Here is a 122,731-nt window from a genome sequence, read left to right on the forward strand (position 1 = left end):
TTTTGAATCATCCCCGCCCTACACAGGAAATTACGAAGACTGCAAAAATTATTTCCACCGTGCCCGCAATTATTTCCACCGCATGGCGAAAAGCCCTGGTGGACATAATTTTGGGAGCAGCAGTGGAAATATTTTTGGGCACAGTGGAAATAATTTTCGCCACATGGTGAAAATAATTCCGGGCACGGCTATGCCATGTTTTTGAGCAGCTATTAGCATCTGAGAATGCCTCCGGCAGTAGGTGATTTTCTGTTCCAATTCAAACGACTTCATGGCACCTAAAATGGCATTTAAAGATGAAAAATTAGCACCAACAGTCAATGCCGAAGATGCCGCCATGTTGATACTCTCTATGATGACGTCATTTGAACTAGCCAATCAGCGAGGAGATCCGGTCAAATATGGCTAGGTGTGTGTTTGCCAGATCTGGCAAAATATACACTTCGTATTTAAAATAGCAAATCCTCAGTACCCCCACCTTCTGAACACAGTTTATTTAAACTTGAACTCACAGCAAATATAAAAGTTTATTCAGCTTATGTACTTAGTGAAACATTGTAGAAATTGTGGGAAATTCGTTGTTTTTACCAAAAAACGTATTATAGCTAACGTCGCTTCAGTGTTGTCAAGTTAAACTCAGTCGCAAGGAACACTGACAGCATGCGTTTCACAGCAAAAGTATTTTCTGGATACTGGCATTAACAGTTTCATAGTGAAATGGTGCGAGCGACATGAAGCATCTGATGTTGTTTAACTTTGCTACCAGTAACATCAGCGAGCCACACTTGATATTATTTGCAAACAAACACGAAAAGAACACATTTAAGTGACTGCTGTTCTCAAAAGTCATTCTCCTACAGTCTGTTTTCTGACTTTACCGTGACACTGAAGTTGCAGCTCTTGGTCAGAGTTAGTTTAGCCATTGAGGATGCCATCTTGGAAGTATTAATGTTACAATGTTAATGAAAATAAAGGCTTCAAAATAAAGGCTTTGAAAATGAATCCCAAAAAATTTAATAAAGGATCATGCACATCATTGTGCCATATGCAAGTCATATCCGAAAGCTGAGGTCAATCTGACAGTCAGAGATAGACAGCCACATAGCCACACACACAGATGTTTCTTGCTTTGTAGATGATGTTTTATTGTTTTCATATATCAAAATACATAAACAAATAAATCAAAAAATGATTAACCTAAAAATCAAAGCAAACCTCTGTAAGATAATCTAAACTGACTAAATGTACAAGCATACAATATATTGGCTAGCTAAGCATTCAGTTTAATATAACACCATTACATCATCACTTTTATAGCCAATTGGATTTACACTATTAAGAGTATGAATAGAACGTTTCCAAACCACTGAATATGTTTTGAGTTAAGCTATTAAGAACTGCAAATGACACTGAACCGTGACTCAAAATCCAAGTGGCCATGCATGAAACCTAACAGGTGAGGGAAACCACCAAGACACCCGTAAAAATTCTTAAGGAGTTACAAGCTTCAGTGGCTGTGATTGGAGTAAGTGTGCGTACAACAACCTCTACAAGCTGAGCTACAGTTTCCCATCAGAGCGGAAGAATCAGGCCATTAAATTTGTTTTAAAATGTATTATTTGCTGCAAGTAATGCACCCGATCAATAGAAGACCTCTGCATAACCATAGGTAGTTACACTGCTGTGGTATGTGAGGTTAACCTCCCGCCTGCCAATGTACTCTTACGGGAGTATCACTGTCGGATATTTGAAAGGCCTCCCGTTCATCATCTGCTCACGTCTTAATAAAGCCCCAAGAAACACAGGGTTGAACTTTTCAAATGCACACTTGATCCATCTGACACCAGAACCACTAACACGGGCTGTCAGCAGCAGATTAAGTTCCTGCAGAAGGAAAAAACCTGAAACATCCATGAAGACATTTGCTGGAAATTACACCGGCCAGTCAAACCGTAGTGTGTCCGCCAAGAATTATGTGTCAAGATACTCAGTGGCTAAAGACACAAACAAATAAATATCTGCAGTATACCACCAGGATTCTTATGAAAAACAACAATTTGTCTTAAATAAAATAATTAAACTGAAAGGTTGGGAATCAACTGAAATCTATTAATAATTACATCAGATAATCACTTTCAAACCAGAAAATAAATTTGATGTTTCTATTTCTGAACCTTTTCCATATTTTGGGGGATTAACTGTATAGATATACAACGCCAGGGGATAATGTGACATCTGCAGCAGACTGTCCATGTTTAAAGAACTAATGCCGAAATAAATCACATCTGGATTGTTACATATGCCCCTGCTGCTGATGCCTCATTACACCCACCAACAGCCACAGTGCATGCACTAGTGTCACTTTTGTCACTGTGCATCCATCTGTCATCTTCATCTAGACCATTGCAAACTGGGACCTGCGGCTGTCATAGGTTATGATGATATTTATTGCTGATTCTGTACAACACTACTGAATTCATGGGTGCAGGTTAGTGTGGTTAGTGTGCTTGGTTTCAGTGCAAAAGGTTCTGGTTCAAACTCCACCCATGCCACATTTCTCCATGTGCTAGGAAGGGCATCCTGTGTGCCAAATCAACATGCTAATGAAAACAAGGGAGCATCCGAAGGGGCTTACTTACTAGAAGAAGTAATACCATTTAGATAAATGCATTTTGAAGGTGTCCATCTGTGTGTGTACAAAATAACTTCAAGAGTTTTGATCTAAACTCAACCAGGCTTGGTGGAATGATTGAGGGCCAACCAAGGTCAATGTCATTTGATGTCAACAAAAATAAATGAGTTAAAAGTGAAGGTCACAAGCCAAGGTCACATTATGGACCAAGTTATATACAGTAAGATGGCTGTTACTAGGACTTAGCTACAAAGACGGTTACAAAGACGTCTGCAAGCGTGACCTCAAAGCTCTGGACATCAACATAGAAAGCTGGGAGGACCTAGCAGCTGACCGCAGAGCATGGCGCTGTATGCTTCAGAAACAGCTCTAGGCGGGAGATGAGCAAATCCAGATCTCAGCCGAGGAAGGGAGAGACATCAACCGATGGAGGCCATCATCACGAGGACTTACACTTATAGTTACTATTAAACTAAGCTGAAGTCCAGTTGGTGTCATGACCTTTGACTTTGGGTACCTTTAAAATGTCAAACACTTTGGAGCCAATATGGACTAAATATGGTGGAAGGGTTGTGTGTTAGTGGAGGATGAAGCGGTTTAGTTTTTGACAGAACTGTTCAAATGTCAAGGCCACACAGAATCACATATTATTGATCAATGAGTCACAAAGAATTAATTTGCATGCCCCGGTATCAACATGTAAGTGGCAGGTGTTGTTATCTCTGAGTGCTCCTTCGTCTATCCTTTTTAAATTATGAATATGTAGTTTGGTTTTATACCTAAACAGAGGTCAATCATGGTATGGGGCTGGGTCAGTGCCCTTGGCAAAGGTCATTTATACTTCTCTGATGGCAGCATTAATGCAGAAAAGCAAAGATTTTAGAGCAACATATACCATCTTCAAGATGGCATCTTTTCCAGGGACGTCCATGCATTTTTCAATAAGATGATGCAAAACCACATTCTGCACACATCACAAAGGCATGGCTGTGGAAGAAGAGGGTACGGGTACTGGACACTGGACTGGCCTGCCTTCAGTCCTGACCTGTCCACAGTGACGATGAAATATCTTGGGCTCATGCTGTCATGAGGCTCAGGTTTGTTTTCTTTGTTTATTTTCATTTTTCCATACTGTCCCAACTTTTTCTGATTTGGGGCTGTACAAAACAACTCTCTGTAGTGTCTATAGTTCATATGACTATGAAATGTCTACACCTAACATTGCAAGAACATTCAGTACTCTCACTAACATTTTAAATAACAACAATAAGTGGAAAGAATTTTGGAGAGAATGTAAATGGGCAGCACAGTGGATTAGTGGTTAGCGCTGTTACCTCACAGCAAGAAGGTCATGGGATCGATTCCCACCTGTGGCCTTTCTGTGTGGAGTTTGCATGTTCTCCCCGTGTTTGTGTGGGTTCTCTCCAGGTGCTCTGGCTTCCACCCACATCCAAAGACATGCAGGTTAGATGGATTGAAACTTTAAATTGGCCGTAGGTCTGAATGTGTTTGTTTGTCTGTAGGTGGCCCTGCAACAGACTGGCGTCCTGTCCAGGGTATACACCGTCTGGGATAGACTCCAACCCCGCCCTCTGCCACCCCGTGACCCTTAATTGGAGTAAGCGGGTACAGAAAATGGATGGATGGATGGAGAGTGTAGGTGATGTGCACGCTGGCCCTGCCTACAGCACCAGTCTGGCACCTCCTCCCTCCTGGATCACTTGACCAACAGACGCCTGGCTCTGGGCTCGGATAAAACACTGCTGCTTGCACTCTATCAGCTGTTCCAGGTCACGCCACATCTTCATCTGCTCCATGCTGTCGCCGTGGCTCTCCCTCACCAGCTTCTGCTTCTCACGCAATGTCTGTGAACCCCACAGAAACAAACAGCATGAACACCAAATCTCAATCAACCACCGGGGGAATTCCAATAACCAGTTTTTTTTTTTTTTTTTTACTATACCATACCTACTTTATTTATAAAGCACTTTAACACAACCACTGCTGACACAAAGTGCTGCACACTCAAACTTGTTGCAGCTCTTTATCGTACTTGCTAAATGGTTGCAGCTCTCTTGCCTAAGCAAGAAACATATTGTCAGCTTTATTATGTAAGAAACGCACGTGAAAGTGTTATTTGTCATTCACACAGAGTTTATATATCATTTTTGTGACTCATCCTGTTTGGAGGTTGGACGCATACATATGTAAATTTATTCCATTCACCCTTCCAACAAATAAAATCACTTTAGTCCTTGATACTTGGTGTATCGTTTGGTTTACATCTGAACATGAATTGAGAAAATCATTCGAGTGGCTGAGGTTTAAGGGTAAATACACTCAACAGAAATATAAACGCAACACTTTTGGTTTTGCTCCCATTTTGTATGAGATAAACTCAGAGATCTAAAACTTTTTCCACATACACAATATCACCATTTCCCTCAAATATTGTTCACAAACCAGTCTAAATCTGTGATAGTGAGCACTTCTCCTTTGCTGAGATAATCCATCCCACCTCACAGGTGTGCCATACCAAGATGCTGATTAGACACCATGATTAGTGCACAGGTGTGCCTTAGACTGCCCACAATAAAAGGCCACTCTGAAAGGTGCAGTTTTGTTTTATTGGGGGGGATACCAGTCAGTATCTGGTGTGACCACCATTTGCCTCATGCAGTGCAACACATCTCCCTCGCATAGTTGATCAGGTTGTCAATTGTGGCCTGTGGAATGTTGGTCCACTCCTCTTCAATGGCTGTGCGAAGTTGCTGGATATTGGCAGGAACTGGTACACGCTGTCGTATACGCCGGTCCAGAGCATCCCAAACATGCTCAATGGGTGACATGTCCGGTGAGTATGCCGGCCATGCAAGAACTGGGACATTTTCAGCTTCCAAGAATTGTGTACAGATCCTTGCAACATGGAGCCGTGCATTATCCTGCTGCAGCATGAGGTGATGTTCTTGGATGTATGGCACAACAATGGGCCTCAGGATCTCGTCATGGTATCTCTGTGCATTCAAAATGCCATCAATAAAATGCACCTGTGTTCTTCGTCCATAACAGACGCCTGCCCATACCATAACCCCACCGCCACCATGGGCCACTCGATCCACAACATTGACATCAGAAAACCGCTCACCCACACGACGCCACACACGCTGTCTGCCATCTGCCCTGGACAGTGTGAACCGGTATTCATCCGTGAAGAGAACACCTCTCCAACGTGCCAAACGCCAGCGAATGTGAGCATTTGCCCACTCAAGTCGGTTACGACGACGAACTGGAGTCAGGTCGAGACCCCGATGAGGACGATGAGCATGCAGATGAGCTTCCCTGAGACGGTTTCTGACAGTTTGTGCAGAAATTCTTTGGTTATGCAAACCGATTGTTCCAGCAGCTGTCCGAGTGGCTGGTCTCAGACGAACTTGGAGGTGAACATGCTGGATGTGGAGGTCCTGGGCTGGTGTGGTTACACGTGGTCTGCGGTTGTGAGGCTGGTTGGATGTACTGCCAAATTCTTTGAAACGCCTTTGGAGACGGCTTATGGTAGAGAAATGAACATTCAATACACGAGCAACAGCTCTGGTTGACATTCCTGCTGTCAGCATGCCAATTGCACACTCCCTCAAATCTTGCGACATCTGTGGCATTGTGCTGTGTGATAAAACTGCACCTTTCAGAGTGGCCTTTTATTGTGGGCAGTCTAAGGCACACCTGTGCACTAATCATGGTGTCTAATCAGCATCTTGATATGGCACACCTGTGAGGTGGGATGGATTATCTCAGCAAAGGAGAAGTGCTCACTATCACAGATTTAGACTGGTTTGTGAACAATATTTGAGGGAAATGGTGATATTGTGTATGTGGAAAAAGTTTTAGATCTTTGAGTTCATCTCATACAAAATGGGAGCAAAACCAAAAGTGTTGCGTTTATATTTTTGTTGAGTGTATATACGAGCTTGCATGCTGTCTTGATGTGAACCGGTAGTGTTCGTGAAGGTTTAGGTGACAAATCAGACCAGAATCCTCTGGATGACTGATAACATACATTAACTATTTCACACAGACTTTCCCAACAAGCATATCATACTTGCTGCTGCAGTTTCATGCAGGGTTTATTTGTAATTCCAAACAAATTCCCAGACTTGTTCCTTTAATTCTTTTAGTAATGTTGTTGTCAATGTTAGGTCATATGTTGCTTGTTTTCTGCATAATGTGTTATTCTTTGTGCAGTTTTAAGTGTAAAACTAGACTGAAGACAGTTTTAACTTAAAGGACATGTCTCACATTTTTAACGTTCCAATTAGTAAGACAACACAGAAGTACTCATGATTGTAAGTCTCTCCACACACATGTGCTATTAATGATTGATCTCTGATGTGTTTTATTCCTCTCTCTCTGAGCGTTAGCAGGTGCATTTCCAGAAAACATCTCACTCGGCAATCTTCCCCATTTTTCAGTGTGTGATACACTTATTAGCACAACAGAAACATCCCAATGACTGACAGACAGAGGGAAACGAACCTGCTTCATCTGAAAATGAAGCTTCTGAGATGCTGTTGAAAGTGATGGCTCAGATTTACATACAAGACACACTTCACCCCGAAATGCTTAACGTTTTCAGAGTATCAGATTTTGGAACCTAAAGGGTGGTGACGTGCTGTTTGTGTGGATGATGGCTGACTGAAGCTGTGGACATGGACGTGGGACATCTGACACTGTTTTTAACAGACTGCCAGGACATGGAGATGGATTTGTTACACTGGAAGAAGTCAGAATACATTATTTCCAGGATTTAATGGACATTATTTAACATGCTACGATCATGAGAGAGGTGAAGCTGCAGGCGGCGTTTGCGCACGCATTTCTTTGATCGTGTGGAGTTTACGTTTGGAATTAAATCTATAACACGGTGAGTCTGGCATGTTCATTAGGGTTATGACAAATCTCAAATTTATTAGCCTGGGATTATAAATGATGAACTTTTAACTAAAACTCAAAAAATGACTTTGGTTTTGCCAGACCTTGAAAAAACCTCCCGCACCTAAGACAGTTTCATATTTCACATTAAAACACCTAGCGGCTCAAACATTCTTTATTATAACATGTCACTTTTACATACAATACACAAGGAATACATGAAAATGAGTACATATAGCATTTGTATTTTTAATAGTGTTTCAGATTTGTGTATTAGTGTTAATAAATTTGCTGTTAAGATATTTATCTGTTTTGCAAGTAGAACAAACCTCCATCAACCTTACAGCTCTCTCAGCTACTATGATGGAGCGAGGCACATCAAGCACTGATAGTTCCTTTTTCCAGTGAGTAGAGAAGCATCTCACATCTTTGAGACACTTAAGTTTGGATATTGCTAACAGCAGGTCTTCATAATCTATCTCTTAATAGTGTTGGTTAGAAAAACAGGCCCGCGACCATGTAGTTGCAATGAAATCACAAGTTACCCTCAGCTGTTCTCGCCAATTTGGAAGTAGGAAAAATGCAGTAAGTGCAAAAATTCCTCGTGAGTTCCACCTGGCACTGTGAAGTGATGGCAGCTTGTGCCATTTGATGCAAGGCCATTTTTCCTTCGTTTTCTAAAACTTGTATGCTTCACAAAGCTCAAAAAGGAATTTAAAATCATCTCTCCAGCCAAGGTTCTCATGCTCTGGTATCACTTCTGTGTCCATGTATGCATTTTGCAAATCATCATACTGTTCCAAAATCTCATCAATAAACTCACAGTTAATGTTAGGTGAATGTGACCGTATAGGGAAAAAGAAGTCCAACACATGTCACAGAACAAGATCAAGAATGTGGTGTTGGCAGCCGATGTATTGAGGTTCATCGAATCCCTTGTCTCAAAATGTTCTCTGAAGCCTGGCTACAACACCATTTTTGCAACCAGTATTGACTGCTGTTGTGTCAGAGATGATCATCTGAATACTGTTATATTTGATCTGTTATCAATTTTATCTATTTTACCTTTATTTTTTTTATTTCTTTTAATTATTGTTTATTAATATATTTTAGCAATATTTATTTGTATATATTTTCTTGTTATTTCTTGATACTTGTTAATTCTTTTCTTGTTACGTTATTTTTAAATAGTATTGTGTAAACTCATGTATTTTTAAAAGTGATGCGGTGCTAGGTGCGGGAGGTTTTTTTCATGATCCAATGAAATAAACTTCAAAAAAGTGATCTATGGGTAAAAGTTCATCAAATGCAACATCAGGAAAATGAAAGTTTTGAAAAAGGTTTTGTAGTCATAACCCTCATGTTCAGCATTTTAAGCCTTTTGTGTTTTGTGGCAATCTTTTTTTTTTGTTGTTTTCTTTGAGTGTGAATTTGGAGCTGGAGTGTGTGAGTGTTTTGCGTGCATGTGTGCGTGTGTGCTGGGAAGCTCGCTGTGTGCAGTGGTGGGCACAGATAACCAAAAAATTAACTTCGATAACAGATAATCAGATAACTGAAAAGTTATCTTTGATAAAGATAAAACAATAAACCACCCAAAAATGTATCGGAAGTTACAGATAACCGATAACAGATAAATTCCAATATTGTCTCTAGTACATTTGAACGAATTTAAGTTTTAATGCCACAATAACTTCTACTAATAATAAAGTAACAACAGACCCACACACTGAGACCACACTTTTGTCTTTGAACATTCTGCCCCTGCTGGAAGCTCTTGTTTACTACAGAGCTCCCAACACAGATGCACTCTGAGAGCAGCGCTAAAACCCTCTATCAATTACAACTCCGGTCAGGCGGAGGTCTTGAAAAATAAAGTCATGCTGACTTATGGTTTTTATTTATAAATAACATTAATACCGATAGAATAACGCCATTAATGTCAATTCTGTCATTTGTACAAAGTTAAAATATAGCATATATCTTTAAATGTTGAATAATGCACAAATTCTGAGGTTTAGTAACAAACACAGACAGATCACAAAGGATTCTGGGTAAAAGTGCCTCTGCTAATTCTGCTCATTCATTATGTAAACCAACACGTTAATGTGACGTCTGTCGTGTGTTGGTGTTTACAGATAAATGTGCTTTTGTAAAATATTCCATTTTTTTATTTGTAAAAACAGACATTTTTACGGAGCCCTGGAAGTGTCACTGCAAAATGTTTTGCATGTGGAGAGAATGTGCACACGTTTTATGATGTTGTACAATGTGCTTTGCACTGTGCGAGATGATTTTTCATGCAGGAATTTTTTGGACCGAGTTTCAGGTTAATCGCGCGTCCTGCATTGTGTAGTGTACATGGAGTAACAAGCTGCGTTTAACATCTCAGGACCACCTCCTGATCGCCGATCGTATGGTCCAATGAAAATCAAACCTGTTTGATATTATTGTGGTCGGCCGTCATGAGGGTATCCTGCTGCTGAAGAGCTACAAGCATCTAACCGCTCGCACTGTGCCTGTGCAAACACCGCAGAGCTGTCTTGTAATGTTATTTTATTTATTTTTTTGCTGTTGTTTGGTTTGGTTTTTAAACTTCATTTGTAAAAAAAAAAGCCATTTGCAAAGCCAAAAAGTTGATTTGGTGCCCAGACGCTTAGTACTTAGGGTGAATACTGCCATGAACACTACTGGCCAGTAGATGGCAGTAGAGGCCTTGAAAACAAAATTCCAGATAATCCCTGTCTGCTACATTTAAAATGTGTGGAACTTAACAAACGCAAATACAACTAGGACTGCAAGCAGTCATATACGGGCCCTCGTTCCGCGCGACTGCCTACCCAGGCCAGTGGGTGCCCTTGTGACCACATGTGGGCATGTGCATGCAGGGGCAACCATTCATCACACAGTTAAAATTTTTAACAAATCACATAGTTATGACATGTTGATTGTTCATCCACTGGGGGCGCTCAGTGTACAAACAGAGGGGCCGGGTGTGTTCAGGGGCCAACCGTCATCATACATATGAAGTTTCAAGTCAATCAGGCAAAGCATGAAGGAGTTATCATGACTTGATGTTCCATGGCAAAGGGTCAAAATGGCGGCACCACTGCGGCCACACCCTTCAACATAGAGAAAAGCTTTCGATAACTTTTGGTCAGTATCATCTCTGGATGCTGTCAAAGAAATTTGAAGTGCATTGGACAAAATCCCTAGGAGGAGTTCATTCAAATATAACGTGGAAATCATTGCAAAATGAGAAGAAAATTCAAAATGGCCGACTTCCTGTTTGGAGTAGAGTCATGGTGCAAGAGACTTTTTTGTATGTCTATGCAAGTCACACATGTGTACCAATTTTCATCTCCGTACTCCAAAAAAATCCCTATGGGGAGGGGTTTTTGAAATTTTCAAGGGGGCGCTATTGAGGCATTTTGCCCCGCCCATGGGCAAGGCCCCTATGAATTGTATGAGGTTGTCATGCTTGACCTGTGTATCAATTTTCATGATGATATAACAAAATTAAAGCCGTCAAAAGGAAGAACTTAATTTCATGGCGAAGGGGCGATATTTGGTACGCCGCCACACAGAAGCTGTTAATCCTAAGTTCACAGCAATCATCGCCTACGTTCAACAACTTGTTCTGCATGGTTTAGAAGTGGAAGTAAGTTCATGGGGTTAACTATGTGACTTCAGTACCTGTTTAAGTATAATGTTCCATGGTGAAGGGTCAAAATGGCGGCGCCATAGCGGTCACACCTTTCGCCATAAAGAAAAGCTTTCAATAACTTTTGGTCAGTATCGTCTCTGGGTGATCTGGAAGAAATTTGAAGTGCACTGGACAAAATCCCTCGGAGGAGTTTGTTCAAATACAACGTGGAAATCACGCCAAAATGACAAGAAAATTCAAAATGGCCGACTTCCTGTTTGGAGTAGACCCACGGTGCAAGAGACTTTTTTGTACGTCTATGCAAGTCACACGTGTACCAATTTTCATCTCCCTACTCCAAAAAACCCCTATGGGGAGGGGTTTTTGAAAGTTTCAAGGGGGCGCTATTGAGGCATTTTGCCCCGCCCATGGGCGACGCCCCTATGAATTGTAAGAGGTTGTCGTGCTCAACCTGTGTATCAATTTTCATGATGATGTGACAAAATTAAAGCCGTCAAAAGGAAGAACGTAATTTCATGGCGAATGGGCAATATTCGGCACGCCGCCACACGGATGCCGTTACTCGTAACTTCACGGCGTTCATCGCCTACATTCACCAACTTGTTCTGCATGTTTTAGAAGTGGAATGAAGTTGATTGGGTTAAGTATGTGACATCAGGAACTCTTAAAGTAAAAATAGGACATTTCCCGGCACCACCGGGGGGCGCTATGGCGGAGGTGGGAACGTAAGATATGTAGACGTTCAGGGCATAGCCCTCATCATGTCCAGCAAGTTTGAAGGATCTACGATGAAGTATGTGGGCGTAACAGCCGTTCGAAGTGAAATGGCGTGCTCCCAAAAGCTCGCCAAAGTTTGATGACCCCTAGCAGCCACGCCTTTTGACTTAATTAGAATCTTTTGATAACCATTGTGTTGTGATGATGTTGACCAAATTTGAAGACGATCGGATGAAATCCCTAGGACGAGTTTGTTCAAATGTAAGTAGTGGAAATGGCCAAAAATGGTAAAAATTTGCTCAAAATCGAAACTTAAAATCAAAATGGCCGATTTCCTGTCGATATTTCACCATGACAGTAAGAGACTTTTTTGTGCGTCCTGGCATGGTAAGTATGTGTACCGAATTTTGTGAGGCTATGACGAAAAAAGCCCAATGTGGAGGGGTTTTTGAATATTTGTAGGGGGCGCTATTTCGCTGTGACCATGTGCGACGCCCCCAAAATATCGAATTTCGGATCCGGCCAGACGACTTTGGAAAGTTTAGTGAGTTTTTGAGCACGGGAACAGGCCGAAATTTTGATTTTAAGAGTGATAATAATAATAATAATAATAAATAAACAGCGCAATTACAATAGGGTCCTCGTAGGACGTTGCCTACTCGGACCCTAATAACAACATCTATAAACCCAGAGAATATATTCACGAGAGTTTTAGGCACTAGAGTTTAATGCTGTTGTCCGTGGAGCCTGAACAGAGTGTCTGAAATGCAATTGTCCTGTCGTGATTGTACTGAGATTACATCATCCTACCCATAATGCACTGCTGGAAACAGCATGTGCTCACAAAACCTTAAAAATGAGCACATTACTTTAAAACTAAAACATATATCTGATATTTTCACTTTATAAAACTTCAGACATGACAGTAATTTTAAATAAGTTGTCCAAAATTGGTTAAAATTTGAACCATAAGTTAAAAATGTATGCCTCTGGATGACTTAGGTGATACTGCCAGCATATCGGTATGGTGTTAAAGAAAATGATTTTTTTTTTTGCCTTTTCACCTTTGTCTACAGAGGATAGAGAAGCTGTTCATAGAAGCAGCTCTCTTCTGTTAGCAGAGGGTATAACTGTCCATCTGTTACAAAACTTTTAACAGGCAGGTGCTGAACTGATTTTAAATTTAAAAATGCTTGTCGCTGTTCAGCTTTGTTTACTTTGTTTATCGGTCTAAAAGTTACCGGACAAAAATTAATCGGAAGATAATTGGTCCGATAATGGTTTTAAAAGTTATCTAAAAAGATAATCCGATAATGAAAACATTATCTTCGATAATTATCTGTTATTGGATTATCGGAAGTGTGCCCACCAGTGGCTGTGTGTATGTGTGTGTGTGTATATGTATGTATGTGTGCTGCTGCTCATTGCCCCTCTCAACTCGCTGTGAAAAGGAATGTCTCCAAGACATTTTTTTCCCCCGGCAGCAGATGTATTTTTTTAGATTTTATTGATAACAACACTAATAATTAATCGTGCACAAAGCTGAACCTTGAGCAGAGATTGTTACTGACAGGCTGCGTTGATGACTCACGGCCATGCAGGTGCACAGAAACCTTCTCAGAGTCGCAGCTTTTACAGTGACTACATCAAAATGACAGTTATCACTTAAAAACGAGTCAACGTAACACAACATCACACTTATGTAAACTTTGGAATTAATCTGTGCCCCTGTTCTTAACGTTAGCAGCTACATTCCATTGAAGCACATGTTGGGACACTTCTAGTAGTGACGTCATTTGTCGGAAACACCCAACTACTCACAAGTATTTCGTTTTCCGATGTCTCCGTAGCTGTTTGCTGCGAATGCCGTACACTTTGAAACCGGTCACGGAAGTGCACAAAGTAATCCCGGTGGATCATCAGATGGTCACTAACAGCGTAAATCTAAATTCTTATTATTGTGGTGCAACAGGTCCTTTACATTTTAAAATTTGTATTTTAAGTATTTCTTTTTTTTTTTTACCAATGCAAATTATGTGGTGGTATTTATTGTTTTTACTGTATTTTACTTTGTGCAGCACTTTATATGCACAACTGAAAGTGATGTATAATTAAATATTATGTTGTTACATCCGCCAACGACGTAATAAAATCACTGGCTTTTATTTATTTATTTGTCTGTCTGTCTGTTAGCAGAATTTCATCAAAACTACTGCACGTATTTTGACAAAAGTTTCAACACAGATAGATATTAGGCCAAGGAAGACTCCATTAAATTTTTTCCTCAGACTCTTCCTGACAGAATAAAGAATGTTATCAACCTGCGGTATCTGCTGGATCGACACATGCACGTTTTACTGACCTTTCCAAGTGACTCCTGTTCTGCAATGTTCCTCATGTAGACTTCCCTGCAAAACAACCAAATGGGATTTCAAAAAGATCACGTACCTGAGGTTTCTAAATAAAGGTGCAGGGTGGTGCACCGTTTGGCACACCTGCCCCAAAGCAAGAACGTTATGGGTTCTGGTGCCCAGTTCCTTTCTGTGTGGTGTTTGCATGTTACCATCTAAACTTGCACACTGGGTTCTTTTCCTTCTACAACCCCTGGCAAAAATTATGGAATCACCGGCCTCGGAGGATGTCATTCAGTTGTTTAATTTTGTAGAAAAAGCAAATCACAGACACGACACAAATCTAAAGTCATTTCAAATGGCAACTTTCTGGCTTTAAGAAACACTATAAGAAATCAAGAAAAAAAAAAACTGGCAGTCAGTAACGGTTACTTTTTTAGACCAAGCAGAGGGAAAAAAAATATGGACTCACTCAATTCTGAGGAATAAATTATGGAATCACCCTGTAAATTTTCATCCCCAAAACTAACACCTGCATCAAATCAGATCCGCTCGTTAGTCTGCATCTAAAAAGCAGTGATCACACCTTGGAGAGCTGCTGCACCAAGTGGACTGACATGAATCATGGCTCCAACACGAGAGATGTCAATTGAAACAAAGGAGAGGATTATCAAACTCTTAAAAGAGGGTAAATCATCACGCAATGTTGCAAAAGATGTTGGTTGTTCACAGTCAGCTGTGTCTAAACTCTGGACCAAATACAAACAAGATGGGAAGGTTGTTAAAGGCAAACATACTGGTAGACCAAGGAAGACATCAAAGTGTCAAGACAGAAAACTTAAAGCAATATGTCTCAAAAATCGAAAATGCACAACAAAACAAATGAGGAACGAATAGGAGGAAACTGGAGTCAACGTCTGTGACCGCCTAAAGGAAATGGGATTTACATACAGAAAAGCTAAACAAAAGCCATCATTAACACCTAAACAGAAAAAACAAGGTTACAATGGGCTAAGGAAAAGCAATCGTGGACTACGGATGACTGGATGAAAGTCATATTCAGTGATGAATCTCAAATCTGCATTGGGCAAGGTGATGATGCTGGAACTTTTGTTTGGTGCTGTTCCAATGAGATTTATAAAGATGACTGCCTGAAGAGAACATGTACATTTCCACAGTCATTGATGATATGGGGCTGCATGTCAGGTAAAGGCACTGGGGAGATGGCTGTCATTACATCATCAATAAATGCACAAGTTTACGTTGATATTTTGTACACTTTTCTTATCCCTTCAATTGAAAGGATGTTTGGGGATGATGAAATCATTTTTCAAGATGATAATACATCTTGCCATAGAGCAAAAACTGTGAAAACATTCCTTGCAAAAAGACACATAGGGTCAATGTCATGGCCTGCAAATAGTCCAGATCTTAATCCAATTGAAATCTTTGGTGGAAGTTGAAGAAAATGGTCCATGACAAGGCTCCAACCTGCAAAGCTGATCTGGCAACAGCAATCAGAGAAAGTTGGAGCCAGACTGATGAAGAGTACTGTTTGTCACTCATTAAGTCCATGCCTCAGAGACTGCAAGCTGTTATAAAAGCCAGAGGTGGTGCAACAAAATACTAGTGATGTGTTGGAGTGTTCTTTTGTTTTTCATGATTCCATAATTTATTCCTCAGAATTGAGTGATTCCATATTTTTTTCCCTCTGCTTGGTCTAAAAAAGTAACCGTTACTGACTGCCACAATTTTTTCCTGATTTCTTATAGTGGTTGTTAAAGCCAGAATGTTGCCATTTGAAATGACTTTAGTTTTGTGTCATGTCTGTGATCTGCTTTTTTCTACAAAATTAAACAACTGAATGAACATCCTCCAAGGCCGGCGATTCCATAATTTTTGCCAGGGGTTGTAGATCTGGAGTTGCACCAGGAAGGGTGTCGCTCAACGCTCAGATCATAAGAACTGGAACTGTGTAATGATCTGTTGTGACGTCTCTGAATGAATTTCAGGACGTGTGATAAAAAACTTAGCTGCAGCTCTTCTGCTTGTGAAAGAACATGCCCGCTGCAGTTTATCCAACTCGGGTAATCAAAAACAGCAAAAACAGGATCGATCGCTCCAGTTACAATGAAGAAATTTTCAAAACTATAGTCAAAATGGTCATTTTATGTTCAGGCTAACCAAAGGCAATATGCAGAAACCTTGAATGACCTTGACATGTCAATATAAAGAAAAGATACTTGGAAAAGTAAGAATTAGAATTTTTCTTTTTTTCTCATTTTATTTATTTTAGTCATGAAGATTAATTCTCTTGGTGATTTTTGTCTTTTGTTACAACGCATCCAATGTTCTATAGTTTGTTTTGTTAAAAAAATATTGGAATGGAACTGGCCAGGGGTCACATGCTAGTTTTGTGACCAAGAGGGAATAGCAATGTATGTCCTGCAATATTCTCAATGTTTCATCACAAAAATAAAAATTTGAACCCCCCCGGAGTCACGTGGGTGCAGCATCCAAAATGGCCACGACTTAGGAGAGCTCCTGCCCTGCACACGCTGTTTTTGATGTTATTATTGTAAAAAACGCACATGTTTAAGTATTGTAACGTGCACTCTGAGTACCTTAATTGCTCAAATAGAATACTCTCGGTCAAGAAAAGGATTAGAAGAAATGGCGACGTCGAAGTACTTCAAAAATCCTCCTTGCCCGTCTACCTGGAGGGGCCTGGCGCACGAAGCTGATGCTTCCCTTTCCACCTATTAATATGTCGGATAGTTTGGAAAACTATTGCGGAAATTTCAAAGATGAACGACACGCTGCAGAATGTTGCAACCGACATTTCCTCGATTAAACAACGACGGCGGAAGCTGAATAATACAGTGACGGCCATGCAGGAGAGGCTGGGTGAGGCCGAGGGAGCGTATCGCACACACTGGAGGAGACGTCGGAGCAGCTGCTGAAGGACAAAGGAGCAAGGACAAACAGACGGAACAACTGTGGAACGGAGTGCAGGCCCTTGAAAAACCAAAGCAGACAAAATAACGTGAGGTTGGTGGGACTAAGGAAACTTTTGGTACTAATGGAACACTGCTTGACTGCGTCCGAAAGATCCTGGCGGAGGACTCGGTGTTGAAACTGGCGGGGAGTTGGAGACAGAGAGGGCGCACAGGCAAGTGGCACCAATGCCGAATATAGATCATCCTCCAGACCGGTGCTGATCCGTTTTTTGAGGCAATCTGCAAGGGATGTAGTGATTAATGCAGCCAAGACAAAGCGAGGATTCGTCTGGGAAAAAATGTCGCCTTTCTGTGTTTCCGGACATGTCCAGAGAGCTGGTGCAGAAGAGGAAAGCATTCACACCAGTGAAGGGCAAATTACACGAGCTTGACATTAGATACACACTGGCTTTCCCCGCAATGCTGCACTTTAATGGAGAGGAAAATGTGAGCTGCAATACTGTAAAAGCTGCGGAGACAGTCATTAATGAGCAGTGATCAGGAGGGACATGTGGACTATGATGAATGGAGTGAGGTGAGATGCGGTTTATATTATACAATACAAGACTGCGTTTTGTACTGAACTGAAGCGACCCCTGTGCAGGCCAATCAGAGGCTTTTCCTGACACACAGCGGTTTCTATGGGAGCGGCGTTAATCCCACAGACCTTGCGTTGTGCTAACCCTTTCTTTTTCTTTTCTCTTTTTCAACAGTGAGGAGCGTTCAGCACTCAGACCCCGGCTGAGTTCTAAACAGCCTAAAACCTTTTGTTTTACTCCTGTGTGCAGGCTGAGTTTTGCACTGTTACACTGGAGTGTTGTTCTACGTGTTCAAAACAGGCAGGTAGGTACAGTGTCATAATGGTTATTATAAGGAACCAAAAATTGGTAACATTTTTTTCTTTTCTTTTGACAAATGGGTGCAGACAGACATTAAAAGCATAGAATATTTATCTTCCCCCTTTTCTCCTTTATTTACTATAGAATTATTATTATTCTTAATTTTATTTCAGAATGAAAAAGAAAACATGACTAGTAGATCAGTTAAGTGTATTTCTTGGAATATAAATGGATGCAGTAGTCCTATTAAAAGGAGGAAGATATTATCATTCTTAAAAACAACCAGGCAGACATTGTGATGATACAGGAAACCCACATGTGAGGTCTGGAGGCAGAGAAGTTTAAAGTGGGATGGGTGGGACATATATTCCACAGTTCATTTTCAACAAGCGTAATGGTGTTCTGATTCTGGTCCACAAGAATGTAAGTTTCATTTGTTAAAACAAATTAAGGATGCAGAGGGAAGGATTATCTGTGTGGAAGCAGTCGTTGAGGGAGTGCCTCTTGTATTATGTAACATATATGCACCTAATAAGGGAGATCCAAACTTTTTCCATAGGGTGAATAAAATATTAGGAGATGCAGAGGGCGAAATTGTCCTAGCTGGGGATTTTAATGAAGTTATGGACCCAGTACTGGATAGGAGTACATTCAGACGCCCCATCATGACCAAGGAGAGAGAAACCCTACACATGTTAAGATGTAGGACTCGTAGATATATGGAGGCTGACAAATCCAAAAGTGAAGACTTTTACTTTCTTCTCCCACTGCCACAAAACTTACTCCAGAATAGATTTTTTTTTCTGATAAGTACTTCCATGGCAGATAACGTGGCTGACTGTGACATAAAGGCAATCTCCCTTACAGACCATGCACCAGTCGAATTGTTCATTAAGGCCAATCCGAAAACTGAAAGGAGAGGCAGATGGAGACTAACATTGGCTTGATGTCGGACTCAACTTTTAAAAAGACAATGGAAGAAGATTTAAAACCTTTTTTGAAATTAACATTGGTAGTACTGAAGAAATAACCACTGTGTGGGAAGCCTCAAAGGCATATATGAGAGGAAAATTTATAGCACAAGCCACTAAAAAGAAAAGAGAGAACATTACCAGGATTAAAGATTTGGAGAAGGAGATAAAAGATAAGGAATTAGACCTGTCAAAACACTTCTCTAATAGGAAATTTCAAGAAATCTCTAAGCTTAAATACTCTTTACATGGTATCTATAATAAGGAAAGCAGAACATGCTCTTAATAGGTTGAAAAAAAATTTTATGAAGGCGGCGGAAAAAATGGGGAAATTATTAGCCAGACAGGTCAAATCAAATCAATTTTATTTATATAGCACCAAATCACAACAAACAGTTGCCCCAAGGCGCCTTATATATTGTAAGGCAAGTCCATAACAATAATTACGGAAAAACCCCAACAGTCAAAACGACCCCTGTGAGCAAGCACTTGGCAACAGTGGGAAGGAAAAAACTCCCTTTTAACAGGAAGAAGAACCCTCCAGCAGAACCATGCTCAGGGAGGGGCAGTCTTCTGCTGGGACTGGTTGGGGCTGAGGGAGAGAACCAGGAAAAAGACATGCTGTGGAGGGGAGCAGAGATCAATCACTAATGATTAAATGCAGAGTGGTGCATACAGAGCAAAAAGAGAAAGAAACACTCAGTGCATCATGGGAACCCCCCAGCAGTCTAAGTCTATAGCAGCATAACTAAGGGATGGTTCAGGGTCACCTGATCCGCCCTAACTATAAGCTTTAGCCAAAAAGTAAAGTTTTAAGCCTAATCTTAAAAGTAGAGAGGGTGTCTGTCTCCCTGATCTGAATTGGGAGCTGGTTCCACAGGAGAGGAGCCTGAAAGCTGAAGGCTCTGCCTCCCATTCTACTCTTACAACCCTAGGAACTACAAGTAAGCCTGCAGTCTGAGAGCGAGTGCTCTATGGGGTGATATGGTACTACGAGGTCCCTAAGATAAGCTGGGACCTGATTATTCAAAACCTTATAGTAAGAAGAAGAATTTAAATTCTTTCTAGAATTAACAGGAAGCCAATGAAGAGAGGCCAATATGGGTGAGATATGCTCTCTCCTTCTAGTCCCTGTTAGTACTCTAGCTGCAGCATTTTGAATTAACTGAAGGCTTGAAAACTTGGGAACTTTTAGGACAACCTGATAATAATGATTACAATAGTCCAGCCTAGAGGAAATAAATGCATGAATTAGTTTTTCAGCATCACTCTGAGACAAGACCTTTCTAATTTTAGAGATATTTATACAGGTGAAAGAAAAATTTTTTGCTAATACCATACCGGTTATAAAACAGGGGGATGCGCAAATTTTTGATGCTAAAGATATAAATAGAATATTCCAAAAGTATTATGAGAAGTTTGAGATATTGTGTTCCAGTTTTTACAAAGGGTGTATCAGAGATATTTGATAGGGGTTGTGTAGCTCCACTTTTAATGAAGGCGGTAATCTCACTAATTCCCAAAACAGGTAAAGACCGCAGCAGATCCTTTCAATTTTAGACCTATCAGTCTGCTCAATCTTGATGGTAAGATCCTTACAAAAATTTTAGCGACACATTTACAATTGGTTTTACCGATCAGTCATTCATCTCAGTCAGGTTGGTTTCATGTAAAATAGAACTTCAACTGATAATGTTAGACTCCTGTTACACTTAATGTGGTTGAGCCAATCTCAAAATACTCCTATAACTGCTATCTCCTTAGATGCCGAGAAAGCCTTTGATAGGGTGGAGTGGCAATTTTTGTTCTCCACCCTATCCTATTTTGGTTTCAACACCAACTTCATTAATGGATAAAAATTCTGTTGTAAAGAACCCAAGGCGGGCAGTGATGACAAATGGAATCATTTCCCCTTTCTTTAATCTGACCCGGGGAACTAGACAGGATGCTCACTGAGCCCATTATTGTTCATCATCTTTTTAGAGATTCTATCAGTGTCTATTAGAGCACACCCTGGAATAAGAGGTGTAAGGGGAGGAGACACTGAACATAAATTATTACTATACGCTGATGACATTTTAGCAGTAATATCTGAACCTTTGACTTCTCTACCACCACCAAATCATGTACTTCATCTATGGTGGAAAAGTTTAATTTTAGGTGGGTGTGACAGGGAATGAAGTATCTTGGTATCGAATCTATGAGGATACAGATGAAATAGTGGCACTAAACTTTACCCTTTACTCAAAAGATAAAAGCAAATCTTGATAAGTGGGAAAAACTAAAACTACCATTGTGGGGAAAAATTAATATTATAAAATGATAACCTGCCCCACAGTTCAGCTATGTGGCAATGATGTTACCAATTAAGATACCATCTAACATATTAGGAAACTGCAGAAATTTGATCTGGTGGGAAAAGAAAATTTTGGGAAATTCTTGCAAATGAGGGTGTTGCATTACCTCAAAGCCATATAATATTACTGATAAAGTGATAACTGATTATATGAAACTTCCACTTGGTAAACGAAAAGCGTCACAATTTTATAAAAGTGCTAATTCTTCCCTCAGTACTGACTCTGATCAGTTAAAGATGATTTGGCAGAGGGACCTTGGTGGAGAGATTAACGGTGATAGATGGGCAATAATTGTGGCTGATGTGGTAAATATGTGAGAGAGGCGAGGGGTAAACTCACACAATATAATGTATTACATAGATACTATTACACACCATCCAGACTGTATAGGATGAAACTTTTGGGTGATGATTTGTGTTGGAAATGCAAGGGGGAAACTGGTGCCTTCCTCCACTGTATGTGGGAATGTGTCTTGATTAGACCCTTCTAGACTCAGGTTCTAAATATTTTAAGTGACTGGCTTGGAGCAGAGATTCCCTCAAGTCCAGAGCTCTGCTTGCTGGGGGATAGGTCCCACTTACCCATATAACCAAAGGTAACTTTCTGTAATTTCGGTGGGTACAACAGCTTGTCGAGCCATCTTAAGACATTGGAAGGCATCAGAAACTCCACAAGTGAAAGAATGGGTGTGTGCAATGACTACAACTGCATCCTTATGAATGTATGCTTAGTAGATTGAGTGATGACAGGGAGGGGGTGACCCTTTGGGACAGGTTTTGGAATTACATAAAGGTAAATAATGACTCCCACTAGGATTTTGGTTTGGTGTGTTTCCCCCAAGTGGGATTCTGTAATACGGTATACCTCAGCAACATGTCTAGATGATGTACATAGAGGTATTTTAGGTATGGGGGGTTGTGCAGTGGATATCAGTGGATATCATCATGCACTCTGGTTTGTACTTTTTGTACTTATTGCCTATTTTTGGGTCAAATGTGTGAGTCTCTTACTGGAGACAATTTTTAAGCATATACTACTCATTCCTGTATGACAAACTTGTTTAATTTGCCATGTACCAAGCCTAAGAAAAGTTCAATAAAAACTTGAATTATAAAAAAAACAAAACAGGATTGATCCTGAAGCAGACCTGGACTAGAACCCCTACCTGATAGTCTTCTTCCCTTGAGGATCAGAGGACATGTACGCATTCGTCTCTTCGAGTGCCCTGCTGCGCTGAATGGTCTGTGGAAGGCAGAGATGAAGATTATGGGTTTTTGTCACAAACCACCTGCAAATGGTATTTTATTCACTTTTTGGACGGGGCAAGGATTTTACCAGTGACTAAAGCCTAGTCAGTCCAGCAGATGTCTGCCAACTACAAATTAGGGTGCTTGATTCTGGGCTGAGGCTAAAATATAAAATCATCTGGAACAGGCCTGTGATTTTTACCCCACACTGAAAAGTGAGCAGATTACTAACCAAAATTTGTGAAATAATATGTAATCAACCCTGAACAAACAGTGACTCCTCTCATGCTCTTTAAGGAGTTGCTTTTTTTTTGTTTGGTTGTAAAAGCATTTTCATGCAGAGGGTGCAAGGTGTCAGAGTTTAAAACAAAGCAAAGAGAATTTTGTGGAAATACAGATAAAAAAAAAGGCATCAAATATTGAATTTTATTTTCATTAACATAAATACAGAAAATGCAATAACCAAGCTGACTGTGTTAACTAAAAAGATCTATAATTAAAGAACTATAATAAGAGAAACTGGATCATTTGGTGCAGAAATGCAAATCTTACCAATACAGCTGTCTAATTTCTAGTCAAATATCAAATCACTTAATATGAGAAACAATTGATTAATAAGTCCGTTTCAGTGAGGTATAAGCACTTGTTTTTAAATAAACATCTTAAATATCTTAAGTTAAAGAGCCTTGGAAACATATTTTTGGAGTCTGAGATGAAGGTTTTTTTTGTCTCACTGCAAATTTTTTTAATTCGCTCTGTTATTTCTAAAAGTTTAAACATGAAAATAAAGCTCAAAATGAATTTTCAATGATTTTCAAGATTATTCAAAACAAATCCTTATAGCTTACTGACATTTTACTTGTCAGGTGATTGTGTCTTAGTGGAGATTAGATATTTTAACTATAATTTAAGGGCAAGGGACCAAACTATAAATTGATTTTTGGCTGTCAGCTCATCTTATTTTTGCCAACAGTTAAATTCTCAAATTAATAAACAGTCAAGACCTTGTTACACATTCAAGCAGCTTTTGTCGCCATCTAGCGGGCAACGTGAGCATTTCAGGGTTTCTGGTACATTTGCTACTTGTGAAACCCAAAATGCAGTAAAAAAAAAAAAAAGTATTTATACATGTCAGAATGCATGATTTTTTTTTTTTTTGAACACAGAGTTTTGACCCCCAGTATTAATGTTTAAACATTTTTGAGAGTTTTACGGTTCTTGAGTTTGAAGATAAAAAAGTTTGCTGGAAGGATGGAATTTCTGCTGATAGGCACAACTTACAGCTGTGAGCAAATGTCTTGGTAAGATTTGTGTTTTCGCAGTGTCTTCCTCACAATCCTCATGAGCGAGTGGACACTCACAACACAACTATGAAGACTGAGTAAGAACTGGACGAAATAAACTGGAATTACTAATAAAAAGGCAGAAAGATTATGAAGACTTAAATGGAAATAAAGTGTCTCATATTACAACAGAAAAAAAAAATCAAACAATGGCTGAAATGATTTTTGTCCTACATTGTGTAGTCAACCTTACCTCTGACATAGAGGTGAGATAATGGTATTGGTTTTCCTCTTGTGCCGTCTCCTCTGTTAATGTTTTCACCTCCTGTTAATTAAAAAAAAGCATAAAACAGTGTACAAGAACACTCTGGACATCCATCCGCTGACTTTTCTGCCTGTGTTTTATCCACCTGTTCCAGTTTAGATCTGTTGCTCTCCAGGCCAGCGGCAGAACTTTCATACTGGGCTTTCTTTTCCTCGTATTCCTGGCTTATCTCCTGTTAGGACGTGGCGGCATGTGTAACACACAGGAAGAGAGAGGAAAAGCATTTACTGAGAAATATGAGCAATCAAGCAAAAACCAATAGTGTGTCACAATCATGCTCTCAGCACGCGTAAGCGCGTTAACTTACTGCAGGACTTTACAAAGTCTTTTATATCTTCTGATGCTCTTTTTTAGAGGGCAAGATGGAAGAGTGATTCTGGGAACATGTGGAAGAAAATCTCTCCTACTTTAGCTCGGTGATAGTTTTTCCCATCATACACTTTATTTGTGGACTATGTCAATTATTCTTAATGTACACACAGTAACACAATAGTCTTGGCAGGCCCATTGTAATAAATCCACCTTTTATTGCTAAATTCAGTACACAAACACAACATAGTCCTCACCAACTAATGCTCCACCGAGGCTGAGCAGTTGTGGAATTAACATTATTGCATTTTCTAGATATATTCTTTTAACTTCAGCCCTGTTCAAGTGGATTCTTGATCCCAATTCCAATGCGAATCTGAATACAAGTGTGACTTCGTCCTTCGTTTATTGACTGTCTGCACAGGATGAAACAGGACAAAATAGGATAGAACCAAACAGGACAGGACAGGCTTTACTGTTCCAAAGGAAAATTCGCCTTGGACGACAGTGTCTGCCATATGTATGTACGTGCATACATATAAGGACAGTCTTCATCAAGCTCAGTGTATCAGATTTTGAGAAGTTTTGAGAACTTCATCAAAAGGGGAGGAGGGCAAATGTAAAAGAAATAACCAACAGAATCCAAGATCAGCTCAGTGGTATCTTAATGGTATCTTCCTCTTGGTTTATCAGTCTGTGAGGTTTTATGAAGAACATGGGGGGTAGGGTGTTGGACTTGGACGTATATCAGGGTTGTGGTGAAAACTAAACTAGGGACTGTACAATTTCACTGACAGTTCTGGCATCAATACAACGCAGTCTGTGTTACTGGGACTCTGCTCGTCCCTTCCTGGTTGATTTTTCAGCCATTATTCATTGTGATAAATGGACTATATATGCATATGGTTCCTGAGCTGCAACAATTCTCTCACTGCATGTTTCACAGTTCTTTGCTGTTTTACTTTTATTTTATTTACTTTGTGAATACGACTAAAGCAGATGGTCACCCCACTGAGTCTGCTCTGCTCGAGGATCCTTCCTATAATTATATCATCATCATAAAAAAAATAAAAATAAAAAAAACACCTGAGAGAGTTTTTCCTGGTCACTGTTGCCAATGTGTTGCTAATGGCATGGGTAAGGTTTAAACATTACTCATATAAGTGCCTTGAGGGGGGGACTTGTGCTGTCATTTAAATCTGCAAAAAACAGTCCAATACCAATGATCACAAAACCACCTAATGAACTACTTGAATTTTAAGTATTTACATTCCCAGAAGAAAAGGCTATTTTTGTTCTTGAGTATCAAGCAGAAGATGTCGACTAGTTGGGAGTCAAACCCCTGACACTGCATAGGGCAGCGTTCGCGGTATGTTTATGCAGCCTGGACCTCCAGGACACCAGGGCTCTTTGTAGTTGACATTTTATAACGCGGGTGACGCTCACCTGACTGCGCTGTCTCAGTGACCTCAGCTGTTTTATAGCAGGAGCCAGAGCCGACTTCTTCTCTGCTATCATGGCGTTTAATTTCTTCACCTATGAAACACAGACAGCACAGCACACAATCAAACAGATGCAAAAATGAACACCTTAATCAAACTAATAAACCCTTGAAAAGAAAATAATAATCCAAGCTCTCCCTTAATGCAAATTGTGTTGAAAGATAAAATGCTATTTTGTGATATTCGTACAAATGTGCCATTTCAGAGTTTCAGCAAAATTAAATTCACCTTTTTGCTCACAGGATGAGAACATCCACTACAAACATGACACTTTTACATCAATAAGACATTACAATTTTTAGCATTAAGGGATGTTTCCAAGTTTCTCAGGTCTGCTTTCAGTCAGGAATGTTTGGCTCCTTTATTTGGAGAATTCCACAATGTGCCATGTGTAGAAGCTACCAAACTGTTGAAATAAATAAACCTAACTAACTCGACTGTTGCCAAATCTGATGCAAATGCTTCTCTGTGGGCATCGGCACAAACAGGCGACAGGTGTACTGACTGGCAACTGAAGAGATAACGCAATGTTTTTGTGTTGGAACTTTCAGGATTCAGTGAGTTTTCCTTGATTATTTCTCAAATAGTGTGCTGCAAAACTGTCACAGACTGGCGATACTCTAGGAGGTCAGCCTGCTTTATACATCAAAAATGAACTTTTAACATTTGTTCAATGTCATGTGAAGACATGTATTAAGAAGAATATTGTGGAAGTGGCCGGGAGATGTTTTTGTGAAGACGTCATCCTGCAAGCTCATGATTTGCTCAACAAGCATTATGGTGACAAGCTGTCGGTCACGTTAACGCAGCATTGTAATGCTCAAGGTAAGATGAAAGCTAAAGTGACTGTTGATGACTCTGTAAGTACGATGTTTGAACTTCATCACAACAAAATTCTCACCAATGATAATTCTAGTCGTTCATGTGCTGTTATTGTTGTAAAGGACCGGTACAGGCTTCTCCTAGTATGTGTATATATGCCTTGTGATGACAGCCGTCTTGGACAAAATCTTATTGATTATAATTCTATTTTGAATGACACTGACACTATTTGCAAGAACAATGAAAAGAACTTTATTAATCTCGAAGGAAATTGTTTTGCCAGAGTACCAAAACAGTAAACCGTAACATTATTATTTACACTTGTATGGCCATACAATTTTGCTGACTACATGCCAATTTTGCTGATATTGAAAATGCTGATTCTATCATTAGGAATGAGGTGTTTCATAAGTATTGTACTCCATTTTATGGTGGCCAAATTCTTCCTTTGTACTCCAATGAAACTGAAAGCTTATTGTGCTTGGAGAAAGGCTACACGTAAAGTCTGGTGTGTGCCATATACCACACAGTGGAATATTTTGCCATATCTTGCAACTTGTATGAGTACTGAGCTTTATTTTGCTAAAGCCCCCGTCACACATAGCAAGAATGTGCAGGAACCAGCCCGACACAGCAAATATTGCCAAAATCGGATGCAGTCGGGAGGAAAAGAGGTGTGGTCAGCAGTGTCAGAACGCAGCCAGATTACCTCGTCCACACCTGCACGACCGCATCCAAACCGTATGTAGACAACAGGTAGATGACCATAAAAGGCGCTGAAGACTGCCCGATGTCCAACAATCTGGCAAACACGGGACCAGCGTGGGAGGGAGTGCTGTGTTCCTCCCTTTGCACAGCCCCTGCCGGTACTGAACACTGGAGTACAACCAACGTATGGCCCAGACTCACACCATATGTGTCAAAGCCGGCATGGTACGGTTGGTCATTCAGTCATGCAATTACATGTACGCTCATCCTTCCACTTCACAGTGCTACTGACCTCATGTGCATGTGTGCGTAGAGTAGGTGTTGCACTGATGACATCATCGCTGGGTGTGTGTATGTGTGTGTGTTCATAATGGCTGAATGAGCAGCTGTGGGGCGCACGTGCGTGCTGTTGCCAGCTACTGGACACTGCTGGCAGTGGGCCATGCTGTCCCATACGTCGGACGCAGCCTTTCCAAAGAACTTTAATTTCTTGTTTTGTGTTTTTGCTCACTTCAGCAGCACAACGCAACTCTGGACACCGCGATGGTTGGATTATAACATGGAATTATTTTTGAGTGGTTGATTACAGCACACAGCAGCCAGGTGAAAGGATTTTAACCACAGGCTGCAGTCATGGCTCCACGTCCACATCTGCGCTGTGAAACACTCCCGGGCCATTGTTGGAAGTGAGATTCATGTTATTAATGCTGTCATGGCCTGGCACAACAGTTCCATCATATCTCCTCTAGAGTTAGATGGTGATCATATATTACAGCAGTGAGATCCGTTCAGCCTGATGCGTGCAATGATGCCTTACTGTGCATGAGACCACGGAGACCACCGTGCAGCTGCCCGTGTTATATACAGTTATGATGGAGACAATAGCTCACATCATTTACGTCGCCCATGGGAAGGAATGGACAAAATCTGACCTGTAAGGTTATTGTGGATATATGGCCAGTGGGGCACTCGAGCGGACATTATTATACGTGGCACGTACAGGTCATACTGGCAGACTTTGCTGTGCCAGACCGTATGCGCTCAAATCATTTGGATCTGTTTTGCCACCATCAGAATATGTAAACTGCAGTCCAATGGTAGTGTGTTGTGAAATTGTTGAACTTGTAGAAATGGCTTCATGTTTTGGGTCCTCAGCCTTTGAGATTAAGAGACGCCTGGGAAGCATTTATGGAGTCATAAGATTTCTGGCTGATTGCAGGAGAACAACGGTCCAAGTCTTTAGGGTCATAATGCTTCTTGTCTTACTCTATGATTGGGAGACTTAGACGCTAACCAGTGACCAAAAGCAACGACTGGAAGTCTTTGGAACTAAGTCTCTAGAAGATATTCAGGTACCATTGAAATGACTTTGTATCAAACAAGCAGTTACTTAGGGACACTCAGATGATTATCATGTGCTTGTGAGGGAGTGTCAGCTACATTTTGGAAGATCCACCATGAAGGTGCCTCAGTTTTGTGGGCCCTCAGCGGCTGGAGAAGGCCAAGGGGATGCCCACATTTTACCTGGCTGCAACAGATAGATGGTTCCTTGCAGGGGTTGGGGATGGACCAGTTGTCTCTCTTGTGGTTGCCATTCAAGACCCAGATCAGCTCCATAGTGTGGTGTATGCGGTGATGCCAGCACCCACATGCTCCTAGACCTGGGCTGACCTGAACGTAACAATGTTTATATAAAATACTTCACATAGAGTATTTTTAAGGGAGGTGATGGTCTAGTGGTTAAAGCGTTGGGCTTGAGACCAGAGGATCCTCGGTTCAAATCCCAGCCTGACCTGAAATCATTAAGGGCCCTTGGGCAACATCCTCAATCCCTTAGTTGCTCCCAGTGTGTAGCGAGTACCTTGTATGGCAGCACCCTCACATCGCGGTGAATGTAAGGCATCATTGTAAAGTGCTGTGAGCGTCTGATGCAGACGGAAAAGCACTAGGGTGGACTGATCAAAGGTTTTTCAGACATGACACTGACAGAAAAAAAAAAAAACAGGATAAACACGTGACGACGCGGACATCTGTATTTTTGTTTTTACGAGTATATTCTGTCTTGAATATGCAGGGTTTTTTGAATCATCCCCGCCCTACACAGGAAATTACGAAGACTGCAAAAATTATTTCCACCGTGCCCGCAATTATTTCCACCGCATGGCGAAAAGCCCTGGTGGACATAATTTTGGGAGCAGCAGTGACAATATTTTTGGGCACAGTGGAAATAATTTTCGCCACATGGTGAAAATAATTCCGGGCACGGCTATGCCATGTTTTTGAGCTGCTATTAGCATCTGAGAATGCCTCCGGCAGTAGGTGATTTTCTGTTCCAATTCAAACGACTTCATGGCACCTAAAATGGCATTTAAAGATGAAAAATTAGCACCAACAGTCAATGCCGAAGATGCCGCCATGTTGATACTCTCTATGATGACATCATTTGAACTAGCCAATCAGCGAGGAGATCCGGTCAAATATGGCTAGGTGTGTGTTTGCCAGATCTGGCAAAATATACACTTCGTATTTAAAATAGCAAATCCTCAGTACCCCCACCTTCTGAACACAGTTTATTTAAACTTGAACTCACAGCAAATATAAAAGTTTATTCAGCTTATGTACTTAGTGAAACATTGTAGAAATTGTGGGAAATTCGTTGTTTTACAAAAAAACGTATTATAGCTAACGTCGCTTCAGTGTTGTCAAGTTAAACTCAGTCGCAAGGAACACTGACAGCATGCGTTTCACAGCAAAAGTATTTTCTGGATATGGCATTAACAGTTTCATAGTGAAATGGTGCGAGCGACATGAAGCATCTGATGTTGTTTAACTTTGCTACCAGTAACATCAGCGAGCCACACTTGATATTATTTGCAAACAAACACGAAAAGAACACATTTAAGTGACTGCTGTTCTCAAAAGTCATTCTCCTACAGTCTGTTTCTGACTTTACCGTGACACTGAAGTTGCAGCTCTTGGTCAGAGTTAGTTTAGCCATTGAGGATGCCATCTTGGAAGTATTAATGTTACAATGTTAATGAAAATAAAGGCTTCAAAATAAAGGCTTTGAAAATGAATCCCAAAAAATTTAATAAAGGATCATGCACATCATTGTGCCATATGCAAGTCATATCCGAAAGCTGAGGTCAATCTGACAGTCAGAGATAGACAGCCACATAGCCACACACAGATGTTCTTGCTTTGTAGATGATGTTTTATTGTTTTCATATATCAAAATACATAACAAATAAATCAAAAAATGATTAACCTAAAAATCAAAGCAAACCTCTGTAAGATAATCTAAACTGACTAAATGTACAAGCATACAATATAGGCTAGCTAAGCATTCAGTTTAATATAACACCATTACATCATCACTTTTATAGCCAATTGGATTACACTATTAAGAGTATGAATAGAACGTTTCCAAACCACTGAATATGTTTTGAGTTAAGCTATTAAGAACTGCAAATGACACTGAACCGTGACTCAAAATCCAAGTGGCCATGCATGAAACCTAACAGGTGAGGGAAACCACCAAGACACCCGTAAAAATTCTTAAGGAGTTACAAGCTTCAGTGGCTGTGATTGGAGTGTGTGCGTACAACAACCTCTACAAGCTGAGCTACAGTTTCCCATCAGAGCGGAAGAATCAGGCCATTAAATTTGTTTTAAAATGTATTATTTGCTGCAAGTAATGCACCCGATCAATAGAAGACCTCTGCATAACCATAGGTAGTTACATGCTGTGGTATGTGAGGTTAACCTCCCGCCTGCCAATGTACTCTTACGGGAGTATCACTGTCGGATATTTGAAAGGCCTCCCGTTCATCATCTGCTCACGTCTTAATAAAGCCCCAAGAAACACAGGGTTGAACTTTTCAAATGCACACTTGATCCATCTGACACCAGAACCACTAACACGGGCTGTCAGCAGCAGATTAAGTTCCTGCAGAAGGAAAAAAACCTGAAACATCCATGAAGACATTTGCTGGAAATTACACCGGCCAGTCAAACGTAGTAGTGTCCGCCAAGAATTATGTGTCAAGATACTCAGTGGCTAAAGACACAAACAAATAAATATCTGCAGTATACCACCAGGATTCTTATGAAAAACAACAATTTGTCTTAAATAAAATAATTAAACTGAAAGGTTGGGAATCAACTGAAATCTATTAATAATACATCAGATAATCACTTTCAAACCAGAAAATAAATTGATGTTTCTATTTCTGAACCTTTCCATATTTTGGGGGATTAACTGTATAGATATACAACGCCAGGGGATAATGTGACATCTGCAGCAGACTGTCCATGTTTAAACTAATGCCGAAATAAATCACATCTGGATTGTTACATATGCCCTGCTGCTGATGCCTCATTACACCCACCAACAGCCACAGTGCATGCACTAGTGTCACTTTTGTCACTGTGCATCCATCTGTCATCTTCATCTAGACCATTGCAAACTGGGACCTGCGTGTCTGATAGGTTATGTGATATATTGCTGATTCTGTACAACACTACTGAATTCATGGGTGCAGGTTAGTGTGGTTAGTGTGCTTGGTTTCAGTGCAAAAGGTTCTGGTTCAAACTCCACCATGCCACATTTCTCCATGTGCTAGGAAGGGCATCCTGTGTGCCAAATCAACATGGCTAATCAAGGGAGCATCCGAAGGGGCTTACTTACTAGAAGAAGTAATACCATTTAGATAAATGCATTTTGAAGGTGTCCATCTGTGTGTGTACAAAATAACTTCAAGAGTTTGATCTAAACTCAACCAGGCTTGGTGGAATGATTGAGGGCCAACCAGGTCAATGTCATTTGATGTCACACAAAAATAAATGTTAAAAGTGAAGGTCACAAGCCAAGGTCACATTGGACCAAGTTATATACAGTAAGATGGCTGTTACTAGGACTTAGCTACAAGACGGTTACAAAGACGTCTGCAAGCGTGACCTCAAAGCTCTGGACATCAACATAGAAAGCTGGGAGGACCTAGCAGCTGACCGCAGAGCATGGCGCTGTATGCTTCAGAAACAGCTCTAGGCGGGAGATGAGCAAATCCAGATCTCAGCCGAGGAAGGGAGAGACATCAACCGATGGAGGCCATCATCACGAGGACTTACACTTATAGTTACTATTAAACTAAGCTGAAGTCCAGTTGGTGTCATGACCTTTGACTTGGGTACCTTTAAAATGTCAAACACTTTGGAGCCAATATGGACTAAATATGGTGGAAGGGTTGTGTGTTAGTGGAGGATGAAGCGGTTTAGTTTTTGACAGAACTGTTCAAATGAAGGCCACACAGAATCACATATTATTGATCAATGAGTCACAAAGAATTAATTTGCATGCCCCGGTATCAACATGTAAGTGGCAGGTGTTGTTATATCTGAGTGCTCCTTGTCTATCCTTTTTAAATTATGAATATGTAGTTTGGTTTTATACCTAAACAGAGGTCAATCATGGTATGGGGCTGGGTCAGTGCCCTTGGCAAAGGTCATTTATACTTCTCTGATGGCAGCATTAATGCAGAAAAGCAAAGATTTTAGAGCAACATATACCATCTTCAAGATGGCATCTTTTCCAGGGACGTTGCATTTTTCTAAGATGATGCAAAACCACATTCTGCACACATCACAAAGGCATGGCTGTGGAAGAAGAGGGTACGGGTACTGGACACGGACTGGCCTGCCTTCAGTCCTGACCTGTCCACAGTGACGATGAAATATCTTGGGCTCATGCTGTCATGAGGCTCAGGTTTGTTTTCTTTGTTTATTTTCATTTTTCCATACTGTCCCAACTTTTTCTGATTTGGGGCTGTACAAAACAACTCTCTGTAGTGTCTATAGTTCATATGACTATGAAATGTCTACACCTAACATTGCAAGAACATTCAGTACTCTCACTAACATTTTAAATAACAACAATAAGTGGAAAGAATTTTGGAGAGAATGTAAATGGGCAGCACAGTGGATTAGTGGTTAGCGCTGTTACCTCACAGCAAGAAGGTCATGGGATCGATTCCCACCTGTGGCCTTTCTGTGTGGAGTTTGCATGTTCTCCCCGTGTTTGTGTGGGTTCTCCAGGTGCTCTGGCTTCCACCCACATCCAAAGACATGCAGGTTAGATGGATTGAAACTTTAAATTGGCCGTAGGTCTGAATGTGTTTGTTGTCTGTAGGTGGCCCTGCAACAGACTGGCGTCCTGTCCAGGGTATACACGTCTGGGATAGACTCCAACCCCGCCCTCTGCCACCCCGTGACCCTTAATTGGAGTAAGCGGGTACAGAAAATGGATGGATGGATGGAGAGTGTAGGTGATGTGCACGCTGGCCCTGCCTACAGCACCAGTCTGGCACCTCCTCCCTCCTGGATCACTTGACCAACAGACGCCTGGCTCTGGGCTCGGATAAAACACTGCTGCTTGCACTCTATCAGCTGTTCCAGGTCACGCCACATCTTCATCTGCTCCATGCTGTCGCCGTGGCTCTCCCTCACCAGCTTCTGCTTCTCACGCAATGTCTGTGAACCCCACAGAAACAAACAGCATGAACACCAAATCTCAATCAACCACCGGGGGAATTCCAATAACCAGTTTTTTTTTTTTTTTTACTATACCATACTACTTTATTTATAAAGCACTTTAACACAACCACTGCTGACACAAAGTGCTGCACACTCAAACTTGTTGCAGCTCTTTATCGTACTTGCTAAATGGTTGCAGCTCTCTTGCCTAAGCAAGAAAATATTGTCAGCTTTATTATGTAAGAAACGCACGTGAAAGTGTTATTTGTCATTCACACAGAGTTTATATATTTTTGTGACTCATCCTGTTTGGAGGTTGGACGCATACATATGTAAATTTATTCCATTCACCCTTCCAACAAATAAAATCACTTTAGTCCTTGATACTTGGTGTATCGTTTGGTTTACATCTGAACATGAATTGAGAAATCATTCGAGTGGCTGAGGTTTAAGGGTAAATACACTCAACAGAAATATAAACGCAACACTTTTGGTTTTGCTCCCATTTTGTATGAGATAAACTCAGAGATCTAAAACTTTTTCCACATACACAATATCACCATTTCCCTCAAATATTGTTCACAAACCAGTCTAAATCTGTGATAGTGAGCACTCCTTTGCTGAGATAATCCATCCCACCTCACAGGTGTGCCATACCAAGATGCTGATTAGACACCATGATTAGTGCACAGGTGTGCCTTAGACTGCCCACAATAAAAGGCCACTCTGAAAGGTGCAGTTTTGTTTTATTGGGGGGGATACCAGTCAGTATCTGGTGTGACCACCATTTGCCTCATGCAGTGCAACACATCTCCCTCGCATAGTTGATCAGGTTGTCAATTGTGGCCGGAATGTTGGTCCACTCCTCTTCAATGGCTGTGCGAAGTTGCTGGATATTGGCAGGAACTGGTACACGCTGTCGTATACGCCGGTCCAGAGCATCCCAAACATGCTCAATGGGTGACATGTCCGGTGAGTATGCCGGCCATGCAAGAACTGGGACATTTTCAGCTTCCAAGAATTGTGTACAGATCCTTGCAACATGGAGCCGTGCATTATCCTGGCAGCATGAGGTGATGTTCTTGGATGTATGGCACAACAATGGGCCTCAGGATCGTCATGGTATCTCTGTGCATTCAAAATGCCATCAATAAAATGCACCTGTGTTCTTCGTCCATAACAGACGCCTGCCCATACCATAACCCCACCGCCACCATGGGCCACTCGATCCACAACATTGACATCAGAAAACCGCTCACCCACACGACGCCACACACGCTGTCTGCCATCTGCCCTGGACAGTGTGAACCGGTATTCATCCGTGAAGAGAACACCTCTCCAACGTGCCAAACGCCAGCGAATGTGAGCATTTGCCCACTCAAGTCGGTTACGACGACGAACTGGAGTCAGGTCGAGACCCCGATGAGGACGATGAGCATGCAGATGAGCTTCCCTGAGACGGTTTCTGACAGTTTGTGCAGAAATTCTTGGTTATGCAAACCGATTGTTCCAGCAGCTGTGAGGCTGGTCTCAGACGAACTTGGAGGTGAACATGCTGGATGTGGAGGTCCTGGGCTGGTGTGGTTACACGTGGTCTGCGGTTGTGAGGCTGGTTGGATGTACTGCCAAATTCTTTGAAACGCCTTTGGAGACGGCTTATGGTAGAGAAATGAACATTCAATACACGAGCAACAGCTCTGGTTGACATTCCTGCTGTCAGCATGCCAATTGCACACTCCCTCAAATCTTGCGACATCTGTGGCATTGTGCTGTGTGATAAAACTGCACCTTTCAGAGTGGCCTTTTATTGTGGGCAGTCTAAGGCACACCTGTGCACTAATCATGGTGTCTAATCAGCATCTTGATATGGCACCACCTGTGAGGTGGGATGGATTATCTCAGCAAAGGAGAAGTGCTCACTAATCACAGATTTAGACTGGTTTGTGAACAATATTTGAGGGAAATGGTGATATTGTGTATGTGGAAAAAGTTTTAGATCTTTGAGTTCATCTCATACAAATGGGAGCAAAACCAAAAGTGTTGCGTTTATATTTTGTGAGTGTATATACGAGCTTGCATGCTGTCTTGATGTGAACCGGTAGTGTTCGTGAAGGTTAGGTGACAATCAGACCAGAATCCTCTGGATGACTGATAACATACATTAACTATTTCACACAGAACTTTACCAAACAAGCATATCATACTTGCTGCTGCAGTTTCATGCAGGGTTATTTGTAATTCCAAACAAATTCCCAGACCTGTTCCTTTAATTCTTTTAGTAATGTTGTTGTCAATGTTAGGTCATATGTTGCTTGTTTTCTGCATAATGTGTTATTCTTTGTGCAGTTTTAAGTGTACAACTAGACTGAAGACAGTTTTAACTTAAAGGACATGTCTCACATTTTTAACGTTCCAATTAGTAAGACAACACAGAAGTACTCATGATTGTAAGTCTCTCCACACACATGTGCTATTAATGATTGATCTCTGATTGTTTTTATTCCTCTCTCTCTGAGCGTTAGCAGGTGCATTTCCAGAAAACATCTCACTCGGCAATCTTCCCCATTTTTTCAGTGTTGATACACTTATTAGCACAACAGAAACATCCCAATGACTGACAGACAGAGGGAAACGAACCTGCTTCATCTGAAAATGAAGCTTCTGAGATGCTGTTGAAAGTGATTGGCTCAGATTTACATACAGACACACTTCACCCCCCGAAAGTGCTTAACGTTTTCAGAGTATCAGATTTGGAACCTAAAGGGTGGTGACGTGCTGTTTGTGTGGATGATGGCTGACTGAAGCTGTGGACATGGACTTGGGACATCTGACACTGTTGTTTTTAACAGACTGCCAGGACATGGAGATGGGATTTGTTACACTGGAAGGAAGTCAGAATACATTATTTCCAGGATTTAATGGACATTATTTAACATGCTACGATCATGAGAGAGGTGTAAGCTGCAGGCGGCGTTTGCGCACGCATTTCTTTGATCGTGTGGAGTTTACGTTTGGAATTAAATCTATAACCGGTGAGTCTGGCATGTTCTTAGGGTTATGACAATCTCAAATTATAGCCTGGGATTATAAATGATGAACTTTTAACTAAACTCAAAAAATGACTTTGGTTTGCCAGACCTTGAAAAAACCTCCCGCACCTAAGACAGTTTCATATTTCACATTAAAACACCTAGCGGCTCAAACATTCTTTATTATAACATGTCACTTTACATACAATACACAAGGAATACATGAAAATGAGTACATATAGCATTTGTATTTTTAATAGTGTTTCAGATTTGTGTATTAGTGTTAATAAATTTGCTGTTAAGATATTTATCGTTTTGCAAGTAGAACAAACCTCCATCAACCTTACAGCTCTCTCAGCTACTATGATGGAGCGAGGCACATCAAGCACTGATAGTTCCTTTTTCCAGTGAGTAGAGAAGCATCTCACATCTTTGAGACACTTAAGTTGGATATTGCTAACAGCAGGTCTTCATAATCTATCTCTTAATAGTGTTGGGTTAGAAAAACAGGCCCGCGACCATGTAGTTGCAATGAAATCACAAGTTACCCTCAGCTGTTCTCGCCAATTTGGAAGTAGGAAAATGCAGTAAGTGCAAAAAATTCCTCGTGAGTTCCACCTGGCACTGTGAAGTGATGGCAGCTTGTGCCATTGATGCAAGGCCATTTTTCCTTCGTTTTCTAAAACTTGTATGCTTCACAAAGCTCAAAAAGGAATTTAAAATCATCTCTCCAGCCAAGGTTCTCATGCTCTGGTATCACTTCTGTGTCCATGTATGCATTTTGCAAATCATCATACTGTTCCAAATCTCATCAATAAACTCACAGTTAATGTTAGGTGAATGTGACCGTATAGGGAAAAAGAAGTCCAACACATGTCACAGAACAAGATCAAGAATGTGGTGTTGGCAGCCGATGTATTGAGGTTCATCGAATCCCTTGTCTCAAAATGTTTCTCTGAAGCCTGGCTACAACACCATTTTTGCACACCAGTATTGACTGCTGTTGTGTCAGAGATGATCATCTGAATACTGTTATATTTGATCTGTTATCAATTTTATCTATTTTACCTTTATTTTTTTATTTCTTTTAATTATGGTTTATTAATATATTTTAGCAATATTTATTTGTATATATTTTCTTGTTATTTCTTGATACTTGTTAATTCTTTTCTTGTACGTTATTTTAAATAGTATTGTGTAAACTCATGTATTTTTAAAAGTGATGCGGTGCTAGGTGCGGGAGGTTTTTTTCATGATCCAATGAAATAAACTTCAAAAAAGTGATCTATGGGTAAAAGTTCATCAAATGCAACATCAGGAAAATGAAAGTTTTGAAAAAGGTTTTGTAGTCATAACCCTCATCTTCAGCATTTTAAGCCTTTTGTGTTTTGTGGCAATCTTTTTTTTGTTGTTTTCTTTGAGTGTGAATTTGGAGCTGGAGTGGTGTGAGTGTTTTGCGTGCATGTGTGCGTGTGTGCTGGGAAGCTCGCTGTGTGCAGTGGTGGGCACAGATAACCAAAAAATTAACTTCGATAACAGATAATCAGATAACTGAAAGTTATCTTTGATAAAGATAAAACAATAAACCACCCAAAAATGTATCGGAAGTTACAGATAACCGATAACAGATAAATTCCAATATTGTCTCTAGTACATTTGAACGCATTTAAGTTTTAATGCCACAATAACTTCTACTAATAATAAAGTAACAACAGACCCACACACTGAGACCACACTTTTGTCTTTGAACATTCTGCCCCTGCTGGAAGCTCTTGTTTACTACAGAGCTCCCAACACAGATGCACTCTGAGAGCAGCGCTAAAACCCTCTATCAATTACAACTCCGGTCAGGCGGAGGTCTTGAAAAATAAAGTCATGCTGACTTATGGTTTTTATTTATAAATAACATTAATACCGATAGAATAACGCCATTAATGTCAATTCTGTCATTTGTACAAAGTTAAAATATAGCATATATCTTTAAATGTTGAATAATGCACAAATTCTGAGGTTTAGTAACAAACACAGACAGATCACAAAGGATTCTGGGTAAAGTGCCTCTGCTAATTCTGCTCATTCATTATGTAAACCAACACGTAATGTGATGTCTGTCGTGTGTTGGTGTTTACAGATAAATGTGCTTTTGTAAAATATTCCATTTTTTTATTTGTAAAAACAGACATTTTTACGGCGCCCTGGAAGTGTCACTGCAAATGTTTTGCATGTGGAGAGAATGTGCACACGTTTTATGATGTTGTACAATGTGCTTTGCACTGTGCGAGATGATTTTTCATGCAGGAATTTTTTGGACCGAGTTTCAGGTTAATCGCGCGTCCTGCATTGTGTAGTGTACATGGAGTAACAAGCTGCGTTTAACATCTCAGGACCACCTCCTGATCGCCGATTGTATGGTCCAATGAAAATCAAACCTGTTTGATATTATTGTGGTCGGCCGTCATGAGGGTATCCTGCTGCTGAAGAGCTACAAGCATCTAACCGCTCGCACTGTGCCTGTGCAAACACCGCAGAGCTGTCTTGTAATGTTATTTTATTTATTTTTTTGCTGTTGTTTGGTTTGGTTTTTAAACTTCATTTGTAAAAAAAAAAGCCATTTGCAAAGCCAAAAAGTTGATTTGGTGCCCAGACGCTTAGTACTTAGGGTGAATACTGCCATGAACACTACTGGCCAGTAATGGCAGTAGAGGCCTTGAAAACAAAATTCCAGATAATCCCTGTCTGCTACATTTAAAATGTGTGGAACTTAACAAACGCAAATACAACTAGGACTGCAAGCAGTCATATACGGGCCCTCGTTCCGCGCGACTGCCTACCCAGGCCAGTGGGTGCCCTTGTGACCACATGTGGGCATGTGCATGCAGGGGCAACCATTCATCACACAGTTAAAATTTTTAACAAATCACATAGTTATGACATGTTGATTGTTCATCCACTGGGGGCGCTCAGTGTACAAACAGAGGGGCCGGGTGTGTTCAGGGGCCAACCGTCATCATACATATGAAGTTTCAAGTCAATCAGGCAAAGCATGAAGGAGTTATCATGACTTGATGTTCCATGGCAAAGGGTCAAAATGGCGGCACCACTGCGGCCCACACCCTCAACATAGAGAAAGCTTTCGATAACTTTTGGTCAGTATCATCTCTGGATGCTGTCAAAGAAATTTGAAGTGCATTGGACAAAATCCCTAGGAGGAGTTCATTCAAATATAACGTGGAAATCATTGCAAAATGAGAAGAAAATTCAAAATGGCCGACTTCCTGTTTGGAGTAGAGTCATGGTGCAAGAGACTTTTTTGTATGTCTATGCAAGTCACACATGTGTACCAATTTTCATCTCCGTAGTCCAAAAAAATCCCTATGGGGAGGGGTTTTTGAAATTTTCAAGGGGGCGCTATGAGGCATTTGCCCCGCCCATGGGCAAGGCCCCTATGAATTGTATGAGGTTGTCATGCTTGACCTGTGTATCAATTTCATGATGATATAACAAAATTAAAGCCGTCAAAAGGAAGAACTTAATTTCATGGCGAAGGGGCGATATTTGGTACGCCGCCACACAGAAGCCGTTAATCCTAAGTTCACAGCAATCATCGCCTACGTTCAACAACTTGTTCTGCATGGTTTAGAAGTGGAAGTAAGTTCATGGGGTTAACTATGTGACTTCAGTACCTGTTTAAGTATAATGTTCCATGGTGAAGGGTCAAAATGGCGGCGCCATAGCGGTCACACCTTTCGCCATAAAGAAAAGCTTTCAATAACTTTTGGTCAGTATCGTCTCTGGGTGATCTGGAAGAAATTTGAAGTGCACTGGACAAAATCCCTCGGAGGAGTTTGTTCAAATACAACGTGGAAATCACGCCAAATGACAAGAAATTCAAATGGCCCGACTTCCTGTTTGGAGTAGACCCACGGTGCAAGAGACTTTTTTGTACGTCTATGCAAGTCACCGTGTACCAATTTTCATCTCCCTACTCCAAAAAAACCCCTATGGGGAGGGGTTTTTGAAAGTTTCAAGGGGGCGCTATTGAGGCATTTTGCCCCGCCCATGGGCGACGCCCCTATGAATTGTAAGAGGTTGTCGTGCTCAACCTGTGTATCAATTTTCATGATGATGTGACAAAATTAAAGCCGTCAAAAGGAAGAACGTAATTTCATGGCGAATGGGCAATATTCGGCACGCCGCCACACGGATGCCGTTACTCGTAACTTCACGGCGTTCATCGCCTACATTCACCAACTTGTTCTGCATGTTTTAGAAGTGGAATGAAGTTGATTGGGTTAAGTATGTGACATCAGGACTCTTAAAGTAAAAATAGGACATTTCCCGGCACCACCGGGGGGCGCTATGGCGGAGGTGGGAACGTAAGATATGTAGACGTTCAGGGCATAGCCCTCATCATGTCCAGCAAGTTTGAAGGATCTACGATGAAGTATGTGGGCGTAACAGCCGTTCGAAGTGAAATGGCGTGCTCCCAAAGCTCGCCAAAGTTTGACGACCCCTAGCAGCCACGCCTTTTGACTTAATTAGAATCTTTTGATAACCATTGTGTTGTGATGATGTTGACCAAATTTGAAGACGATCGGATGAAATCCCTAGGACGAGTTTGTTCAAATGTAAGTAGTGGAAATGGCCAAAAATGGTAAAAATTTGCTCAAAATCGAAACTTAAAATCAAAATGGCCGATTTCCTGTCGATATTTCACCATGACAGTAAGAGACTTTTTTGTGCGTCCTGGCATGGTAAGTATGTGTACCGAATTTTGTGAGGCTATGACGAAAAAGCCCAATGTGGAGGGGTTTTTGAATATTTGTAGGGGGCGCTATTTTCGCTGTGACCATGTGCGACGCCCCCAAAATATCGAATTTCGGATCCGGCCAGACGACTTTGGAAAGTTTAGTGAGTTTTTGAGCACGGGAACAGGCCGAAATTTTGATTTAAGAGTGATAATAATAATAATAATAATAAATAAACAGCGCAATTACAATAGGGTCCTCGTAGGACGTTGCCTACTCGGACCCTAATAACAACATCTATAACCCAGAGAATATATTCACGAGAGTTTTAGGCACTAGAGTTTAATGCTGTTGTCCGTGGAGCCTGAACAGAGTGTCTGAAATGCAATTGTCCTGTCGTGATTGTACTGAGATTACATCATCCTACCCATAATGCACTGCTGGAAACAGCATGTGCTCACAAAACCTTAAAAATGAGCACATTACTTTAAAACTAAAACATATATCTGATATTTTCACTTTATAAAACTTCAGACATGACAGTAATTTAAATAAGTTGTCCAAAATTGGTTAAAATTTGAACCATAAGTTAAAAATGTATGCCTCTGGATGACTTAGGTGATACTGCCAGCATATCGGTATGGTGTTAAAGAAAATGATTTTTTTTTTGCCTTTTCACCTTTGTCTACAGAGGATAGAGAAGCTGTTCATAGAAGCAGCTCTCTTCTGTTAGCAGAGGGTATAACTGTCCATCTGTTACAAAACTTTTAACAGGCAGGTGCTGAACTGATTTTAAATTTAAAAAATGCTTGTCGCTGTTCAGCTTTGTTTACTTTGTTTATCGGTCTAAAAGTTACCGGACAAAAATTAATCGGAAGATAATTGGTCCGATAATGGTTTTAAAAGTTATCTAAAAAGATAATCCGATAATGAAAACATTATCTTCGATAATTATCTGTTATTGGATTATCGGAAGTGTGCCCACCAGTGGCTGTGTGTATGTGTGTGTGTGTATATGTATGTATGTGTGCTGCTGCTCATTGCCCCTCTCAACTCGCTGTGAAAAGGAATGTCTCCAAGACATTTTTTTCCCCCGGCAGCAGATGTATTTTTTTAGATTTTATTGATAACAACACTAATAATTAATCGTGCACAAAGCTGAACCTTGAGCAGAGATTGTTACTGACAGGCTGCGTTGATGACTCACGGCCATGCAGGTGCACAGAAACCTTCTCAGAGTCGCAGCTTTTACAGTGACTACATCAAAATGACAGTTATCACTTAAAAACGAGGTCAACGTAACACAACATCACACTTATGTAAACTTTGGAATTAATCTGTGCCCCTGTTCTTAACGTTAGCAGCTACATTCCATTGAAGCACATGTTGGGACACTTCTAGTAGTGACGTCATTTGTCGGAAACACCCAACTACTCACAAGTATTTCGTTTTCCGATGTCTCCGTAGCTGTTTGCTGCGAATGCCGTACACTTTGAAACCGGTCACGGAAGTGCACAAAGTAATCCCGGTGGATCATCAGATGGTCACTAACAGCGTAAATCTAAATTCTTATTATTGTGGTGCAACAGGTCCTTTACATTTTAAAATTTGTATTTTAAGTATTTTTTTTTTTTTACCAATGCAAATTATGTGGTGGTATTTATTGTTTTTACTGTATTTTACTTTGTGCAGCACTTTATATGCACAACTGAAAGTGATGTATAATTAAATATTATGTTGTTACATCCGCCAACGACGTAATAAAATCACTGGCTTTTATTTATTTATTTGTCTGTCTGTCTGTTAGCAGAATTTCATCAAAACTACTGCACGTATTTTGACAAAAGTTTCAACACAGATAGATATTAGGCCAAGGAAGACTCCATTAAATTTTTTCCTCAGACTCTTCCTGACAGAATAAAGAATGTTATCAACCTGCGGTATCTGCTGGATCGACACATGCACGTTTTACTGACCTTTCCAAGTGACTCCTGTTCTGCAATGTTCCTCATGTAGACTTCCCTGCAAAACAACCAAATGGGATTTCAAAAAGATCACGTACCTGAGGTTTCTAAATAAAGGTGCAGGGTGGTGCACCGTTTGGCACACCTGCCCCAAAGCAAGAACGTTATGGGTTCTGGTGCCCAGTTCCTTTCTGTGTGGTGTTTGCATGTTACCATCTAAACTTGCACACTGGGTTCTTTTCCTTCTACAACCCCTGGCAAAAATTATGGAATCACCGGCCTCGGAGGATGTTCATTCAGTTGTTTAATTTTGTAGAAAAAAGCAAATCACAGACACGACACAAATCTAAAGTCATTTCAAATGGCAACTTTCTGGCTTTAAGAAACACTATAAGAAATCAAGAAAAAAAAAACTGGCAGTCAGTAACGGTTACTTTTTTAGACCAAGCAGAGGGAAAAAAATATGGACTCACTCAATTCTGAGGAATAAATTATGGAATCACCCTGTAAATTTTCATCCCCAAAACTAACACCTGCATCAAATCAGATCCGCTCGTTAGTCTGCATCTAAAAAGCAGTGATCACACCTTGGAGAGCTGCTGCACCAAGTGGACTGACATGAATCATGGCTCCAACACGAGAGATGTCAATTGAAACAAAGGAGAGGATTATCAAACTCTTAAAAGAGGGTAAATCATCACGCAATGTTGCAAAAGATGTTGGTTGTTCACAGTCAGCTGTGTCTAAACTCTGGACCAAATACAAACAAGATGGGAAGGTTGTTAAAGGCAAACATACTGGTAGACCAAGGAAGACATCAAAGTGTCAAGACAGAAAACTTAAAGCAATATGTCTCAAAAATCGAAAATGCACAACAAAACAAATGAGGAACGAATAGGAGGAAACTGGAGTCAACGTCTGTGACCGCCTAAAGGAAATGGGATTTACATACAGAAAAGCTAAACAAAAGCCATCATTAACACCTAAACAGAAAAAAACAAGGTTACAATGGGCTAAGGAAAAGCAATCGTGGACTACGGATGACTGGATGAAAGTCATATTCAGTGATGAATCTCAAATCTGCATTGGGCAAGGTGATGATGCTGGAACTTTTGTTTGGTGCTGTTCCAATGAGATTTATAAAGATGACTGCCTGAAGAGAACATGTAAATTTCCACAGTCATTGATGATATGGGGCTGCATGTCAGGTAAAGGCACTGGGGAGATGGCTGTCATTACATCATCAATAAATGCACAAGTTTACGTTGATATTTTGTACACTTTTCTTATCCCTTCAATTGAAAGGATGTTTGGGGATGATGAAATCATTTTTCAAGATGATAATACATCTTGCCATAGAGCAAAAACTGTGAAAACATTCCTTGCAAAAAGACACATAGGGTCAATGTCATGGCCTGCAAATAGTCCAGATCTTAATCCAATTGAAAATCTTTGGTGGAAGTTGAAGAAAATGGTCCATGACAAGGCTCCAACCTGCAAAGCTGATCTGGCAACAGCAATCAGAGAAAGTTGGAGCCAGACTGATGAAGAGTACTGTTTGTCACTCATTAAGTCCATGCCTCAGAGACTGCAAGCTGTTATAAAAGCCAGAGGTGGTGCAACAAAATACTAGTGATGTGTTGGAGTGTTCTTTTGTTTTTCATGATTCCATAATTTATTCCTCAGAATTGAGTGATTCCATATTTTTTTCCCTCTGCTTGGTCTAAAAAAGTAACCGTTACTGACTGCCACAATTTTTTTCCTGATTTCTTATAGTGGTTGTTAAAGCCAGAATGTTGCCATTTGAAATGACTTTAGTTTTGTGTCATGTCTGTGATCTGCTTTTTTTCTACAAAATTAAACAACTGAATGAACATCCTCCAAGGCCGGCGATTCCATAATTTTTGCCAGGGGTTGTAGATCTGGAGTTGCACCAGGAAGGGTGTCGCTCAACGCTCAGATCATAAGAACTGGAACTGTGTAATGATCTGTTGTGACGTCTCTGAATGAATTTCAGGACGTGTGATAAAAAACTTAGCTGCAGCTCTTCTGCTTGTGAAAGAACATGCCCGCTGCAGTTTATCCAACTCGGGTAATCAAAAACAGCAAAAACAGGATCGATCGCTCCAGTTACAAATGAAGAAATTTTCAAAACTATAGTCAAAATGGTCATTTTATGTTCAGGCTAACCAAAGGCAATATGCAGAAACCTTGAATGACCTTGACATGTCAATATAAAGAAAAGATACTTGGAAAAGTAAGAATTAGAATTTTTTCTTTTTTTCTCATTTTATTTATTTTAGTCATGAAGATTAATTCTCTTGGTGATTTTTGTCTTTTGTTACAATGCATCCAATGTTCTATAGTTTTGTTTTGTTAAAAAAATATTGGGAATGGAACTGGCCAGGGGTCACATGCTAGTTTTGTGACCAAGAGGGAATAGCAATGTATGTCCTGCAATATTCTCAATGTTTCATCACAAAAATAAAAATTTGAACCCCCCCGGAGTCACGTGGGTGCAGCATCCAAAATGGCCACGACTTAGGAGAGCTCCTGCCCTGCACACGCTGTTTTTGATGTTATTATTGTAAAAACGCACATGTTTAAGTATTGTAACGTGCACTCTGAGTACCTTAATTGCTCAAATAGAATACTCTCGGTCAAGAAAAGGATTAGAAGAAATGGCGACGTCGAAGTACTTCAAAAATCCTCCTTGCCCGTCTACCTGGAGGGGCCCGGCGCACGAAGCTGATGCTTCCCTTTCACCTATTAATATGTCGGATAGTTTGGAAAAACTATTTGCGGAAATTTCAAAGATGAACGACACGCTGCAGAATGTTGCAACCGACATTTCCTCGATTAAACAAACGACGGCGGAGCTGAATAATACAGTGACGGCCATGCAGGAGAGGCTGGGTGAGGCCGAGGAGCGTATCGCACACCTGGAGGAGACGTCGGAGCAGCTGCTGAAGGACAAAGGGAGCAAGGACAAACAGACGGAACAACTGTGGAACGGAGTGCAGGCCCTTGAAAACCAAAGCAGACAAAATAACGTGAGGTTGGTGGGACTAAAGGAAACTTTTGGTACTAATGGAACACTGCTTGACTGCGTCCGAAAGATCCTGGCGGAGGGACTCGGTGTTGAAACTGGCGGGGAGTTGGAGACAGAGAGGGCGCACAGGCAAGTGGCACCAATGCCGAATATAGATCATCCTCCAAGACCGGTGCTGATCCGTTTTTTGAGGCAATCTGCAAGGGATGTAGTGATTAATGCAGCCAAGACAAAGCGAGGATTCGTCTGGGAAAAAATGTCGCCTTTCTGTGTTTCCGGACATGTCCAGAGAGCTGGTGCAGAAGAGGAAAGCATTCACACCAGTGAAGGGCAAATTACACGAGCTTGACATTAGATACACACTGGCTTTCCCCGCAATGCTGCACTTTAAATGGAGAGGAAAAATGTGAGCTGCAATACTGTAAAAGCTGCGGAGACAGTCATTAATGAGCAGTGATCAGGAGGACATGTGGACTATGATGAATGGAGTGAGGTGAGATGCGGTTTATATTATACCAATACAAGACTGCGTTTTGTACTGAACTGAAGCGACCCCTGTGCAGGCCAATCAGAGGCTTTTCCTGACACACAGCGGTTTCTATGGGAGCGGCGTTAATCCCACAGACCTTGCGTGTGCTAACCCTTTCTTTTTCTTTTCTCTTTTTCAACAGCGAGGAGCGTTCAGCACTCGGACCCCGGCTGAGTTCTAACAGCCTAAAACCTTTTGTTTTAACTCCTGTGTGCAGGCTGAGTTTGCACTGTTACACTGGAGTGTTGTTCTACGTGTTCAAAACAGGCAGGTAGGTACAGTGTCATAAGTGGTTATTATAAGGAACCAAAAATTGGTAACATTTTTTTTCTTTTCTTTTTGACAAATGGGTGCAGACAGACATTAAAAGCATAGAATATTTATCTTCCCCCTTTCTCCTTTTATTTACTATAGATATTATTATTATTTAATTTTATTTCAGAATGAAAAAGAAAACATGACTAGTAGATCAGTTAAGTGTATTTCTTGGAATATAAATGGATGCAGTAGTCCTATTAAAAGGAGGAAGATATTATCATTCTTAAAAACAACCAGGCAGACATTGTGATGATACAGGAAACCCACATGTGAGGTCTGGAGGCAGAGAAGTTTAAAGTGGGATGGGTGGGACATATATTCCACAGTTCATTTTCAAACAAGCGTAATGGTGTTCTGATTCTGGTCCACAAGAATGTAAGTTTCATTTTGTTAAAACAAATTAAGGATGCAGAGGGAAGGATTATCTGTGTGGAAGCAGTCGTTGAGGGAGTGCCTCTTGTATTATGTAACATATATGCACCTAATAAGGGAGATCCAAACTTTTTCCATAGGGTGAATAAAATATTAGGAGATGCAGAGGGCGAAATTGTCCTAGCTGGGGATTTTAATGAAGTTATGGACCCAGTACTGGATAGGAGTACATTCAGACGCCCCATCATGACCAAGGAGAGAGAAACCCTACACATGTTAAGATGTAGGACTCGTAGATATATGGAGGCTGACAAATCCAAAAGTGAAGACTTTTACTTTCTTCTCCCACTGCCACAAAACTTACTCCAGAATAGATTTTTTTTCTGATAAGTACTTCCATGGCAGATAACGTGGCTGACTGTGACATAAAGGCAATCTCCCTTACAGACCATGCACCAGTCGAATTGTTCATTAAGGCCAATCCGAAAACTGAAAGGAGAGGCAGATGGAGACTAAACATTGGCTTGATGTCGGACTCAACTTTTAAAAAGACAATGGAAGAAGATTTAAAAACCTTTTTTGAAATTAACATTGGTAGTACTGAAGAAATAACCACTGTGTGGGAAGCCTCAAAGGCATATATGAGAGGAAAATTTATAGCACAAGCCACTAAAAAGAAAAGAGAGAACATTACCAGGATTAAAGATTTGGAGAAGGAGATAAAAGATAAGGAATTAGACCTGTCAAAACACTTCTCTAATAGGAAATTTCAAGAAATCTCTAAGCTTAAATACTCTTTACATGGTATCTATAATAAGAAAGCAGAACATGCTCTTAATAGGTTGAAAAAAACTTTTATGAAGGCGGGGAAAAAATGGGGAAATTATTAGCCAGACAGGTCAAATCAAATCAATTTTATTTATATAGCACCAAATCACAACAAACAGTTGCCCCAAGGCGCCTTATATTGTAAGGCAAGTCCATACAATAATTACGGAAAAACCCCAACAGTCAAAACGACCCCCTGTGAGCAAGCACTTGGCAACAGTGGGAAGGAAAAACTCCCTTTTAACAGGAAGAAACCTCCAGCAGAACCAGGCTCAGGGAGGGGCAGTCTTCTGCTGGGACTGGTTGGGGCTGAGGGAGAGAACCAGGAAAAAGACATGCTGTGGAGGGGAGCAGAGATCAATCACTAATGATTAAATGCAGAGTGGTGCATACAGAGCAAAAAGAGAAAGAAACACTCAGTGCATCATGGGAACCCCCCAGCAGTCTAAGTCTATAGCAGCATAACTAAGGGATGGTTCAGGGTCACCTGATCCAGCTCTAACTATAAGCTTTAGCAAAAAGTAAAGTTTTAAGCCTAATCTTAAAAGTAGAGAGGGTGTCTGTCTCCCTGATCTGAATTGGGAGCTGGTTCCACAGGAGAGGAGCCTGAAAGCTGAAGGCTCTGCCTCCCATTCTACTCTTACAAACCCTAGGAACTACAAGTAAGCCTGCAGTCTGAGAGCGAAGTGCTCTATTGGGGTGATATGGTACTACGAGGTCCCTAAGATAAGATGGGACCTGATTATTCAAAACCTTATAAGTAAGAAGAAGAATTTTAAATTCTATTCTAGAATTAACAGGAAGCCAATGAAGAGAGGCCAATATGGGTGAGATATGCTCTCTCCTTCTAGTCCCTGTTAGTACTCTAGCTGCAGCATTTTGAATTAACTGAAGGCTTGAAAACTTGGGAACTTTTAGGACAACCTGATAATAATGAATTACAATAGTCCAGCCTAGAGGAAATAAATGCATGAATTAGTTTTTCAGCATCACTCTGAGACAAGACCTTTCTAATTTTAGAGATATTTATACAGGTGAAAGAAAAATTTTTTGCTAATACCATACCGGTTATAAAACAGGGGGATGCGCAAATTTTTGATGCTAAAGATATAAATAGAATATTCCAAAAGTATTATGAGAAGTTTGCAGATATTGTTGTTCCAGTTTTACAAAGGGTGTATCAAGAGATATTTGATAGGGGTTGTGTAGCTCCAACTTTTAATGAAGCGGTAATCTCACTAATTCCCAAAACAGGTAAAGACGCAGCAGATCCTTTCAATTTTAGACCTATCAGTCTGCTCAATCTTGATGGTAAGATCCTTACAAAAATTTTAGCGACACATTTACAATTGGTTTTACCGATCATCATTCATCTCAGTCAGGTTGGTTTCATGTAAAATAGAACTTCAACTGATAATGTTAGACTCCTGTTACACTTAATGTGGTTGAGCCAATCTCAAAATACTCCTATAACTGCTATCTCCTTAGATGCCGAGAAAGCCTTTGATAGGGTGGAGTGGCAATTTTTGTTCTCCACCCTATCCTATTTTGGTTTCAACACCAACTTCATTAAATGGATAAAAATTCTGTGTAAAGAACCCAAGGCGGCAGTGATGACAAATGGAATCATTTCCCCTTTCTTTAATCTGACCCGGGGAACTAGACAGGGATGCTCACTGAGCCCATTATTGTTCATCATCTTTTTAGAGATTCTATCAGTGTCTATTAGAGCACACCCTGGAATAAGAGGTGTAAGGGGAGGAGACACTGAACATAAATTATTACTATACGCTGATGACATTTTAGCAGTAATATCTGAACCTTTGACTTCTCTACCACCACCAAATCATGTACTTCATCTATGGTGGAAAAGTTTAATTTTAGGTGGGTGTGACAGGGAATGAAGTATCTTGGTATCGAACTCTATGAGGATACAGATGAAATAGTGGCACTAAACTTTAACCCTTTACTTCAAAAGATAAAAGCAAATCTTGATAAGTGGGAAAAACTAAAACTACCATTGTGGGAAAAATTAATATTATAAAAATGATAACTGCCCCACAGTTCAGCTATGTGGCAATGATGTTACCAATTAAGATACCATCTAACATATTTAGGAAACTGCAGAAATTTGATCTGGTGGGAAAAGAAAATTTTGGGAAATTCTTGCAAATGAGGAGTTGCATTACCTCAAAGCCATATAATATTACTGATAAAGTGATAACTGATTATATGAAACTTCCACTTGGTAAACGAAAAGCGTCACAATTTTATAAAAGTGCTAATTCTTCCCTCAGTACTGACTCTGATCAGTTAAAGATGATTTGGCAGAGGGACCTTGGTGGAGAGATTAACGGTGATAGATGGGCAATAATTGTGGCTGACTGTGGTAAATATGTGAGAGAGGCGAGGGGTAAACTCACACAATATAATGTATTACATAGATACTATTACACACCATCCAGACTGTATAGGATGAAACTTTTGGGTGATGATTTGTGTTGGAAATGCAAGGGGGAAACTGGTGCCTTCCTCCACTGTATGTGGGAATGTGTCTTGATTAGACCCTTCTAGACTCAGGTTCTAAATATTTTAAGTGAGTGGCTTGGAGCAGAGATTCCCTCAAGTCCAGAGCTCTGCTTGCTGGGGGATAGGTCCCACTTACCCAATATAACCAAAGGTAACTTTTCTGTAATTTCGGTGGGTACAACAACAGCTTGTCGAGCCATCTTAAGACATTGGAAGGCATCAGAAACTCCACAAGTGAAAGAATGGGTGTGTGCAATGACTACAACTGCATCCTTATGAATGTATGCTTAGTAGATTGAGTGATGACAGGGAGGAGGGGGTGACCCTTTGGGACAGGTTTTGGAATTACATAAAGGTAAATAATGACTCCCACTAGGATTTTGGTTCTGGTGTGTTTCCCCCAAGTGGGATTCTGTAATACGGTATACCTCAGCAACATGTCTAGATGATGTACATAGAGGTATTTTAGGTATGGGGGGTTGTGCAGTGGATATCAGTGGATATCATCATGCACTCATTGGTTTGTACTTTTTGTACTTATTGCCTATTTTTGGGTCAAATGTGTGGAGTCTCTTACTGGAGACAATTTTTTAAGCATATACTACTCATTCCTGTATGACAAAACTTGTTTAATTTGCCATGTACCAAGCCTAAGAAAAGTTCAATAAAAACTTGAATTATAAAAAAAACAAAACAGGATTGATCCTGAAGCAGACCTGGACTAGAACCCCTACCTGATAGTCTTCTTCCTTTCTTGAGGATCAGAGGACATGTACGCATTCGTCTCTTCGAGTGCCCGCTGCATCTGCAGCTGAATGGTCTGTGGAAGGCAGAGATGAAGATTATGGGTTTTTGTCACAAACCACCTGCAAATGGTATTTTATTCACTTTTTGGACGGGGCAAGGATTTTACCAGTGACTAAAGCCTAGTCAGTCCAGCAGATGTCTGCCAACTACAAATTAGGGTGCTTGATTCTGGGCTGAGGCTAAAATATAAAATCATCTGGAACAGGCCTGTGATTTTTACCCCACACTGAAAAGTGAGCAGATTACTAACCAAAATTTGTGAAATAAATATGTAATGTCAACCCTGAACAAACAGTGACTCCTCTCATGCTCTTTAAGGAGTTGCTTTTTTTTTTGTTTGGTTGTAAAAGCATTTTCATGCAGAGGGTGCAAGGTGTCAGAGTTTAAAACAAAGCAAAGAGAATTTTGTGGAAATACAGATAAAAATAAAAAGGCATCAAATATTGAATTTTATTTTCATTAACATAAATACAGAAAATGCAATAACCAAGCTGACTGTGTTAACTAAAAAGATCTATAATTAAAGAACTATAATAAGAGAAACTGGATCATTCTGGTGCAGAAATGCAAAATCTTACCAAATACAGCTGTCTAATTTCTAGTCAAATATCAAATCAACACTTAATATGAGAAACAATTGATTAATAAGTCCGTTTCAGTGAGGTATAAGCACTTGTTTTTAAATAATACATCTTAAATATCTTAAGTTAAAGAGCCTTGGAAACATATTTTTGGAGTCATATCTGAGATGAAGGTTTTTTTTGTCTCACTGCAAATTTTTTTAATTCGCTCTGTTATTTCTAAAAGTTTAAACATGAAAATAAAGCTCAAAATGAATTTTCACTTATGATTTTCAAGATTATTCAAAAACAAATCCTTATAGCTTACTGACATTTTACTTGTCAGGTGATTGTGTCTTAGTGGAGATTAGATATTTTAACTATAATTTAAGGGCAAGGGACCAAACTATAAATTGATTTTTGGCTGTCAGCTCATCTTATTTTTGCCAACAGTTAAATTCTCAAATTAATAAACAGTCAAGACCTTGTTACACATTCAAGCAGCTTTTGTCGCCATCTAGCGGGCAACGTGAGCATTTCAGGGTTTCTGGTACATTTGCTACTTGTGAAACCCAAAATGCAGTAAAAAAAAAAAAAAGTATTTATACATGTCAGAAATGCATGATTTTTTTTTTTTTTTGAACACAGAGTTTTGACCTCCCAGTATTAATGTTTAAACATTTTTGAGAGTTTTACGGTTCTTGAGTTTGAAGATAAAAAAGTTTGCTGGAAGGATGGAATTTCTGCTGATAGGCACAACTTACAGCTGTGAGCAAATGTTCTTGGTAAGATTTTGTGTTTTCGCAGTGTCTTCCTCACAATCCTCATGAGCGAGTGGACACTCACAACACAACTATGAAGACTGAGTAAGAACTGGACGAAATAAACTGGAATTACTAATAAAAAGGCAGAAAGATTATGAAGACTTAAATGGAAATAAAGTGTCTCATATTACAACAGAAAAAAAAAAATCAAACAATGGCTGAAATGATTTTTGTCCTACATTGTGTAGTCAACCTTACCTCTGACATAGAGGTGAGATAATGGTATTGGTTTTCCTCTTGTGCCGTCTCCTCTGTTAATGTTTTCACCTCCTGTTAATTAAAAAAAAGCATAAAACAGTGTACAAGAACACTCTGGACATCCATCCGCTGACTTTTCTGCCTGTGTTTTATCCACCTGTTCCAGTTTAGATCTGTTGCTCTCCAGGCCAGCGGCAGAACTTTCATACTGGGCTTTCTTTTCCTCGTATTCCTGGCTTATCTCCTGTTAGGACGTGGCGGCATGTGTAACACACAGGAAGAGAGAGGAAAAGCATTTACTGAGAAATATGAGCAATCAAGCAAAAACCAATAGTGTGTCACAATCATGCTCTCAGCACAGCGTAAGCGCGTTAACTTACTGCAGGACTTTACAAAGTCTATTTATATCTTTCTGATGCTCTTTTTTAGAGGGCAAGATGGAAGAGTGATTCTGGGAACATGTGGAAGAAAATCTAATCCCTACTTTAGCTCGGTGATAGTTTTTCCCATCATACACTTTATTTGTGGACTATGTCAATTATTCTTAATGTACACACAGTAACACAATAGTCTTGGCAGGCCCATTGTAATAAATCCACCTTTTATTGCTAAATTCAGTACACAAACACAACATAGTCCTCACCAACTAATGCTCCACCGAGGCTGAGCAGTTGTGGAATTAACATTATTGCATTTTCTAGATATATTCTTTTAACTTCAGCCCTGTTCAAGTGGATTCTTGATCCCAATTCCAATGCGAATCTGAATACAAGTGTGACTTCGTCCTTCGTTTATTGACTGTCTGCACAGGATGAAACAGGACAAAATAGGATAGAACCAAACAGGACAGGACAGGCTTTACTGTTCCAAAGGAAAATTCGCCTTGGACGACAGTGTCTGCCATATGTATGTACGTGCATACATATAAGGACAGTCTTCATCAAGCTCAGTGTATCAGATTTTGAGAAGTTTTGAGAACTTCATCAAAAGGGGAGGAGGGCAAATGTAAAAGAAATAACCAACAGAATCCAAGATCAGCTCAGTGGTATCTTAATGGTATCTTCCTCTTGGTTTATCAGTCTGTGAGGTTTTATGAAGAACATGGGGGGTAGGGGTGTTGGACTTGGACGTATATCAGGGTTGTGGTGAAAACTAAACTAGGGACTGTACAATTTCACTGACAGTTCTGGCATCAATACAACGCAGTCTGTGTTACTGGGACTCTGCTCGTCCCTTCCTGGTTGATTTTTCAGCCATTATTCATTGTGATAAATGGACTATATATGCATATGGTTCCTGAGCTGCAACAATTCTCTCACTGCATGTTTCACAGTTCTTTGCTGTTTTACTTTTATTTTATTTACTTTGTGAATACGACTAAAGCAGATGGTCACCCCACTGAGTCTGCTCTGCTCGAGGATCCTTCCTATAATTATCATCATCATCAAAAAAAATAAAAATAAAAAAAACACCTGAGAGAGTTTTTCCTGGTCACTGTTGCCAATGTGTTGCTAATGGCATGGGTAAGGTTTAAACATTACTCATATAAGTGCCTTGAGGGGGGGACTTGTGCTGTCATTTAAATCTGCAAAAAACAGTCCAATACCAATGATCACAAAACCACCTAATGAACTACTTGAATTTTAAGTATTTACATTCCCAGAAGAAAAGGCTATTTTTGTTCTTGAGTATCAAGCAGAAGATGTCGACTAGTTGGGAGTCAAACCCCTGACACTGCATAGGGCAGCGTTCGCGGTATGTTTATGCAGCCTGGACCTCCAGGACACCAGGGCTCTTTGTAGTTGACATTTTATAACGCGGGTGACGCTCACCTGACTGCGCTGTCTCAGTGACCTCAGCTGTTTTATAGCAGGAGCCAGAGCCGACTTCTTCTCTGCTATCATGGCGTTTAATTTCTTCACCTATGAAACACAGACAGCACAGCACACAATCAAACAGATGCAAAAATGAACACCTTAATCAAACTAATAAACCCTTGAAAAGAAAATAATAATCCAAGCTCTCCCTTAATGCAAATTGTGTTGAAAGATAAAATGCTATTTTGTGATATTCGTACAAATGTGCCATTTCAGAGTTTCAGCAAAATTAAATTCACCTTTTTGCTCACAGGATGAGAACATCCACTACAAACATGACACTTTTACATCAATAAGACATTACAATTTTTAGCATTAAGGGATGTTTCCAAGTTTCTCAGGTCTGCTTTCAGTCAGGAATGTTTGGCTCCTTTATTTGGAGAATTCCACAATGTGCCATGTGTAGAAGCTACCAAACTGTTGAAATAAATAAACCTAACTAACTCGACTGTTGCCAAATCTGATGCAAATGCTTCTCTGTGGGCATCGGCACAAACAGGCGACAGGTGTACTGACTGGCAACTGAAGAGATAACGCAATGTTTTTGTGTTGGAACTTTCAGGATTCAGTGAGTTTTCCTTGATTATTTCTCAAATAGTGTGCTGCAAAACTGTCACAGACTGGCGATACTCTAGGAGGTCAGCCTGCTTTATACATCAAAAATGAACTTTTAACATTTGTTCAATGTCATGTGAAGACATGTATTAAGAAGAATATTGTGGAAGTGGCCGGGAGATGTTTTTGTGAAGACGTCATCCTGCAAGCTCATGATTTGCTCAACAAGCATTATGGTGACAAGCTGTCGGTCACGTTAACGCAGCATTGTAATGCTCAAGGTAAGATGAAAGCTAAAGTGACTGTTGATGACTCTGTAAGTACGATGTTTGAACTTCATCACAACAAAATTCTCACCAATGATAATTCTAGTCGTTCATGTGCTGTTATTGTTGTAAAGGACCGGTACAGGCTTCTCCTAGTATGTGTATATATGCCTTGTGATGACAGCCGTCTTGGACAAAATCTTATTGATTATAATTCTATTTTGAATGACACTGACACTATTTGCAAGAACAATGAAAAGAACTTTATTAATCTCGAAGGAAATTGTTTTGCCAGAGTACCAAAACAGTAAACCGTAACATTATTATTTACACTTGTATGGCCATACAATTTTGCTGACTACATGCCAATTTTGCTGATATTGAAAATGCTGATTCTATCATTAGGAATGAGGTGTTTCATAAGTATTGTACTCCATTTTATGGTGGCCAAATTCTTCCTTTGTACTCCAATGAAACTGAAAGCTTATTGTGCTTGGAGAAAGGCTACACGTAAAGTCTGGTGTGTGCCATATACCACACAGTGGAATATTTTGCCATATCTTGCAACTTGTATGAGTACTGAGCTTTATTTTGCTAAAGCCCCCGTCACACATAGCAAGAATGTGCAGGAACCAGCCCGACACAGCAAATATTGCCAAAATCGGATGCAGTCGGGAGGAAAAGAGGTGTGGTCAGCAGTGTCAGAACGCAGCCAGATTACCTCGTCCACACCTGCACGACCGCATCCAAACCGTATGTAGACAACAGGTAGATGACCATAAAAGGCGCTGAAGACTGCCCGATGTCCAACAATCTGGCAAACACGGGACCAGCGTGGGAGGGAGTGCTGTGTTCCTCCCTTTGCACAGCCCCTGCCGGTACTGAACACTGGAGTACAACCAACGTATGGCCCAGACTCACACCATATGTGTCAAAGCCGGCATGGTACGGTTGGTCATTCAGTCATGCAATTACATGTACGCTCATCCTTCCACTTCACAGTGCTACTGACCTCATGTGCATGTGTGCGTAGAGTAGGTGTTGCACTGATGACATCATCGCTGGGTGTGTGTATGTGTGTGTGTTCATAATGGCTGAATGAGCAGCTGTGGGGGCGCACGTGCGTGCTGTTGCCAGCTACTGGACACTGCTGGCAGTGGGCCATGCTGTCCCATACGTCGGACGCAGCCTTTCCAAAGAACTTTAATTTCTTTGTTTTGTGTTTTTGCTCACTTCAGCAGCACAACGCAACTCTGGACACCGCGATGGTTGGATTATAACATGGAATTTATTTTTGAGTGGTTGATTACAGCACACAGCAGCCAGGTGAAAGGATTTTAACCACAGGCTGCAGTCATGGCTCCACGTCCACATCTGCGCTGTGAAACACTCCCGGGCCATTGTTGGAAGTGAGATTCATGTTTATTAATGCTGTCATGGCCTGGCACAACAGTTCCATCTCATATCTCCTCTAGAGTTAGATGGTGATCATATATTACAGCAGTGAGATCCGTTCAGCCTGATGCGTGCAATGATGCCTTACTGTGCATGAGACCACGGAGACCACCGTGCAGCTGCCCGTGTTATATACAGTTATGATGGAGACAATAGCTCACATCATTTACGTCGCCCATGGGAAGGAATGGACAAATATCTGACCTGTAAGGTTTATTGTGGATATAATGGCCAGTGGGGCACTCGAGGCGGACATTATTATACGTGGCACGTACAGGTCATACTGGCAGACTTTGCTGTGCCAGACCCGTATGCGCTCAAATCATTTTGGATCCTGTTTTGCCACCATCAGAATATGTAAACTGCAGTCCAATGGTACTCAGATTGCACATGGACCACCGTCGGATAGGTGTCCCATCTCGATGGCACCTGGAGGGTTTTGAAAATGTGCAACACACTCGAGACTGCCGGCCGATTAGGACCAACTGTGTGGACTCACACAGATGGCTGTCAGAACGTTTTCGAACTGCAACTGGACACTTTTTGGACGTCGGCCAAATCCTCATTCTGATGCCATTCGGCCTCGTTCTGGCTATGTGTGACAGGGGTATAAGCATGTTATAATATTTATTAATAAGATGCACAATAGCGATAATGATGTTGTAAGTACAATTACCAATATGGGCCTTTAAGGTTCCCATTCTGTAATTGGTGCCAACATGAGATATCTTTTGTACAAATTTCAGTGTGATATTAGTAGTGTTTGCCTCTAAGCAGTGTAATTTTGATGAAGAGGTAGTTGAGGTGACTCGGGCATCTTTTCCGGATGCCCCCTGGACGCCTCGCTGGAGAGGTGTTCCAGGCATGTCCCATTGGGAGGAGGCCCTGGGGAAGACCCAGGACACGCTGGAGGGACTATATCTCTCGGCTGGCTTGGGAACGCCTTGGGGTTCCCCCAGAGGAGCTGGGGGAGGTGTGTGTGGATCGGGAGGTCTGGGCAGCTTTGCTTGAGCTGCTGCCCCCGCGACCCGACTCCGGATAAAGCGGAAGAAAATGGATGGATGGATGGTATTTAGACTTACACAACAAATTACAGAAGTGTCCAATGAGAGATACTTGTGAGGTAAATTTGCTCAGTGACCAAGAATGTAGAGTTATAATTAAACACCTGTGTACAGGCCTGCTGTTGTTTTTTTTTTTAAATGTTATTTATTTCTTTTCTGTTTTATTTTATTGTACAACTTTTTGTTTTTAAAGTTTAAATACATATTCAAACAAACTGGTTCTGACAAAGACAGAGGCAGAGGGGATGTTTCTGTTAAATACGTATGTTAAAACTAAACATTTTCTTCTCAATAACATCTGATGTTTTATATCATCATGAACTATTTACTAAATAAGTACTTTTAAAAGGGGACTCAGATATGTTTTCAACCTGGGCTCAATTTTTAGATGATTTTGGGCTTCATCTTTTCACTTGGAACAAAAATGAATTTAATCTCTGTATTATTCATTTACAACACAAACACTGTCACAAGCTAATTGGCTAGAAAATGTTACTGTACAATCAGAGTAAGCCGCTTTATGTGAAAATGTCATTAGAAGTTAAGAAATTACGCAGCCAGTTATCTCTTCACAGCGTTTATGTTCTAAAGCATGAATGCAATAATTAAAATAATTTTTGATGAACCCCAAAACATCTAAAAAAAAAAAGAGTCCAAGTTGAAAAATGTCACTGTTCGCCTTTAATTCATTAATAACCAGAACACAGTGTTGGAATGACATCACAAAATTTTGTTTCAGCAAAAATTTTTTTTTTTTTTGGTGAATAGTAGGGGTGTAACATAATCTCCTTCACGCTTTAGTTTGAATCACGGGTTCAAGGTCATGTTATGGTTGAAATCATGGTACATTTCTCATACAGCTATAGAAGACGTGCACAAAATTAAAAAAATATCACTGAAAATGTTCAACAATTAGCCTGAGGATCAACAATTTAAACATCCTACATATTCAGCTTGATATATATATATATATATATATATATATATATGTATGTGTGTGTATTCAAATTAACAGGACACAGCCAACAGTTTTGTACATGTAAAATATTGCAGATTATCTGTTTTCCAGTTTGTTTTTGTTACTTTTGTTGTGTGTAGTCACCATTTCTGACATGTCATCAAGTGTGCGGCTCTTCTTCTCGTCTAACTCGCTCTTGACAGCCGACACTCTCTCCAGTTCGTCCTGAGTGTCGCTGTAGCCGCAGATTCCCTTCTCAGCTTCCAAAGTTTGCTTTAAAAACACAACACAGGTACACGTAGCAATTATATCCATACGTGAAGAGATTCAGCACTGAAATCAGTATTAAATAATACTCAGGATTCTGATACGCTCATCAGTTTACACAATTTACTCCATCGTGACCTCAAACTATTCCAACAAAGTATCATGTCAGTCACACATCTATGTTTGTTTAATGCTGCCTTCACATCACATCAGAGTTATGGCAAATATGAGTTGGTGATTTGTAAACTGGACATGACCCCCCCCAAGTCAGAATTTCGTGACCTTCACCCTTCCAACACAGCAGACAAAAGTACAGATTCAGTCCTGGACGGTGTGTAATTCTTTCTTTTTAACAGTGTAATTATTGTCACCTGTTGTTTGTGTACATAGTTCTAAGTGATGGATTCCATCTTTGTCCTCTTTTAACCAATTCAATAAGGAGATAAACAGGATTTGCCCATAACGCAGGTCAGAACGTGCTGTTCATTCAGCCGCCATTTTTCATGTCACTGACAACAACGCACTTGAACACGACATACTCCAAATTCCAACTTCACGTGGGAAGCAGGAACTGCATAAATATGCAGCACTTAAATATAGGTACCACCTGTTGCAGTACTTAGAAGAGTACATACCTCAGCCATGGGCCAAAAACAAACAAACAAACAACCCACGTGTCCTTTTCACTATGTTTCATGAAAACTGTTAAAAGTAAAACATTTATTCTAACAGTGATTTTAGATTTTTTTTTTTTTTTTTTTTTATCCTGCCTACAGTACTTCCTGTCTCCTACCCCTTCTCTAAGGATGTAACTGAAGGTTTCATGTTTTTTTTTATACTGAAAAACAGAAAAAAACAGGCCTGTGAAACTTAGCTGTTGAGTAAGAAATGAGGAAAACAATAAAGTCTACTATGGCATTAAACATAATGGAGTAACAACAAAGTATTTGTAGTTTTATTCCTACAGTCAACATGATCTGTAGTTAGCAAGCTTCATAAATGCTAATATACCTCATACAAAATCAGCTCTATGTAAAGCTTCTACTTTACTTCTACTGTTCTACTTCAAGTTATATTAACATAAGAAGGTCTGTAATAAGAAGGCCATATTTATTTTATTTTGTAAGTGCCTCGTATGGCAGCGCCCTGACATCGGTGTGTGAATGGGTGAATATGAGGCATAATTATAAAGCGCTTTGAGCTTCTGATGCAGACACGGAAAAGTGCTATACAAAATGCAGCCCATTTGTTTAGGGTGGTTTGTTAGAAGTATTGTTTCAAAGGTTCTAGACTTATTTTTGTGAAATTATTTTGTTTTAATCACATCCACAGTTCAATAATCCATCTATATACACACATATATATATATATATATATATATATATATATATATATATATATATATATACACACACACTGAAAGCAAATTCCACTTCAAAGCATCTCTCAGCATCTCCTGTATATTTTCAAGCCACTTATAATAATAATTTTTATTTAACCAGGTTGAAACCCATTGAGATTAAAACCTTTTTTAACAAGTATGACCTGGCCAAGAGAGGCAGCGGCACACGTCATAATAGACAGGTTAGCATCAACATGACAGCGTTGGTAATAAATCAAATACAATCATCTTGTAGAAACACTGCAAACAATGTAAGATCTCAAACAGACTGGAACTTAGAAACACAGGCATTGTGCAAAAGAGTCCCATTCACGATCTCATAAAATAGACCGTAAGGTGTTCAAAGAAGTCTAGACTCAAAGCCACCTGTAGATAAGAAGGCAAAAACTGGTTAACAAAAGTTTCTGTGTTTTATAACACAGTTAAATGTCATCATTCATATGCAGAGGACAGTCAATATTAGCCGTACAGACACAGCTACCCGCTGAGAACGTGTGGGCTGACAATTTCTCTTCAGTAATAAAAATCTGCAATGCATGACTCAATTCAAGTCACCTAAAAAATAAATAAAATCAGGGTCACAAAAAAGGACAGTAGTGAATACATCACCAGCCAGTTACACAACCAGAAGCAAAACTCTAAATCACAGCAGCACATCCTGACCTGTACCTGACAGTCTAACCAAAAAAAAAAAATTAACTCCTGGGATGACTCAGGAGTGTGAAGCTGCTGCCAGGAAGCTTTTCCAGCCTCACCATCAATACAGTGAAATAGAAGAGATTCAGAAAAGCACGAGAAGAACAATATTAGAGCAGATAAAAAAGGAAAACGTATACAGAGTCAATAAATCCATCCCACCTCACAGGTGTGCCATATCAAGATGCTGATTAGACACCATGATTAGTGCACAGGTGTGCCTTAGACTGCCCACAATAAAAGGCCACTCTGAAAGGTGCAGTTTTGTTTTATTGGGGGGGGATACCAGTCAGTATCTGGTGTGACCACCATTTGCCTCATGAAGTGCAACACATCTCCTTCGCATCATCCGTGAAGAGAACACCTCTCCAACGTGCCAAACGCCAGCGAATGTGAGCATTTGCCCACTCAAATCGGTTACGACGACGAACTGGAGTCAGGTCAAGACCCCGATGAGGACGACAAGCATGCAGATGAGCTTCCCTGAGATGGTTTCTGACAGTTTGTGCAGAAAATCTTTGGTTATGCAAACCGATTGTTTCAGCAGCTGTCCGAGTGGCTGGTCTCAGACGATCTTGGAGGTGAACATGCTGGATGTGGAGGTCCTGGGCTGGTGTGGTTACATGTGGTCTGCGGTTGTGAGGCTGGTTGGATGTACTGTCAAATTCTCTGAAACGACTTTGGAGACAGCTTATGATAGAGAAATGAACATTCAATACACGAGCAACAGCTCTGGTTGACATTCCTGCTGTCAGCATGCCAATTGCAGGCTCCCTCAAATCTTGCGACATCTGTGGCATTGTGCTGTGTGATAAAACTGCACCTTTCAGAGTGGCCTTTTATTGTGGGCAGTCTAAGGCACACCTGTGCACTAATCATGGTGTCTAATCAGCATCTTGATATGGCACACCTGTGAGGTGGGATGGATTATCTCAGCAAAGGAGAAGTGCTCACTATCACAGATTTCGACTGGTTTGTGAACAATATTTGAGGGAAATGGTGATATTGTGTATGTGGAAAAAGTTTTAGATCTTTGAGTTCATCTCATACAAAATGGGAGCAAAACCAAAAGTGTTGCGTTTATATTTTTGTTGAGTATAATTTTGTTAAATGATTACAAATATGAATGGGTTTCTCAACAATCACCAATAATTAATGGACTATTGCTACAACTTATAAACACGATGTCCAACTTTCATACAAATGGCTTTAAAGTACAGTAATCCTATTTAATGCAAACATCTTAATAAATGGGAGGTGATGGTCTAGTGGTTAAGTGTTGGGCTTGAAACCAGAAGATCCTCGGTTCAAATCCCAGCCTGACTGGAAAATCACTAAGGGCCCTTGTACAAGGTCCTTAATCCCATATTGCTCCCGGTGTGTAGTGAGTACCTTGTATGGCAGCACCCTCACATTGGGCTGAATGTGAGGCATTATTGTAAAGCGCTTTGAGCATCCAATGCAGATGGAAAAGCGCGATATAAATGCAGTCCATTTTAATAAAGGCAACAAAATAAAGAGGGATAACTCGTAATTAATGCAACGACAATATTGAGTTACCAGTTTCTCTTGTACAGCCTCGTGCTTCTGTCTGAGAATTTCTTCTGTTCGCTGCAACACTCCATATTCTGTCTTCAGTTCAGCGATTTCCTGACGTTTGTTCTTGTACAGAATTCCTTTGCTGCGTAACTTCGTCACCAGGTGTTTCTGCTTTGAGGAAAAAAGAAACAGAATTTACCCCCAAATCAAGCAGGTCATGTAGCATACATCTTTATCTGGCTAACATAAATAAGAAAGTACATGATACATGTTTGGCTACAAACTACATACACGCTGAGATGGCACATCATAAACAAAAAAGAAATACATTTCTGCAAGTGTTGCTTTGAATACAAAAAGAGCTGCTGCTGAAAAACAGCGGGACAGTTTGTCTCTGTCTCACAGACTGTGTGGCCGTGTCTCAGAGAGCAACACAAGTTCTGATGCGACTTTTCCAAGTCAGTCAAGGGTACCCAATGATACTCTGAAGTGTCCAGTACCAAAGACATCCACTCTTTGCCGTAGGCTGCTGGTTAATGTCCAAGTCTTACTTACTGTAAGACAGGAATTACCAGGACCCACAAGAGTTTAACTCTTGTTGTCCTGCAGAGATGCTGGTAATCACTAAACACTTTTATCCAGTGACCTGATGACTCCATAAGCGCTTCCCAGATGTCTCTCAACCTTAAAAGTCGAGCAGCCAGAGTCATGAATGTCACTGCGGAGATAAGTGAAACTCTCAACACTATCACCACCAACAGACATACTTGCTGAGAGTTGAAGCCAGGAAGTCACACAAGACTTTTATTTGCTGATTTTAGCTTTGCTTTTAATAAGATGCCGCTGCATATTTTAATTAATAGGCAACCTACCTATTTTAAGATACCTGATCAGATTTAACTGATGATTTGAAATTTTTTTAACAAACAGACTGCAGCAGTTTTTTTGTGAATGGAGACACGTCCGCTTCTTCAAATGCAGATTCTCCTCAGGACTGTGTCCTCTCTCCCCTGCTTTTTATCCTTTACACAGACAGCTGTAGATCGTCTCAACAAAGCAGATATCTTGCCAGGTTCTCAGATGACACTCCTTCAGGGCCACCAACTTGATCATGGCTGTGCCCTCCCTGAATCTGTCAGATGGTGTAATGAGAGCTTCCTTGATTTAAATGTGTTAAAAACTAAGGAAATTATTATAGATTTCAGAAAATCCATCATTGACCCTAAATCCAGCCGTATTCAAGGTAAAGAGGTACAAATTGTACAAACATGTAAGTGTTTGGGCACCGTGTTTGACTCACAACTCAAACTGAGTGGTAACACAAACAGCATTGTGAAGCGAGCAAACCAAAGAATCCACTTGTTGAGGAAACTCAATTCCTTCAGTGTCACTAGAAATATCTTATGTAGCGTTTATCAAATTTTGAGAGTCTTTGAACATTTTCTTTTATATGCTGGTTTTATGGTCTATCTGCAAAAAAACAAGAAGTGTCTGCTCCAAAATAACTTGTCTCTAACTTATGGACCTCTGCTCTCTCTGGAAAACACAAGTGGTCCAGAAAGCGCGCAAAATATTGTGTGCTTGATCATGTACTTGGCAGTGAGTTTGTACCTATGCCATTAGAACGGCGGTATTATGTGCCAATTCAGAAAACAAACTGTTGTGCAAATTATTTTATTCCTTCAGCCATAAGGATGCTAAATGCACAAGTGCAGAGATGACTTGAGATGATTTTGCATATTGTTCTGCTGTGAAGTCACTGGCTGTGATTATTGTTGATGTGTGTTTGATTGTGGATGTTAATGGTTGTTTATTTATTTCCTTATCTCTTTGATCATATTCAAAGTCAAAGTCAGCTTTATTGTCAATTCTTCACATGTACTAGACATACAAGGAATCAAAATTTTGTTTCTCACCTTCCCTCTGTGATGACAGGACAAGACATTTCGACAATAAGGACAAGTATTTAGTATTTACAGTGTAGTGTCCGAGGTAATAGTAAAAGTGGAAAGTGCAGTAGTGCAAACCATTCAGTATTTGTAGCAGCAGCAGATTTTTGTGAGGACACTGTGCAAGCAGTGTGATGGTGATAAAGTGAAACAGTGCAGGACACTGGTCATGGGCAACAGATATACGAGTATATATATATATATATATATATATATATATATACACATACAACCCCTGGCAAAAATTATGGAATCATCGGCCTCGGAGGATGTTCATTCAGTTGTTTAATTTTGTAGAAAAAAAGCAGATCACAGACATGACACAAAACTAAAGTCATATCAAATGGCAACTTTCTGGCTTTAAGAAACACTATAAGAAATCAAGAAAAAAAAGATTGTGGCAGTCAGTAACAGTTACTTTTTTAGACCAAGCAGAGGAAAAAAATATGGACTCACTCAATTCTGAGGAATAAATAATGGAATCACCCTGTAAATTTTCATCCCCAAAACTAACACCTGCATCAAATCACATCTGCTTGTTAGTCTGCATCTAAAAAGGAGTGATCACACCTTGGAGAGCTGTTGCACTAAGTGGACTGACATGAATCATGGCTCCAACACGAGAGATGTCAATTGAAACAAAGGACAGGATTATCAAACTCTTAAAAGAGGGTAAATCATCACGCAATGTTGCAAAAGATGTTGGTTGTTCACAGTCAGCTGTGTCTAAACTCTGGACCAAATACAAACAACATGGGAAGGTTGTTAAAGGCAAACATACTGGTAGACCAAGGAAGACATCAAAGCGTCAAGACAGAAAACTTAAAGCAATATGTCTCAAAAATCGAAAATGCACAACAAAACAAATGAGGAACGAATGGGAGGAAACTGGAGTCAACGTCTGTGACCAAACTGTAAGAAACCGCCTAAAGGAAATGGGATTTACATACAGAAAAGCTAAACGAAAGCCATCATTAACACCTAAACAGAAAAAAAACAAGGTTACAATGGGCTAAAGAAAAGCAATCGTGGACTGTGGATGACTGGATGAAAGTCATATTCAGTGATGAATCTCGAATCTGCATTGGGCAAGGTGATGATGCTGGAACTTTTGTTTGGTGCCGTTCCAATGAGATTTATAAAGATGACTGCCTGAAGACAACATGTAAATTTCCACAATCATTGATGATATGGGACTGCATGTCATGTAAAGGCACTGGGGAGATGGCTGTCATTACATCATCAATAAATGCACAAGTTTACGTTGATATTTTGGACACTTTTCTGATGTTTAAGGATGATGAAATCATTTTTCAAGAAGATAATGCATGTTGCCATAGAGCAAAAACTGTGAAAACATTCCTTGCAAAAAGACACATAGGGTCAATTTCATGACATAGGGTTAATGTCAACGAGCAGATGTGATTTGATGCAGGTGTTAGTTTTGGGGATGGAAATTTACAGGGTGATACCATAATTTATTCCTCAGAATTGAGTGAGTCCATATTTTTTTCCTCTGCTTGGTCTAAAAAAGTAACCGTTACTGACTGCCACAATCTTTTTTTCTTGATTTCTTATAGTGTTTCTTAAAGCCAGAAAGTTGCCATTTGAAATGACTTTAGTTTTGTGTCATGTCTGTGATCTGCTTTTTTTCTACAAAATTAAACAACAGAATGAACATCCTCCGAGGCCGGTGATTCCATAATTTTTGCCAGGGATTGTATATATATATATATATATATATATATATATATATATATATATATATATATATATATATATATTAGCTTCTTGAAAGCCTGGGTGGAGATGGGGGGAGAGAGTTCAATAATCTCACAGCCTGGTGGATGAAGCTCTTTGTGAGTCTGGTGGTGCGGGACCGGAGGCTCCTGTACCTCTTCCCGGAGAGCAGAGTGCTAAACAGGCTGTGTGTGGGATGCTTGCATGGGCCACAATTGTGGTTGCTTTGCGGGTGAGGTGGGTGGTGTATATGTCTTGCATAGAGGGGAGTGAGGCACCAATGATCCTTCCAGCTGCATTCACTATGCGCTGCAGGGCTTCCTGTTGTAGTCAGTGCAGCTTCCGCCCCACACAGTGATGCAGCTGGAGAGGATGCTCTCAATGGTGCCTCGGTAGACAGTGCTCATGATGGTTGGTGGAGCATTTGCCCGCTTGAGTTTGCACAGGAAGAACAGACGCCGCTGAGCCTTCTTTGCCAGTGATGCAGTGTTGGTGGTCCAGGACAGGTCCTTACTGATGTGCACCCCCAGGAATTTGGTGCTGCTCACTCTTTCCACAGGAGCACCCTCGATGGTCAGTGGCAGGTGTTGGGTGTGACCTTTCCGGATGTCAACAACAATCTTCTTGGTCTTGCTGATATTCAGCAGGAGGTTGTTGTTTCTGCACCACGTGGTCAGAAGGTTGACCTCTTCCCTGTAGAGAGTCTCATCGCCCTTGGTGATGAGCCCCACCAGAGTTGTGTCATCCGCAAACTTCATATGTGGTTTGTGCTGTGGGTTGTTGTGCATTCATGTACTCCTCAATGTCAGTGTTGTTGTTGTTGTAGATTGCTGCATGTTTGCACATTTCCCAATCTGTGGTGTCGAAGCAGTCCTGGAGAGCCGAGGTGGCCCCCTCTGGCCACACTCTTACCTGCTTCTTAACAGATTTGATGACTTTCACAGTTTGTCTGTATGCTGGCATTAGCATAACAGTGACATGGTCAGATAGTCCGATGTGGGGGAGGGGGTGACTTTGTATGCTCCTTTGTGTGTGGTGCCAAGTCCAAGATATTTTTTCCCCTTGTTGGGAAATCAACATGCTGGTGAAATTTAGGAAGGGCAGTTTTGAGATCAGCATGATTAAAATCTCCAGTGAGGATGATAAAACCGTCTGGGTGTGCAGTTTGTTGTTCACTGATAGCCTGGTACAGTTCACTGAGTGCTGCATTCCTGTCACTGCTGCTGTTGGTGATGGTGGTGGGGGCGGGGGGATGTAGACGGCAACCAGCAAAATCACAGTAAACTCCCTGGGCAGATAGAAGGGATGGCACTTAATGATCATACAAACTCCGCTAGTGATGTGCAATGTTTGCACACCAGCACAGCGTCCCGGCACCACTCATTCCGAATGTAGACACACAGACCCCCGCCGCGAGTCTTTCCTCCGTTTACGAGGGTCCAGTCAGCTCGATAGCATGCTAGCTTCTCCAGTTGTACAGCAGACTCCGGAATGTTGTCATTTAACCATGTTTCAGTGAAAACAAGCACACAGCAGTTACTCACTGTACGATTCGCTGACCGCTGTAATTATGGATGGGCTAACTGTATAAATGAATTGCACTTCCAGGATTAATAAAATAATCTGAATCTGAGTGAGAGTCTGGATATCCAGGTATGGTGTCGAAGAACTTACTGGGGATCTGTGGAATTCTCAGGAAATTTCAGAAGGGATTCAGTGGCAGCAAACGCCTCGGACTGAAACCATCTATGAATGACCCTTGCAAGTACCTTGCTCGGCAAACAGACCAATGTTGTGCCCCTGCAGTTGTTGAGTAAGAGCCTTTTCTGTCACTGTACGTACGGTGCATCCAGAAAGTATTCACAGCGCTTCACTTTTTCCACATTTTATGTTACAGCCTTATTCCAAAATGAATGAAATTAATTTTTTCCCTCAAAATTCTACACACAATACCCCATAATGACCCTAAAATACCCCAAAAGGTTGTTTTTTTTTTTGCAAAAAAGTAAAGTTAGTCCTTTCAGCTTCTCCCTTATTTTTCACTCAAGGTCACCACAGCAAATGTGAGGTGGATTCGCGTGTTGAATTGGCACAAGTTTTACACCGGATGCCCTTCCTAACACAACTCCACATTACATGGAGAATGAGCAGGGGTGGGGTCTGAACTAGGAAATTTCTGCACTGGAAACAAGCACACTAACCACTTGACCACCACCCCTGCGTATCGTTTTGCAAATTTATAAAAAAAAAGAAAAAAAAAAGAAAAAAAAGAAATCATATGTACATAACTATGCACAGCCTTTGCCATGGAGCTCAAAATTGAGCTCAGGTGCATCCTGTTTCCTCTGATCACCCTTGAGATGTTGCTTAATTGGGGAGGGGAGGTGATGGTCTAGTGGTTAAGGTTTTGGGCTTGAGACCAGAAGATCCTGGGTTCAAATCCCCACCTGACTGGAAAATCACTAAGGGCCCTTGGGCAAGGTCTTTAATCCCCTATTGCTCCCGGTGTGTGAGTGAGCGCCTTGTATGGCAGCACCCTGACATCAGGGTGAATGTGATTGTAATTGTAAAACGCTTTGAGTGTCTGATGCAGATGGAAAAGCGCTATATAAATGCAGTCCATTTACCATTCAATTGGAGTCCACCTGGGGTAAATTCAGTTGATTGGACATGATTTGTAAAGACACACACCTGTCTACATACAAGGTCAGAGCACAAACCAAGCATGAAGTCAAAGAAATTGTCTGTAGACCTCTGAGAAAGGATTGTCTCGAGGCACAGATCTGGAGAAGGGTACAGAAACATTTCTGCTGCTTTGAAGGTCCCAATGAGCACAGTGGTCTCCATCATCTGTAAATGGAAGAAGTTCTGATCCACCAAGACTCTTCCTAGAGCTGGACGCCCATCTAAACTGAGTGACCGGGGGGAAGGACCTTAGTCAGGGAGGTGACCAAGAACCTGATGGTCACTCTGCCAGAACTCCAGCATTCTTCTGTGGAGAGAGCAGAACCTTCCAGAAGGACAACCATCTCTGCAGCAATCCACCAATCAGGCCTGTATGGTAGAGTGGCCAGTCGGAAGCCACTCCTTAGTAAAAGGCACATGGCAGCCCACCTGGAGTTCAGAATCAGAATAGTTTTTATTCACAAGAACACAAGAAATGTGACCTTGGTTTGAGTTGCACTCTCTCTGTACATCATGTATAAATATACACTAAACATTGAATAATTCACAGTAACAAAAAAGTGCAAATGAAATGTGCAAGTAAATAAGAGCAATAAGAGAAAAATGGGTAATACAGACAAAAAGATTTACGTTGTACAAGTGGTATATGAATGAATGAGTTTTTTTGGCATGTTTAATTTGTTCATCAGTGTGACGGCCTGTGGAAAGAAACTGTTCCTGTGTCTGGTTGTTTTGACGAACAGAGCTCTGTAATGTTGACCAGAGGGGAGGAGTTTAAACAGTGAGTGTCCAGCGTGTGAGGGGTCTGCAGACATGCTACCAGCTCACTTCCTTGTCCTGGACAGGTATAAGTACTGGATGGAGGGCAGGCTGGCTCTGATGATTTTTTTTTGCAGACCTGACAGTTTGTTGAAGTCAGTATCTGTCATGTTTGGAAGCAGACAGAACAAACAGAGATGGAGATGCACAGGACAGACTGGATGATAGATGTGTAAAAGATAATGAGCAGTTCCTGCGGCAGGTTGAACTTCCTGAGCTGTCTGAGAAAGTCCTCTGCTGTGCCTTTTTCCTGATGGAGTCTATGTGGGAGGTCCACTTCAGATCATGGGAGATGGTCCACAGTAGGCACAGTGTTGTTGATGGTGGTTTTATCCTGAAGTCCACTGTCATCTCCACAGTCTTGAGCGGTTTCAGGTCCAGGTTGTTCTGACCACACCAGAGGACCAACTGTTCCACCTCCTGTCTGTATGCAGCCTCATCACCATCCTGGATGAGTCTAGTGATGGTGGTGTCATCTGCAAATTTAAGGAGTTTAACAGAGGAGTTCCCTGAGGTGCAGTCATTTGTATAAGAGGGAGAAGAACAGTGGGGATAGCATACACCCCAGAGGGGTGCCAGTGCTGATTGTCCGTGTGCTGGATGTGATGGTCCCCAGTCTGACCTGCTGTGTCCTGTCCATCAGGAAGTTGGAGATCCACTGAAAGGTGGGAGCTGGCACAGACAGGTTGGAGAGTTTTTTTTGTGGACAATGTCAGGGATGATGGTGTTTAACACAGAGTTTGCCAAAAGGCACCTGAAGGACTCTCTGACCATGAGAAACAAAATTCTCTGGTCTGATGAGACAAAGAATGAGCTCTTTGGCGTGCACTGTACAACGAAATTTGTTCACTGCATTTAAACCATTCCAATTATATTTAGACACAATCTAACCACAAGGAGCAGTGGGCAGCCACAGCCTGGTGTCTATGGACACGCTCTACTTCTGAAAACTCTACCTTCATCAAGGGTTCAAGGAAGGCATGAGCAAATAGAAAGAACATTTAAATTCCACACAGAAGGATTAGTGGTCTCAAACTCTGGACCTTGTTACTCTAAGGCAAGAGTGCTAAACTCTATTCCATCATGCCACCAATCATCCTTTCCTTTTCAGAGAGGAATAACATAGCCTTTCTTCCAGTCTGCTGGGATAATAGCTGTATCCCAAATGGAAGCAATGACAGGAGAACAATATCTCCTCCTGCCTGAAGATGTTCAGCCCTGATACCAAAAATCCTTTCAGCCTTCACTGCCTTCAGTTGCTTCACCACCTTTGAAACCTTGGTGAGATTTGGTGATTTGCAGCTGACTGGTGGATCAGCCACCAGAACCTTGCCACCAAAGATGCCCAACATCCTGGCAGGAGGATCAAACTTATACAACCACTCAAAGCAGCTGGCAGATTCAGCTGTCAGGATATGATGAAACCCTGACCATATTTCACTGCAAGAGGTAGAGGATATATGGATAAACTCAGATACAATTTCTATTTTGATAACGTTTCCCATACACCTTTGTCTCTGCAGAGAAATAAGGGGAGGGGAAGGATCAGAGAACAGAAGTGCCTGCAGCCGATGGCCTGAAGGTCACACCAGGTTCCAAACCCGTCATGCGATCCTTTCAGGTTCACAGCCAGCTATGTAGGACAAACGGCTTCATCTGGCAGACTAAAACTGATTTAAGTGGATATTCAGTTACTCGCCACTCCGACTTGTCTCTGCTGGGACACAATGGAACTCCTTCACAATGAAGAGCAGCTATAAATGTACATGGACACGAGAGAACAGGCCCAGAAATCACAGAACGTGCTCCGTGTCCTTTGGGGACCTACAAAGCTCTGTGTGCATGTGTGTGTACGTTTATTCTTTGTGTATTTTTGGGACATCAAGGGCAGCCACGGCTGAGGGTGGAATTAGCACATTGAGACTGCATACGGTTGCCGACAGCACAACTGGCAGTGCAGCCATAACACACTTCTTTCAGACATACGTACTTGCACACAAATGTCCACTCGAATACGCAAAGGTCAACAGAAACATGAAGTGATGCAGATATTCTAAACACTGGAGCTGCATTTCAAAACTGAAAGAGCGTGCACACAGTGCATATCCCAGCCAAATATTCACCTTTTCATTCTAGATGCACCATAAATGTTGAAGTTTTCCATAAACTGATTTCATAATCAATTTTTTTTTTTTACCTGCTCCATCCCTTCATGCAGACCTACCTCAAAATGTTATGGTATGTCTTTCACTATAGACCCAACATTTTCATCAAATTGTGTAAGGTTCAGCATTTGCACCAGTTCATAAAAATCAGGTAGGAAGGATCTATTGCTGAATTTAAAGAGTTTAAAGAGTTGTTTTTGTTTCCTGGCTCCACTTCTTGTTATCTGTGCCCACCACCACCCACAAATTTTATGTTTTCATTCCATATTGATCCAGGCAGGGGGGTGGCCAAGCGCTTAATGCAGAAGAGTGTAGGGCAGATGGTTCCTGGTTCAAGACCGCTCCTCTGGAGTTGCATCAGGAAGGGCATCCGGTGTGAAACGTATGCCAAATCAACATGCAGATCCAAGTGAAAATGGGAAAAGCTGTAATAACTTACTTTATTTCACGTTGATCCAACCATCAACAATACTGGATATAATTGATTCACAGGAATCTTGCTAACAATCTGGGAACAACCTCCTTGGTGGAGGTGTCAAAAAACATTCATACAGAATGTTCCTTGAATCATTTCAGAAGACTAAATTTAGCCAAAGTGTTGATAAAGTGGTTTCATGTTACCAATGTTGCCATCCAATGACGAGCAGATGCAGTCATCTCTCTCAGAGAGATCCTGCAGTTGGTGGGAGGTATGTGATGACACACGGCCAGCAGAATGGAAAATACCTCTGATAAAACGATCAACTCCACTGTGGCCAACGGCCCAAAATCACTACGGAGGAGTCTGATAAGCTGTGTTTGACAGAACATGCTCCTTTAATGTTACTGATCTATAGACTCAAGTGCCCTCTTTGTCTCGACAAAAAGCTTCCTCTCATTATTTCAGCCACTTTTAAGATCAAATGTAAAGGTGATGCATGTTGCACTTTTAAACCCAAGTATGTCATTGTCAAAGTGTAAGATCCTGGTGTTAAAGACAGAACAAGAGACTTAACTACACACAGTATTTTCACTAGGTTGAGAATAAATATTTAGGAACAAGTTTCCACTGTTTCATTAAGTATTTCTTCTGCAACACAAAAACATTTTTGTTTTTCAACATTTTTTTTCTATTTTGTTTTACATAATACAACCCAAATGAGAAAAAGTTGGAATGTATGGAAAATGTAAAAAACAAAACAAAACAGAAAAACAACACAGTGATTCTCACATTTCCTTTGACTTCTATTTCATTGCAGACAATATGAACCTAAGATATTTTTTCTGATCAACTTTCTTTCATTTGTTAATACTGTATGTATCCATTCCTGCATTTAAGGCCTGCAACACATTCAAAATAAATAAATACTGTAAATAAAAAGTTGGGATGCTGAGGCACTTAAGACTTTGCAATGTCGCCATTCCTTCCAACAACATTTAAAAACATTTTTGGCATTGAGGATACCTAGCAATGAAGTGTTTTGTTTGTTATTTTGTTTCATTCTTTCTGCAAACACTTCTTAAGGTCTGCAACAGTACAGGGTCATCATCGTTCAAAATTCACCATACATTCTCTGATGGGGACTGGTCGGGACTGCAGACAGGCCGATCTAGTACCCGCCCTAATTTCTTCTGCAGCCCTGTCTTTGTAATGTGTGCAGAATGTGGTTTTGCATTGTCTTGTTGAAAAAATACATAGACGTCCCTAGAAAAGATATCGCAGCATATGTTGCTTCACAATGTCACTATACATTTCTGCATTAATAACTGACAACGGTACTGACACAACCTAATCCACTGAGAGACCCCCTGGCTTTTAAACTTGTTGCTGATAACAGTGTGGGTGGTCCTTTTTTGTTTTTTTGTCAGCAGCACAAGGCACCCCCGCTACAAAAAAAGTCTGGAATACTAATTCACCTGACCACAATACACATTTCCACTGTGATGCCCAAACTAGGTGCTGTGGCTGAACCACTGTGCCTAGTGGTTGGATTGTGCCTAACTGCAATTAGGATGGGTTGAATGCAGAGGACAAATTTCATTGTATATATGTGTGTACAATGACAGTTAAGTTACTTTACTTCCTTAATATGAGGCTTCTTTTTTGCACAGTAAAGCTTTAAGTGACATTTGTGAATCTAAGTCTGTATTGTAGTACTTGACAAAAAGGTTTCCCTTGCACAAGTGGTTATAGCAGCTATTGATGAATGATGGTTCCTGATGTAGTGCTTGCTGCCTGAGGGATTGGAGCTCACGGGTGTTCATCTTAGGCTTCAACCTTTGTACTTTATGCATTCAAATTCCTCCAGATTCCTTGAATCACTTAATGACATTATGCACTACATAGAGAGAAATCTTATGATTACAATCACTTGTTGACATCACCTGTTTGAAATAACATCATTATTTATCAAGTAGTGCATTGCCCGTGAGGATCCACGGGCTATAGATTGGGTAGTGTTTATAAAATAGGTAGCAAACATTTTCCAAGGGTGGTAATAAATTATGGAATGTTTCTATAATGATTTGGAATGTGGTGTGAGTCCAGAATGCAATTATCAACATCCATTGTTCATTGTTGTTGTAATAACCGTAATTTCTCCAAAAATATTAGTCCTAACATTCCGTTTTGGTGGCGTTCATCCTTGATCAAAATACATAATGATAGCAAATGGCAAATGTCAGCTGTCCCGTTTGTCCATGTTCGAAGGTACACACCCGCACGCATACCTACACGTACACAGAGGCCGCTTGGCTTTTAATGTATAGGTTTGTTTGTTTTTTACTTATTACTAGCCATAAATTGATACGTATAAACTTTTTTGGAATGTGCTGAAGGCATTAAATAGATGTATATTTACAAATGAAATGAAACTGACCACAAAAAAAAACATGAAATATTTTGGATTCAGTCTCCAGTGAAATAGAAGCCAAAGTATATTAAGAATCACTGCCCCCCCTCGCAACACGTTCCAGCTTTTTCTGATTTGGGTTTATACACTCAACAAAATATAAACGCAACACTTTTGGTTTTGCTCCCATTTTGTATGAGATGAACTCAAAGATCTAAAACTTTTTCCACATACACAATATCACCATTTCCTTCAAATATTGTTCACAAACCAGTCTAAATCTGTGATAGTGAGCACTTCTCCTTTGCTGAGATAATCCATCCCACCTCACAGGTGTGCCATATCAAGATGCTGATTAGACACCATGATTAGTGCACAGGTGTGCCTTAGACTGCCCACAATAAAAGGCCACTCTGAAAGGTGCAGTTTTGTTTTATTGGGGGGGATACCAGTCAGTATCTGGTGTGACCACCATTTGCCTCATGCAGTGCAACACATCTCCTTCGCATAGAGTTAATCAGGTTGTCAATTGTGGCCTGTGGAATGTTGGTCCACTCCTCTTCAATGGCTGTGCGAAGTTGCTGGATATTGGCAGGAACTGGTACACGCTGTCGTATACGCCGGTCCAGAGCATCCCAAACATGCTCAATGGGTGACATGTCCAGTGAGTATGCTGGCCATGCAAGAACTGGGACATTTTCAGCTTCCAAGAATTGTGTACAGATCCTTGCAACACGGGGCCGTGCATTATCCTGCTGCAACATGAGGTGATGTTCTTGGATGTATGGCACAACAATGGGCCTCAGGATCTCGTCACGGTATCTTTGTGCATTCAAAATGCCATCAATAAAATGCACCTGTGTTCTTCGTCCATAACAGACGCCTGCCCATACCATAACCCCACCGCCACCATGGGCCACTCGATCCACAACATTGACATCAGAAAACCGCTCACCCACACGACGCCACACACGCTGTCTGCCATCTGCCCTGGACAGTGTGAACCGGGATTCATCCGTGAAGAGAACACCTCTCCAACGTGCCAAACGCCAGCGAATGTGAGCATTTGCCCACTCAAGTCGGTTACGATGACAAACTGGAGTCAGGTCGAGACCCCGATGAGGATGACGAGCATGCAGATGAGCTTCCCTGAGACGTTTCTGACAGTTTGTGCAGAAATTCTTTGGTTACGCAAACCGATTGTTTCAGCAGCTGTCCGAGTGGCTGGTCTCAGACGATCTTGGAGGTGAACATGCTGGATGTGGAGGTCCTGGGCTGGTGTGGTTACATGTGGTCTGCGGTTGTGAGGCTGGTTGGATGTACTGCCAAATTCTCTGAAACGCCTTTGGAGACAGCTTATGGTAGAGAAATGAACATTCAATACACAAGCAACAGCTTTGGTTGACATTCCTGCTGTCAGCATGCCAATTGCACGCTCCCTCAAATCTTGTGACATCTGTGGCATTGTGCTGTGTGATAAAACTGCACCTTTCAGAGTGGCCTTTTATTGTGGGCAGTCTAAGGCACACCTGTGCACTAATCATGGTGTCTAATCAGCATCTTGATATGGCACACCTGTGAGGTGGGATGGATTATCTCAGCAAAGGAGAAGTGCTCACTATCACAGATTTAGACTGGTTTGTGAACAATATTTGAGGGAAATGGTGATACTGTGTATGTGGAAAAAGTTTTAGATCTTTGAGTTCATCTCATACAAAATGGGAGCAAAACCAAAAGTGTTGCATTTATATTTTTGTTGAGTGTACATGTGAACCAAGAATCATGAAATTTTTTCCAAATTATCCATATTTAGGAGAATAGTCTAACAGTGAGAGTGAAGGACATTAATGAGAAATACTCAGTTTAAAAAAAGGTGTGTGTGTGTGTGCGCGCGCGCGCTTACCAAATCCCATCTCCTTTCCAACAATCAAACATGAAGACCACTAGAAATCATATTTCACTTTGAAATACATCAAACCACAGAACCAGAAGTTGCACAAACTTCAGATTTAGTGTGACTATGAGTTACAAAAACCCCAAAGAAATGCAATAATAATAAACTGATGGACAAATGTTATATTTAGCAGTTTAAAGGTTTGTCTCTGAAAACTGGTAAACTCTAGGAAAATTCACATCTCCATTTTCCCACACACACAGATGGGTCAGAGGTGAAGGTCAGGAACGGGACAGCACAGATCTACAGGGACTGAGTGCAGCTTAAGAGGCCTCAGAGGAGAACAGCATGAAAGACACTGTAATTTCATACGTCATTTGCCTCATCAACGGAACCAGTTCTGACCTCAAGGACATTAATGTGACTCAACACCAAGCTATTACAAAAAGTCACCCCCCCACAGCATGTGATCATAGGACTACCACCCGTTTACCAGAACCCCTCTGCCAAGGCCACCATCCAATGGTGGCCAAGTGGCTGAATGCAGCCAACCAGCTGTTATTTCGTGGCCCCAACAGAGAATCCTCAAGTGGTATGTGCAGTGCACCTTTCTATTATTAATGCTGTTCTCTTGTGTAACTCTGTCATGGTCTCGTTACCAACAGAGACTGGACAGGCTTGCTAGTTATCCTTTTTTTAATCAATATATTTTATTGAACAGTAAATACTATAGACGAATGTACAAAAACAAACCCCCAAAACAGAACATAGGAAAACTAAAGACACAAAGAAAACAAGACAAAACACACTTTAAGATAAAAAAGAAAAGAAAACAAAAAGAACCAGGGGCAGGCAGACAGACAGCAAAGCATGGTCAAGATTGAAATCATCCCAATTTCACTCTGTTACATTATGGAGAGATTTCCCCAGGTGAGAGATACTTCACACACCAAAAAAATCCTTCAAAATGTTTCACTTTTTCCACATTTTGTTATGTTACAGCCTTATTCCAATAATAGATAAAATTCATTTTTCCTCAAAAATTCTACACACAATACCCCATAATGACAATGTGAAAAGGTTTTTTTTTTTTTTTTTTTTTTGATTTTTGCAAATTTATTAAAAATAAAACTAAGAAATCACATGTACATACACAGCCTTTGCCATGAAGCTCAAATTGAGCTCAGGTACATCCTGTTTCCACTGATCAACCGGGAGATGTTTCTACAGCTTAACTGAAGTCCACCTGGGGTAAATTCAGGTGCCTCCATCATCTGTAAATCGAAGAAGTTCGGATCCACCAGGACTCTTCCTAGAGCTGGCCACCCGTCTAAACTGAGTGATCAGGGGAGAAGGGCCTCAGTCAGGGAGGTGACCAAGACCCTGATGGTCACTCTGTCCGAGTTCCAGCATTCCTCTGAGGAGAGAGGAGAACCTTCCAGAAGGACAACCATCTCTGTGGCCAGATGGAAGCCACTTCTTAGTAAAAGGCACATGGCAGTCCACCTGGAGTTTGCCAAAAGGCACCTGAAGGACTCTCAGACCATGAGAAACAAAATTCTCTGGTCTGATGAGACAAGGCTCCTCTACCAGAGGAGCCTCTGAGTGTGTACTTGATTTTTTTTCCAGTTTCAAAGGAAGCAGAGATCATGCAACCAGGCCTGACTTGAAGGTGGCACAGGTGATTCTTTCAAAAGCAAAATTCTCAGGCGTGCGAGCAAATAAGTAAAGGCTCCTTTAGGTCACTGACATTTTGATAACACAGGGGGGTGGGGGAATGGGAAGGAAGGGAGAGCAGCCAAAAATAGCTATGTGTGTGGGGTGAGGAGAGGGGCAGATTTCAAATTCAAAATCTTTGAGATTATATCAAAAAAGGTATGCCACTAGTTGGACAATTTGAGATACAACCAACACATGTGGGTCAAGTCACAGGGGGTCCTAGAACATCTAGAATATCTCTTGGTATCTTTTAAATTTATTACAGTTTATGCATTTCACAGCATTAGTCACTGGTCCTCTGTGTGTTAGGCCAAAATCCACAGCAGTGTTCCAGATGAAGACTGTTTCACCCTCTCATACCCTTACCATTTCATTCATAATTTTACTTGTTAGGCTTGGTTTTTGTATCATTTGCTAGTTGCTTATGCCACAAGAAAGTCTAAGTGAGAACTTAAATTAGTCCAAAAAGAGAAAGAAAATGCTAAAGAAAAAACACAATCAGCGTTGAAAATGAATGGTTTGTCCAAATGTTGTTTGTCTCCACTGAAATCTTATTGATGACCCCAGCCCTGTGATAACAATTAATTGTCATTAAATATGAAAGACACCAAATGACTGAATGTCTGCTTTTGCAACGGCTGCTGTAAACAAACGTTTGCTCAAGCTCTTCTGAATCAGACCAACCATATTTTTAAGTTTGAAGCATTCTGTCCAACAAGTCCCCAGCATGACTGCTCATGGCAAACAAACAAGGTTTAAAAGAGCAGAACATCATCTTCATGGGAGCTAATTATGTTTTATGTAATCTGTCGACTTGGATTAGAAAAAACGATTACGGCACATTCAAAATTTGGAAAGACTCCAGCTTGTCCTAAACAGTTCCTTCTTCTGGGTATTCTCCATTACTTTCTATTTTTGGCTCCGCATGAGAACACGGGGGAGAGCAGGAACAAGGGACGAGTGACATAAGACAGCGAGTCTGTCTCTGTTTGGGTAAGAACAGAAATAGCCTATTGAGCTTTCTGTGGTTTGAAAAATTTACAACAGCGCACTCGGATAAAGCCGGCCTTAATGTCACTAATGTTTGCAGTGACCTCAAACCTGACAGAAACTGAACATAAATCACAGCCAAAATGTTTCTTTTCTGGCCTCTGGCAGGAATATCAGGAACACTGTTAAACTATCATGTAAGACATGCCAGTAATATCAACGTGATGTGACAAACTGATGACTACCTGATACTGACTGCCATGCCATTTTGACAAAAGAGGCACATTAAGCCATAAGAAGTGCTTGCAGTAGTGTACCTCATCACCCCGGATGACTTCTTCTCCATCAGAAGGTTGTGTCCGCTTGGTTCTCTGTTGCAGCTCCCTCTCTGCTGCCGCTAGGTCCTCCCTGGCTTCCTGAAGCTCCTCTGCCTTCGCCTCCTTCTTGCGAACAATGATTGAAGCCTGCAAATATCATATTATAGCAGAATTATTTGAAAAATCCCTTTATATACAGACATTAAAGCCAGCGTGAACGCAAAGGCACTGAAATGTAACATTTTCCAGAAAAACATGCACGGACATACAGAAAATATGTCAACACTAAACAGAAAGGAACTCAGCTCTGGGGGACCTTAAACCATGATCTTCTCACTGTAAGACACTGAGTAGTGTTGACTGGCTTTAAACTGTTATACAATAGTTAAAGTATGAAACAGAATAAAATCACCTAGACATAGCTGTGTTTTCTTCTTCCAGCTGCAGATTATCTGTCAACATCTCACCCTGTTCCCTGGATTTTCCTCTATCACACCAACCATCTACATGGTCTCCCTTCACCACATCCACAAATCTCCTTTTTGGTCTCCATCCTCAGCATCCTTCTCCAGATATACCCTGCATCCTTCCTCTGCACAGTCTAAAACCACCTCTCACCTCACCTTTCTCATTTTGTCAAAAAACTGTCCAACCGGCACTGCCCCACCCACCCGCTTCCTTTTTGTACAATTGTATCTGGAAACTTGGGACTTTTCACACAAACACACCAGAGGGAAGTCACCTGTTCTTAAGAAGCTTCAAACATGTTTTAAACTGGTTAAAACCAGTTAGTATCATGTTCAAGAGTATGTCGTATTTATTTTATTTTTGAATTACTTTGGGAGGTCCTGTGATTTATACTTCGGTGTAGCTTATATACAGAAAAGTCACACGTTCATGATGCTACTTATTTGTTTTTGTGGGTGAAATGTCAAGCAAAAAAATGTTAATCTAAAAATAAATAAATAGACATATTTTTTAAATGACTGAAAAGTACCATTGCTTTTAAATGGGTTTTGATTTGTTCAGCAACAAAGTCAGACATGTTTAAAGTGCTGCTTTAAACTGGATTTAAAGTTATTTTTGAAATAATTTCAAACTGGTCTGAACTGGCTTAAACAGCATATTATATTTATAAAAATAAAATAAAATACACCACCGAGCTCTCATGTGTTGGACACCTGTTATCTATCACTTTTATTTTGTATATATAAATAGACTCTCATAAATAAATGCTATGAAAACATATATGTGTTTATGTGTTTACATTTTTTAAATTATATTATTTTCAAGCTCAAAACATTGCACCTAAATTATATTTATTTAATTTAGAGTTATTTAAAATTAGAGTTAAGGGTCTAAAAACTAAGATTTGATCCAAGCTTGAAAATAATGAAACCTATCACCTAAATTTTTATCCTAATTTTAGACTTTGTGCCACACAAGCTCATCTGTCAGAGAAAGAGAAAGAAAGATCAGACATTCTTCATCCCTGTCACTACCTTCCAGGAGATCATGGCACTGACCTTCTCTATGAGCGAACCTTTGCACCACATCTCATCTTTAACGTCACAAATCAGCAGCCCGGAACACAGCACACAAAGGAGCAAAACAACAACAACAACAAAAAAAACAGAGTAGAGTGAGCACCTGTTGTCTGTAAAGAGACAGTTTGTCTTCCATAGGGTCATTTCTCATCATCCTCTTCTCCATAAGATGGTTTATCTGAGACTCAACATCCTTAATCTGTGACAGAGAAAACAACAGTCAGCGTGCATGTTGTGGAGAGTTATGACGTGAATTTGTTTTTCCTTTTTTAATAACTAAAGTCATAGCTGTCTCCAAATAGCATTACGTCCCCTTCCTGACCTTGTTCCACAGCTCCTGGAGGTCGTCCTGGCCCACAGCAGGTTCTGACACCATCTTCTGAAGGTACTGCACCATGCGCCTCATAGCCTCCAGCTCTCTGGGCAGTTTCTCAGACACCATGTAGGTGTTGATCTTGACGTCCTCTTCCAGTCTATTCATTAAGACTGAGACACACAGAGTTTTTATTAAGCAATTTGATAGAGACTGTGGGCAACAGTTCATCAGACAGCTCTGATTACTCAAAGCAAAACATCACCGGCACTAAAAACACACCACTTACATATTGCACAACATGCATTTATTACCCTGTGCGTTTGACAATGCAGTGAGTACGGTGCTGTTTTCACCGGCGTGTGTGTGTTTCTATGGACAAGATACATCAAAAACGGCTAAAAGAATTTCCCTCAAACCTGGTGGGAATATTACTTTGATAGATATTCAGAGGTGATTTGATTTTGGAGTAGTCTTGGAGTAGTTTTCTCTGGGCCCCTCCCCAATCGGACCGGGAGTGACATGTTTAGCCGCATGTTCTCCTTGAATTGCTGGCTGTCTGAGTGGTGTCCAAAAAATGAGGTGGGCTTCATAGATAATTGGCAAAGCTTCTGGGGAAAACCTGGTCTTGTTAGGAGAGACGGCATCCATCCCACTTTGGATGGAGCAGCTCTCATTTCTAGAAATCTGGCCAATTTTCTTAGATCCTCCAAACCGTGACTATCCAGGGTTGGGACCAGGAAGCAGAGTTGTAGTCTTACACACCTCTCTGCAGCTTCTCTCCCCCTGCCATCCCCTCATTACCCCATCCCCGTAGAGACGGTGCCTGCTCCCAGACTACCAATAACCAGCAAAAATCTATTTAAGCATAAAAATTCAAAAAGAAAAAATAATATAGCACCTTCAACTGCACCACAGACTAAAACAGTTAAATGTGGTCTATTAAACATTAGGTCTCTCTCTTCTAAGTCCCTGTTGGTAAATGATATAATAATTGATCAACATATTGATTTATTCTGCCTTACAGAAACCTGGTTACAGCAGGATGAATATGTAGTTTAAATGAGTCAACACCCCCGAGTCACACTAACTGTCAGAATGCTCGTAGCACGGGCCGAGGAGGAGGATTAGCAGCAATCTTCCATTCCAGCTTATTAATTAATCAAAAACCCAGACAGAGCTTTAATTCATTTGAAAGCTTGACTCTTAGTCTTGTCCATCCAAATTGGAAGTCCCAAAAACCAGTTTTATTTGTTATTATCTATCGTCCACCTGGTCGTTACTGTGAGTTTCTCTGTGAATTTTCAGACCTTTTGTCTGACTTAGTGCTTAGCTCAGATAAGATAATTATAGTGGGCGATTTTAACATCCACACAGATGCTGAGAATGACAGCCTCAACACTGCATTTAATCTATTATTAGACTCTATTGGCTTTGCTCAAAAGTAAATGAGTCCACCCACCACTTTAATCATATCTTAGATCTTGTTCTGACTTATGGTATGGAAATAGAAGACTTAACAGTATTCCCTGAAAACTCCCTTCTGTCTGATCATTTCTTAATAACATTTACATTTACTCTGATGGACTACCCAGCAGTGGGGAATAAGTTTCATTACACTAGAAGTCTTTCAGAAAGCGCTGTAACTAGGTTTAAGGATATGATTCCTTCTTTATGTTCTCTAATGCCATATACCAACACAGTGCAGAGTAGCTACCTAAACTCTGTAAGTGAGATAGAGTATCTCATCAATAGTTTTACATCCTCATTGAAGACAACTTTGGATGCTGTAGCTCCTCTAAAAAAGAGAGCTTTAAATCAGAAGTGTCTGACTCCGTGGTATAACTCACAAACTCGTAGCTTAAAGCAGATAACCCGTAAGTTGGAGAGGAAATGGCGTCTCACTAATTTAGAAGATCTTCACTTAGCCTGGAAAAAGAGTCTGTTGCTCTATAAAAAAGCCCTCCGTAAAGCTAGGACATCTTCTACTCATCACTATTGAAGAAAATAAGAACAACCCCAGGTTTCTTTTCAGCACTGTAGCCAGGCTGACAAAGAGTCAGAGCTCTATTGAGCTGAGTATTCCATTAACTTTAACTAGTAATGACTTCATGACTTTCTTTGCTAACAAAATTTTAACTATTAGAGAAAAAATTACTCATAACCATCCCAAAGACGTATCGTTATCTTTGGCTGCTTTCAGTGATGCCGGTATTTGGTTAGACTCTTTCTCTCCGATTGTTCTGTCTGAGTTATTTTCATTAGTTACTTCATCCAAACCATCAACATGTTTATTAGACCCCATTCCTACCAGGCTGCTCAAGGAAGCCCTACCATTATTTAATGCTTCGATCTTAAATATGATCAATCTATCTTTGTTAGTTGGCTATGTACCACAGGCTTTTAAGGTGGCAGTAATTAACCATTACTTAAAAGCCATCACTTGACCCAGCTATCTTAGCTAATTATAGGCCAATCTCCAACCTTCCTTTTCTCTCAAAAATTCTTGAAAGGGTAGTTGTAAAACAGCTAACTGATCATCTGCAGAGGAATGGTCTATTTGAAGAGTTTCAGTCAGGTTTTAGAATTCATCATAGTACAGAAACAGCATTAGTGAAGGTTACAAATGATCTTCTTATGGCCTCGGACAGTGGACTCATCTCTGTGCTTGTTCTGTTAGACCTCAGTGCTGCTTTTGATACTGTTGACCATAAAATTTTATTACAGAGATTAGAGCATGCCATAGGTATTAAAGGCACTGCGCTGCGGTGGTTTGAATCATATTTGTCTAATAGATTACAATTTGTTCATGTAAATGGGGAATCTTCTTCACAGACTAAAGTTAATTATGGAGTTCCACAAGGTTCTGTGCTAGGACCAATTTTATTCACTTTATACATGCTTCCCTTAGGCAGTATTATTAGACGGTATTGCTTAAATTTTCATACCCAGCTTTATCTATCCATGAAGCCAGAGGACACACACCAATTAGCTAAACTGCAGGATTGTCTTACAGACATAAAGACATGGATGACCTCTAATTTCCTGCTTTTAAACTCAGATAAAACTGAAGTTATTGTACTTGGCCCCACAAATCTTAGAAACATGGTGTCTAACCAGATCCTTACTCTGGATGGCATTACCCTGACCTCTAGTAATACTGTGAGAAATCTTGGAGTCATTTTTGATCAGGATATGTCATTCAAAGCGCATATTAAACAAATATGTAGGACTGCTTTTTTGCATTTACGCAATATCTCTAAAATCAGAAAGGTCTTGTCTCAGAGTGATTAACTAATAAACTAATTCATGCATTTATTTCCTCTAGGCTGGACTATTGTAATTCATTATTATCAGGTTGTCCTAAAAGTTCCCTAAAAAGCCTTCAGTTAATTCAAAATGCTGCAGCTAGAGTACTGACGGGGACTAGAAGGAGAGAGCATATCTCACCCATATTGGCCTCTCTTCATTGGCTTCCTGTTAATTCTAGAATAGAATTTAAAATTCTTCTTCTTACTTATAAGGTTTTGAACAATCAGGTCCCATCTTATCTTAGGGACCTCGTAGTACCATATCACCCCAATAGAGCGCTTCGCTCTCAGACTGCAGGCTTACTTGTAGTTCCTAGGGTTTGTAAGAGTAGAATGGGAGGCAGAGCCTTCAGCTTTCAGGCTCCTCTCCTGTGGAACCAGCTCCCAATTCAGATCAGGGAGACAGACACCCTCTCTACTTTTAAGATTAAGCTTAAAATTTCCTTTTGCTAAAGCTTATAGTTAGGGCTGGATCAGGTGACCCTGAACCATCCCTTAGTTATGCTGCTATAGACGTAGACTGCTGGGGGGTTCCCATGATGCACTGTTTCTTTCTCTTTTTGCTCTATATGCACCACTCTGCATTTAATCATTAGTGATCGATCTCTGCTCCCCTCCACAGCATGTCTTTTTCCTGGTTCTCTCCCTCAGCCCCAACCAGTCCCAGCAGAAGACTGCCCCTCCCTGAGCCTGGTTCTGCTGGAGGTTTCTTCCTGTTAAAAGGGAGTTTTTCCTTCCCACTGTAGCCAAGTGCTTGCTCACAGGGGGTCGTTTTGACCGTTGGGGTTACATAATTATTGTATGGCCTTGCCTTACAATATAAAGCGCCTTGGGGCAACTGTTTGTTGTGATTTGGCGCTATATAAAAAATTGATTGATTGATTGATTGATAGTCTGGTCAAAGGTCAAGGAAAACATGGTCTGAAAAAACACTGTATAATAAAACTGATTACATCTCAATGTACCAGCTGAGAGGCCTCTGACTCTCTGCTGTGTTCTTGAACTTCTATCCTGATGTGACCCCCGCTGGGTATGAATACTCACTGTCTGGATTGGTATCTGCTGCTGTATGTCGCAAATCCTTCAACTGCTGCTGCAGCCTCTGTAGTCTCTGTTCTGTCTGAAACAGCTGAACACATGAATGTGATCACGAAAACAGGAAGCATGAGAAAATCAACTAACGTGGAGCATGTACTCAGAATTGTCTCAGTAAATCTGCTTGAATCAGTCACATAAGCAAGCTGGTCAACTGCATCCATGACAAATTACAGCATGTTAAAAATATTTTCCAGATGAATAAAAATAAGACTGAGATATCTGATATTTGTTTTATATTTATTCATGCTGTTGTTTTGTTGCTCAAATTACATCACGTTATTCATCAGCTAATGAAATCTCTAATGTGAATAAATGAGTTTTCTTAGAAGCTACCTATTCCTGTTGGCTTGGATCATGTGCTGCACTGCTTGGAAACTCAGTAAAGAACAGCTGATGCAGTTTAGAACAAAATAACAAAAGCTGTAATATTATAGTTGTTATTATTATTATTATTATTATAATTGAGTATTTGATTCTGTAAAAACACAAATCAATAAATAAAAGATCTATACATACAGTGACCAAAAACTATTCCAACCAAGATACTTCAGATGAAACTTTGTCCTCGAAATCTCAGCTGACAGCACACTGTTTGACTTGACCATGAAGTACTGATGGCTCCTTAAAATACACAATGGAGAGAAAATGTGCTAATAAATCAGAGGTAATCATCACAGGCATTACCTGGTTCTCCTGTTGTTGTTTCTGATGAATGAGTGACTCCTCTCTGTCCTTCTCCATACGCAGCTGTCTGGCTTGTTCAAGCATCGGCTGATAAACAGACACTGTCTCCACCTGGTGGATCCACAAATTATTATGATGAAGCCCTAAAACAGGCCAGCAGAAATACCCAAACACCCCTACCAGAATCAGGTTTCACCTTTTGGCAGAGACTATGAATATGAACCATGAAATCAGCACCTCGTTACTTACAGGCGTGTTAAAGAGAAAAGCCTTGAAGCTTATCAGATGCCTCTCAGGTCTATTAGGGAAGCTGTCCATGTATATAAGGGGTCATTTTCAAACCACCCTAAAGGGTTTTGTAAGAGTGAAAGCTTCTCTTCAGATGTTCTGACTTACCTTCTTCCTCAACCTCTCCACACGTTTAGTAAGCTGCACCTTCTCTTCTTCCATTGTGCTAATGTCCTGTGAAGAAAGAGAAGGTTACTAAAGAAGTGATTTGTCAACTGTGTGTCAGATGGCGATTTATTATAAAAAAAAACAACAAAAAAACAAAAACGCAGTTATGATGCATGAAATCAAATAAAGAATAAACAGACTTCCAGTCGAAGATTTAAGCTTCTCTACTATGGAAACCACCTGGACAACTGAGAGCCTACACAGAAACTTCAATAATATCTAACAACTTTTGGATTTTTACCCTTCTGATTTCTGCGGTAGAGAAACCAGCAGTCCTCATCTGTTCACACTCTTTGTGATACGTCTTAAATATTTCAACCATCTCTTCATACTGTGAATAAACAAGAATATTAAGGCATGTTCTCTTTTGCCCATTCAATTATGAACATCTCACAAACAAACAAAATAAATTGTAATAACAAACCTGTTGATAAGAGTCATTGACGACGTCATCTTGTAGGAAGTCCTGAGGAATCTCCAGTTTCACTAAAAACCGAGCGAGGTAAGCCCTCTTCTTGAGCTCAGGGACCCTCTGGAGCAGCCAGTAGAGGATAGGGTGGATCACAGGCTTGCTGCCCATCACCAGACCCTGTCTGAAGGTGCTCCTGTATGAGGTAAGAAGACCAAGAGCAAACAGTGACAATGTCTCTGTAACAAAAGTCGCTGCAACACAAACATCACTAAGCTAAAATAGCATGTTGTTTAAATCTGATACTTCTGCAAAGGACAGTTCCTCACTGTGTTATTGTTATAAAGGGTCGTGATGTCTAGATCTTGAAATGTCAGGAACTACCTTCTTTTTATTTCCCAGAGACAAATGTCACACCTTCAGGAGTCTTGTCTCACAAACACTCCAAAACGCAAGTTAGCCAATTCTAAATTACAGTGAAGTGGGAAAAGCAACAAATCATGACAAAGAAACCCAAACAAGCAACAGTTTTCATTGATAAACTATCAATGTGTTTGTCTAAATTTCTGTTGATCAAGAAATCAGCTAATCAAATTATCATTTTCAGCAGTAATTAACAAGAGTCATCAGGAGATGACATATCCCCCCGGTTCCCACAAATCAGTAATACAAGGTGTTGGGGGATCACCCAAGTACAGCCTTATGCTAAATATGAATAAAATTGGTTAATTGGTTCTTGAGATATTGTGCCAACAAGCAAAAATGAAGGGATGGAGGTTTTTCTGTATGTATGTATTGTATTGTATGTATGTATTTTTCTGGATCAGGTTTTTCTGCAAACATGCATACGTATACTGTACAAACAAACATATTTACAAAAGCCTTGCTGCTGACAGTACACTTAAAGGCAAAGGCAACTACCCCTTTATAAGAAGAGATGTTTTGCTATTTTTTTCCCTAATAACTCAAAAATTACAACATATTCTGAGTAAAAATAAGAGCGTAAGTGCAGCACATGAGTGTCTATAAAGGCTATTTGGCATTGGACCACCTGGTCTCCCAACAAAGAAAATACAATGAGAAAAAAGAGACTTAACTCCTGTGATCTTTAAAAATTTATGAAAATCAGTTCACACACTTGAGTATCGCTGCTGATCATCTGAAGCAAAAACACAAATATGTGAGAGAATTTTAATCCCCACTCACTGCAGCTAGCACTTACACATCGGATAGGCTGCCAGGAGGTTTGTATTTCAGCATCCCCAGCATAGCACACAATCTCTTCACAGTTTGTTCCACCGCTTCTTCACGGATATCTATAGGTTGCTGAAAACAAGAAACACAGCATGATGCATAGTTCACCACTGTCACGTAAATAATAGGAAAAAAACATCCTATTCTATATTATTTCAGAAACTGGCATTAAAATGTTGCGCAATATTGAGAAATGTTAAAGAAGTGGTCACATAAAGGTCTGAGAAGTACGCTTGTGGCCAGATGGTCACAGGTTTAATGCCTCAACCACACATGAAAATGTGTCACTCGCGTCTATTTGAACGAGGTCCTTCATCCCACGTTGGTCCCCGTGTGAAGCTGAGTGCTTTTCACAGCAGCACCACAACACTGATGTGTACAGGTGAATGAGGAATATCATTATAAAGTGCTTTGTGCATCTGCTTCAAATGGAAAAGTGCCACACAGTGTGTATACTGCCTTTACACAACACACCCACTTAAAACTGGGTTGAAACCACATATAAAAATTTCAGATGGATTTTAATTAATTTAAACCAGAGTTTCTCAATTTTTTTCACACCAAGGACCACTTAACCTTAAAAAAAAAAATCTCAGACCACCAAGCTCCCCAAATATCTAAAAACAACAATAATTTTCATATGACTTTATTTAATAATGAAAATAATACATATCTTTTATCTATCGATCTTTTAGGCCTTGGAGTCATTTTAAACAGTTTGAGCATCACTTTCAGTGATTCACAACCCCTGGCAAAAATTATGGAATCACCGGCCTCGGCGGATGTTCATTCAGTTGTTTAATTTTGTAGAAAAAAAAGCAGATCACAGACATGACACAAAACTAAAGTCATTTCAAATGGCAACTTTCTGGCTTTAAGAAACACTATAAGAAATCAGGAAAAAAAACTGTGGCAGTCAGTAACGGTTACTTTTTTAGACCAAGCAGAGGGAAAAAATATGGAATCACTCAATTCGGAGGAAAAAATTATGGAATCATGAAAAACAAAAGAACGCTCCAACACATCACTAGTGTTTTGTTGCACCACCTCTGGCTTTTATAACAGCTTGTAGTCTCTGAGGCATGGACTTAATGAGTGACAAGCAGTACTCTTCATCAATCTGGCTCCAACTTTCTCTGATTGCTGTTGCCAGATCAGCTTTGCAGGTTGGAGCCTTGTCATGGACCATTTTCTTCAACTTCCACCAAAGATTTTCAATTGGATTAAGATCCGTACTATTTGCAGGCCATGACATTGACCCTATGTGTCTTTTTGCAAGGAATGTTTTCACAGTTTTTGCTCTATGGCAAGATGCATTATCATCTTGAAAAATGATTTCATCATCCCCAAACATCCTTTCAATTGATGGGATAAGAAAAGTGTCCAAAATATCACCGTAAACTTGTGCATTTATTGATGATGTAATGACAGCCATCTCCCCAGTGCCTTTACCTGACAAGCAGCCCCATATCATCAATGACTGTGGAAATTTACATGTTCTCATCTTTATAAATCTCATTGGAATGGCACCACACAAAAGTTCCAGCATCATCACCTTGCCCAATGCAGATTCGAGATTCATCACTGAATATGACTTTCATCCAGTCATCCACATTGTAATCTTGTTTTTTTCTGTTTAGGTGTTAATGATGGCTTTTGTTTAGCTTTTCTGTATGTAAATTCCATTTCCTTTAGGCGGTTTCTTACAGTTCGGTCACAGACGTTGACTCCAGTTTCCTCCCATTCGTTCCTCATTTGTTTTGTTGTGCATTTTCGATTTTTGAGACATATTGCTTAAAGTTTTCTGTCTTGACGCTTTGATGTCTTACTTGGTCTACCAGTATGTTTGCCTTTAACAACCTTCCCATGTTGTTTGTATTTGGCCAGAGTTTAGACACAGCTGACTGTGAACAACCAACATCTTTTGCAACACTGCGTGATGATTTACCCTCTTTTAAGAGTTTGATAATCCTCTCCTTTGTTTCAATTGACATCTCTCATGTTGGAGCCATGATTCATGTCAGTCCACTTGGTGTAACAACTCTCCAAGGTGTGATCACTCCTTTTTAGATGCAGACTAACAAGCAGATCTGATTTGATGCAGGTGTTAGTTTTGGGGATGAAAATTTACAGGGTGATTCCATAATTTATTCCTCAGAATTGAGTGAGTCCATATTTTTTCCCTCTGCTTGGTCTAAAAAAGTAACCGTTACTGACTGTCACAGTTTTTTTTTCTTGATTTCTTATAGTGTTTCTTAAAGCCAGAAAGTTGCCATTTGAAATGACTTTAGTTTTGTGTCATGTCTGTGATCTGCTTTTTTCCTACAAAATTAAACAACTGAATGAACATCCTCCGAGGCCGGTGATTCCATAATTTTTGCCAGGGGTTGTAGAACATACTTACTCCAAGTGTGATATTTTACCAATATACTCACAAACCACTAGAGGTCGCTCTTGAACCAACAGTGGTCCATGGACCACTGTTTGAGAAAGGCTGCTCTAAACCAATGGGAAAATTGCTGAAGCTGTTACTGTTCTGGCTAACTAAAAATATTCTTTTAACCAGTTCTAGTACACGACAAAAAAAAATGGTTTAAACTACTTAAAACATATCATTTTAAAGGGTTCAGATAATGCATCTTTTCAGCAAGTATATACTGTAAATTCTAGTCAAAGGTAGTAAAATTGAACCTGAAACTTCACACTTTCAGGCCTGTAAGAAACAGTGTTGCTTTAAATAGAAATGAGCTTTGGTTGCCACACCACTTCCATCATCCGAAATGGACCATCTCTGTTCCTGTGTAGGTACTAAAGTAGCCACAATGGAAATAAGTTTTGGATGTAGCCTATTGTGATTTTACACCTTGCCTTTTAACTACATATTGGATTTCAAATAAATCAGTGAATCAAACTGTGTGAATTTGAAATGCCATTTGTGTGAAACGTTTCTTACAGTGTGTATTTTTATTCGCTCGTTAGTTGCAGAAGTTGTGAAACTTGTCGCTCACCTTTGAATCTATTTCAAAAAGGACGTCATTCAAAGTCTGCAGCAGCTGCATCGGTTTAAGGGAATCGAACGTGATGAGATTTAGGTTTTTCTTGAAAGGATCTCTGTTAAGTTGTTCCACGATGAATTTCAGCTGTTCGCTCATCTTGAAAAATAAAAGTAAAGATTTTACTACTTGCAGCGGCCGTCCTCTTCGTTTACCCAGTTAGCAGGAAATTAGCTCTGTAAAAGCTCGGAAAGATGATCCTGAAGCCTGTAAAGAAAACACGGAACAGAAAATGTCGAATTTGTAGCGACGATGTCAAACAAACAAAACGAAAGAAAATTTCAGTTTAGAAAGCTTCTCTAGTTAGCATTGGCTAGCTGATGTAAAGAACATAAATCAGCGTTTGTTGTCTACAGTCCCATGGAAACTGCTCCTCTTCTTTTATTTCAAAGCGCCGAAATGGCAACACCGCCACCTACTGATAGAGGATTCCACTAAACCCCCAAATAAGCGAAGACTATTTCACATTAAATCAAGTTTGTTTCAGGGAACTTATAAGATTAATTATCCAGTTTCTCCTGGAACAGTGTAGGAAATCTGCTAAAGAACGAAAGATGCATTTAACAAAACAAAGTTAGGCTCTAAAAAGTTCAAATATCCATTTATTAACTAAATATATGATATAAACGTTTACCTACATTTACATTTTGGGTTGTAGTAAGATTTAAAAAGAAGGTCAAAATTATGAGTTTCTCATTTTGTATGTTTTTATACAATTTCAAGGTCACCAACAAATTTGCTATTTGTAGTCATTAAACACAAGAAAGCAAACGTTTGGAGTTAAGCCCTTAAATACAGCCAAAAATCACCCAATTAACCATGAAATGTTCTAATTGGTCATTCAGAAGCCTTTTAAAAACAATTCCATACTTTTGTTTTAGAATTCTTAGGTGTTCCATGTAGCTTAAACCTTTATGTTGTGTGGGCCGCTGAAGAGGAGGTACTGCTGGCCTACCACCAGAGGGCGCCCTGCCTGAAGTGCGGGCTTCAGGCACGAGAGGGCGCAGCCGCCACATCAGAGCAGCGGGGAGTGACAGGTGCCACTCATTTTCATCAGCCATCCCATAAAGCCGGACAGCATCTCCACCTCGCTGCTGAGATATCATCTACCATAGAAGGTAAACTCTCAGCCGTCTTTTGTGCCTTCCGCAGCTAAGCTGGTAGTAGTAACGTTTCTTTACTTCTAAGCTTGGAGCTGTTAAATTGTGACTTTGAGTTTGCAGATGTAGCCAAATTCATTTTCAGCTGAGTTGGAGAAAGTTGGGAGGAGTCGGCGTTTCCCGCTCCACACTTCTGCACTCGTAAAGTGGACATTGGTATCTGCACAAATACTAAAGGAACTGAGATCTAGAGGTGGAGGTGTTATTCCTACCCCAAGGAACTGCACCGGTGTGTTGAGGGTTTGCTGGGTGTGAATCCACACTCACATTTTCTCCTGTCTTTGCTTCCTGCCAGCAGTACCAGATCTGACAGCTGGAGACGGTGGCCACCTGGGGACTCAGGACTTGGCGGCTCCGGTGTACTCCAGAGCCGCTGGCAGTGGAAATCGTGGGGGATCCGGCTCTTCATTGGACAGACGTCTTCTATCCTCGAGCCTGCCCGCACGTCACCTTTATACATTGACAGTATTCCAAATTCTGCAATTGTCTGTATTTCGTTGTGCACACTTCACAACAGTAAAGTGTTATACTTTTGGCTCATCCATTGTCCGTTCATTTGCGCCCCCTGTTGTGGGTCCGTGTCACTACACTTTCCCAACAGGATATCTCGGCAATCAATCCGGGGATTGTGTTTAATCATCCATGGAAAACCCAAAATGACGCGGGAGGTAGAAGGAGTTACATAAAACTCAGTCTCCTCCCGATGATTCCCAGACACCACCAGAGTTACTGGTAATGTCTTATGTGTGATTAAAGGAAGAAGGGTGCCATCTAGTGCCCGCACCTTCAATGGTGAAGGAAGCGCCACTAGAAGGAGCCCTACTTCCCTTGCCCATCTGCTATCCAGCAGATTCCCTTCTGAGCCCGTGTCCACCAGTGCTGGGGCTTGAAGGGTTAGATCCCCACTCAGGATCATAACTGGGAGTCGTGCAGATATACGCATGTGTCCCACGTGAATTTCCTGGCCCACCCTTAGCCCAGTTTCTAAGGGCAGGCGTTGGTGTTTAACCGCTTGGGGCAGTTCTTATGCAGATGCTCACTCGAGCCGCAGAAAAAACACTCCCCGTGGGCCAGTCTCCTCTGTCTATTGGAAGCTCTTAATTTGGCCCTGTTCATGTCCATAGCATCGTCAGCAGGGGGAGCTGTAACCACATGGAGTGCCAAGGCTGTGGAGCGTGGGGAGGGCGGAACCTTTTCGGACCCGGAAGGGAGAGGGACGGCGCACGCCCGGCCACATCCTTCGTCTCGCTCCTGTCGACGTTCATCTAACCGATTGTCTAATCATATCACCAGGTCGATAAGCCCGTCCAAGTCCCGCGGCTCTTCCTTAGCCAGCAGGTGCTCCTTCAGGACCGACGACAGTCCGTTTACGAAGGTGGCGTGGAGTGCAGCAGTATTCCAGCCGGACCTCGCAGCCGCGATGCGGAAGTCGACTGCATACTCGGCAGCACTCTGACGCCCGGTCTCATAGACAGCAGCACTGTTGAAGCAGTCTCGCCTCTGTTTGGGTGATCAAAAACTGTTCTGAACTCCCTCACAAACCCAGTATATGTCATTAGGAGCCATGAATTCTGCTCCCAGAGCGCCATAGCCCAGGCGCGTGCCTCACCTCGAAGCAAATTAATCACATAAGCCACCCGGCTGGCGTCCGACGCGTACATGACGGGACGCTGTGCGAAGACGAGCGAACACTGCATCAAGAAGTCTGCGCACGTCTCCACACAGCCTCCGTACGGTTCCGGGGGACTTATGTATGCTTCAGGGGATGGTGGGGGGGGGGGGGGGGGGGGTCGTTGCATGACCATTGGAATGTCTATATTTGGCACCAGGACAGCAGGAGGAGGAGCTGCAGCAGCGCCCTGTGCGCGCGCTTCCACCTGAGTGATTGAGTACGGTGTTCTGTTCGGTCATTTGATCTAGCCAAACAGTGAAGGCGGTGAGGATTTGCTGCAACTCACTAACCACGCCTCCTGCTGGCGCCTGTGCACCCTCCTCTTCCATTGGTTGTCCAATGGTCGGTTGACGCCCCTCGGAATCCATGACGCTGGCCGAGATATCCTGTTGGGAAAGTGTAGTGACACGGACCCACAACAGGGGGTGCAAATGAATGGACAATGGATGAGCCAAAAGTATAACACTTTACTGTTGTGAAATGTGCACAACAAAATACAGACAATTGCAGAATTTGGAATACTGTCAATGTATAAAGGTGACGTGCGAGCAGGCTCGAGGATAGAAGACGTCTGTCCAGTGAAGAGCCGGATCCCCCACAATTTCCACTGCCAGTGGATCTGGAGTACACCGGAGCCGCCAAGTCCTGAGTCCCCAGGTGGCCACCGTCTCAAGCTGTCAGATCCGGTACTGCTGGCAGGAAGCAAAGACAGGAGAAAAGGTGAGTGTGGGTTCACACCCAGCAAACCTTCAACACACTGGTGCAGTTCCTTGGGGTGGGAATAACACCTCCACCTCTAGATCTCAGTTCCTTTAGTATTCGTGCAGATACCAATGTTCACTTTACGAGTGCAGAAGTGTGGAGCGGGAAACGCCGACTCCTCCCAACTTTCTCCAACTCAGCTGAAAATGAATTTGGCTACGTCTGCAAACTCAAAGTCACAATTTAACAGCTCCAAGCTTTGGTTAATGACGTCTTGCGGGACTTCCTGCACCGATTCGTCTTCGTATATCTAGACGATATACTCATCTTTTCCCCGGATCCTGAGACCCATGTCCAGCATGTACATCAGGTCCTGCAGCGGTTGTTGGAGAACCGGCTGTTTGTGAAGGGCGAGAAGTGCGAGTTCCACCGCACCTCTTTGTCCTTCCTGGGGTTCATCATCTCCTCCAACTCCGTCGCCCCTGATCTGGCCAAGGTTGCGGCGGTGAGAGATTGGCCCCAACTGACAAGCCGTAGGAAACTGCAACAGTTCCTCGGGTTTGCAAACTTCTATAGGAGGTTCATTAAGGGCTACAGTCAGGTAGTTAGTCCCCTGACAGTCCTGACCTCCTCTAAAGTCTCCTTCACCTGGTCGGATCGGTGCGATGCCGCGTTTATGGAGTTGAAACGTAGGTTTTCGACTGTGCCAGTTCTGGTGCAGCCCGATCCTAGCCGCCAGTTTGTTGTTGAAGTGGATGCCTCTGACTCAGGGATAGGAGCCGTGCTGTCCCAGAGCAGGGAGTCCGACAAGGTTCTCCACCCATGTGCCTATTTTTCACGCAGGTTGACCCCGGCAGAACGGAACTATGACGTGGGCAATCGGGAACTCCTGGCGGTGAAAGAGGCTCTTGAGGAATGGAGACACCTGTTGGAGGGAGCTGCGGTACCGTTTACGGTTTTCACGGACCATCGGAACCTGGAGTATATCAGGACCGCCGAGCGGCTGAACCCCAGGCAAGCCCGCTGGTCACTGTTCTTCGGGCGTTTTGACTTCCAGATCACCTACCGCCCCAGGACTAAGAACCAAAGATCTGACGCCTTGTCCCGGATCCACGAAGAGGAGGTCAAGACCGAGCTGTCAGATCCTGCGGAACCCATCATACCCAAGTCCACTATCGTGGCCACCCTCACCTGGGACGTGGAGAAGACCGTCCGGGAGGCCCTGGCACGGAGCCCAGACCCGGGAACAGGCCCAAAGAACCGCTTATACGTCCCACCAGAGGCCAGAGCTGCAGTCCTGGACTTCTGTCACGGTTCCAAGCTCTCCTGTCACCCGGGGGTGCGAAGAACCGTGGCAGTGGTCCGGCAGAGCTTCTGGTGGGTGTCCATGGAAGCCGACGTCCGGGAGTATGTCCAGGCCTGCACCACCTGCGCCAGGGGCAAAGCGGACCATTCCAGGACTCAAAGTCTACTACAACCGCTTCCAGTGCCTCATCGCCCCTGGTCACACATAGGCCTGGACTTTGTCACAGGCCTCCCACCGTCCCAGGGCATGATGACCATCCTCATGATAGTGGACCTATTCTCCAAGGTGGCCCACTTCGTGGCCCTCCCAAAGCTCCCAACAGCCCAGGAGACTGCAGACCTCCTGGTCCACCACGTCGTACGTCTGCATGGGATACCAACTGACATTGTCTCTGATCGTGGTCCTCAGTTATCCTCTCAGGTCTGGAGGAGTTTCTGCAGAGAACTGGGGGCCACCATGAGTCTCTCGTACGGGTATCACCCTCAGACGAATGGACAGGCAGAGCGGGCTAACCAAGAGCTCGAGCAGGCCCTCCGCTGTGTGACATCCGCGCACCCGGCGGCCCGGAGTGACCATCTGGCCTGGATCGAGTATGCTCATAACAGCCAAGTGTCCTCTGCCACCGGCCTCTCCCCGTTTGAGGTGTGTCTGGGGTACCAGCCCCCATTGTTTCCAATGGTGGAGGGAGAGGTCGGTGTGCCCTCGGTCCAGGCCCACCTGCGAAGATGCCGTCGGGTGTGGAGCACCGCCCATTCTGCCCTGGAGAAGGCCCGGACGAGGGCCAAGGCCCATGCAGACCGCCGGCATTCCCCGGCCCCTGCATACCAGCCCGGGCAGGAGGTGTGGCTGTCAGCTAAGGACATTCCTCTGCAGGTGGACTCCCCCAAACTGAAGGACAGATTCATTGGGCCATTCAAGATCATCAAAGTCCTCAGTCCGGCCACAGTGAGGCTCCAACTCCCAGCTTCACTGCGGATCCACCCTGTCTTTCACGTTTCCAGGATCAAACCGCACCACACCTCACCCCTCTGCACTCCTGGACTGGCGCCGCCTCCTGCCCGGATCATCGACGGGGAGCCGGCATGGACGGTACGCCGACCCCTGGACGTCCGTCGACGGGGCCAGGGGTTCCAGTACTTGGTGGACTTGGAGGGGTATGGACCTGAAGAACGCTCCTGGGTGAAGAGGAGCTTCATCCTGGACCCGGCCCTCCTGGCCAACTTCTACACCCGACACCCCGACAAGCCTGGTCGGGCACCAGGAGGCGCCCGTTGAGGGGGGGGGGGGGGGGGGTCCTGTTGTGTGGGCCGCTGAAGAGGAGGTACTGCTGGCCTACCACCAGAGGGCGCCCTGCCTGAAGTGACAGGTGCCACTCATTTTCATCAGCCATCCCATAAAGCCAGACAGCATCTCCACCTCGCTGCCGAGATATCATCTACCATAGAAGGAAACTCTCAGCCGTCTTTTGTGCCTTCAGCAGCTAAGTTGGTAGTAGTAACATTTCTTTACTTCTAAGCTTGGAGCTGTTAAATTGTGACTTTGAGTTTGCAGACGTAGCCAAATTCATTTTCAACTGAGTTGGAGAAAGTTGGGAGGAGTCGGCATTTCCCGCTCCACACTTCTGTACTCGGAAAGTGAACATTGGTATCTGCACTATAATACTAAAGGAACTGAGATCTAGAGGTGGAGGTGTTATTCCCACCCCAAGGAACTGCACCAGTGTGTTGAGGGTTTGTTGGGTGTGAACCCACACTCACCTTTTCTCCTGTCTTTGCTTCCTGCCAGCAGTACCGGATCTGACAGCTGGAGACGGTGGCCACCTGGGGACTCAGGACTTGGTGGCTCCAGTGTACTCCAGATCTGCTGGCAATGGAAATTGTGGGGGATCCGGCTCTTCACTGGACAGACGTCTTCTATCCTCGAGCCTGCCTGCACGTCACCTTTATACATTGACAGTATTCCAAATTCTGCAATTGTCTGTATTTCGTTGTGCACATTTCACAACAGTAAAGTGTTATACTTTTGGCTCATCCATTGTCCGTTCATTTGCGTCCCCTGTTGTGGGTCCGTGTCACTACACTTTCCCAACACTTTAAGCCCAATTGGCGAATCTGCTGGACGGTTGGACTTAAAGGGTTCAAACAACAAAACTGTTAAAGTGACTAAAATAACCAAGTGGGCCATTTATGAACCCGTTATATTTCATAGAGAAGTTTTGTCTTCTTCGTGGTTCAATTTGTGCTTATCACACCTAAACCCCCTCCTTTATCTATGACAGGTATTTTAACATGTTCTCATGTTATCTACTACTATAAGCAACAGGTTGGTCGTCATCGTGTCCCAAGGTTTTTTGAAATGGAGCAATGTCTCCACCTGGTGGACATTTACCATCATGCAGGTACAACAGAAATAATGAAGGTCCTGTCTGTCCTGGGGTTTTTTAGAAAGTGATGAAAATGTACTGGTTTTCATTGTTTTTATTGGGCCATTAAATTGAGTAAACTTTGAGTATCATCTAAGTATCTCATTGCCAGTGTTGCAGACCGAACGGTTCCCCCCTAAAAATCGGCCCCCGTGCCTTCACTGCGCATGTGTCATTTCAGAACGTCAGCAGCAATTCACTGATTATTGCCTCATTTCTGCTTAAAATTGCCTTGTTTCTGCTTAAAACTGACTTTAGAATGATTTAAGAGGTTTTACTTTGAAATCTGGTGGTTAATAATCACATTACTCCCTTTGATCGCGTTGTGTGTAGAGACTCAGAGTCAGACTCAGAGTCAGTCTCAGATGTGCTGCTGTTGTGCTCTGACTGCTTCCCCTGCCTTTTATTGTGAAATAATGCTGAATTTATGTGGAAATGATTGTTGTACAAAAGCTTCAGATATCTGTCGCTGAAAAAGATGATGACTGGAGTGCAGTCTGAAGCAGAAACGAGGCAATAATCAGTGAATTGCTGCTGATGCTCCAAAATGACGCATGTGCAATGAAGGCGGGGGGGACTGATTTTTTGGGGGGGGGGGGGGGGTGTTGGTCGGCGACACCGGGCCAAGCGCCCTGGTTTTCGGTAATCAAAATATGGTTACCCTAAGTTAGTCAAAGAGAAAAACCAAATGATCTGCACAGCCACAGCGCTCCCAGACAAAAATTTTTATTAAATAAAAAAATACAATTTTTGTCTGGGAGCGCTGTGGCTGTGCAGATCATTTGGTTTTTCTCTTTGATATTTTTTTGGTCCTGCACGCCTTTTTATGTGCCTTGGATGTGCGTGTCTTCATTGCATCACCCTAAGTTAGTCCCTATCCACGAGGTCTGACTCAACCACTTGCCTTTGCCTGAACTCTCTCTGTCTGCTCCCCTTGCAGGAAGTTCCAGATCACCTGACTTTTGGCTATTCATTCATTCTTTATTTGAAGCAGACAAATGAAGTCCATATGGTATTAAAGAAAAATGGTATTAAAAGAAAAAGACAAGTAAAACATTCATTTAAACAATCTGTCCATCCAATGATTTCTCAAAGTACAGGTGTAACGACAACAGCTCAGTTGAGGGTTAGTCATAGTTTGTATGATGGAATTTTCAGATTCCTCCAACTGCTGCATGAATTTCAATGTTAAATGTCTCAGCAGAGCTTCACAGGTGGGAATATGTGCATCCACGAACAACTGACTGGCACTGTGCCACCTGGGCATCTTCATCAACAGCCCAAAGGTGTCATTATAGGCCACAATCAGTCTACGGATTGTGCACCGCCTATAGTTCCACCACAAAGGGGTCGTGTACAGTGGGGTACAAAAGGCTTTAAACAAGGCACATTTCACCTTAGGAGAGCACATACAGCATGTTTGCCTGAGCATACAGGTTACAGTATTGTCTTTTAATGTCTCTGTTGTCACACCAGTCAGTAGTTATAAAATGTTCAAGGTATTTGACTTCATTTGAGAGCATGAGCGACTTATCACACAGATAAAACTCAGAGAAGATCACATCTTTAGCCTCCTTACTTCTCACAACCATTATTTTACTCTGAATGTGGTTATATAAAATATCATGTTCATTCCCAAACAGAGAGCATGTTTTTAACAAATGTTGCATCCCTGCACTGTATGGGGATAATATCACCAGATCATCTGCATTTGGTTAACAATTGTTGTTCCAATGACACAGCCAGCTTTACAACTTTTAGGACAATTCATCACATTAAATAAGAGTGGAGAGAGAAGTCTTCCTTGCTGCACACCATTACTGACATGAAAAGGCTCCTAGAGAGCACTGTCCCACTTTACATGCATAACCTGACTTGTATACCAGGAAGATAGAACACGAATTAATCATACCTCTGTTGATTAATTTCAGAAATAAATTATGGTTTACTCTGCCAAATGCTTTTGTGGCATCAATAAAGCACAAAAAGACGAATTTAAATTTAGATACTTTCCCACACTTTCTTTAAGTGCATAGATGCACATGTCAGTGTCATGTCGCTTTTTGAAGCCAAACTGATTATCATTTGTCAAAACATACATTTCCAGTCTCGTGTAAAGAATATTCTCTAAAACCTTTGAAAGAACAGATGCAAGAGCAATTTTGCAAGCTATTCAGTTTACAGATGTGATAGAACTGGACAAGAGTCCATGGATTAAAAAAAACAAACAAAACAGTCAAGCACATGGACAGCAGGGGACATCATCTAAAACTGGAAATTTTAATTCATTAATTAAATGTAATTCATTAATATCTGTATCAAGGCTTCTGCAGCAGCAAACGTTGTTGATTCAAAGCATACGTATCTTTCCAGGATCCCGACACACAACTTCCCATTATTCTTGCCACACCAATGGTTCCAATTTCAAAACTAGAAAAGCTGTCAGAAGTAAATTGACAATTTCACAGTAGGTAACATTTTTGCAATTAAAGATGTAACATTGGCACATTCTACTCCGTCGCTTGAAGGTTAAAGAGAGTTAAGATCACCTTGTTGTGTGTATATGTATTATTTCATGACAAAATTCATAAAATTGCTGAAAAATGCCCTATCTGGCAATATTGTTGTAAGCCGGGGGCGGGGTGAGTTCTAATTGTGGCCCCGCCCCTCCTGTTAAGATTTAAATTGTTTATTAAAATTGCAGTGATAATTGTGTTTTTGTTTGTCTAATTTTGCAAAAAAAAAAAAAAAAAAAAAGGATCAAAAAGGGTAGTCTGAACATTTCAGCCGACAGATGGCGCTGTTTACTTGACGCACAGCTTCGTGTTGCAACACAACGAACTTTGGTCTGATCAGAGTATAGAAAAAGTGACGGAAGAGGAGCTGTTAAAAAGGGTGTGACGTGAGAATGAGGTGAAAATCAAATCTGCTCCACCGACGAAGGATTTTGGATGAAGGAGAAGCTCCGCGTTTTTCTCTGTTTATCCGCATTATTTCAGCCTGTTATCAGTTTTTTTTTGTTTGTTTGTTACTGTTTTGCTTATTGAAACCGCATTTAAAGGGAATCCTCGGTGTTCCCGAAGACAGGAGGATTAAATTCCCAGCCGTGTAGCTCCACCTCTTCGTGGTGTCGTTGAGGAACCAAACAGCAGCAGGACGCACAGGATCTCCAAAGAGCGCACAGACCGGCAAAGTGCTGTTGGATTTTCCTCTGAAGGAGTGAAAACGTTCCACCCTGGGATCCTGCCGTAAGTTAAGTAAAGGCAACGTATTTGCGAAGCACTTTGTTTTATGTCGTAGTTGCAAAATGAAAGGTGTAAATGAGAGACAGCTGAGCCACTTTTGTGCTCCTGTTTGACTGAATGTTGTCCGTCTGAGTGGGAACCATGGTGGAACCGGTGGGATTTATGGATGCGTGGAGAGCCCAGTTCCCTGAGTCCGATCCACCTTGCATGGAGCTGAACTCGCTGGGAGACATTAAGCAGGAGCTGGAGAAATGCAAAGCGTCCGTCAGGCACTTGGAAAAAGAGGTCAACAAGGAGCGTTTCCGGATGATCTACCTCCAGACTCTGCTTGCCAAGGAGAGGAAGTCTTATGATGGGGAGCGATGGGGCTTTAAAACACCAGCTCAGACTGATGATGGGGACTTGATCCCGAGTGGCACAGACCATCAAAGATCAAGCTCAGGTGGAGCACCATTGCCTGAGCAGCAGGAGCGAGGAGCAGGCAGGACGTCCAGGTGGAAACCACATCCCGAAGAAGTTGATGCTGCATCCCCCAAACAGAAGGCCGGCGTGATACTGGTCCACCAAGAGGCAGACACATCTGATGTCCCGGTGGGTTTGGGCTCGGTGGCGGCTCTAAGATCCAACTTTGAGCGCATCAGGAGGGCCAACTCTCACACAGCTGGGGATAGCAGAGGGTTACTGGTGACTGGCGCTCCACAGAAACCTTTCTATGTGAACATGGAGTACCATCATGAGCGAGGGTTGGTCAAAGTTAATGACAGGGAAGTCTCGGACAAGATCAGCACCCTTGGGTGTCAGGCCATACAGATGGAGCGAAAACGGTCCCTGCACTCCCTGCCGGGGAACCTGTCAGTTGCCACAGGGGACCTCAGCAAGTCTGTGCAGAGAGGACGAGCCACAGAGGGTAACTACAGCCACAATGGGTCATATGAAGACACAGAGGTCATCCCACCCTTCTTGAAAGAGAGCATTGGGACCCAATCCACTGGGACAAAGTCTGAGCGACAGCTGGTAGAGTGCCAGCCGTACACCAGTGTGTATGTTGGGGGAATGATGGCAGAAGGAGATACCCGAATCATCCACATTAAAGACCACAGCATCGAAGAGGATCCACACCTCACCTGGCCCAGGCGCTCCTACTCACCTGGCAGCTTTGATGACATAGGAGGTGGCTACACTCCAGATTGTAGCTCTAATGAGAACCTGACATCCAGCGAAGATGACTTCTCCTCGAGCCAGTCCAGCCATGTGTCTCCCAGTCCCACCACCTGCCAGATGTACAGGGAGAAAAGCCGCTCACCCTCTCAGCATTCCCAGCAGTCCTTTGAGAGCAGCAGCCCTCCCACACCCCTATCCCAAAAACACCTGAAGCAGCAGGTGATGGTTTCTGAGGCCTCTGTGATCACGGCCCATAAATCAGGCCAGATTTGGCCCAGTGATGGGGACTCCACCACATCCTGCAGGACCTCTCAGGACAACAGCGTTCAAGGAGATCTGGGTAGGTCTGCAAGACACAGTGCAATTAAAGGAATATTGTTTCACTCACAGCTTCAAAAAAGAGAAGAAGGTTTTGATGTATAAAACCATTTAATAGCACTTTAAGGACTCCTACTAATCACGGACTGAAAGATGTGTGAGCAAGAGCCGACCTCAATACACAATTAGGCGCTGACCTGTAAAATGCACTTGCAATCTTTTTAAGCCCCAGTTTTTGTTTTTTTTTTTGACCTGATCTGCTTAATCAATCCAGAAATGGCTTTTGGAGCACTTTATTAGATACATAAAGGAGGTCACATTTTTGCCTCAGACTGACTGTTAGCAGGAGCCAACTTATTTGTTTGTTTTAGTGAAACTTGGTGGAAATCTTTCCTGTTACTCAAGAAAGAATAAAGCATTTTGGTGAGCCTCAGGATGTAGATCCAGCAGTGAAAATTCTGGAGTTCTGTGATCATGTTGCCCATATCTGTCCTTGGAAAGACACTTCATCTACATTGTCCCAGTTCACCCAGTTGTAAATGGGTACCAGCCTCGGCTGGGAAAGTGACATGTGATGGGTTGGCAACCTGTCCAGGGGGGCTCATGGACTCTCATTGGCTTCATGTCTGGTCCCAGTGGTCCCCCTGCCAGTGGGCCTCAGGGCTGGTATAGAACTCACTATTATCATTATTATTATTTTATTATTATTTTCAAAATTAAACCTCAGTTTCTTTTTTTAATAATTATCTTTTTATTTGGAAATACATGTTATAACCCAAGTACAAATACATTCACACTTTTAACTATTATGTTATACAGAACCAAGTATCTTGTAAATGCGATGGAATTTCTTGTTCCAAAGGTTTTTAATGGCCATATGGCTGGTCCATTTCCTTTTTATTTTAGCACCGTAAGACAGGGTGAGAGAGAGAAAGAAGGGAGAAAAGAAAGAAAGAAGAGGCAGAAGAACATATACAGTTGAACTTTTTACATCCAGAGGGGTTATGAAACAACAGTCAAAAACACATGAAAATACATTTTAAAGAGTGTTTACAGCATTCTAGTTTCAGTTTCTTCTTTAATAATGTTTGCATGAGTTGATTTGTGATGCTCCATCTTTGAATGAGATACGTTGTCAAAAACTGGTAAAACATTTTGTTTAAATGCACCATCAAGTCTGGGAGCATGCACTCGCTACGTGTAATCAAGAGACCCGTTGAGCCGTCTTTTCAGGAGCTGAAACAAGAAGTCGACGGGTAATTTTCTGCAATGATGCAGCACAGCATCCAACCAGAGTCAATTTTATTGACATAAATGATCACGAGTGTGTGTCAGTCGCACTTTGCTTAATAGGCTCAGTGCAGATGCAGTGATAACAGCCACATCTGTTCTCACTCAGCATCAGTGCTGCACGCAGAATGTTTTAAAAACATATTTTGCTCTCCTTTGCTTCAAATATGTACACAGTGTTTTTCTGATGCAGGGAGCATGTGATATACCCTTCTTTCTGGCCAATCAGGTAGCAATCGCCACATAAATAATCATGTTTTTCTCCTCGTGTCTATTTTTCCTCCTGGTAGCAGAGACAGTATAGATGTGTAGTCAGATGTGCAAGGGGATGAAAGCCCCCCCTTTACAGTAAAGGTCCACTTTTAAGAAGTTTTAAATATATTTTTGCATAATAATAACAAAGTGGCTACTGCCACAGTACTGTGTCAATAGACAATGCCATTTTCCTATTGACACAGTCAATCATATTCCACATTACATCGGGCGTAGACTGTAACCAATCCCAATACGGTTACCCTATTGCCACAGTACTGTGCCAATAAGTAGCGTGTGCCACACTGTGTCAAATCCGAAAATGGATTTATGAATGAATATTAATAAATGGAACCTATTCCCTGTTTTCAACCTATTCTCAAACTTTACATGGGTAAGAAGTCAATAACAGACAGAACAGGCAGAACAATTTATGTAACAGAGTCACTCATTGGCACAGAAGGAATGGCGTCATCTGATTGGTGCTGTGTCAATAGTAGTTTGTGACAAAGTACTGTGGCAGTAGGTACTTCTTAATAATAATAATGATGAGAATTAATGTATTTTTAACAACCTTAACATTCAATAAATGTTACTCCGAGTGTCCTAGTTTTACTATTGCAGTGCTGCACTAAGTGTAATGATTAAATATTAAAAAATCTGTTTACTGATTAAATATAAAAAAATTTGTTTACTTAAATTTGTAAAAATAAATAAAGTAATAAAAATATGGATTGCCCAATAGATCCCCAAATTTGCATTAGTAATTCAGGTGCACATTTGAATCTCTCCCTCGGCTATATGACATCCATTTCTCATGCTCTGGATAGCACCCTAGGTGTCGCACTTCAAGGCATCCACAGCACCACAGAACCGCCTTGAGTCTTGGTTGGCAAACGCTCAGGCAAAAAACCATTCCCGCCTCTCAAAAGTACCCATCTATCTGCCACCGCCATGTGAAGCCTGGACTTCTCATTGGCATTTGCAGCCACGGGGGGCCCTCAACACTCAGGCACTTATGCGCGGGATCATGCAAAGACAAAATACACCGCATGGTGGAAATGTCAAAGCTGATACTCCCTCATAACGCAAAGTGATATTCCTCATCTTAGTCTCCCTAAGTAACTGCTCATTTGATTCAAAGTCATTCCATTGGCATCCAAGAATCCTCCAAAGAGACTCAGTACCAAACACATCCAGTCATCACCTGAGGCCACTGGATGCATCATCCCAAAGAGAATATTCCTTTTCGTCCCATCTTTGTGTGTTTGATGAAGACATTGTGCCCCAGTGTCAGGCAGGATTTGTGGGTTTTTGACATCCAGCCAAAATTGGGTATTGAACCCACACATCCTTCTGTTCTTGGACTGTCTACTTTACCATGTCCTGGAAATGATATTTATCTTAACCACCCTCAATGTTTAGTTTTTTTTTTAATGTTTTTGTTTGTTTTAGTCATGTAGATGCCACCTAACCAGTAATCTGAGGTGATGACTGGGTGCCTTTGGTATTAGGTCTCTTTGGAATGATTTTGTGTGAAACGGTTACTGAGAGAGACTTAGATGAAATGTACTAAGGCTGATGATCTGGCGGCGCCAATACCTTTTGCAGATGAATGAAAATCTAAATGGTAAATGGATTGCATTTATAATCCATTTACCAAAATCTAAGACTTTAGAGTGCTGCTGACCTAATAGTTGTGGGAGTTGGATGCAAACGATAGTCCCAAGGTTATGACTGGATGCGTTTGATACTAGGTTTGTTTGAAGGATCCTTGAGTGCGGCTGGAATGACTTTGTGTTCAACAAAGGGTTACTTAGCAAGACTTTGAGGCATATCAGTTGCGTTGTGAGGGAGTGTTGGCTATGACATTTTGGTCATGTGGAGCATTTCTCTGTGCATGATCCATCATGCAGGTGCTTCAGGGTTGACTACCCCAGCAAGTGGAGAAGGCCAAGGGGAAATGCACCTTTTACATGGTCCAACCAACAGATGGATTGGTAATCTGCTTGAATGGGTGCCATTCAGAACTCTGGCCGGTTCTGTAGTAGTGTGGTGGAATCAGTGACCTGCAGCATCAGTAAATGCTGACAGACCTGACCTGATCTAGATGTGTATCCTAAAGCCCACAGGTGGTCAGGTATGTGCTCCAGTGTGAAAACATTGACCCACTTCAAAATGAGGATGGAAACTGGTACGGTGCTAAGATATCATTGGGATGTGGAAACTTGACTATGCGATCCTGAATGTGATTTGATTTGATAAGATGGATGCAGCAAAAAAAAAAAAAAGAAAAAAAAAGTGGCCTACTTGGCAGACTTAGATGTTGTGTTAAGTCATTCCAAGGAAGCGCGGGTTGCACGTCGCACAGGTAGGAGGATACTTTCCCTGGGTCATGTTGGACGTCTTTGCCATCTTTAGGTTTTGATGGGCATGGTGCAGCGCTGCAGTTTTCTTCGCTTACCATAAATGCGCCTGACCTCCGGGTTTCACCTCTCTGCTCTTTGACTGTGTGCTGCTCTGACAGCGGCTGCCCCTGGGCTCTGCAGTCACTTGGCGCCATGCATCCTGAGTGTTTCTGTGTCAGCGCAGATGAGCGTTGTTGTCCGTGGTGCACAGTAATTAAGTTAAAGGGGTTTGCCTGTGTGATACATTTAGGGAGGCTCTTTGTTTAAAACCCTGACACTCACTCCAAAAAAAAAAAAAGAGGATCGAGGGGCTTAAAGTGTGTCACATGGCTTCCAATCAAAGTGCGGTCCATTAGTGTTTCCTGTTGTTATGCGTGAACACAATGGCAGAATCGCTCATCAAGAACATGTATGGACATGTGAACAATATAACAATGTTAAGTGGATAAGGCAGTTTGGGCAACCTGATAGTGCCAAGGACAGGAGTGAGTGTTTCTGTGCGAGAAATGTTTTCAAAATGAATGATGTGCATTGTGCTTCTTAAGCAGCGTTTCTGAGGCCAGACGTTGGGAGACACGGCGTGCAGTTAGAGTGGGGCCAGAAATCCACCCAAAATAAATCGTCCCTGTGCTGCAGCAGATGAAGCAGATGAACAGAATAGTGTGGTGATGGTGGTGTTTTGTTAATATAAAGTGATCGAAGCCAGAGGTCTTTGACACACAAAACATGTGACAAACAGAGACAGTCTGTGACGTAATCGGCATGTGCTGGAGATGAGTATGCTGCTCATGTGACTGAAACATAGATTCATTTTGATGTGTTTCCTCCACATTCCTGCTTAGGAGTTGACACTCCGTTATAGACATATTATAGTTGTTGGTTGTCTCATTTTCACGCATTAAGCTGCTTCTTGTATCTATATTATCTTGTATCTATGGCGCCTCTACTGGTGGTTGGCTCTCACTGCAGTATTGTATCACTTCCTGTTCCGGAGCACAGCGGTGTTTTTCTGTATCTGTTAGCTGTTTAATCTGCGTAGTTAGATTGATCTAGATAACTGCAGGATTGTCTTACAGACATAAAGACATGGATGACCTCTAATTTCCTGCTTTTAAACTCAGATAAAACTGAAGTTATTGTACTTGGCCCCACAAATCTTAGAAGCATGGTGTCTAACCAGATCCTTACTCTGGATGGCATTACCCTGATCTCTAGTAATACTGTGAGAAATCTTGGAGTTATTTTTGATCAGGATATGTCATTCAAAGCGCATATTAAACAAATATGTAGGACTGCCTTTTTGCATTTACGCAATATCTCTAAAATCAGAAAGGTCTTGTCTCAGAGTGATGCTGAAAAACTAATTCATGCATTTGTTTCCTCTAGGCTGGACTATTGTAATTCATTATTATCAGGTTGTCCTAAAAGTTCCCTAAAAAGCCTTCAGTTGGTTCAGAATGCTGCAGCTAGAGTACTGACGGGGACTAGCAGGAGAGAGCATATCTCACCCGTGTTGGCCTCCCTTCATTGGCTTCCTGTTAATGCTAGAATAGAATTTAAAATTCTTCTTCTTACTTATAAGGTTTTGAATAATCAGGTCCCATCTTATCTTAGGGACCTCGTAGTACCATATTACCCCATTAGAGCGCTTCGCTCTCAGACTGCGGGCTTACTTGTAGTTCCTAGGGTTTGTAAGAGTAGAATGGGAGGCAGAGCCTTCAGCTTTCAGGCTCCTCTCCTGTGGAACCAGCTCCCAATTCAGATCAGGGAGACAGATACCCTCTCTACTTTTAAGATTAGGCTTAAAACTTTCCTTTTCGCTAAGGCTTATAGTTAGGGCTGGATCGGGTGACCCTGACCATCCCTTGGTTATGTTGCTTTAGACGTAGACTGTGTTTCATAATTATTGTATGGCCTTGCCTTGCAATGTGGAGTGCCTTGGGGCAACTGTTTGTTGTGATTTGGCGCTATACAAGAAAAAAGTTGATTGATTGATTGATAACTAGATACCGATTTATTTCACAGTGTAATCTTCACGTGCCTTAATTAAAGCACTCTCTCTGCTGAATCACCCTCTAAATTATTCACACATGATTCACATTGTGTGTTTTTAGGAATCTGCTTGCTTAGCACAGCTACTAGCTCTTAGCCGGTTTAGCATGGTGGCTTCTCCTGTCTCTCCTGCACTTTTCTGCGCTGGGTGTGAAATGTTTAGTTATTCCTCGGCCTCCTTTAGCAGTAACGGTACTTGTAATAAGTGTAGCTTGTTTGTAGCTTTGGAGGCCAGGCTGGGCGAATTGGAGACTCGGCTCCGCACCTTGGAAAATCCTACAGCTAGCCAGGCCCCTGTAGTTGGTGCAGACCAAGGTAGCTTAGCTGCCGTTAGCTGTCCCCCAGCAGATCCCGAGCAGCTGGGAAAGCAGGCCGGCTGGGGTGACTGTGAGGAAGAAGCATAGTCCTAAACAGAAGCCCCCTGTACACCACCAACCCGTTCACATCTCTAACCATTTTTCCCCACTCGGCGCGACACACCCGCCGAAGAACAAATTCTGGTTATTGGCGACTCTGTTTTGAAAAATGTGAAGTTAGCGACACCAGCAACCATAGTCAATGTCTTCCGGGGGCCCAGAGCAGGCGACATTGAAGGAAATTTGAAACTGCTGGCTAAGGCTAAGCAGAAATTTGGTAAGATTCGGCAGTAATGACACCCGGTTACGCCAATCGGAGGTCACTAAAATTAATATTGAATCGGTGTGTAACTTTGCAAAACAATGTCAGACTCTGTAGTTTTCTCTGGGCCCCTCCCCAATCAGACCGGGAGTGACATGTTTAGGCCGCATGTTCTCCTTGAATTGCTGGCTGTCTGAGTGGTGTCCAAAAAAATGAGGTGGGCTTCATAGATAATTGGCAAAGCTTCTGGGGAAACCTGGTCTTGTTTAGGAGAGACGGCATCCATCGAACTTTGGATGGAGCAGCTCTCATTTCTAGAAATCTGGCCAATTTTATTAAAGCCTCCAAATCGTGACTATCCAGGGTTGGGACCAGGAAGCAGAGTTGTAGTTGTCGGCAGGCAGCCGGCGCGCCGCCACAGGAAAAACACCTCCGTTGGAAGCCTTAAGGACAAGTTGGAACATGTCCAGCTGTTAAACAATTTCTCAGATACTCACTCAGCTGAAAGCCATCAAAAGCCTCCTGGTTTTTACAAATGGTTATCAACACGGAGGTGTTTTTCCTGTGGCGGCGCGCCGCTCTGGCTGCCTGCCGACGCGCCAATCCATCCGCACGTCTTTCATTACAAAATCTCCTTTAACAGTGGAATGTCCGGATAAACTGCTGATCCCGACCTCTTCTGAAAGTTCTCTGTTCTCTCACGACATCCTGAGTCAACAGAGGCTAAATTTGGAGGTTTTCAGCTCGAACAGGCTGACAGTGGCGCCTCGGAGCGCTGCGCGACGTTCCCTCTCCGTGGGAAGTCCTTAAAGCGACAGTAACACTCCATAATCTCTCATTAGCCGTTAAAATTTTCACCGAAAACCAGCTGGAATTTCTCGAATGGTGTCCACTTCGATGTGCCTCACAGGTTCTGAAAAAATTTTGATAAAGCAAAGGCGCCAGTCTCTCAGGAAGTTTTCAGACAAAGGAATTCCGACGGGAGGGGTGGACCACTCCTCACTCAAAGCCTGCCCACAGGCGAATGACGTAACCGACAGGCGTGAAAAAAGTCATGCATGCGCACGAGGGTTCAAGGTTGGCTGATGTAATTGCACGTGATTCAAATCCATATATTTTTTGAAAAAAATAAAAAGGTCGGATACTTTTCTAATAGACCTTGTATTTATTATCTATCGTCCACCTGGTCGTTACTGTGAGTTTCTCTGTGAATTTTCAGACCATTTGTCTGACTTAGTGCTTAGCTCAGATAAGATAATTATAGTGGGTGATTTTAACATCCACATAGATGCTGAGAATGACGGCCTCAACACTGCATTTAATCTATTGTTAGACTCATGGCTTCACTCAAAATGTAAATGAGTCCACCCACCACTTTATCATACTTTAGATCTTGTTCTGACCATATGGCATAGAAATGAAGACTTAACAGTATTCCTGAAAACCCCCTGTTGTCTGATCATTTCTTAATAACATTTACATTAATGGACTACCCAGCAGTGGGGGAATAAGTTTCATTACAGTAGAAGTCTTTCTGAAAGCGCTGTAGCTAGGTTTAAGGATATGATTCCTTCTTTATGTTCTTCAATGCCATATACCAACACAGTGCAGAGTAGCTACCTAAACTCTGTGAGTGAGATAGATTATCTCGTTAATAGCTTTAACATCCTCATTGAGCACAACTTTGGATGCTGTAGCTCCTCTGAAAAAGAGAGCCTTAATCAGAAGTGCCTGACTCCGTGGTATAACCCACAAACTCGCAGCTTAAAGCAGATAACCCATAAGCTGGAGAGGAATGGCGTCTCAGTAATTTAGAAGATCTTCATTTAGCCTGGAAAAAAGTCTGTTGCTCTATAAAAAAAGTCCTCCGTAAGCTAGGACATCTTACTACTCATCACTAATTGAAGAAAATAAGAACAACCCCAGGTTTCTTTTCAGCACTGTAGCCAGGCTGACAAAGTCAGAGCTCTGTTGAGCTGAGTATTCCTTTAACTTTAACTAGTAATGACTTCATGACTTTCTTTGCAAATACAATTTTAACTATTAGAGAAAAAGTTATTCATAACCATCCCAAAGACATATCTTTATGTTCGGCTGCCTTCAGTAATGCTGGTTTGGCTAGACTCTTTCTCTCCGATTGTTCTGAGTTATTTTCATTAGTACTTCCTCCAAACCATCAACATGTCTATTAGACCCATTCCTACCAGGCTGCTCAAGGAAGCCCTACCATTAGTTAATGCTTCGATCTTAAATATGATCAATCTATCTTATTAGTTGGCTATATACCACAGGCTTTTAAGGTGGCAGTAATTAAACCATTACTTAAAAAGCCATTACTTGACCCAGCTATCTTAGCTAATTATAGGCCAATCCAACCATCCTTTTCTCTCAAAAATTCTTGAAAGGGTAGTTGTAAAACAGCTAACTGATCATCTGCAGAGGAATGGTGTATTTGAAGAGATTCAGTCAGGTTTCAGATTCATCATAGTACAGAAACAGCATTAGTGAAGGTTACAAATGATCTTCTTAGGTCCTCATGACAATGGACTCATCCTCTGTGCTGTCCTGTTAGACATCAGTGCAGCTTTGATACGGTTGACCATAAAACTTATTACAGAGATTAGAGTATGCCATAGGTATTAAAGGCACTGCTCTGCAGTGGTTTGAATCATATTTATCTAATAGATTACAATTTGTTCATGTAAATGGGGAGTCTTCTCACAGACTAAGGTTAATTATGGAGGTCCACAAGGTTCTGTGCTAGGACCAATTTTACTCACTTTATACATGCTTCCCTTAGGCAGTGTTATTAGAAAGCATTGCTTAAATTTTCATTGTTACGCAGATGATACCCAGCTTTATCTATCCATGAAGCCAGAGGACACACACCAATTAGTTAAACTGCAGGATTGTCTTTCAGACATAAAGACATGGATGATTTCCTGCTTTTAAATTCAGATAAAACTGAAGTTATTGTACTTGGCCCCACAAATCTTAGAAACATGGTGTCTAACCAGATCCTGGATGGCATTACCCTGACCTCCAGTAATACTGTGAGAAATCTTGGAGTCATTTTTGATCAGGATATGTCCTCAATGCACATATTACGAAGATGCATTTAACAAAACAAAGTTAGGCTCTAAAAAGTTCAAATATCCATTTATTAAATATAAATATAATATAATATAAACGTTTACCTACATTTACATTTTGGGTTGTAGTAAGATTTAAAAAGAAGGTCAAAATTATGAGTTTCTCATTTTGTATGTTTTTATACAATTTCAAGGTCACCAACAAATTTGCTATTTGTAGTCATTAAACACAAGAAAGCAAACGTTTGGAGTTAAGCCCTTAAATACAGCCAAAAATCACCCAATTAACCATGAAATGTTCTAATTGGTCATTCAGAAGCCTTTTAAAAACAATTCCATACTTTTGTTTTAGAATTCTTAGGTGTTCCATGTAGCTTAAACCTTTATGTTGTGTGGGCCGCTGAAGAGGAGTACTGCTGGCCTACCACCAGAGGGCGCCCTGCCTGAAGTGCGGGCTTCAGGCACGAGAGGGCGCAGCCGCCACATCAGAGCAGCGGGGAGTGACAGGTGCCACTCATTTTCATCAGCCATCCCATAAAGCCGGACAGCATCTCCACCGCTGCTGAGATATCATCTACCATAGAAGGTAAACTCTCAGCCGTCTTTTGTGCCTTCCGCAGCTAAGCTGGTAGTAGTAACGTTTCTTTACTTCTAAGCTTGGAGCTGTTAAATTGTGACTTTGAGTTTGCAGATGTAGCCAAATTCATTTTCAGCTGAGTTGGAGAAAGTTGGGAGGAGTCGGCGTTTCCCGCTCCACACTTCTGCACTCGTAAAGTGGACATTGGTATCTGCACAAATACTAAAGGAACTGAGATCTAGAGGTGGAGGTGTTATTCCTACCCCAAGGAACTGCACCGGTGTGTTGAGGGTTTGCTGGGTGTGAATCCACACTCACATTTTCTCCTGTCTTTGCTTCCTGCCAGCAGTACCAGATCTGACAGCTGGAGACGGTGGCCACCTGGGGACTCAGGACTTGGCGGCTCCGGTGTACTCCAGAGCCGCTGGCAGTGGAAATCGTGGGGGATCCGGCTCTTCATTGGACAGACGTCTTCTATCCTCGAGCCTGCCCGCACGTCACCTTTATACATTGACAGTATTCCAAATTCTGCAATTGTCTGTATTTCGTTGTGCACACTTCACAACAGTAAAGTGTTATACTTTTGGCTCATCCATTGTCCGTTCATTTGCGCCCCCTGTTGTGGGTCCGTGTCACTACACTTTCCCAACAGGATATCTCGGCAATCAATCCGGGGATTGTGTTTAATCATCCATGGAAAACCCAAAATGACGCGGGAGGTAGAAGGAGTTACATAAAATCAGTCTCCTCCCGATGATTCCCAGACACCACCAGAGTTACTGGTAATGTCTTATGTGTGATTAAAGGAAGAAGGGCCATCTAGTGCCCGCACCTTCAATGGTGAAGGAAGCGCCACTAGAAGGAGCCCTACTTCCCTTGCCCATCTGCTATCCAGCAGATTCCCTTCTGAGCCCGTGTCCACCAGTGCTGGGGCTTGAAGGGTTAGATCCCCACTCAGGATCATAACTGGGAGTCGTGCAGATATACGCTGTGTCCCACGTGAATTTCCTGGCCCACCCTTAGCCCAGTTTCTAAGGGCAGGCGTTGGTGTTTAACCGCTTGGGGCAGTTCTTATGCAGATGCTCACTCGAGCCGCAGAAAAAACACTCCCCGTGGGCCAGTCTCCTCTGTCTATTGGAAGCTCTTAATTTGGCCCTGTTCATGTCCATAGCATCGTCAGCAGGGGAGCTGTAACCACATGGAGTGCCAAGGCTGTGGAGCGTGGGGGGGCGGAACCTTTTCGGACCCGGAAGGGAGGGACGGCGCACGCCCGGCCACATCCTTCGTCTCGCTCCTGTCGACGTTCATCTAACCGATTGTCTAATCATATCACCAGGTCGATAAGCCCGTCCAAGTCCCGCGGCTCTTCCTTAGCCAGCAGGTGCTCCTTCAGGACCGACGACAGTCCGTTTACGAAGTGGCGTGGAGTGCAGCAGTATTCCAGCCGGACCTCGCAGCCGCGATGCGGAAGTCGACTGCATACTCGGCAGCACTCTGACGCCCGGTCTCATAGACAGCAGCACTGTTGAAGCAGTCTCGCCTCTGTTTGGGTGATCAAAAACTGTTCTGAACTCCCTCACAAACCCAGTATATGTCATTAGGAGCCATGAATTCTGCTCCCAGAGCGCCATAGCCCAGGCGCGTGCCTCACCTCGAAGCAAATTAATCACATAAGCCACCCGGCTGGCGTCCGACGCCTAGACGGGACGCTGTGCGAAGACGAGCGAACACTGCATCAAGAAGTCTGCGCACGTCTCCACACAGCCTCCGTACGGTTCCGGGGACTTATGTATGCTTCAGGGATGGTGGGGGGGGGGGGGGGGGGGTCGTTGTTGCATGACCATTGGAATGTCTATATTTGGCACCAGGACAGCAGGAGGAGGATGCAGCAGCGCCCTGTGCGCGCGCTTCCACCTGAGTGATTGAGTACGGTGTTCTGTTCGGTCATTTGATCTAGCCAAACAGTGAAGGCGGTGAGGATTTGCTGCAACTCACTAACCACGCCTCCTGCTGGCGCCTGTGCACCCTCCTCTTCCATTGGTTGTCCAATGGTCGGTTGACGCCCCTCGGAATCCATGACGCTGGCCGAGATATCCTGTTGGGAAAGTGTAGTGACACGGACCCACAACAGGGGGTGCAAATGAATGGACAATGGATGAGCCAAAAGTATAACACTTTACTGTTGTGAAATGTGCACAACAAAATACAGACAATTGCAGAATTTGGAATACTGTCAATGTATAAAGGTGACGTGCGAGCAGGCTCGAGGATAGAAGACGTCTGTCCAGTGAAGAGCCGGATCCCCCACAATTTCCACTGCCAGTGGATCTGGAGTACACCGGAGCCGCCAAGTCCTGAGTCCCCAGGTGGCCACCGTCTCAAGCTGTCAGATCCGGTACTGCTGGCAGGAAGCAAAGACAGGAGAAAAGGTGAGTGTGGGTTCACACCCAGCAAACCTTCAACACACTGGTGCAGTTCCTTGGGGTGGGAATAACACCTCCACCTCTAGATCTCAGTTCCTTTAGTATTCGTGCAGATACCAATGTTCACTTTACGAGTGCAGAAGTGTGGAGCGGGAAACGCCGACTCCTCCCAACTTTCTCCAACTCAGCTGAAAATGAATTTGGCTACGTCTGCAAACTCAAAGTCACAATTTAACAGCTCCAAGCTTTGGTTAATGACGTCTTGCGGGACTTCCTGCACCGATTCGTCTTCGTATATCTAGACGATATACTCATCTTTTCCCCGGATCCTGAGACCCATGTCCAGCATGTACATCAGGTCCTGCAGCGGTTGTTGGAGAACCGGCTGTTTGTGAAGGGCGAGAAGTGCGAGTTCCACCGCACCTCTTTGTCCTTCCTGGGGTTCATCATCTCCTCCAACTCCGTCGCCCCTGATCTGGCCAAGGTTGCGGCGGTGAGAGATTGGCCCCAACTGACAAGCCGTAGGAAACTGCAACAGTTCCTCGGGTTTGCAAACTTCTATAGGAGGTTCATTAAGGGCTACAGTCAGGTAGTTAGTCCCCTGACAGTCCTGACCTCCTCTAAAGTCTCCTTCACCTGGTCGGATCGGTGCGATGCCGCGTTTATGGAGTTGAAACGTAGGTTTTCGACTGTGCCAGTTCTGGTGCAGCCCGATCCTAGCCGCCAGTTTGTTGTTGAAGTGGATGCCTCTGACTCAGGGATAGGAGCCGTGCTGTCCCAGAGCAGGGAGTCCGACAAGGTTCTCCACCCATGTGCCTATTTTTCACGCAGGTTGACCCCGGCAGAACGGAACTATGACGTGGGCAATCGGGAACTCCTGGCGGTGAAAGAGGCTCTTGAGGAATGGAGACACCTGTTGGAGGGAGCTGCGGTACCGTTTACGGTTTTCACGGACCATCGGAACCTGGAGTATATCAGGACCGCCGAGCGGCTGAACCCCAGGCAAGCCCGCTGGTCACTGTTCTTCGGGCGTTTTGACTTCCAGATCACCTACCGCCCCAGGACTAAGAACCAAAGATCTGACGCCTTGTCCCGGATCCACGAAGAGGAGGTCAAGACCGAGCTGTCAGATCCTGCGGAACCCATCATACCCAAGTCCACTATCGTGGCCACCCTCACCTGGGACGTGGAGAAGACCGTCCGGGAGGCCCTGGCACGGAGCCCAGACCCGGGAACAGGCCCAAAGAACCGCTTATACGTCCCACCAGAGACCAGAGCTGCAGTCCTGGACTTCTGTCACGGTTCCAAGCTCTCCTGTCACCCGGGGGTGCGAAGAACCGTGGCAGTGGTCCGGCAGAGCTTCTGGTGGGTGTCCATGGAAGCCGACGTCCGGGAGTATGTCCAGGCCTGCACCACCTGCGCCAGGGGCAAAGCGGACCATTCCAGGACTCAAAGTCTACTACAACCGCTTCCAGTGCCTCATCGCCCCTGGTCACACATAGGCCTGGACTTTGTCACAGGCCTCCCACCGTCCCAGGGCATGATGACCATCCTCATGATAGTGGACCTATTCTCCAAGGTGGCCCACTTCGTGGCCCTCCCAAAGCTCCCAACAGCCCAGGGACTGCAGACCTCCTGGTCCACCACGTCGTACGTCTGCATGGGATACCAACTGACATTGGTCTCTGATCGTGGTCCTCAGTTATCCTCTCAGGTTCTGGAGGAGTTTCTGCAGAGAACTGGGGGCCACCATGAGTCTCTCGTACGGGTATCACCCTCAGACGAATGGACAGGCAGAGCGGGCTAACCAAGAGCTCGAGCAGGCCCTCCGCTGTGTGACATCCGCGCACCCGGCGGCCCGGAGTGACCATCTGGCCTGGATCGAGTATGCTCATAACAGCCAAGTGTCCTCTGCCACCGGCCTCTCCCCGTTTGAGGTGTGTCTGGGGTACCAGCCCCCATTGTTTCCAATGGTGGAGGGAGAGGTCGGTGTGCCCTCGGTCCAGGCCCACCTGCGAAGATGCCGTTGGGTGTGGAGCACCGCCCATTCTGCCCTGGAGAAGGCCCGGACGAGGGCCAAGGCCCATGCAGACCGCCGGCATTCCCCGGCCCCTGCATACCAGCCCGGGCAGGAGGTGTGGCTGTCAGCTAAGGACATTCCTCTGCAGGTGGACTCCCCCAAACTGAAGGACAGATTCATTGGGCCATTCAAGATCATCAAAGTCCTCAGTCCGGCCACAGTGAGGCTCCAACTCCCAGCTTCACTGCGGATCCACCCTGTCTTTCACGTTTCCAGGGATACAACCGCACCACACCTCACCCCTCTGACACTCCTGGACTGGCGCCGCCAGTCTGCCCGGATCATCGACGGGGAGCCGGCATGGACGTACGCCGACCCTGGACGTCCGCGACGGGGCCAGGGGTTCCAGTACTTTGGTGGACTTGGAGGGTATGGGACCGTAAGAACGCTCCTGGGTGAAGAGGAGCTCATCCTGGACCCCGCCCTCCTGGCCAACTTCTACACCCGACACCACCGACAAGCCTGGTCGGGCACCAGGAGGCGCCCGTTGAGGGGGGGGGGGGGGGGGGGGGGTCCTTTGTGTGGGGGCCGCTGAAGAGGAGGTACTGCTTGCCCTACCACCAGAGTGCGCCCTGCCTGAATGACAGGTGCCACTACATTTCATCACCATCCCATAAAGCCAGACAGCATCTCCACCGCTCGCTGCCGAGATATCATCTACCATAGAAGGAAACTCTCAGCCGTCTGTTTGTGCCTTCAGCAGCTAAGTTGGTAGTAGTAACATTTCTTTACTTCTAAGCTTGGAGCTGTTAAATTGTGACTTTGAGTGTTGCAGACGTAGCCAAATTCATTTTCAACTGAGTTGGAGAAAGTTGGGAGGAGTCGGCATTTCCCGCTCCACACTTCTGTACTCGGAAAGTGAACATTGGTATCTGCACTATAGATACTAAAGGAACTGAGATCTAGAGGTGGAGGTGTTATTCCCACCCCAAGGAACTGCACCAGTGTGTTGAGGGTTTGTTGGGTGTTGAACCCACACTCACCTTTTCTCCTGTCTTTGCTTCCTGCCAGCAGTACCGGATCTGACAGCTGGAGACGGTGGCCACCTGGGGGGACTCAGGGACTTGGTGGCTCCAGTGTACTCCAGATCTGCTGGCAATGGAAATTGTGGGGGATCCGGCTCTTCACTGGACAGACGTCTTCTATCCTCGAGCCTGCCTGCACTCACCTTTATACATTGACAGTATTCCAAATTCTGCAATTGTCTGTATTTCGTTGTGCACATTTCACAACAGTAAAGTGTTATACTTTTGGCTCATCCATTGTCCGGTCATTTGCGTCCCCTGTTGTGGGTCCGTGTCACTACACTTTCCCAACACTTTAAGCCCAATTGGCGAATCTGCTGGACGGTTGGACTTAAAGGTTCAAACAACAAACTGTTAAAGTGACTAAAATAACCAAGTGGGCCATTTATAACCCGTTATATTTCATAGAGAAGTTTTGTCTTCTTCGTGGTTCAATTTGTGCTATCACACCTAAACCCCCTCCTTTATCTATGAGCAGGTATTTTAACATGTTCTCATGTTATCTACTACTATAAGCAACAGGTTGTCCGTCATCGTGTCCCAAGGTTTTTTGAAATGGAGCAATGTCTCCACCTGGTGGACATTTACCATCATAGCAGGTACAAAACAGAAATAATGAAGGTCCTGTCGTCCCTGGGGTTTTTTAGAAAGTGATGAAAATGTACTGGTTTTCATTGTTTTATTGGGCCATAAATTGAGTAAACTTTGAGTATCATCTAAGTATCTCATTGCAGTGTTGCAGACCGAACGGTTCCCCCCTAAAAATCGGCCCCCGTGCCTTCACTGCGCATGTGTCATTTCAGAACGTCAGCAGCAATTCACTGATTATTGCCTCATTTCTGCTTAAAATTGCCTTGTTTCTGCTTAAAACTGACTTTAGAATGATTTAAGAGGTTTTACTTTGAAATCTGGTGGTTAATAATCACATTACTCCCTTTGATCGCGTTGTGTGTAGAGACTCAGAGTCAGACTCAGAGTCAGTCTCAGATGTGCTGCTGTTGTGCTCTGACTGCTTCCCCTGCCTTTTATTGTGAAATAATGCTGAATTTATGTGGAAATGATTGTTGTACAAAAGCTTCAGATATCTGTCGCTGAAAAAGATGATGACTGGAGTGCAGTCTGAAGCAGAAACGAGGCAATAATCAGTGAATTGCTGCTGATGCTCCAAAATGACGCATGTGCAATGAAGGCGGGGGGGACTGGGGGGGGGGGGGGGGGGGGGTGTTGGTCGGCGACACCGGGCCAAGCGCCCTGGTTTTCGGTAATCAAAATATGGTTACCCTAAGTTAGTCAAAGAGAAAAACCAAATGATCTGCACAGCCACAGCGCTCCCAGACAAAAATTTTTATTGAATAAAAATTTTTGTCTGGGAGCGCTGTGGCTGTGCAGATCATTTGGTTTTTCTCTTTGATATTTTTTTGGTCCTGCACGCCTTTTTATGTGCCTTGGATGTGCGTGTCTTCATTGCATCACCCTAAGTTAGTCCCTATCCACGAGGTCTGACTCAACCACTTGCCTTTGCCTGAACTCTCTCTGTCTGCTCCCCTTGCAGGAAGTTCCAGATCACCTGACTTTTGGCTATTCATTCATTCTTTATTTGAAGCAGACAAATGAAGTCCATATGGTATTAAAAGAAAAATGGTATTAAAAGAAAAAGACAAGTAAAACATTCAT

General features: G+C 42.1%; 3 protein-coding genes across 4 annotated transcripts; 1 reads left to right on the forward strand and 2 right to left on the reverse strand.

Moving 5' to 3' along the window:
- Positions 1-4,238: 4,238 nt before the first annotated feature.
- On the reverse strand, positions 4,239-30,662 carry LOC117510009 (intraflagellar transport protein 81 homolog). Its single transcript, XM_034169616.1, has 8 exons — positions 30,606-30,662; positions 29,177-29,323; positions 26,067-26,156; positions 24,397-24,483; positions 24,240-24,311; positions 22,622-22,698; positions 14,302-14,347; positions 4,239-4,497 (listed from the first exon to the last, which is right to left on the reverse strand). Exons 1-8 carry the CDS (start codon positions 30,660-30,662, stop codon positions 4,315-4,317), a joined length of 759 nt encoding a protein of 252 aa, XP_034025507.1. The 3' UTR covers positions 4,239-4,314.
- LOC117511271 (intraflagellar transport protein 81 homolog) lies at positions 4,275-93,353 on the reverse strand. Of its 2 annotated transcripts, XM_034171279.1 has the most exons (19): positions 93,210-93,353; positions 90,170-90,273; positions 88,963-89,143; positions 88,780-88,869; positions 88,479-88,544; positions 88,083-88,193; positions 87,345-87,429; positions 82,999-83,162; positions 82,780-82,875; positions 81,130-81,276; positions 64,042-64,191; positions 60,261-60,389; positions 55,774-55,863; positions 54,099-54,185; positions 53,942-54,013; positions 52,287-52,372; positions 43,937-43,982; positions 33,993-34,180; positions 4,275-4,337 (listed from the first exon to the last, which is right to left on the reverse strand). In XM_034171279.1, exons 1-18 carry the CDS (start codon positions 93,351-93,353, stop codon positions 33,998-34,000), a joined length of 2,031 nt encoding a protein of 676 aa, XP_034027170.1. In that variant the 3' UTR covers positions 4,275-4,337; positions 33,993-33,997. The 2 variants fall into 2 exon arrangements, with proteins under 2 accessions (XP_034027170.1, XP_034027169.1); XM_034171278.1 differs by lacking the exon at positions 4,275-4,337 and having other exon boundaries at positions 33,922-34,180.
- Positions 93,354-103,354: 10,001 nt separating this feature from the next.
- On the forward strand, positions 103,355-105,345 carry LOC117510010 (breakpoint cluster region protein-like). Its single transcript, XM_034169617.1, has 2 exons — positions 103,355-104,211; positions 104,251-105,345. Exons 1-2 carry the CDS (start codon positions 103,903-103,905, stop codon positions 105,343-105,345), a joined length of 1,404 nt encoding a protein of 467 aa, XP_034025508.1. The 5' UTR covers positions 103,355-103,902.
- Positions 105,346-122,731: the final 17,386 nt, after the last annotated feature.

The sequence above is a fragment of the Thalassophryne amazonica genome, chromosome 5, assembly GCF_902500255.1.
Source record: "Thalassophryne amazonica chromosome 5, fThaAma1.1, whole genome shotgun sequence".
NCBI lineage: Eukaryota > Metazoa > Chordata > Actinopteri > Batrachoidiformes > Batrachoididae > Thalassophryne > Thalassophryne amazonica.

Coding starts and splice junctions, on each gene's coding strand:
- LOC117510009 (XM_034169616.1), bottom strand. CDS start 30,662: ATGGCATCCTCAATGGCTAAACTAACTCTGACCAAGAGCTGCAACTTC. Junction 24,484..26,066: donor CACTGAGACAGCGCAGTCAG/GTGAGCGTCACC, acceptor ACGTCCTAACAG/GAGATAAGCCAGGAATACGA. Junction 14,348..22,621: donor CAAGGGAAGAAGACTATCAG/GTAGGGGTTCTA, acceptor GTTGTTTTGCAG/GGAAGTCTACATGAGGAACA.
- LOC117511271 (XM_034171279.1), bottom strand. CDS start 93,353: ATGAGCGAACAGCTGAAATTCATCGTGGAACAACTTAACAGAGATCCT. Junction 90,274..93,209: donor TTTTTGAAATAGATTCAAAG/GTGAGCGACAAG, acceptor TCTTGTTTTCAG/CAACCTATAGATATCCGTGA. Junction 89,144..90,169: donor CCTGGCAGCCTATCCGATGT/GTAAGTGCTAGC, acceptor TACCTCATACAG/GAGCACCTTCAGACAGGGTC.
- LOC117510010 (XM_034169617.1), top strand. CDS start 103,903: ATGGTGGAACCGGTGGGATTTATGGATGCGTGGAGAGCCCAGTTCCCT. Junction 104,212..104,250: donor GATCAAGCTCAGGTGGAGCA/CCATTGCCTGAG, acceptor GCAGGCAGGACG/TCCAGGTGGAAACCACATCC.